Genomic DNA, 142,665 nt, shown 5'->3' on the forward strand with positions numbered 1-142,665 from the left:
CATATACAATAACAGATACTTCCTTGATTAACAATTCTCTTTGTTGCAGCCATGACTTAATCATTAATTTATAAATAATATACTAACAATGAATAGATAATATCAATTTGGAGTATTCATAGAGTCATATACCCCAACATGGGGTGTCTGGAAAACCCAAATAGCGAATAGCGAATAGTCGCGAATAGCAAACAGCAAACAGTCCCGAATAGCGAATTGCGAATAGTGCGAATAAAGTCTTGAATAGTGTGAATAGTGGCGAACAGTCTCGAATAGTGGTGAATAGTGGCAAATAGTGGGAAATTGTAGCAAATAGGGTACCCAGTATCTCACAGTCAACCTCGCAGCAAGGTAGGATGGGATTTTCCCGCTAAAAAGCACAGATGCTTACCAGGACAAAAGGTGTTTCTAAACATAATTTCTTCTGTTTTAACTGCTGCAAAAGCATAAATATGTCTTTATTAGGTTATCCTTGTGTTTTCTGTTTTCTTAATGTCAGCGATGGACAGCCCTGGCCTGAGTCCGGAGAAGAAAAGGTAGTAAATTCACTGAAATTCTGTTGCTTATTTGTATAATTAATTAATGCAGAATATTAGATCTAAAGCGGTGACTATTGATGACTATTTGTCACTATTTGCCACTTTTCGCGACTATTCGCCACTATTCACACTATTCGAGACTATTCGCACTATTCAGGACTATTCAGGACTATTCACTATTCGCTATTCGGGTTTTCCAGACACCTCCCAACATGTTCATGAATTTTGAGCTTTTAGGTGGGGGAGGGGACAGGGGGGTCAGAACCTCCTGCTTCCCATACCCTGCTCTCCCACTTCCCGTATCTTTTACTCCCAACTCCTGTCCATCTTGCTCCTGTCCCCTGTGGATAAGGAGACTTAAAACACATTCTTGTCATTTAGCTGTGCAATCCTTTATAGACATTTCCTTTTCCGTTTTTCCTTTGTTTTCAGCCTTGCTCCTCTTACTCATGTCTTTTAAAACCTTAAGCGACAACATTTCATGACAGTAAGTCTCAGTTTTTTAGCCCAAGGGCAAATTTTCGTTTTTCTGTAGGCCCAAAAGTCTCAAAATAGGCTAAATGTAAGTCAAATAACATTTTTGGGTTCTTGTTTTTGAAAGTATTTTAACACTTAAGAAAGAATTCCTGCCTTCTTAGAACTCCCGCTTCCCGCATTTTCCTCTCCCTCTTCCCACCCTTTTCTCTCCTGCCTCCTGCCCCCTATTCTCCCACGTTCCCACCCCACAGCTCCCACCCCCTTTTAAACCCTTTTAAAGACCTTGCATTTTAATGAAGTGGTTGAGAAGTAAGGTTAAGTCTGCATACACCGTATGAGCCAAGTGGCCCATCAGGTCAGAGCTCATTGCGGTTTCTGTAGCATGAAGCAACTAGGAGTATTTCTACTCCTCCCTGGATGGGATGCTAGTTCGTCACAAGGTTATCCCCAGCATTAAGTTTGCTAGTACCCATATCAACACTTGGGTGGAGAGAGGAAGTGTGAGACTAAAGTGTCTTGCCCAAGTACACAATGTAGGGCAGGGTTCGAACCTGAACTGCTTGATCTGGAGACAAGCGCACTAACCACGAGGCAACTGTGCCTCCCATAAGTTGGTTGAGTGGTAAGTTAAATCATAAATCTAAAGTGCTCACCTGGTACCAATATTCATCTTTAGGGTAGCTAGTGATTTGCTCCATCATCCACTTTAGATTTTCACCAAGGAATTTACCCAGTTTTGGGCAGAAGTCAGGTTCAGCATCACAGTAGCCAGCCAGGGTATTTTGATAGCCTTTATACATGAGTTCTGCAGTGAGAACTCCCTCTGCCATCCCTGCTGCCATTGCTTGTGTCTTGTCTGGTAATGAAGCATTTGAATGTACCTCCAGGAATGACCATCTTTTGCAAAAGAAAACAAAGAAAATGAGCATTAATTTACCTCAATAATATAAGTCACTGAAAGTAGTAAGGGAAGGACCATTATCTTTTTTTTTGGGGGGGGGGGGGGGGGTTGGTTGAGCAATGTTCTAGGACATTGAATTTTTTTCTCACCTTTAGGTTGTGCATGATTTTTCTTGGAGGGCAATAGCTTGTGCAATAACATCAAAAATCAAAATAATGTAAGCAGAAAGCACTTGCTTGATTTTTTCCCAATGCCTCCCCTGCCCTTGCAGAATGTTTTTTTTGGAGCAGTTTTTGCTGTGCAGGAATTGTTTATTTCGGATTATCCAGCCCCATCTCCCCCACCCCCATCCAAAAAAAAAAACTCTTCGTACAGGATACTCCGTATTATTATATGGCTGTGTCTCACAAGGACTGGGAACTACCAAATTCAGGAATTTGATCGGCTGAAATCGATATTGACTGCGGTCTAGATTTTCCCATCTAGACCGGCATCTAGACTGGCTTCATTTTGCGTTGAAAAAGTAGCAAACTAAAATACAAAAATGTTCACCATTTTCTCTTATTTTCTTCTCAATCATTTATGGAAGTGCCAAAAAGCCGATGACAAAAAAAGTAAAGAAGACGAGCAAATTTCGGCAGGTTTAAGTTAAGCTCATCGCCTTTCGCAAGCAAAATGTCAGCAAACCAGTTACATTAAACAAATTAAAGTTTTCTTCTTTGGCATATAATAAACATCTTATTAGCCGAGCTAAGTCGGTCTGTATGGGAGAATCTTGACCTCGGTCGTGTGTACACACCTCACTGCGTTCGGTCTGTACTCACGACCTCGGTCAAGATTCTCCCATACAGACCTCCAGTTCGGTTAATAAGAGCTAAATCTTTAAGATTTTTCGCCTTACCTCAGCTTCAGAACAATAGCTGACAACTTACGTCGGCTTTTGTTCTGGTGCTGAGGTAAGACGAAAAATCTTAAATTAAGATTTCAGTTTTTACGGAGTAACCTCCCTTCCTACATCTCATCCCGACAAAACTTTGACAATTATGCAACCCTGCACTTCTAATACATTGACAGTTATAGTTACCGTCGAAATACATCAAGTAAACAACTTGGAATTTATATTTACCCAGTGGAATTGATTTCGTCACGAAATTTACCCCAAGCCACCATCGGCTGGGACGAGTCATATCCCGCTTTTATCACCAGTTGGCCATCCGAATCAAACACGACGGAAGCAAAGCTCTCTTTTCCATCCACTTCAGTAATGCAGGCCCAAACCGGTAGCAAAAAGAGAAGAAGTTGCGTAAACTCCATTGCAGTATATTCAGCTGACAGACCATAAGCATCTATCAGCCGTCGTGCTTGTCACGAGATTAGAACCCAGCTTTACTCTTCACCCTTAGTGAACCCTTGGTGCTGGCCAAAAGGAGCGCGGCCTCTGGGGACGTGAAAGTGTCGTATATTAAAAAAAAAAACACAACAAATTGACGTCAGAGTTTCATGCGTCTGTCCTGTTATTGGTCATGAATTTTGTCATAACATTGTCAAAGCAATGTCGTAAATACTCTTTTTCTTTGGCCATCGTACCTTGATAAGAAATAACACGCAAACTGCGGTGATAAACATGGCAATAAAACGCATGTTAAAAAACAAAGTTCATTCACTTGACGTTTCGTATGTTTCAACATACATCTTCAGAAGAAGATAGAAATAGAAACTCTTCGGCATCGAGTTTCTTGTCTAAACTAGTTCCGACTGCTCGACCTCTGATGACAGTGTAAACAAATACAAACACAAAATTTAAAAACATTTGGCGATGCGCGCGCTGTCTTGCGGGGTCGCTGGTCAAAACTTTATTGTCTCTAGAAATATTTGTTACATGTGTTGGCGATCTGAAATTGAATTCTAAGTGTACTCGAGTAACTCTAAGTCTCGAGTAACTTCTAAATCTTACTCTGGACAGACCGAACTCTAATATTGGAAAACTGTCGTTCAAACATAGATCTGCAATGGCTTGGAATTCTTTACCGCAATCAGTTAAATCCATAGAAGACCACCATGGATTTAAAAACAAACTTCGTTATCTTTCTACAGTCATTGACAAAATTTCTTTCAACCAATCAGCAATAATTTACACTAAAGATTTATCACTAAAGATTTAATTTTTTAAAATTTCATTTTGTATATTTTTCGCATAATTATGATAATTATTCGATATTCCGGAATGTTCCGGAATGTTCCGGGATGTTCCGGAATGTTCCATGTTCCTGGTTGTATCGACGGCCGCAACTAAATTACAATTTAAAATAAGTAACTAATTAACAATTACAATGATAATGTAAGCAGCGAAAAGCTTTATCTTTATTTATACAGTTTGCATGGTTTATATACAAATTTTTCTCAGCTTCTGTCATTCTAATTGTTAATTAGTCAATTAGCTCCAGGGGGCGCTAAGATGACAGACCCTGGGAACGAGGTTGGCGAGACGAGAAAGTCGCGACTCTTCACACCTGCTCGCAGGCTAGTCACAAACTCGCATATCGTCACGTCAGTATTATTTTGGGCAAGGTGGGGTTTATAGGGTTACAGTTAAGTTTAACTGCTGTGAACTGAAGACAAGCTGATATATTGCGGAGAAAAAATCAGGAATAAAGCCAGGTGAGCTATTACGATCGTGTTTAATAAATCCCTCAAACCGGAGTACATTGAAGTTGCAAACAGTTAAAGCAACAAAAACAAATTTTCGCAGTGGTTCATCCCTCTGAAAATTGAATCAGAACTTAACTTAATATATCAAGCGATGGGACCAGAGATCTATCAGTTTTAAAGCTCCCCACAACTTTTGAAGGAGGCACGGCCCCTCGTACCCAAGTTGACAAAAATACTAGGACCTATACTGGGAGCAATGAAGCAAACTGTTATACAGTAGAATTACACAATGAAATGGCTTATAATGATGTTTTTCCTTCCAAGATTAGCTCAAACACATATTTTTCTCACACCTCATTTTATTGAAGTGTCTCGGAGAAAACAGAAATTTCCTATTTAACAACCCTCCTTCAAAACGCTGGCTGTTATATTTCTCGTCTAGGTATTGCAAGTGAACCGCTAGGTTTCTGGTGTTATTTTGATTGAAAGAAGGGTTAATATAGCGACAAAAATGGTGATATCGCTGCGAAAGAACCTAGTGGCATATGAATGTAATGTCACATGGCTCAGTTCAAGCTGTCCCATCCCTCCCTGACATTCTTCTCACTCATGCAAAGTTTTCTTCATTAGGTTTTCTTTTTCTGCCTGAAAGAACCAGGTGACGGTTGTGGAGGCGAAACACCATTGGCTAAAAACAGCGACATCCTGTCCAAAATGGATCCTGAAGTTGTACGAAAGTTTGAAGAAAAAAAAAAAACTGCAATATGTGCGCTACTTGCCCGACAAATCTCACAGTGAATACTCGAACTCGGAGCACGTGTTCAGAACTGAGAATAGAAAGGTACTGTATTAGGGATAATTAACAATTAGATTATGAGCTCGAGGCCTCATAGAATTCGAGAGTGAATAATTTAATTGTTGTTGTAGAATTCTAACCGAAATTTACTTCAAAGGACGGTTTCCAATTACTTCTCGACGTATTATTAAACTTTGTGCCTTAGAAAGATCGCTCGGATTGAATTATCATTTGAAGTGAAGTTGTGCGCGCGCGCCATGATATTTTTTCAAAATTTCAAGATTTTTAAAGTCAAGAACCCATTAATATTTTTCTGTTAGTCTTCTCAGGAATTTATTTACCATTTGCATCAAAATGTTCCATCCAAACTTTGTTTAAACGAAAAAAACGCCGCCATTTCGTAGACGACCTCCGGCCACTACACTCTAATGGCTGATAGTATACGAGTAGCTCAGCCAATAAGATTACAGCATTCGCATTAGTATACTGGTAAAATTCTACTAATGAGTATTTAATAGTATAAATCTACAAGCGTTCTATGACGAATGCCGTTCGCCGATTGGCTACGCTACTCAGTATCTATTCTGTTGTAGTAGTGAGTAGCCTAGCGATGTGCGCTTGTTAGCCAACTGGCGGCTTCTTCGCGTTTTCGAGATATCTGTAAAGAGGATTTAGATAAAGTAGTGGTACAGTAAGTGTAGTAGAGTAGGACTAATAGGTCTGTACCAGCGTGCTGTGCCAGTTGTAAGGTTACCCGAACATCTGGGAATCTCGGTAATCAGTTACATTTTCGGCGGTTTTTTCCAGTATCAGTTATTAATAAAAGTTCAGCCCGTTTCGCAGCAAAATACCAGGCCCCAGTTGTTGGAAGGCTGGATAACGCTATCCACCGGATAAATCGCTATCCAGTGGATAAGTGTTAACAAAACAAACCACGCTATCCACTGGACAGTGATTTATCCGGTGGATAACGTTATCCACCTTTCGAACAACCCGGGCTAGTACATTTTGAAGTTGGGTGGTTTCTCGGTTTTGCCGGCGTATATAGCCAGTTTGGCTTAATCGATCGAGAGTCGCAAGAATACTTAATTCTCAATAACGGGATTGTTTCGTTCTTTCTTTCGCATGTGAAAACATGTATGCATGGAAGCCATGGACTCAAATGCCGTTGAAACTGCCACTGAATAGTTTTCAGGCTTCTTTGCAGTCAGTTCAAACTTAAGTCATGGCTACCACAATCATTTCTACTTATTAGACCCATTTGTTCCTCAGCTCACTAGCTTGTGATGCGTCATGCATCGCCCTCGTTTTTTGATTGGATGAAAATAATCAAAACCTATCAAGTGCCAAGAAGTAACTTGTTCCCCATCAGTGACTCACAGATCTGTTTCTCACGTTATCAGGAAGCAGAAACACGAGCGAAGCAACAAGGTTATAGCTTCAGATGGGACCCCAGCGGGGATCTACACTTGTGGCACATCAAACCAGTGTTCATTCGTCACCCGGTAACGGGAGAAAGAATTTGGTTCAACCAGGCGTATAATCACAATAACACGCACGAAAAGGCCAACCCAGGATTTATCGGCACTGATATCCCGGATGAAAAAAATGCCTCGCAATACTCCGGCGACGGAAGTGAGGTCGAACCGGAAGTGCTGTAACTCTCGCGGGCAGCGGCTTGGGCATGCGCAGTTGGTTTCAAGTGGCAAAACGGTGATTTGCTAGTGTTGGACAACTTGGCTGTTGTGCATGGAAGACTTAGATTTACGGGTAACAGAAAGATACTTTTGTATTTGACTGTTTAACTGGAAGAATTTGTTAAGATGACAAAAGAAAATACGTGCTTCCCGGCTGAAGTGTGTAAGAACCAAGGATTTTTAAATCCTTGCCGATGAAGAACTCAGTCAAAATGCGTTTTGTGATGCTATCGTTATTAACTCTTGGTTTTGCTGAATTTTCCAGATTGCGCATCGTGTTATCAGCTCAGTCCTGCGTGTTTGGATATGCAAGGAAACACGGTCTCTCGTACTTGTTATTTTATTTCCCGGAGCCTTGGGTCGTGTGCGCTTTTGCTTGTAAAAGCTTACAGTAACACGTGCATCACTACTGAACGTGCCAGAAGGGGCGGAGGTCTTCATTAGCCGGTCTAAAAGCACGTTACGCATGTCGCAGAATTGAGCGCTCCTGAAGACACTTGTTACATAAAATTTACAACATCTGGGAACATCTAGTTGGCTCCTCTTTCTGACACTCTGTTTGTTAACGTCGCGTCCTTCAAAGGTGATATTAAAACATGTAGCCTTACATTACATAGGCTGATTATTTCCTGCAATAATATACCTCACAAAAAATATTTTAGAGTAGGTCAAAGATATAATTTATTTGCATTTTAATTTATCTCTACTTTTTCTGAAACTACAAAAATTAAATGACACGACGTTTCGAACTTTTTTTTTCTTTCTTTCGTTACGAATTATTATTTTTTTAATAAACGGCAACTCTTAGTAATGAGAATAAAAGAAAGGTTTACAGAGCGAGTGGCATAGCCTCACTCCCACGTGACTTTGACTGGTTCAAAGTCCCAGGCGTCAGGATGTCCCATGGGCCTTTTCCAACCTGATGTGCTCCACTTAAATACCGGCTGCTGGTCATGTGTTGGCCCGCTGACCGCCATACACTGTAATTCCTTGATCAACTCTGAATTGGTTATCTTTAAGGAAATGCAAAGGAGAAAAAGGTAAACAGACTCGTTCACAACTAGTTTAGTTTATAAAACCCCTAGCAGAAACTACATTCAGTAAAACAGGATAGTATTGTGGAAAATATTCGAGAACATTTGATAACCAATAGACTGTATGAAGAATGTAATATGCGACTATTTCCCCAACCTGATCCTTTTTATAGCTAACGCTTTAAAAAGTTCTTTTTTTCTACAAGTTTACCCATCCCCTTATCCAACTCAACAATTTATCTTCTTTAAAACCCAATAGGCCTTTTGCAGTCTTTGACAATTTTTTTTAACAAACTTTTTTTATATTATGGGCTATAACTTAAAGAATGCCTGAAAATATCAAAATGGCCAAGTTTGAGACCACTGGAATTAAAGAGTAAGTTTATACGACAGTTTGAATTTTTGGAAAATTTAGAGGATATCCATAGAAAATGTTGCCCGAGAGTAAAGTCTTACTCTCCAACATTACAACATTTTTCACACAAGTCTTAATTTTATAAAACTTCACACCGTCATAAAATCTCATTCTTTAATACCAGGGGCCTCAAACTGGGCCATTTAGATATTTTCGGCATGCCTTTTCCATTTCTGGCATTCTTTAAGTTATACAGTAGCCCATAAATTTATGAAAAGTAGGTCACGTGATGGCCTAGCTGCAAAGGGCCTATAGCGTCTTTGAAACTCGCATTGGTGTTTTGTTGCTCAGGCTTTCCGTCCTTGTCGATTTTAGCCGTTGGGCGACATTGATACCCTGGAGTTGTATTCTTGCAGATTATAAAGCCTCACCTTGGCGTCAATTCCACCCTCTTCTCTGTGCCCCAGTGCTCCAAACGGATACTTCCCATCCGCTGGGTTCAAGTCCGACCGAGCCGAGATAGCATTCTCTCCACTGTAGGGTGGGGTGCAGTTACAACGTGACAATGGGTCATGTTGATAATCATTGTACCTGGAAAATCACAAATCTCCGGCGTGAGTCTGAGGGAAGTACACTATCGGTGTTAGAAGCAATTGCGATGCTAACACCAAACGTCTTTTAGTCGAAAATGTCACTAGGACTTTTAGTTCACCATACTTCAGCCACTACAACTAAATTGAGTGGGAAAAAAACTTGAACTGCAATCGATTTCATACTGACACTTGAGCCCCAAATCTAACACTCATAGTTTCTTGGCCAGCATAAGCTTCAATAGCTTCAAGCAATAGTATTACATGTTTTTGGAAGTAAAATCTAAATCCATGCGAACCAACGTTTCACAGTCCATTGTACAAAAGTGAGGAACCGGAGATGGGGGTTGATTGACACACTTAAGACATTCAAATCAAAAGAACCTGGATATTTTTTTACCTAGAATTTCGCAACCCAACCAAGTTTAATATTGATTAGCCTGAGGAATACGTACATAAGCTTGCGTCGCGCAGTCATAACGACAAAGCCAACGAGAACGTCACCAAACAAAAGGTGTTATGAGCAAAACAATGGTTATGCACGTGCGTTATAAATTTTTGTACACCTCTTAGCCGTCCTCTACGAAACAACAACGTGAAATGACGAAGCTCTGCGTGTTTGGAGAACGTGAACCGCGATGAATAATCTTTCGCATTTTCTCATAATCATGAATTAAGTTTCACAAGCAATAAACCAGGCCGCGAGTTAAACAGCCTTGTACCTCATCAGTCTCATCATGCTTTCCATGTCAATGACCTTGCCATGGTCTCGCTTGAACATCTGTGCTCGAGGCGCACCTTCATAACTGAACCACGAGCCAAACTTCTCGTACCTTGCCCTGGCACCGCTTATGTTGAAAATGAATGGAAAATACCTGGAGAAAAGGATGTATGATTCAGTAAATATAATAAACAATCAGATTCTGAGCTTCAAATTTCTATCGCGTGATAGCTGACGATTTTGTGAACCACACACTCGGCTAGGCTACGCCCTATCTAATAGGACAATCACATGACTTTTGGAGGGCATATAGTTTATTTGTGGCCCGAGTAGCATCATTTGCGCCCGAGCGCGAAGCGCAAGGGCGCAAATGATGCTACGAGGGACACAAATAAACTATATGACCGACAAAAGTCATGCGATTATCATTATTATCAATACACAAGGCCAAATCGTACAAATTCATTTAATAAGAAAAAAATGTTTAACAGAGATGTAGCATGAAACTATGATATGAAAAGTTGTTGCCACAATACGATCAGCTAAACAAGAGCCGAATAAAAATCCTTTCTGTTTACAATAAAAGTCAAATATGATCTAGTTTTAAAAAGATTAATGACAATGATTAGCAAAAATCAAATGACTGTCCTCTAAGCTCCCGCCATTCCGCGGCGAACAAAATGAAATTACAACGAAAACTAAATAAACTCAACTAACTTCTCCGCATCTTTCCAAACGCCGTCCGTGTTCTGCCCTTCCATGAAGTATCGATTCAATTTCTGCATGTCTCCTGACTGAATGGACGATTTGTGTTTTGGTTTCGCATTGTTTTCTTTCGTAAATAGCTTGGCCTTCGCTTCAAACATTTTGTTGGCAGACATAAATTCGCTGTCTTGCAAAATGTTATGTTTCGGCTGAGTGGAGCACAGGTTAGATGGCGATGAATGGCCGCTCTAATTCCAGTCAATGCACTTGGAGTTAATGCTTGGCCTTTCTCTGTTTTCACTTCAGCGAAGAACTTTCGCAGAATTTCACTCAAGTCCGTTGCACTTACTGTTTTGAGATCCACTGTAATTTTTCTTTTCTCACACCATTTCTCGAACTTTTTTACTCCCCACTCAGTTGCTCTCTTGGTGTTTTTCGCTTGAGCTTTTTGCTCAATCTCATCCAGTTGCTCGTTGTCTAAGTCCGAGTTTTGACTAGAAAAAAGCTGAAATTTGGGAGTTCTTCCATTTTAAAATGAAATTTCCAAACGGCAAACGTTCACTACGCAAGCTGTTCGCACCTGAATGGTTTTCCCGCGTCAATAAACGTAACCTGATTGGTTAATATTCATCGGATGATGAACCGAGAACCAATCAGCTGCAGGGCCGTTAATACATTAACGGCCCGCTAGGAGTCATTTGCGGCCCGCAAAGCGCGTGTTTTCAAGAGGGCGGTTTTCAATTTGGCCGCGTATATTGATAATAATAAACAATTAGATTATGAGCTCGAGATTTCTATCGCGTGATAGTTGACGAGGGCATAGCCCGAGTCAATAATCACGCATAGAAATCGAGAGCGAAAACTGAATAATCTAATTGTTTTAGTATAAATCTACTGGTCGTTCAAAACTTTAACTAAATTCTCTTCATAGACAATTCGAAAACGCCAAGAGGCGGCTCCCAGCGGACACTGCTACGCTACTCACCATCTACAACAGAAGAGATAGTGAGTAGCGTAGCCAATCAGAGAACGGCATTCGTCATAGAACGCTAGTAGATTTACACTAAAAAGAATTAGATAGTGTATAGCGTAGCCAATAAGAGAACGGCATTTGTGATGGAACGCTAGTAGATTTATATTAACACTTGTTATATCTTTAAGAGGCGCAGCCCGCCAACGGAAATACGATGACCAAATGGTTGGGGCGCTGGACTCAAGGTCAATCAGTCCTGGCTTGAATGATGATTGCGTTGATCATGTTGGGAACACTTTTACGCGTGAGCAAGACGCTTTGCTCTCACGCACAGTGCCTCTCTTCTCCCAAGGGCAAAAATAGATAGGTGCGACCCGTTGAGGAAACATGAAATACGGCCGGGGGGGACTTGTACTGGAGGTTAGCCCTACAAATTCCTTTTATTAATTTATTTCCACTCACGGTAAGTTGTAGCTTGCCCAGTAAGTGTTCTCCTGCAGGTAAACAGACATATCTGCTACTTCTATGATGCCAGGCATCTGCTCCAGGATCAAAAGGGTCCCTGGGTAGATAGGCTCGCCTGGAGTGAACTGCTTGTAATCAAGGACCATCCACTAAGAAAATAATAATAAACAAACCCATTCAGATTAGCTAAGGATAGTCAAGGTCATCACATGAAGAGGAAGGTTAAGCTGGAAAATTGTTAAAACTGAGGTCCTCGGAATTGGGGTTTCCGGCATTCTGAAGCTAAGTCTGCGTGTTACAATGTCTCATTTCTTTAATCTAGGGGGTTTGACTGAATTTCCTACACCCCCTAGAACTGCCCTAGAAATTTACTTGCTACTCTGCACATTATGGATAAATCAAACACAACACAGACGTCTTACTAACCTCGTTATTGTAGCTGTGGGACACATCCAAATACAAAAAGAAATAAAAAGATAGGAATTATTAGTATTTTGTACTATAGCTATTAGCATTGTCTGGACACACATGCCGACAGTTAAATGTCTATCCGCTTCAAGGTGTTCTGAGTTGAATGCAGAAAGCAAACGTCTCAAAAACATGGAAAGTTGTACATGAAACAACTGAATACTTGAAACACAAGACTTACGTTCCACTGTTGTGCTGTGAAAAGTAATAAGCCCATTCTACTGTGGTGCGTGCCAATCGATTAGCTACAATAGAGCGTATCCACTCTAAGACGATTCCTCTCTCCACTACATACTTCCACAGGTCAGGGTTACTGTTATCAATGGTGGTTTCTTGAGACACCTGCGATAAAAAGGAGTATTAATTCTCCTAGGGGGTACTCCGACAAAAATCGGGTAGGGTTGTGTGGCCTGCTTCCCAAAACCCTTATCCTATTTAAGACCAAAATCTGCGATTTTCCCCACTCCATCTGTGATGTGACCAAAAATTTGACACCCTATTTAAGACCCTGTTTCAGACCTGTCTCATAATTAGTTACCTAGTTCAGACCGATGTTAAAGGCATCGTGAAGGGCTTTTGTTGCTGGTCTTATTGATAATGAGGAAAAAGAAGCTTCTTCTAAATTGAATTCAAGACAAGAACTTGTGCAAAAGCCATACCCTATTTTAGACCAAAATGACCAAAATCGATACCCTGTTTCTGACCAAAACAGGTGAAAAACAATATCCTTTGGGGCTCATACCGTAGTAAGAGATTCATTATCAACCTTATTTTTAAGATCTAAATCTTCCTCTACTCAGGGTTATTTTACACCTTCAAACTATGACGACTGAAAAGTGCATGTGCATCGTTTCCAAAGCAACTAAATCAACAAAAGAACCTAACTGTATGCCAAAATCTAATATATCAGTAATAGAGGAAATACATAAATAAATAAATTTATTGTATAGTCAAAAAAATAATGCAGAAAGTTACATAGTACTTTTATCTACAAGGCCATAAGTAATATTTCAAATGATTGAGCAGAATAGTTATTTTCTAAATTAAACTAATCAAACTGTGAAAGACTGCATGCATTTTGAAAGCCAATTAAACTAAAATGTGACATTGTTGGGATTTGTCAGAAAAATCTTCTTGAATGTTATATTAAATTTGCATGTTGTGCACAGGATCTGTGAAGAGTGAATGACAGAATAGTAACAAAGATTTTGTAACTGCACTGTTATACAGACATTGCGAGAGTTTGTTCAATGATCAATTAGTATATTAATTAAAAATATTTGCGCCAAAATGTTTCATGTATACTGACCATTCCACTGCTTAACATGTAAAAGTCATCCAAACTTGCCATAGTGCCAGGGTAAGAAGAGAAACTCTGCTTTCTTCCAGGAATAATTTCATCTGAAAAATATATTAATTAAAATAAACTGGTCATCAAAGATTTTTATGTCACTACTGCAGAATTTGAGGTAGTAGTAATAAATAATATTTTCTGACAATTCACCGGCAAAATTAACTAAAACACAAGACACTACCACCACAACATTTCTTTGGGAAAGGAATTAGTTTATTTCCAGTACTGGGAAACTTGAAAGCAAAAACTAATTAAAACCTGCAGAAACAAAACTTCACCCAGTTTAGGGTGGAAAGGAAGGGAAGAAAATAACTCGTAAAATCAAAATCCATGAACTGGTCTCAATATCAACTGATATACACCGTCATGTACCATGCCATATATCCAATATCCGTCAAAAAGTACATAGGTAACCCAAATTACACAATAGAACGTCTAGCTCTTAAATTAATAATTTTTAACTGGGCTAAAAATATAACATTAATATATAAAGTTGCCATCTAGGATTGATGTAAATGCTCTGCTGGGTTGGGCTCAAGGTTTGTTAGCGTCGTTAGAACTGGAAACAATAAGACATTCTTCTCACAGTGCCTCTCTTCACCCAGGAAATAGAATGTTGGGTAGCAACAAATCACAAAATGCTTCCAAAGGGAAACCTCTGTAGTCACATCACACTACAGAAACCGCTGCTCTGATAAACCACCTAGTGGCTCTTAGAATTAAGTGGAATCCTAATGTTTTGAACCTCCAGTTAACCCCCAGATATTTGGAACCAAAAGTACTTTCCCTTCTCTCAGTTGAACAATGTAATTTAACCCTTGACTTCAAAAACTACCCAATTTTTCAAACCAATTTTTGTTTCCCTTGGAGGTTACAAAAATCGGGATTCCACTGTAATTTAACCTTTATTTTTTTCATCCAACCTGCAACATATGATACTAGCTCTCATGAAAATTTATTAAGACAGTGAGTAATCATAAATATGTAAATTACCATAATCTAAATATTGAATGTGACTTATGTGTACATTGTATTGTTGCACCCTGAAATATATTTTTTTGTCGAACAGCACTCACCTACACTTCCTCTCACAGTCACTCCAATATCATACAGTTTAAAAACTCTCAGCAACTCTGCATAAGATGTCCAAGTGACATGAGAAATGTACAGGTCTTTGTTGCCTGGCAAAACTTTAATCAGTGCAGAACAGGAACCTGAGCCAAACACACGGCGGACTTCCTTCTTTCCTAAAACCTGCTCCAGATCTTCCAAGTCACAGTCAGCTTGCATCAGACTTAACAATTCCAACCAACAAAATTCAACCAAAGAAAACTAAATTACTAAGGAACAGACGGTCTTTAGCCCTAGACATTCAACACACACTCACAGTTGCAAGTTCAGCAGACAGGGCACTACATATTATAATGCCACCTGTAAGGTTTCTCAAATTATAAATTTTTTCTGGTCATTTCTTAGCTTCATAACTATGCATGATTTCTGATAAGCAGTAAACAAAATGAAAGTGATCACTGTTTTGAAAACAATTAAGTAGCAAAAATAAATGATTTTAAATGTTATAGCATACTCACAGGAATCCAAAATCATCAATAGGAGGAATAGATGTATCGTGGAGATAACCTTGTTTAATTCCTTCAAACTGCTCAAGGATCAGGTTTATCTGTTATTATGATATATTACTGATTTAATAATTAAGAAATGCTTTCATGTACAACACAGATTAGTACCCATTCAGTTCTTAACTCATTTTTATACCAGTGGGATCTAGTAGTCATATACAATAACAGATACTTCCTTTATTAACAATTTGTTGCAGCCATGACTTAATCATTAATTTATAAATAATATACCAACAATTAATGAATAGGTAATATCAATTGTGAGTACCTGGTATTCATAGACAGTCATATACCCCAACATGTTAATTAATCTTGAACTTTTAGGTGGGGGAGGGGACAGGGGGGTCAGAACCTCCTGCTTCCCGTACCCTGCTCTCCCACTTCCCGTACCTTTTTCTTCCAACTCCCGCCCATCTTGCTCCAGTCCCTTATGGATAAAGAGACTCAAAACACATCCTTGTCATTTAGCTGTGCACTCCTTTATTTATAGGCATTTCCTTTTGCGTTTTTCCTTTGTTTTCAGCCTTGCTCCTCTTACTCACGTCTTTTAAAACCTTAAGCAATAACATTTCATGTCAGTAAGCCTCAGTTATTTAGCCCAAGGACGAATTTTCGTTTTTCTGTAGGCCCAGAAGTCTCAAAATAGGCTAAATGTAAGTCAAATAACATTTTGGGTTCTTGTTTTTGAAAGTATTTTAACGCTTAAGAAATGATTCCTGCCTTCTTAGAACTCCTGCTTCCCGCGTTTTCCTCTCCAACTTTCCGCCCTTTCCTCTCCTGTCTCCTGCCCCTTATTCTCCCAGGTTCCCGCCCCACAGACGCACCCCCTTTTAAAGGACCTTACATTTTAATGAAGTGGTTGAGAAGTAAGGTTAAGTCTGCATATGAGCCAAGTGGCCCATCAGGTCAGAGCTTATTGCCATTTCTGTAACACGAAGCAAGTTACTAGGAGTATTTCTACTCCTCCCTGGATGGAATGCTAGCCCATCATAAGGTTATCCCCAGCATTAAGTTTGCTAGTACCCATTTCAACACCTGGGTGGAGAGAGGAAGTGTGAGAATAAAGTGTCTTGCCCAAGTACACAATGCAGAGCAGGGTTCGAACCCGAACTGCTTGATCCAGAGACAAGTGCACTAACCATGAGGCAACTGTGCCTCCCGTAAGTTGGTTGAGTGGTAAGTTAACTCATAAATCTAAAGCGCTCACCTGGTACCAATATTCATCTTTAGGGTTGCTAGTGATTTGCTCCATCATCCACTTTAGATTTTCACCAAGGAATTTACCCAGTTTTATGCAGAAGTCAGGGTCAGCATTGCAGTAGCCAGCCAGGGTATTTTGATAGCTTTTGTACATGAGTTTTGCAGTGAGCACTCCCTCTGCCATCCCTGCTGCCATTGCTTGTGTCTTATCTGGTAATGAAGCATTTGAATGTACCTCCAGGAAAGACCATCTTTTGTAAAAGAAAACAAAGAAAATGAACATTAATTTAACTCAATAATATAAGTCACTGAAAGTAGTAAGGGAAGGATCATTGTCTTTCTTTAAGGGAGGGGGGGGGGGTGGTTGAGCAATGTTCTAGGGCATTGAATTTTTTTCTCACCTTTAGGTTGTGCATGATTTTTCTTGGAGGGCAATAGCTAATGTGCAATAACATCAAAAATCAAAATAATGTAAGTAGAAAGCACTTGCTTGATTTTTTTCCCAATGCTGCCCCTTCCAGGAATTTTTTTTTTGATTAGTTTTTGCTGTGCAGGAATTGTTTATTTCCTCAGCACCAGAACAATGGCTGACAACTTACGTTGGCTTCTGTTCTGGTGCTGAGGTATCCTGCCCCTCCTTGCAGCATTTTGTTTTGAAGCAGTTTTTGCTGTGCAGGAATTGTTTATTTCGGATTGTCCAGTCCCATCTCCCCATCCCCGTCCAAAAAATATAATGGTTTGAACCACTTTGTCTCATCTGATAGCTTTTGTTTTCTGACACATGACTACTTCCTCACATGACGAGGAGAACATCTCATGACGATGAAATCATGCAGATCTGTTTTGTTGCCTCTATCAATCACTTGTTGACTTTTTCATTTGTTTTTTTTAGCCTGGGTAGCAATTTGTGCGCGGCCAGTTTTTTTTCCGCATTCTGAATGTGGAATAAAAACTCTTTGTACAGGATACTCTGTAATCTTAATTTAAGATTTTTCGCCTTGCCTCAGCACCAGAACAATAGCTGACAACTTACATCGGCTTTTGTTCTGGTGCTGAGGTATATTGTCCCCCCCTTGCAGGATTTTTTTCTAGAGCAGTTTGTACTGCGCAGGAATTGTTTATTTCGGATTGTCCAGTCCCATCTCCCCATCCCCTGTCCAAAAAATATAATGGTTTGAACCACTTTGTCTCATCTGATAGCTTTTGTTTTCTGACACATGACTACTTCCTCACATGACGAGGAGAACATCTCATGACGATGAAATCATGCAGATCTGTTTTGTTGCCTCTATCAATCACTTGTTGACTTTTTCATTTGTTTTTTTTAGCCTGGGTAGCAATTTGTATGCGGCCAGTTTTTTTTCCGCATTCTGAATGTGGAATAAAAACTCTTTGTACAGGATACTCTGTAATCTTAATTTAAGATTTTTCGCCTTGCCTCAGCACCAGAACAATAGCTGACAACTTACATCGGCTTTTGTTCTGGTGCTGAGGTATCTTGTCCCCCCCTTGCAGGATTTTTTTCTATAGCAGTTTGTACTGTGCAGGAATTGTTTATTTTGGATTGTCCAGCCCCATCTCCCCCTCCCCTGTCCAAAAAATATAATGGTTTGAACCACTTTGTCTCATCTGATAGCTTTTGTGTTCTGACACATGACTACTTCCTCACATGACGAGGAGAACATCTCATGATGATGAAATCATGCAGATCTGTTTTGTTGCCTCTATCAATCACTTGTTGACTTTTTCATTTGTTTTTTTTAGCCTGGGTAGCAATTTGTGTGTGGCCAGTTTTTTTCCGCATTCTGAATGTGGAATAAAAACTCTTTGTACGGGATACTCTGTAATCTTAATTTAAGATTTTTCGCCTTGCCTCAGCACCAGAGCAATAGCTGACAACTTACATCGGCTTTTGTTCTGGTGCTGAGGTATCTTGTCCCCCCCCCTTGCAGGATTTTTTTCTAGAACAGTTTGTACTGTGCAGGAATTGTTTATTTCGGATTGTCCAGCCCCATCTCCCCCTCCCCTGTCCAAAAATATAATGGTTTGAACCACTTTGTCTCATCTGATAGCTTTTGTGTTCTGACACATGACTACTTCCTCACATGACGAGGAGAACATCTCATGACGATGAAATCATGCAGATCTGTTTTGTTGCCTCTATCAATCACTTGTTGACTTTTTCATTTGTTTTTTTTAGCCTGGGTAGCAATTTATGCGCGGCCAGTTTTTCCCGCATTTTGAATGCGGAAAAAAAACTCTTTGTACGGGATACTCCGTAATCTTAATTTAAGATTTTTCGCCTTGCCTCAGCACCAGAGCAATAGCTGACAACTTACGTCCGCTTTTGTTCTCGTGCTGAGGTAAGACGAAAAATCTTAACTTAAGATTTTAGTTTTTACGGAGTTACCTCCCTTTCTACATCTCATCCTGGCAAAACTTTGACAATTATGCAACTCTGCACTTTTAATACATTGACAGGTATAGTTACCGTCGAAATACATCAAGTAAACAACATGGAATTTATAACTAATAAGATAAATTCGTCTTACCCAGTGGAATTGATTTCGTCACGAAATTTACCCCAAGCCACCATCGGCTGGGACGAGTCATATCCCGCGTTTATCACCAGTTGGCCATCAGAATCAAACACAACGGAAGCGAAGCTCTCTTTTCCATCCACTTCAATAAGGCAGGCCCAAACCGGGAGCAAAAAGAGAAGAAGTTGCATAAACTCCATTGCTGTATATTCAGCTGACAGACACGCGGCCTTGATAGCCTCTCCTACCTCGGACTTGTCACGAGATTAGAACCCAGCTTTACTCTTCATCCTTAGTGAACTCTCGGTGCTGACCAAAAGGAGCGCGGCCTCTGGGGACGAGAACGTGTCGTATATTTGTTTAAAAAACAAATTGACGTCAGATTTTTATGCGTCTGTCCTGTTATTGGTCATGAATTTTGTCATAACATCGTGAAAGGAGCTGTAGATCCATTCCGAGTGGATCCGCAGACTACCTTGACAATGTTATGACGAAATTCATTGTCAATAACAGGACAGACGCATTAAATGTGAAACCAGAAACTGCAAGGGACCGCATATAGACTGCGAGCAGTCTCTCTTTTCCTCAAAAGCCTTGGGGAAGAACGCCAAACAACTAAGTGTGCGAGCGTGACTGTGAGCGTGACAGGCGGAATCGCCGCTCGCACGTCACGCTCACAGTCACGCTCGTAAGCTTACTTGTTTTTCGTTCTTCCCTACGGATTTTCGATAAAAAAAGAGACCGCTCGCAGTCTAGACCGCATACGAAAAACGCTGCTAACGCAGGATCTACAAGAAATCTCAGCCAAAAAAATATGATGACAAACAATAGACTGCAAGGCTGATACTCCGCGAGAGACGTTTCGAGACACCAACATCGGAGGGCCGATAAAGCTGGATCGCAACAGTGGACATCTGTTTCGTCCTTATTGGGACTCATCAGCACTGTGTAGCGAAGCTATGTAACGCCATGCCTTGTTTTACATATCTTCGCCACACAGTGCTGATGAGTCGCAATAAGCAGGGGCACCCAACGACCGTTTTCTCTCTAATGCTGTTAGATGCTGTTTTAGGCTATCTGGAGTACTTTTAAAGCTCTGTAGGTTAATTTTAGGTTGCACTAAAAAATTTTTATCTGTTCGGATATTCTAGGGGAACTTGAGTATTCTCGAATTTATTAGGGCTTTTTTGTCCATTTCCCGAAAACCTTAGGTCTTATCGCCTTTCCGAAAATGATAGCTGACCTTTTTTCGGTACTCAAAACGACATTTTCAACAGTCCGAAAACAACAGACATTAAATTTCTCATATCACGAAAGTTCGAGGTGCCAATTCTCTCAAGAAAATCAGAGGGGATTAAAGGCCTTCCGAACAGATAATTTACCGAAACGATCCGTTGGGTGCCCCTGAATAAGGACGAAACAGCTGTCCACTGCTGCTATCGGCTCTCAATGTTGGTGTCTCAAAACGTCTTTCACGTAGTGTCAGCCTTGCAGTCTATTGTTTGTCAGACGCATTAAAAACTAACGTCAATTTTTTTTACGATAACAAATTGTCAATTTGTTCGCTCTCGCTCGTTGACGCATCGCATAAATTATAAATTCGTGTGTCCGTCCGCTTATTGACAATGAAAATTAGCCAATGAGCGCGCGAGAATTTCTGTGGTTATGGCAAAATAAATCGAGCCCAGTTTTACTCTTTTGTCCGTAAGGTCACGTGATCATCAACAATATGGCGCCTGGTCTTGACTGGGTTCCAGATTCGACCACGAACACCTATGAACTTTTGAAGGGTTTTGTTTGAATATTGAAAGCTTACCTTGTCTATTTCCTAAGGGATAGCGTATACGATACAATATCTGTACGAGCTGGGTAAAAATCAAGTTAATTGTCATGAGACTGAACGAGAGGTGCGTTGCTGAATTTTCTACTTCCTCCGCCCCAACCGACAAAGAGGGTTTCCTGAACAAGAAAGGCGAACTCAACCGAGGCTATCAGCGACGGTGGTTTATTTTGAAGGGCAATCTTTTGTATTACTTCGAGAAACGATCGGACAAGGAACCCATTGGAGTCATTGTGTTGGACAATTGCCACGTTGAGTTAGCGGAAAGCGGGGAACCGTACGCCTTCCAGATCACATTTGGCGGAGATGGTTCGAGAACTTACATCCTCGGTGCTGACACTTCGAAAGAAATGGAATCTTGGATGAGGGCGATCACCCATTCGAGTTATGAATACTTGAGAATGATGGTGGAGTCTTTTGAAAGTACATTAGAAAAGCTTACATCGGAGGAGAACGACCTTGTTACTTCAAGCTCGAGCAACAATAGTTCAAATTTAACATCGAACGTTTCCGGTGCTTCAAACTTTAACACTGTTGATACTGAAGAGGACAGATCGAATGCTGAGCCTATTTTCCACATGCCTGTTGCAACTGCTACAGAAGATCGCAGAGTCGGTAAAAATGATACACTTGATAATCTAGAATTTCCCAAGAGGCAAGATGGAGTAGTTGTTAGCAGTGGTGATGTCAGTCTAAGTAGAACAGACGCAGCAATCGGTAATCTGATAAACCTTGATGATGATGATGATGATGATGATGAGATTCCGATTCAAAATGAGTTCTCATTAGACGAAGGTTTCTATTTGTTCCCTAAACACTCCCCAGATCTTATGCCCCTGAGCTATTCTGATCTTGAACGGTTAGAAGACATGCATAATGAAGACTTGTTTAGCAGATTGAGTGGAAATGCACCATCCAGAAGTAAGGATGACTTTGACTTGATTACGAGAGTAAAGCGTGAAGCATTGCCACGGAATATGAGACCAAAATCTGAACGAAGAAGAAACAATGCACGCACAATGTATGAGAACATTCCAACTCCAAGTCTGGAAAGAGGACAACCTAGGACCCTGGCGAGGTCTTGGGCTCAAACAGATGAAAGCGTATATCTTTCAGAACACAGTAGTGTGTTCAGATATCTTCATGAACTTTACAGTGCCTCAATATGGGTGAAATGTAAAGAATTTTGGAAACATGATGGTCTCAAGTCATAGAGGTGTATTCAGGAATATTCCAACATCATAATGCACATAACATACTCTCTTACCATAACCATGAAAATGTGTTTTCTGACTGCTTGCATATCATGCCTCTGTCTTGAATGATTTCTGGTATATTTGAAATCAAGACCCAGCGCAATGGAATTGTACCAAGATTTTAAAACACATGTAGATTAGTAAACAATGCATTAGAAGCTGGGGCAGATACAGGATTTAGAGAATGGGGTTTGAGATGCAGACTTCTGAAGGTGTTCCTTTGTAGGGGATTCCTGGGGCTTCTTCCCCCAGAAAATTTTTAAAATTGAGGTTCTTGGAAATGGGATTTCCGGCATTCTGAGGCTAAGTCAGCATGCTATGATGTCTCATTTTTTCTTTAATTTAAGGGGTTTGACCAATCCCCTGAACCCCCTTTAGATCTGCCCCAGAGAAGGTTTTGCCAATAGGCAATTTGTATTCTAATGTCACTTGACTTCAACTACCAGAATTTCTTTGTTTTTGTCATGTTGACTGAGTAGTTCTCGTTAAAAACACAATCCAATTTCAAAAGTTAAAAAACGGTAAAAGCAAAATGAATTCTGTTTGTGGTCAAATTGTGACATTGTACCAATTGCTTTGTTTTGCTGTTCAGCAAAGACATCTGGCATTTAAAAATGCAATGTTTCAACATTTTTACATTGTTTGGAATGATCCAGTTTTTGTATAGATCATTCATGTTATAAATTCAAGAAAAGAAATGCAACAGTTACAGTGAAAACACTAAAAATTATATTGTAAATAATACAAATGTTCATCGTCATAGACTATGAGTAATGTGTTTTTGACCTGTAATATCTACATAATTAAGATAAATTAATTTTTTTTATGATCAGGAATTATAATATTAATTGTAAATTAATATTAAATATTTTGTGGAGCAGGAACTAAAACAGTCACCAGAATTAGTAATGAACAACGAAAATAAAAATTGATACACTGCGTACATAGACAATTTGTATTGTGTTGATGTGGCGAACAAAAAACTTTTTCTTTCACCTCTCTCATAGACGTGGCATCTTTGTTGAAATATTTCAATTAAACTCGTTGGCAGTAAGCAAGCTTGTACATGTACATTGTAGGAAAAGGCTGAAAAACCTACCCCTCCCTCTCAACATTCTCCTTCCAGAGGAAAAAACAATTATCCAAACAAATTGAGTAAGGTTAAATGACTTTTCACTTCATAAGAAATGAGGAACAAGCATTATCACTTTGTACCCACCCTTCCTCGGTGTCCTCCGATGACCCCCACTCTGCCCTCTATAGATTACTTAGTGCGCAGAATCAAAATCAAAGATGGCGGACGAAGGTGAGTGTGTTTAACTTTGTCTTTAAACGTGCGGCGATCTCTTATATTGTAAATTTTGCATGTGGACTTGTTTAAACATTCGTCAAGAAGCCCATTTTGAAAAGTGCCTGTTTTTTGAAGCGTTATCGAAAGTTCTAAAATCACATCGATCACGCCGGTAGACGTTGCAAGCACTGTCATTCATTTTGCTTGACATTGTTTCTTTTGTGCGTTCAGTGATAAGCGATTTCCTTCCGCTATGGCTTGTTATATCTTTTTTTTTCGTAATATACATTTCACTTTTAAAATAAAGTACATTTACGGAATCAAAACACGTTTATCGTCGCGTGATTCGTGAACACACTCGATAAGAATCAATGTTTCTGGCATGGTTCAAGATTTTGACTGGGGAAGTAATGGCCGTTAAATCATCTTTCGTCCCGGCGTCACGTCCATGAGCAGCTATAACGCTTCAATAATCAACCGCCAACACAGCGCAAAAGAAACTAAAAACTCTGCTCATTTGTCAACAATAACACTTGGCCATTAGAGGTCAAGAGGGTGGTGTGTGTGTGTGTGTGTGGGGGGGGGGGGGGGGGGTAAGCTGTTGAGTTTCTGTATCAAGCACTGATGTTGTTTTTTTATTGCTATCTGTTAACTTGTCAATGGACGTAGGTCAGGTGGCCAAGCTTGAACGGCACCTGAGCCTGTTACGTCAGGAGTATGTCAAATTACAGAACAAGCTTGTGGATCTGGAACAGAAATACAGTGTAGCAGTAGCGACATCTGGGCAGACTGGAGAACATGAAAACACCTTTGTCAGCAGATTACTGAAAACTGTTGCTGAACTGTTTGACAAGGATTTGTACAGGTGCAGAGGACTGTTTCAATCATGCCTAGTGCTGTAAAACAAGTCAGGTTGTACAATAACCTGTGAGATGAGGACTAAAATAAATAAAATGTCATTGTCAAAGGGGATTTCCATAAATTACAAATACAGTAATGCATTTCAAGTGTTTCTATCACTAAGGGCAGCATTCAACTCTGGATTTTGTAAGACTGAGTGACTTGAAGGAATGACCTTTAGATGGATTGTTTGATATTAGAAACACCGTAAGCCTATTATGGGTAATACCTTTCTTTTCTATATGGCTTTTGTTTGTAGCCCATATAACACACGCTTTGATTGGCCAATTATAGGGTATTATTCTCCCATAATGCCCATGGGCTGATTATGGGCCTGCAAAACTAAAGCAAAAAGCTATGTACTAAAATAACCTATTACCCTTGAACATTCAGTCCTTACAGGAAAATCTCAAGCCTCAGCCTTGCCGTAATGACCTCACTATTGCTTGGTCAGTACATGTAGATGTAGGCAAGGTCACGACTTGAGATTTCCCGTAAAGAGCTCATTCTTAGTTAATAAGTACATGTAGTTATTAATAACAATTGTCATATTTATACACATGTAAGTTTATTATATAGGTGATGCCTATAAGATCAGTATTACTTCTTAGAACTAATCCCAGACCAATCTATGTAGCACTGTAAACCACAAAAACTGCTGATTAACAGATGCACTAAATATATTGTATTTTTTTATTTACATGTACTGTATCTACAGTGACATCACTGTATGTTTTGCGGACCAGAAAATTAAAGCGCACAAGTTTGTTTTGGCGGCACGTGGGGATCACTGGTCTAACAGAGATTTGAATGAGATCAGTGAACTTGAATTAACAGGTGACTCAGTGCCTTCAGTGTTTAATATATACAAAATTACGCATTTACAGTAACATTAAATCTTCCTTTAAAATTGCAATTTTATTGTCATCTTTTTTCTGCTTAATTCTCCTGACCACTAATACTATCATGTAATAAACTATTCACTGTCACATAATTACTCTCAACTGGTGATGAGTATACAAAACAAGGTAACTGTCATTTTAAAGATGATTTCAAGTCCATATTGAGCTCTCTCGAGAGTCTGTTCATGTTTTTTGTTTTGATTCATGTAAGGCATCTTAAAATGTAACATTTTGCAACTACTTTCATGATGTAAATTCAGTTTCATGTTAACTGTCATTATGGAGGCAAAGGTTGATGTTTCGTTCTTTCTGATATCACTTGATGAAACAACTTAGTAGCTGTAAAAATCAAGAAAACTGTAGGAAAGATAATTTAAAATACCTCAAAAATAAGATAAGTGGTTCATAACGAATGACATCGATTTGCATTCTATCGAGTGAGACTTGTAAACATTAGAGTGCTGAGACTGTGCAGTTTGCGCTGGAAATCATCTTTATAGTGCTATATGCTCATTGCAATTCAATGCCATCTTAAACAATGGTTTTGTGTTACGCATTTTTTAACAATATAGTAATTATCAGTTTATATTAACGTGGAGGCTGTTCCTTTTAGATGTAAGTTCATCCGTGGGCTTGACATTGATGAAGTGGGTCTATACTGACCAGGCAGAGATCCCCCATGATGAAGCTTTCCTTATAGAGCTGGTTAAAGCTGCAAAAAAGTACAGACTTAAAGAGCTAAAGGAGAGGTACAGTAACAAAAAAACAGGCATGGTCAAGTGAATGTACTTACAAATCAAAAACTTTTTAACATAGAAAGCAGTTGATAAAAAGGAACTGAGTACGGCTGACTATAAAATGAGCTTAACCTTCAGTGAAAACAGCACAGCACAAAAAGAAATGCCCATGATATTCGCTGGAGATATTTTATAACTAATTTTTAGAAGTCATTTTCAGGATAAGTAACCTGAAGTTAACGTAATGTTGAAAACATTTAGTTTTTTGCTTTTTCAGTCTTTGAAACCCTTTAAGCCTTGTAAAAATTAGTTACAAAAATTTATTTATAATTATTGTATTTTTAAACCAAGTACAATCTTCTTATCGACATGATCTACATGAAGTACATTTTTCTTTTCTCTTAACACTATCATTCAATAAAGAAATGAGTCTCATGTACATCGTAAGCTGACCATGAATTGATATCACTAGGGAGCATCAATGTGTTTGCAGCAGTAAGATTGATTCCAATGAAAGCGAAGAATGATCATCGCAGTTAATTTTCCAATTTAAGCAATTGGAAAGAAGAAGCCTGAAAAAATCAGGGCTTCAACGGGATTCGAACCCGTGACCCCCGCGATACCGGTGCGATGCTCTACCAACTGAGCTATGAAGCCACACATTGGGAACGAGGTCAATTAATTGAGTTCAATTAATTGAATTATTTCATATAAACTTTACATCATTGATTCCAATGTTGAAAAAACCTGTTTTCATCTGCTAGGTGTGAGAAGATGTTGATGTCGTCAGTGTCCGTATCGAACTGTATCAAGTTTTATCAGACAGCTGAAGATATAGGTGCCAAGGACTTGCAGAAGTATTGTGCAGAAATCATCTCTAATCACTGGGTTGGTGAAGTTTTGATGACATACAGATTCTCCTCTGCAATGTCTACTACTCACATACATGAAGTAGTGAGACAAGTCTTTTGTTTAAATATTCACGAAAGATCATGTCCATTTGAGGTCTATTATGAAACATGATGATCATATGCTTCTGTCATGATGAGGCTCTGTAAGGGGTTTTCAAGATACAGGATATATTTGGTTAAAAAATTAACGGGAATGATGCAGGATATATGGAGGAAAAATTAATGGCCAGGGATATGGGATATTAAGATCAGCTTAAATTGGATATTGAGAAGGGAAATCATTAATTTTTGCAACTGGAATTAACAGGATGTTTATGCTGAAAATTAACAGGATTTAATTGTTATACTCGGACACCCCCTAAATGGGCCTCCATGATGCTATCAGAGAAATTTAATTTTCATGCATATCATTACTAGGGATGCATGTTACTAATTATTTTCTAAACCTGGATTATGTTTCTTTTGAGTGGATTTGTTAAAAAGGTTGAATATGTTTCATGACTTTAGCATGACCTGAAAACAGAGGACTTCAGCAGTATGAGTGCACCGCTACTTTACGAAATGTTCAAGTCAAAGTCTGGCTTTCCACTTCATCTTGCAGTCAGACATCACAGAGAAGATGTAGTTTTTCTATTCCTTATAGAGTTCAACTCACAGGTAAACCAAAAAACACCTTTTATGATATGAATTATAAATTTTGTTAGAAATTAAGAGGCAGCTCATTCTGTAGTTTTTTTCTTGTTTTTAAGTACAGCAAGCATTTAAAAGTCTTATCTCATAGGCCATTTCCAAGTTGCCTTTTTGCCTCTGTGTCAACTTGAACCTTGTGCAAAACAATTTTATGCAATCAAATTCATTTTCAATGAAAGGTTTTGCAGGAGGACTTGTTTTGAAATAAAGGCACAAAGTAACTTAGAAATGGTCTATTGTAGAAGTTACAGTTGTAAAAGTTATCAAAATGGTGACCGGGGTTAGGGTCTGAAGGGAGTTTAAACCAGGGGAGGGATAGTTTGATATTTTCTGGAACAATACACTGTGGAGTGCATCTACATGTATGTAGAGATAAACCTGTATTTATATTAAATGATTTTCAAATGATTATTATTTTATAAACACCAACCGACACTTACATCAACATATTGCTGAATACACTACCCTGAATTTGTCATTGGAAAGCACATGTTTGACATGTCCAGGATCTCAAAACTGGTTTTAATTAACAATTTTTCAGTACTGAAAAAATGCTGCAACAAAAGTGATTGTCTTATCCACAAAATGTTAATTATTCAAGATCTTGAGACAACTTTTAGCGTGCAAACTGACTCTATCAGCACCGCACTTTTTATGTGAGATTACAAGCAAATGTCTATTATACTAGTTCCAATAATTTATATTCACACTGTGATAAAACTGTCATTTTTACCTTGATACTGATGGCAGCAATATTGAAGCGTTGGACAACTCTAATTTTATTATTTATGTTGACAATAATAATTATTGTCATTATCTACATCATTACATGTTTCTTTTCTAGCTACCAGGTAAGCTTAATGAATTGGAACCCTCCAGTGGACTGGTCCCACTACACATCGCACTCACTGAAAAACAAGAAAGCATAGCGAAGACACTCGTTGGTCACGGCTGTGATGTCAACATGGCTGATTATGATGGCAAGTGTTTGTTACATAAGGCCATCACGCAGGGCGACGAGTTTTCAGCAACATTTTTGGTCAAGAATGGAGCAAGAGGAAGTGCAGCGACACACAGCGAACATGTGACGCCATTGCATTTGGCTGCTTCATACAAGTGAGAAATAAAGTTCTGTCAGTTGCATTTCATACTGATTTAGAAAGAACAAAAACAACATCATGTGAAAGTGCTGCTCAATACAAGTAGCTTTCATTTGATTTAAAACAGAGTTGTCGCACACCAGCGCTAGGTTGTTCGAAAGCCAGTTAATGCTAACCCAGGATTAAAAGTTAACTGAAGTATTAATTTTTCTTGGATATAAATGTTTTTCACTGCATATGTTTTTTATAGTTTGAGATTTTTCAAATTCAACACTAAAGGACAAACAATGTAAACAGAAAACATCACCGAATAGTTGCAAAACTCAAATCAAAATTTTCACTAATCCTGGGTTGGCTTAATCGGCTTTGAACAACCCGGCCCAGAGGTTTGTAGACATACTTAAAAGATAGTAAGACTGAAGATCTATTCACTGTGCAAAGTAGTACAACATTGACAAGATAAACTTGAGATAAACTTGCAAAAAGCTGGGTTTATGCTTTTTAAGGTTACCCAAATGCAATCTGTTTTAATATTCTTCAATTTTGCCTATCCTAGCCCCTTTGTGGGTTTTCTCTGTTTCTTTAGCCATTACTGTGATTTTTCAGTTAATTCTATGACCATTGGGTCAGTGGTAGCCCCTTTCATTGATCGTAGTACTGTTTCTACATGCAGGCCTTGGTCAGCTTCTTCAGCTTCCACTGGAGTTACCAATTCACCTTCTATGACTTCATCAGAGGGCATGGCAAGAATCGCTGTTCTGCTGCTTGAAAATGGAGCCAATGCTGATGCGCAGGACAGTGCGGGGAGGTGAGTGTAGAAAGCATTGCTTGTGTACTGGCTCAATAGAAAGTGTAACATGGAAGAACTTTTCCAACAATTTTTTAGGTGAAAACCAGGTTTATGTGTTAAAAGTATTTTCAAACTTATTGGCTGGCAACTGCCAATGCACAGTAGGGGAAGGGTCTTATAATGGGCGTCCCCCCTCTCTATCATACCCCTTCCTTCCATCCTTCCTTCCATCCTTGCTCTCCTTGCATTTCCTCCTGTCTCCTCCGTTTTATGCCTGCTACATAGGCTAATCTACATGTATGTCAAGTTTCCCCAACATTTTGCTTACACCTATTTATTCAACATGGGACAGATGCTTTGAGTGAATTTCATGCTTAAGAAATTAGACAAAGGAAGAGGCCAAGGCCCAAAGAAATTTGGCTATCATTTGCTAAGCAACTGATTGCATCATGGTGGTGTAATGATTGTTGAGTGCTTAAAGGAGCTTAGTCATGTTATTTTGAGTTATTTTGGCCAGCCACGTAATTACCTTTAAACTGAAGGAAACCTGAAAATAGTAGTTTACTACGACAGAAAAACACCAAAGAGCTAATTGCTGCGGAGCGAGCGTAGCGAGCGAGCAGCAACATAAACAGGATTTAAGAAGAATATGTAAAAGGGGATCCAAATTCTCGAATTCATCACTTTTTACCAGAATGCATCGCATTTAACCAGAATGCACTGCGCCACTTTTTACCAGAGTGCGTTGCGCCACGAACTACAGGAGGACGCCTTTTGGCGTAGATTCCAGTGAGAAAGATTAGTAGTTGTGTTTTGCTCTGATTCACCTGTAAAACGATGTGAAGGAGATTGTGCCTGCTTTCACAACTCTTGCTTTTGTTCTTAATGCATGCAGTATGTGAAAGTTTGTAAATCTGGACGATTAATTGTGACATCTTAATTTTAAACTTAGTATGTCATTTCTTAGCAGTCTCGCCTACTTGGCCGAATTCTTAAATGAAGAGAAATCGTCGCTCCTAAAGCTCGCAGAATAATTAAAACAAACGAAAACAGTAGAACACGCTAATTTCATATATGCTGCGATCTATTTCTTTTCATCCAAACATGAATTTAAGCTAAAGCTTTAGCATTTTCACACATCGCGATGGACGCGTCCTCGACACAGTCTGTCAACATTCTTGAGACATTTAATGCGTATCAATACAGAATTTATAAGTTAGATTTCTGCTCCTACAACTTCCACATCTTTCGATTTTCGAGATCTGGTAAAGGGGAGATTGATGTGTATCTTTTCATGTTCAAACATGGGTCAGATCACTATATGCTTTTTTGTCACGATCCCTTGTCACACCTCGCCATCCATGTGTCATCATGCATGAAGTTGTAGATGAATCACTGCGTAAAATATGTCACTATCAATAGAATGTGCCGCAGCATTATTATCTTTTAGATACCCTAGTAATAAAGCATAAAGGAACAAGGTTGGTTAAGGATGGAGAAGATTAACGCAGATTACCAACAACGAACTTTACATTTAGGCTAAACTTTTCAAGATGAGCAAATTGTGACGTAGCTCTTTTAAATGGAAATTTGTCAAAAATGACTTTTTTTCCTAACTGCCAATATCTTACGTGTCCATGTGTGTCTTCATATCTCAGGACTGCTTTACACAGAGCCATAGAAGCTCAGAATGATGCCGTTCTTAGCGTTCTTCTTCAGAAAGCCAAGTGAGTAGGTTTAAAATATTAATTCTCCTTACTGGAAACCAGCATTCATCTTATTTTTTGATTCTGAGAATCTCGTGTTCTTGTGTTAAGATGGAAAGCACTACTTGGAGTATGTTTCAGGGATATTCCATGCTGATTGCATGGTCTCATTTGCCGTTCATTTCAGGCTCAATCTTGAGCTGCGTGATAACGAGGGCCGGGTGCCGTTGTGGCTGGCGTTATCACGTGACACACGAGTTGATCCAGTGGATGAAGACAGCTTGGCGGCAAAGCTTGTGAAGCATGGGGCGAGTCCTGACGCTATCAACAATATAACAGGTGACTGGTCTCTCTTCCTGTTGTTGTTGTTGTTGTTGTTGATTTTGAAGATGATCCACACTATTACTGTATCTGTACAGATTATAAATTTACTGAATTTATAAGGCTTCATCCTTCAGAAAAAAAGTGTAGGATTGTATCCCAGGTATAGACTGTTCACAGCGCTTTATTTTCTCGATTCGATCGTTGAACGCGCGGATAAAATCGCGAAAGAAGTGGACGCTAGCGCGTGAACAGTCTATCTCAGCCGAACCAACACTCTGATGAGAAATTTGAATGCGTAACATTTCCAGGCCGAAGTTTGTCACCAGTCAGTTTGTAGCTAACTCAGACACAGAACCCCAGGGTTTGGAAGAACCAAAATGCAGAGAGAAATCGGTGACATTCACTTCTTTTTAAAAGGGTAGATAAATTTTGTTTCGTGACTCGTTATCACACTTTGTGTGGAATTACCCCTTAATCAAACAGACACCAATAACGAAGAAAAAAAAAACAGGTGTGGGAGACGAATACATCTGATCACCTTCTGATCTCTCTGGTCGAGCGCCATACCTACTGAGGTACTGGTAGACACGTAGGCAGGCACGCTAGATCATTTGCTGGGTTATTGTGTGACATGGAACATAACACCCTGCATGCTGCTGGGATCAGTTCTGTCGAGATGTCAACTGTGGTGATAGACACAAAGATGATAAATAGACAGGCAGTGCGATGTAACTGAACTTCACATGAAGCGGTTAATCTTACCAGTACTGTTTTCAGTCATTACTTAATTTTGTTTTAATTCATTTTTTCACTTAAGGTGATTCCCTGCTTCATATGGCGGCTGCTTCTGGTCGAGAGGAGGCAGGTCTGTTTTTAGCTTCGCACGGAGCCCAACCAAACCACACCAACAAGCATGGCGAGATGCCTCTGCATGTTGCTGCGAGAAAAGGCCTGGCGAGACTCGTGTCTGAACTTCTTAACAAGTAGGCACCGACAAATTACTATTTAGATGCGTGTCTTCTTCAGTAACTTTGCTTGCCAAGAAATAGCGTAAAAAAATTGAATAGTCTGTAATCATTACAGACTATTGGTGGGGAGGAGGACTCATTGTTAGTGCGCTCGCCTCCGGATCGAACGGTCCGGTTGCGAGCCCTGGCCGGGGAAATTGTGTTGTGTTCTTGGGCAATACACTCTACTCTCACAGTGCCTCTTTCCTCCCAGGTGTACAAATGCGTACCGGCGAATTTAATGCTGGGGATAACCCTTCGGTGGACTAGAATCCCATCCAGGGGGGAGTAGAAATGTTTCTACTCGCTTCATGAGTACAGGAATCGGGATACGCGCCGGCCTGATGGGCCACTTGGCTCGTATGCAGACTTATTACAGAACTCCGAAGTGGCCTCAACTGATTGGCGACATACATACATAAACTTTATTAATGTGTTTTTACATCTAGCCGATGGGGACACTTGATATAATTAACATAATAACCTATTAACTGTTTTCTAATGAACTGTTAAAAAGCCTAACAATATAACTAACGATATAATATAGTTAAAAACCAACAAACTATTTTACAAACGGTTTCTCAGTCTCTGAACGCGCTGCCTCAGGTTATACAGAAAAATACTTATCTTATCTTTTTTTTTCTTTTTCAGCGGTGCAAATCCAAACGCCCAAACCACAGAAACAGAAGAGATGAAAGTTAAAGCCGCGGAAAGAATGCAAGCGAGAGAGGCAGCCAAGAAAGAAGCCAGACAAAAGGCCGTAGAAAAATTCCGGGAAATCCAAACGGCCAAGGCTGCAGAAAAAGCTAAAGAAGCGGAACGGCAGAAAAAGGCGCAGAAGTTACCCTCACCTCAACCGAAAGCCGCACCGCCTGTGTCGGCCATCACATCAAATAAAATGAACTCCTTCGAGGCAGACCTGGGTCACAGCACGAATCCTTTTGATGAACCGGATTTCTCGTTCTCTTCTGAAGATGGTGCTAATCCTTTCTTGGATGACATAAGAGCTGCGTCAGCGGCTGCTTCAGCTTTATCTTTTGGTGGCAATCCTTTTGAAGAGAATACAAGTATAGGTGAGATAAACAGACTGATCCATTACTTGTATGAAATTTCGGACGATTTAAATTTCAGACAAAAACGTGTCCGAAAATATTTCAAGCGTCCGAATTTTTTGAGCGTCCAAGGTATTTACATTACAGTATACAACTTTTAAGTACCTACTTTCTTGGGCGATACCGTCACATGTACTCAAGGCCAATAAACATACGGCCCCTTTAGCCTGCTAAATCCGACAGTAACCGTGACGTGGCCCGTTACGTTCGGAGTTCCACGGTAATGTGTTTTGCCCACCTCTTTGCAAGAGCTGACAAACTAATGACCAGTCCTTTGTTGGGTAGAGACCAGCTCAATACCAGACTCCTCTCCCAGTGAAGCTAGTTCAGTAGGTGCATCCGCTGACGCTGACGCGGATCAGACTCCTACAGAAGACATGATCCATAAGCTGATTGAGGACTACCAACTCTATCAAGATCCTTACCTCAAAGCTGTGATCATCGACTGCCATGGAAGAACTCCGTTACACGTTGCAGTAGCCGACAAACACGAGGATGTCGTGAATTGTTTTATAGACTTTCAAGGTTAGTGAGTCCTACTTTCCTCTGCAAACAACCGGTCACATCCTTAGAAGAAACTAAGAATTAAAGTATAATTATCCCTGACATGTCACAAGACATAATTTGATTTTTGCTTTTATTGTCCTGTAGTTGTCTTCTTTAAGTCATAGGGATCAGTGTGATGTTTAGCTTGGGTCACTGAAAGCATAGTTATTCGTTTCCTTGATTTGTAAGCTCATTGGATATGGAAGCCCAGTAAAAACAAGCAGATTTCAATGGCCGAATTAAAGAGATTCCGCGGAAATTAAGTGCTTTGATTTCTTCTTTTTGAATTTTGGATTGGATACTGCAAGGAGAGAAACGGGGGAGAGAAGTCTGCTTGTGTGGAAGATATCTTTTAACGTATCTCGTTGGACTGATCGTTAGATAAGTTACATATTCACTTCACAGGTAGTCTCGGCAGGGGTGGTCGCCTTCCTATCGTACCAGACTTCAACTTGTCAGACAGCGAGGATCAGACGCCTTTGGAGCTAGCCCTGTGTACAGGACAGATATCTGTAGCCAGTAGACTGCTTGATGCAGGAGCAAGTATCGAGGTACAGACGACTAAAGGTCTGACACTGCTGCACAAGGCGGTGAGGAGAGGAGATAACGCCAGTGCTTTGTTTCTACTGGAGCACGGAGCAGATATCAATAACAAGTATGTCACGCCATTAGCTCAAATGCAGCGTATTTCTCTTTGACTCTTTGGTCCACTTGTAAAGTCCTTTCTGTCACGCTACGGTGCGTGACGCTACTGCTCGTGACGCTATTGTACCTGGCGCTACTGTGCGTGACCTAGCGTTACATCGAGGTTAGCGTTGCTCGCGCTATTTTTACTTCTAATTGTTGTGTGAATTTTATTCAAGGACCAAGGAGAACAAGACACCGCTGCAACTAGCAATCCAGTGCCGTCTGCAGCCAGTGGTAGACGCGCTTTGTAAGAAAGGAGCCGACTTAAATAGCTGCGATGAGAAGAACAATTGTCCTCTGTGGGTGGCGCTGAAGAGTGGACAGCAAGATATTGCTTCCACCTTGGTGAGTTAAACAAATGGATTCTAGAAAATGCTCACAAGTGGAGCAAGCTTGTCTTTTGACAGTTTGTTAGCCAGTTGCTCAAGCGACGTCATCAGACATCGGGCTTTACAACCTCAGTGAGCTCGAATTGGCGTGGTCAAAGACACAGGTCTGTGGCTCAGCTCAGTTTGGTTTGTTTATTGCCCCATTTCAGATCCTGTGATGTTTTCTAGAGACTTGTTCTCTTATCTCACTTAAGACTTTTATACTTTCACTTAACGCGAGAATATGATACAATCTGAAGAAAACAATTCTACAAAGTAACATAATGTGGTCTCAAATAGGGAGCAAATAGAACAGAGGAAAAAAAAGGGGTTTGGATCAATGCTTTCTTTGTAAATATATTTGGTAAACAAACGATGTTATTATGCACCATTATGTATTCCAGAAATATTAAATTCATTTTCATGTTAAAGCATTTTATGCAACGGCCTGTACAAAAAGGTCTCTTTGTAACGCTGAACTTTGTACTTTGCGTATTATTTTCCCATATTGGTAAAAAAGCTAGTGGATTAGAACATATATTGAATTACACAATTCACCACTAGGTTTTGTACGGCTGTGACACAGACGCGTGGAATATGGGCCCTAATGGTTGTACCCAATCCCTTCTCCATCGCGCCATCGCTGGTCGAGACGAACCTTCGGCGTGTTTCCTTATTCGAAGCGGTTGTGACATCAACAGGTAAACTTCTTTCCTAGTTGAAGATCTTTTCTTTTAGTGAGGGAATTCAACTGGACTATTTTGAATTTACTGACCTCAATGATATTGTTTTCCAGTCCCCGGCGGCCCGGTCCTGACGGGGAGGGAGGTGTTGAAGCCTGGGATGGAATGACTCCTCTTCACTTAGCTTGTGATGCTGGTTTGGATAACGTGTTACAATCTTTGCTCGAGCATAAAGTGAACGTCAACAGCAAGGTTTGTCATGCATTTATGTGACTGTTTTTTAGTTTAAAATTACATGGCTGCCACAGGTCAGGAAATGGTGGGGAAAAATACTCTTCAAGGTCAGGGAAAAGTCAGGGAATTTTATTTTGAGTCAGGGAAAATTGACATTTTGAAGGAAAATCAGGGAAAATTGTTAGTAACCCGGCTATACCATTGAAGGCTGGAAGAAAGATATGGGGACACTGTGATTCAACGATTTTTTTCCGTAATGACGAAGTAAAGAAGGAAAAATTTGTTGAACACTAGATCTGACATTTTGAATTTCTTTGGTCAGGGAAATTTTGTTTTTATCAGGGAAAAATCAGAGAACTTTGAACAGTAATGTCCGTGGCAACCATGATAAGCGTTGTATAATTTAGTCGAGCTCAAGAACAAACCTTTGAGATGAATTAATGAATATTTATCATCCTGATCATTTCCAGGACTCTGAGGGTCGTAGTCCAATCCATATCGCAATCACCAGCAAGCATCCTATCGTCACCAGGCTTCTGCTCAGCCATCCGGAACTAACCATGAACGTCACGGACCGCTCAGGTCAGACGCCATTCGCTGTTGCTTTGAGAACACGTGATCACGAGGCTGCAGGAGCTATTTTGGCACGTGAACCAGGCGCCGCTGAACAGGTGACGAAGAAGCTACTATGGACTCCTTAAAAAGCTGTTAAAAGCTTGAGTGGGGACTCGTATGGCGGCCGGGGCGGGGAATGTGGATTGTAACAGTTGGGGTATTTCTTCAGACTTCTCTTTTGGTGCACTGACATTGGTGACCGAAACGTCCGTACTACCTGCAGTGGCTGATTGGTTGATTTTGAATTTTCGCGCGAAAGTAACAACCAATCAGAGTTAAGGATTTTTGCATAGCTACGTCCTCAGTATGAGATTTTTCTGCCCGAATCTCCGACTTCTCCCTCGATTTGTGGGTGGGGGAGAGGGGAGATGAGATTGACTGCACGAGGAGAGAAGCTTGTTTACTCGAGAAACAATATGTCACATTGCACTATAAAGCAAGTTTTGCTATTAACGTTTTACTCTTCAAACTTGCTAACTTACACTGTTATGTTGTTTTCTGTTAGCTGTAGTTTTTTCTATTGTTTTACTTGTACCTTTTGTAATTTTGCTGTAAATTATCATTAGTTTTTTTCTTTCTTTCTTTTTTAATATTAACTCTTGCCCGCGCCTCGATTAGTTCTGGAATTAATTGCGGGGGCAAGCAACTCTTGTAACTCTATATAAGAAAAACAAAGTTAAAGGTCAAAAAATTAAAAAGCACTAGCTAATAAGTTGTTTCCTATATATCCTATCAATTCTTTACTGTTTACTTTTATTTCCAGTTCGACTCCAAGGGCCGCAACTTCCTTCACTTGGCGATACAAAACGTTGACGTCGAGACTGTCTTGTTTCTTATTGGCGTGTCGGCCAATGTCAACTCTAGAATCCAGGACTCTTCTCACAGAACGCCGCTGCACTTGGCAGTTAGCGCAGGCTCAGAAATTATTGTGAGACACTTGGTAAGATATTGGTAATTTGCTTTCGACACTATGTGGTTTAAAACTTAAATTGTTGACAAATATAGTTTGGTAAGGTATCCTCCGCAGGCGAACCGTGGGTTGTACCTCAAACTCGAGTGTCAGCGTTGAACGGTTTGGTTTATTTGTGCTTACCGTCCTGAAAATACACGATCTGCTCTGCCTTACTCTCTTGTGATTTGCTTTTATTTGTCTTTAAAGCTCCTCGCGGGCAGCAGAGTAAATGATGCCGACAAGCATCGTCAAACAGCATTGCACATGGCGGCTGCTAACAACAGCGCGTCCATCATAAGTGTTCTACTGGAAAATGGAATTGATCCAGACGCTGTGGACGAGAGAGGAAACAACGGTAAGGAATTCCTGTAAAATCGCAAAACAACGGCATCGACTTCTTCTAAGGACTACAACTCGTTTAAGGACTTCAAAAAACAACGGCATGAATTTGCTGTAAGGACACGGGTATTGAATTCTTTAAACAATGATATGGAATGGCTCAAAACGCTAACATCATGGAATTCTTTGTTGGATGTGATACAAAAATATTCTGAACATTACAGATGAGCTACAAGTTACCTTTGTTTAAACATTGTCGCCCATTGTCATCAATTTCATTCATCATCGTCCATTATTCTTTTGTGGAGATTAACTGATTGATTGATTGATTTACTTATTTGTTTATTTCTTTGCCCAGTTTACTGTAGATGATTTTACTGTAGTCATTCCTGAACAGTTCTCTGAGATCACTAGGTCCAGGCTCACAGGACATTGCTCGATCACTTACGTCAATGAACCTCTATTATCTTTCAGCTCTGCACGTGGCAGTGCAGTGTGGTCACGTGGAGGCTGTTCGCGTGCTACTCACGGAATCATCTATAAATGCGGAAGCTTTTAATGCAAGGTAAGTGCCTTATTTTTCCGGTTATATGCTCCGGGCTCATACAACTTTATAAGGGGTTTTGGTTACATAAATATCTGGAAGACCTCATAACCCTGCGTGGACCTCATAACCCTTGTCGCTCCTCGAAAAACTACGCCCCTGTTTCTTTGTGAGACTATACTGTGTTAGCCTCCTGTGCATTCGTTGTTATTGCTCGTTACGCACTCCTCCCTTACGTTGGAGGGGAGGAAAGATTGCATGACAAGTCCAAAGAGCGTTTATAGGTGTGGATATTCTGTAATATAAAGATGCTGGCAAGTCAACTGGTATTGTCATTCCTAATGGAAAGACTACAATTGCTAATCAGCTCTAATGTTAAAAAAGGTAAAGTTGTACAAAGCTCCTTAAATAAAGTTTCCTTGTGTGTTTTTTCATGTGTGTCTAGAGGCCAGAATCCACTTCACATTCTAGCGCAGTACGCCAAGGACAACGCTGTGGCCATATTTGAATTGTTTCGTCAGTCAATGCCTGATTATCCCATCAATGCGCTTGATGCCGACGAAAACATCGGTGAGTTATTATTTTGAAAAGATATGATGTGGGCTAAGAGTAAGGAGACTTAATAAACAAGTATGGCGGAACGCTGAAAGGAGTGCTAAATGCGGTGGTTATTTTAGCTCGAGAGTTAGTCATAAGTCGAGAGAAGATCATAGACGAGTTAGAGAACGGGAAAAAAACAACGGTGAAAATCTAAAGCTAAAAGAGGGCGACATCTTGAAAGCAATGTTTCCCTAGACAAAACCCTGTAGATTGCAGTGTCAGACAGAAATGTCTTCTTCAATGTTATCTTCTCATTATTTATAACTAATTAACCCTGAAATCCTCTTCGTATCTTGCGTTCCGCCTAGTGTTCCGTCACATCATATTTGTACCCCTTGGTCTCTCTCATCCAATAATATTAAAGAAAATAACACCAAAAAGCTTGTTAGGATACGCTCTGCCAAAAGAATGTCCAGACTGCAATTTGTATAAAGAGTGGGAAATTTAGATGCATGGCCAAAATCGCGATTTGGTTGAAATTTTGACCTGATTGGCAAGAAATGAAATGGAGCCACTCTGATTGGTTAGTACAAAGCTGTAGAAGTTCCGTCTGTGAAACAGTTTTAGAACTCAGCCAACCCAAATCAAAAAAAAAAAAATTACATTTGGCATCTGGACTCGGAAATCGAACTATTGGTTGGAGCTACTGATGAAAGGAACGTACTGACGTACTGAATAGTATCTCAGTGTCATATCTGGAACTATCATAGCACCGAGTGATTAAGCGGAAGAGTTATTTCAGTACACCTGTACAATCGTGATATCGTATACGTTTCCTTCTCGCAGCATTGTTTCTTGCTTACACCAATGGCGCGGCTCGATTGTGCCGTGAGCTGCTGAAGGCAGGTGGAAGCCTGGCCACCATTAACAGACATGGAGTGTCGATATTTAACGCGCAAGTACCAACAAAGAAGCTTCTTTACACGTTACTGGGTAAGTATATAATGTTGTTACAGTTGATCCCCGCCTTTTCGAACTCTCAGGGGACGAGAAAAACAGCTCGAAATAGCGGGGATTCGAAATAGCCGATAGTAAATGACTGAAGAGCAAATCCAAGAAAAATAGATTTTAAAGGGGAATTCGAAATAACCGAGTTGAAATTAGGGGAGTCTAACTGTATTTGTTATCGGCCATATGGATCACAACGGAGAAATGCGAAGAAAAAACTCGTGAGAATTCAAAGAGGGGGAGCTTTTTTGCAGGACGCTTTACGTTGGAAAAGAGAGACTGCTTGTGTACTGCATGAGACAAGACAGATACTCCTTAATTATTAGTTGTGTCATTCTTATAACTGGTATGTATGGCTTTGCAGTGATTTTTTATGAGAAATTAGATGCAGGTCAAAGATCACTGAAATGAATGTAAAACCACGATCTGTTTTGAGTTCTGAGATTTTCCAGCCTTGAATGAACTATATCTGAAATGCTTTTTAAATTGTTTTTCCTATTCAAGACATGCTGAGTGCTGAGCCGCAGTGGATTGACGGACCCGTGTGTCATGAGTGTTCTATCAAATTCTCCGTGAAAACTCGAAAACATCACTGGTCAGTAAGAACTATTTACTTCAGCCGCAACCCCCAAATGATCCTATGCTTAAGCAGGCAAAGTGGAAGCCGGGGGTGGTGCCGGGTAAATGGTTAACGTGTTGGACTCCGGATCGAAGGGTCTGGGCTCCAGCTCTGGGCCCTGGGTAATTGTGTTGGGTTCTTGGGCGAGACAGTTTACTCTCGCAGTGTTTCGTTTCACCAAGGAGGTTACATTGGTATTGATGAACTGTTACGGTAATGCTGCAGATTTGGTTTCCGTTGGGTCATTGAAGTCACCTATCTTTTTTTGGTTATTATTACTTTCTCATGATTCTTCTTCGTGTATATTTTTTTTCAGTCGTCACTGCGGTCGCCTTCTTTGTGCCAAGTGTTCATCCAAACAGATCCCCATCATAAAATACGAGTTAACCAAACCTGTGCGAGTCTGTGATGTCTGTTTTGAAATGCTGACCTCAGGAGCAAGCTAGTACTTTCTCAACGCCTAAATGCTACTACACGTCCGGATGTCTTCTCTAAAAACCGACAAGTTTAAAGGAGAAATGTCGCAGGATACGCATGCGCGACTTCAGAAACAAAATTGCCCCCGCAAAAATATCAAAATTTAATAGCAAATCGGACAACTGTAAACAATTACTTGGCCTTTTTGTGAAGGTTTCAGCGTAGTCCTACGTATTTCCATGAAAAGATAAGATTTTGAAATTGTGTAGACGTTATAAGCGCACATAAGCGTCTCTGTATTGGAAATACCTTGTCTCCTTTAAAGGAGCTTGAAAGGAGCTCAGTCACTGTATTTTGAGTCAGTTTTGCGACGTACAAAATTACCTTTAGATTGAAGGAAAATTGAAAAAAGTAGTTTACTATGATAGAAAAAATAGAATCATAAACCATAGAGGAACAAGGATGGTTAAGTGATATGTCAAACACGAGAGACAGTGTTTCATCGGGATGTCCAAACAGAAAATACGACGTGCAGCGGTGTATTTTTGACGAAATTCGAGGTGTTTGAATAGCCGATGAAACACTGTCCCGAGTGTTTGATATACCTTTTCAATCGAAACAAACTAAGGCGAAAACGGAGAAGTAAAATCGTCAAAATCTTTGCTATTTATTACTTTGAGAAGGATAGAGAAGATTAAAACGGATTACAAACGACGAACTTGAAAACTTAAAGCTAAACTTTTTTAGATGCGCAAATCGTGACGTAGCTCCTTGAAGTGTTTTATTCCATGTTTTGTTAGGTTTTCGTCGTCCATCTTTGACCAATACACGTTGAGTTGTATTTTTCGACCGTGGCATGTTATTGTCGGTTTCCATAGTTCTTGTGTTTTGATTAGTCAAAAAGTACGAAACCCATCAGAATGTTGTCAAAGAGACGTCAAAAACCAAACTTTGTCGTGCGCGCGGCACGCATGCGCTTTTAAATGGGCTTTTTCTAAGAACTCGTTTCCAGGACCACCGTTAGTCGACGCCATTTTGTATTTCTCACAACAAACTTAATCACTTCAAACTTCACCGCAACTCTGACCCGCCTAACAATCATACAGCGCTTTCTAGTCGGGCAATGCTCTGCTTGGTCAGATTGACACTAAATAATCACAACAGAATGCGAGAATCGTAGGTAACAATTTAGTTTAGTATAAAATGAATTTGTCCGATAATTGTAAAAAGGTATGTTCTATAGAATAAATGTTTACAAAACACGTTAGTTTGGTCTACTGACTGTAACGCTTGCGTGCTGGACAGCGAAAAAACCGACTTCACTGTGGGCTTGAAACACTTTCTTGTTTGGGATAGCCCGCATCCCGTACCCGCAACCCACAACCAGTACCCGCACCTTGATTGTCCTGACTAACGCATGAAAACAATGGAAAATGAAGGAGTGAGAGATGAAATGGTTTACTGTAAACGTTAAAGATTGTAGTTACCCAGTAGTTCTCTTAAAGCAGGTTTAGGGAGCTTATTTGTTCAGTTAGCGTTATTGATAAGTTGTGAAAATGATTTCTGCCGCCTGCTTTGTCTCATCACGTCACTTACATGTTGAGTGATCAACCATTGGGTGTTGATTGGTTTATGGCTGTGAACTTTGTCAGAGTATAGTTGTCCGTTGAATTCAGGCTATATCAAGCACCTTTGATTTCGGTCGCCGATTTAAAACAAGTCATCATGTAATGACGGTGTGCATCTCGAAGATTTTCAATTTTTTTTTTCCAAAGGAAAAAACATACATGAATTGCATCACAGATATATAACTGCGTAATTGGCACTTTATCTACGATCCTGCTGGAGGGCAACAATTGTTTTTTTTTTTTCAGCAGCGCATTTTCCTTAAAAAAAAAAGTCGAGTTAGTGCGAGAACTGACCTAAAAAATAGAGAAAATTATCTTTTCTCAAGATTGCTCTTGGGAAGGACTAGTGCGAGAAAATAAACGTTTTCAATTTCCATATCAAAGAAAACGGCCGACCTAAGGAAACTCAAAGATATTTTGATCACCAAAAAGCCTACGTACAACACATAAGATAAAATAGAAACACGTTCTGGGACTAAGTGCTCGTCTGATTTTAATGACCTTGATTTATTAATTCTCCGTGATGGAGTATTTATGGGAATGTTTCCGTGGTAGATTTTCACGAATACGCAACAGCAAGCTTTCGTGATGCCAGACATTACGAGTAACAGTCTTGCTGATTTTTTCAGGATCTGTTACGTGCAAATTTGCTATCGTACGTGCACAGGAAAGCACGTTTCGAAAACATCTGCAAGGGGTGTTATTTTTTCTCAGCAACTGAGAGAGCTTGGTGCATTTTGTTCCCACAAACTGTCGTAACGGGCGATACGCACTGACAAATAAATGCAAATTACTGATTGAAGAAGCACACCGGGAAAAATGTGTTTTTTATTACACGAAATAAAAGGTAAATCTTTTGTACTCTTACACAAAGATCGCGATAATTTCTTCGCCAATTCGATTGCTGTACATGAAATACATCGTAGTGAGCAATTTGTTAAATGGAGAGAAAACTAGTTTCGTTTTAATCACAAGATCTAAGGTAGCGGGTTTTGTTCCAGCTGTGACGTAACAGGCCGATCTGATTAGTGTCCCCGATAAGCTCTTTTTAATTCATAGAGTTCATTTATTTCACTTGAAGCCTGATGGAAGCAAGCCTGAGGTAAGCGAGACGTGAATGCAGTGTGATTGTTTAACAATGGTTAGAATACATTCTCGTTACGACTTGTATACAGTACAAGTTTCTCCAAACTAGGTTTGCTTTGCGCTTCTCATAAGTCTTACAGGTTAGAGCGTTTGTAACAGTGACAACTTTAAAATCATTCTTCTGTCTTAACTAAAACAGTAATGATAACTTTTTATTGTGCTACCTGCTTTAGCCGAGTAAGAATTAACTCAAAAACGTCAATTCGCCACCAAATCATCGAGTTCACAATGTTTTACTTTTTTTTAAAGTTCTAGCTTTTTGGCGAGCAGCATCTTTTTAAACTAATTCCTGACTGAGCTCCAAGCACCTTTGCTATCTCATCAATACACGGACGGATGCGAACAAAATGTTTAATTAAAAGTGCAAGAATCAATATTACAACTCGTTGTTGGAAGGTGACATGTTAATGTCTTCAGGTTTTTATTGATTTCTAGTTCTTACAAATTGTCGCATACAGGAAAGAATACATTTTATTCGAGAAAACTACCTTAAAATATAAATCTGAACCATACATTTTACTGTCTTGAAGTACTTTTCAATGAAGACTAAAATCTACAAGCATTTTGAATTACAATTTATAATACTGTGTCAATTGTCCTTTTTCAATAGTTTTGCCCCGATGGTCTTTTAATTACCATCGTGTTCTTTTCGCAAGAATAAATATGACTCGGCCAGCATACAAATCCTTTCATTGTTAGACCTTAAAATCGAGACCTCTTAAGTTCCAAATTTGCAACGCAAATTCTGTCATCTGCAGTAGCTCCTGGCAAACGAACAGTGTATTATTAAAATGATCATGCAATTGACAAGCGATGTGACATTTCAGGCCTGAATTAGCATCGAAATGGACACTGTCTATTGTCAACGAAGGACAATGTCTCAAAAGTAAGAGCAAATTGATTGATTAAAACTGATGAATCAAGAACACGGTTCTATGATGGCGAACGATCATCGAGTCTATTTATTCTCCCTCAATTGGCCAAGTAAACTAGCAATTCTTAAAGTACAAAAAATCTCATCTCTCACAGCTGCCACGTAGAAAGAGCAAACGTTACTAAGACAACAACGAAAATCAGTGGTAAGACGTTGGTGGTTTGCTCGTGCATAGGTAAAATATATAGTATTTAGAACAGTAGCGTTACCTAACTGAGCTCTTTATTTGTTGCTTAAAGCTACGTTACGCAAAAATTTTTGTGATTTTGTAAAAGGAAAGCTGTTGGTGTTGGCCCTTAGCTAAGTTAGTATTAATACGTGAAAACCAAATTTGAAATTTGAAATAGGAACTCAGTACTTCAACCAACTAGACAAAACTGTCGACATCTTTGTGTGATTTCAATTGCAAAACGCTAATTTGAACGTTGAAAGTATATAGCAGACCTTTCTTGTTTTCAACCCTCTTTTTCCTTAGAATCGGTTCACAAAGCCGTTCATATGTATTCTTCTTTTCGTTTGACAATGAACTATCTTGTAGTGTACATACAGACATAATTCTTAATGGCGTTGCTATGGCACGTTGTCACGGGCAGGTCGTTATAATCGCCTGGATAATTACATGATAAGATATTAACATTAATCGAGCCGCTTGATGGAAACAACTTGGGATTAGTCGGTTTACAAGGGACTTAATCCTCTGAGTTTACTCACTGAAACTTTCGTCTAAATTTAACCTCACTTTGTCATATTGTATTTGCATCTCACTAAGTAAGCTTTCCCTGAGTCATCAACAATTAGTCAGGATGGAATTGGTTTACAGGTAACATGATTAAAGAGCGGAGATCCACAGACTCGCTAAAAGTCGAGAATAGGTTTTTTCAATAAACGTGTAATGCACACAAAAGGCACATGATTGGTCCTTTGAGACACACGACGTCAATAGAATCGCGAGAGTGTTTAAATACCTTATTTCACATTAACATCAAAACTTGTTGTTTGAGCAGGCCTTAAACGAAAATAGACGAACAATAGCGAATTCAATGCGAGTGAAATAGACCCCTCGTTATCCTGAGGCTGAAAAGAATCGATTCGTTTCACCTCAGTAAGCTAATTTTACGTATGATACCATGAAAAGTGTTATTGTTGGACTTGTAATTGATTTGACTCGCGCGTCTGTGGTCCCTTGAGTGAGTTTACTGTATTAGTTGGTGTTGACGCGACAAATTGTTTATAGAGCTCTGAATCAAGGGTGACCGGACAAACTGAATCAGGATGAAGCCAGACGATTAACTGAAAGGTGACAATGGAAAAAGCTGTGAGGTTCGAGAACAATGAACAATCGAACGACGAAGATGAACTGCATAACACGGGACAAGCTTCAAATGGAGGACACAGCAACAGCAATAGCACAATAACAGAAGATAAAATAAAACACAAACAAAGCACTTTAAAGGACAGCGATAGCGTGGAATCTGTGGGAAGGTGGAGAACGGTGACTAAGCAAATCCGAAACGCGGTGTTTGTCAAAAACTCCGTGAAACCGTCAAGATCGCGACGGCGGTCAACGGTGAAATCTTCCGTTACTGTGGATCCGTTTCTTCAAAAGTTTAGCACTCGAGATAACAGAAAGGTTACTCCACCAAACCGAAAGAGATCTAAGGCATCGAGTAAAAGTTCCTCTACTGATAATGTACTCTCAAAGGTGAATTCCGCTGACGGTTCGCGCCGCGCTACTTTAGAAATCGAAAAAGAAATTGACAGTGAATTAGCAAGTGGCTCTGTATACGAGTACGACCAAACGATTCGTTGGAAAGACAAGAAGCCTATTTTCGATCCAGATGGTCTTCATCTTTGCGTGTGGTTTTATGTGCTTGTTTTTGCGATCCGCTATAACCTGTGGGCATTGATTACGAGAATAGCCTTTCCCGAAGCCCAGACTGGCGTTTTGAAGATAGTTTGGTTTCTCTTCGACTATTTTTGCGATGCCATTTACGCCCTGGATATGGCCATCGCCGCGCGAACTGGCTTTCTAGAGGAGGGAATTCTGGTAATGGACACGAAACGAGTGTATAAGCGATACATTCACTCAGTAGAGTTTATTGCGGACGTGGTGTCCTTGATTCCAACTGATGTTTTGTATGCCGCATTTGGACCTCTTCCGCTTCTCAGAGTCAACCGAATTGTTAAGGGATACAAAAGCTTTCGTATTAAATCCGTCATGGAGTCACAAGCGAACTATCCTACTTTCTTGCGCGTGTTCTTTCTAATGCACCTTATGTTTCTCCTCATACACTGGAACGCAGCGTTTTATTACATGATATCTAGAGCGGAGGGATTCGGAACTAATGAATGGGTTTATCAAGGGAACGGTTCCCTGTATCAGCAATATCTACAATCTTTTTACTGGTCCACGCTCACACTGACCGCCATAGGAGATCTGCCTCAACCGACCACAAATCTGGAGTGAGTATATGTTTTTCTTTTCAGTTTAAACTCGTACTTTTTAACATATATGTGGCTTAAGTAGCAGGTTTGTGTGTATGTTTATTTAGATGTTGTACTTGGCGTGAGAACCATGTGATAATTGTGGTATTGGACCCTCAAGTGAGTCGAGTGAATACAGTAGATCACACGCATGGAAAATTCTGCTTTTAGAAATTTTCAATGAAAGAGCGAGCGATCGCACGTAGTTTTGTTTTTAGAAAAGATATGTTACATTGATTATATTTTTAGTTTATTTATGTTCCTCTTCCGCCGAAGTTGAATTTTGTACTCAATTTTACATAATCTAAATATCCCTGATTAGCATTAGGCCTGAAAATAGCCCGAAAACCCACGGTGATAGAAACACGTTGCGATGAGCCGTTAAGGGTTTTAGAGACAGCCTGGATATCACAAGAGCGACAAAAGCGACTCCGCTACTCACTGAAGATGCGTGAAAATTTAATTTGCATTTGTCAGAGCTGGGAAAATAAAAACCTCTTTTCCCAAAGTTAATAAAATACAACGGCTTCCAATAAACCTATCACGCGCATAAGTTGAAAGTTGAAATTACGGTACTCAGTGATTGGCCGAGGGGCGGACAATACAAAGGATATCGAACATGAGTTTTTTTTTCTCCAAGCCAAGAGAAATCGTTTCGCAACCGTACTTGTTTCCACTCGTTTGATGAGTGGCAAAAATTCCGACTCTCATGAAAAAAGCGCGCAAAATGCGATATTTTACTTTTGTTTTTATACCGCTGAAAAGCGCCCAAACAAACTCTGTCATTTCCGTCAAAGCTTTTTCAAATATTGAGCACTTGCTGGGCTGTTCCTTTAGTGCGCTTGTATTAGCGAGTTACTAAGATCGCGTTCTCTCTAGGAGTAGAACTTGCACCTGCGGCTAAATTAGTTTGAAATGCGCATCGATTAACTTGAAACAAAAATGCAATATTTTCATCGACTTGGGTTGGAAAGGCATGTTCACTATACGTTAAAGAAATTTCGAAATCTTGTCTCGTTCAAGGCAAGCGAGAGACAGCTTAAACTACAAAAATTGTTCGTCTCCACCATGGCAGCGAAAGGCGTGAAATTGAGAAAAATATCTGTATGTATTATTAATTCAGAGTATTATTATGAAGATCGATTTTAGCGTGAATTTGCGATCATAATTTGTTTTCTTTGCTTGTGGTCGATTAAATTCGCAAAGTAGCCTTAGGAATAAATGTTTCTTTTTTATTAATTTTGCAAGCCGGCGACAGCTTATGAGATTTTTCCACGCATCTTTGTCGCTCAAAAAAGCAGCTGTTTTGATAGACCTTTTGCTTCGAGTCGAGTACTGAATATTCGAGGGTAGTAAATGTTTTTGTAACAGTGACTTAGCATTTTTTCTTGTCAATGAGGTAGACTTAAATTATTCTATTTCGTGAGTTTAGCTGATACGATATAATTAATGTTATTTTGAAGCTAAAAGCTGGAAAAAAACCCGAAAAAAAAAAGCAAAAAAAAGCAAACAATTTTCAGGCCTTCCTCTCGGAGCTTAAAAGTACCCTCAATCCATCTATTTGATGTTTGCTCAACCTTATTTTCAGCCATGGCAGTTCTTGGAAGATCTTGTCAATCAAATTTCAATCAACTTCCTTTCGCAATTTCAAATAACACACATACAAGCTTCTTTTTTTTAATAAAAAATGGTATTAATATGCATAATATCGCAGGTGCTTTATAGTTGTCGTGACAGGCTTTTATTTACACCGGGGTGCATGCCCTGGAAATCATCTCATTAGTGAAATGTTAAGGTCACTAAACATCAAAAACTATTTCAAACCGTGTTAAGCTGTTTAGCTTAAACAGCTTTTATCATGTTCAAAGTCCTGGCCAGAGCGGCAGGGATCTATTTTGGCAGCTTCACAAGTCCTTTGAATAGCATTATGTCTTGTCTTGCAGATTACGCCGGGTCGATTAAGAAAAGATAACGAACATTAGTGTTTTCAAGGACTTTTACATACTAAACACAATTTTTTTGCACCACTCTCGTAATCTTACACGCGTCTTATCTGTCTTTATCGACAGACAAATTAACATTGTCTGTTGTTTTACTGATTAACCTAAGCTCCGGTTTAATCTTACGAGTTCAATTGCAAACCCTGATCGCGTATACACGATAATCGACATGCCAATAAGCTGTCCGAAAGCTGGCTCGAAAGTAAATAACTGAAAATGAACGCTTGACGGCTGGATTTAGTCCAAGCTAACAAATGATGTGGACAGCCGATTCGCGCCATTTCAAGTTGAATCTCTCCCACACTCAAGCCTATGATTTATATCTTGTATATCTGTTGTGTTTCGTCACTTTTCTTTGCCTCATGGAAACTAGTGGACTTTCACAATTTTTGTCAAACTGCTTATCAAATTCACACCATCGCTTATAAATACACTGGCCTTTGTTCGAGTATGGATTACAAAGGATTTCTTTCCAAAACAATTAACATTGTACTATTGATTTCTTACGATTCGCAAAGAGTAAATTGAACTCTTCCGAAACTTGGTTTACAGTTGAAAATATATGCCTTTATACTTTATACGCTACAGAACGCAGTTGCATATTTGGTGACCTTTACGAACGCAAAATGGCGAAACGAGAATGCATGTGATTTGCTTGTATTTGCGCTTGCTTCCCTACATAAGCAGTGTCCACAGGCTAAACACCAAAGCAAAAATTCCTTTTGGTAAGGCGCTGTTAGGATAGTTCCAGCAAGCGATATGGCGTTGAAAAAAGACATAGCTAGAGAAAACGAAACGGACGATATACGTAAAAAAAAGTTTTGTCGAAATTACGACAACAGAGGAAAGATGTAAGCAATTTAAGGAGAACCTGAGTTTCTAATGTCAGAGCAGAGATTGATCTTTATTTAAGACCTCAAGATTTGACAGGCAAAAGGCTTCACCTCGAGAAACGGAGAGATGATCAGGTTATCAACAACTTTAACATTGTCTCGGTCCTTTTCACTTGCTGTGCATAACATTCCGGAAATAATGTTACATTGCTGTGATTGCTGCATTACTTCCTGTTCGTGTTTGTTGCGACTGGCTTGAAATGGCTATTATAATCAGTTTTGATTTCACAACACGCGAGATCTCTAACCTACTATGGAGAGATCAAATCAAGACACGCCTTGTCACTTTGTTCAAACGAATTTAGGAGAAACTACCTGCTTTATAAACCGCTAGGGCATTTGATAGTAGTTTTTTTGCCTGCTCTTTCGGTAATTTTAAATACTTTACCTTTTTTCAGATATGTTTACACCATCGCTTGTTACTTGACTGGTGTTTTCATGTTTGCCACTATCGTAGGTAAGCTTCACTAATTCAATGGGTGTGCTCCTGATGTACTGAACTACGTTCTCAGTTTGCCAGCTAGCGTGATGCAAAACCCGTGACGTAATCGACAATAATCACGCACGGTATGTTCATGCAGGCCACGAAAAGGTTTCCTCGTAATGGTTTTATGCATTTTCTTTAGGTAACGCAGGAAGCATTATTGTGAACAGAAATGCGGTGAGAATGGACTTCGAGAAACAAAGGGTGAGTAATTCTATCGACTATTTTCTGACGAAAGAGTACAGAGTAACGCTTATTTCACATCAGGTCGTTAATAATCTCTGTCACCCCGGCAGGAAAACACAAAACAGTATATGAAGAAGCATAATGTACCGAAGGACTTGCAAAGACGAGTGGTGATGTGGTATGACTATTCCTGGGCCAGGTGAGAGTTAATTTCACGGATAGTTAAGCAATTTAGCAGTGTCGACTTCAGCCTTGTGCACAGGGTCCTCGATAGAAACAGAGAACGTGTATTGTATACAAGGTAGAAGACCAATGTGCTTCGTTTTGCATGCAAGCCATAGCTTTTCAATAAAATCAGGGAACAACCTTACAGTGGCGTGTTTTTTTTTTCATAAGACAGACAGACAGACAGACAGAAGGAGGGGTAGGTTAAGCAGAAATATATAACTCATTGGCAGAAAGATACGATTTTCCCAATGGTTTGTTTGTTGTTTGTTTTCTTACAAACGCGATGACTGACTAACCGATTGACTGACTGACTGACTGACTGACTGACTGACTGATTGACTGACCGACCGATTGACTCACTGACTGACTGACCGATTGATTGACTGACTGACTGCCGACGACTGGCAAGTCGTAGACAAGTCAGTGTCGTCTATCGATGGATAATTATTACATGGGCTTTTTTTCCGCGACATAACCAAAAAGAAAAAAAGTTTTTGTCTACTGATTTAACGCTGTTGGTTTCTGTCGAATTCCATAGTAGCCAACACGGCCAGGGCGTTGTGCTCATAATCTAATTGTATGGCAATATCCGGTACAAGGCTGTGTACTCAGAGATCTCAGCGACGACGCATGAAATGTTTAACATTACCGTTTTTAACTCGTGAATTGCGATAGAATTTTACGAGTTGTTGGTGGGAAATTAATTATAGAATTATCTGTATAATGAGTGTTTGGGGAATTTTTGTTTATAATTTTCTTTTTTTTTTAAAGTGTTATAGTTGTGGTGTTCACCTCTTCAATTCACGAGTTTGCTCACAGAGCACTTTGATTAATTGTTTTTTCTATCCCAGAGGCCGAATGAGCACTGGAGGTGGAGATCTGAACTCTCTCACCCTTTTACCAAACAAACTGAAAACGGAGATTGCCCTGCATGTAAATCTTGAGACTCTGAGAAAGGTAAACCAGTCAAATTAACGAAGGACTCTCTTTGTAATCGACTAAAAAAATGCTCTAATTAAACTAAGGGAGACTAAATCTCATTTTCTTTTACATTCACTGTCGACACATAGTCAACTACGGTAGTCAGGAAAATCATTAAGAACCGTGTTTATTCGATTAAGCGCCTAGGGCGCTTATTCGAGGTGGGCGCTTATTCGAGGCTGGGCGCTTATTAAATTTTCACCATTTTCAGTGAGTAAAAAGTTTATTTTCTAACAAAACAAAAAATAAGAACAAAACATGACAAAATGTTTAAAGCATATGAATTGTAACTGTTCATTGGTCGGTTTATGCCCGGGACTTGTTGTGCCAGGAACATTCAAAGCGCGGACACCAAGCAGGGCCATTGCCGCGACGTTTGAGCGGGAGATTTTGCGGCTGAAAGAACTTTGCGTCCACATGGACATTTCAGTTGAAACTTTGAGAAAAATTCCAACGTTGTCATAAAATTTTCAGACAATGAAATTAGAGATTGTAGCCATTAAAGAAATACCGTAATAATCAATACTCATATTCCTCTTGAGCACTTTATCTATTTATTTATTTTTTTTTGGGGGGGAGGGCGCTTATTCGAGGTGGACGCTTAATCGAATAAACACGGTAATTAAGTAAGTTCAAATTCTTGTAGCTGGTAGCAGCAACACTGTAAATTCTTTTCTTAGGTCCTGTCCACACTACGCCGGAGAATGATGAAAACGAAGCTTTACTTCTACTGTTAGGCCTACAGTCCACAAAAACCCGTCGCAAAAACAGAGCTTTTCGAAAACGTTCTTCAGATCGGAGGAATTTGAAAACGCCGACTTTGCGTTTTAGTGTGGACGTAAAAAGAATTAACTAGTGAGAAAATCTCAGATAGTGCAGAGTGTAATTTACATCTCTGATGCAGTAGTCACCCCTGCTGTTCTCTCCGTTGGTAGTCAACTAGGCCTTATTCCCTTAGCAGAATATGAGCGGACAAAAACTTGATAAGACATAATCTTAGCCGTGTGTATGCTTCATGTTTGTGTTTTGCCCAAAAATAACTTACAATTACCATTTTGTCAAGACGGTTTTAAATTTATTGTGATATTTTATCTTGAGTTTCGTTCATTTTGTCGCATTACTTTTCATACCAACGTTTGTAATTTGATACTTTTGTTTTCCTCGCCAATGTACGCAACAAGATACCTTTGTTTCCACGAAAATATAACAAAGATGTGTATTTTTTTAACTTACTGCTGGAGATAAATGGAATATAAAAGCTAAATATCTGCTGAAAAGTCGAAGAGGAACGATTTTGTTTTATTCAAAACGTAAATTTTCACCGATAAACAAGAATTAATCTAATTATCAAATAGTCACGTCGAATCACGGAATAGTGCGTTCTAATTCTGTTGCCAGCCGAGTTGGTGTAAACAATAAAACCACATCAAACTAATACACAATGCTATTGAGCAATACAACTGAGGAGCGTTTCAACGAGAAATATTGAAGGTCGAGATCTTTACTTGACCAAAATTATATCCCACATCGGTGAGCGAGTCACTTCATCGACTGATGAAATTAATTGGAGGTTTCAGTAAGTGCCACGGAGTCTGTGGCAATAATAACGAAGTTTCTTTTGTCACAAATTTACTAGTTTTCCTCGCAATTAACGCGGGAAAGTTTCGGCTGAATATAATCTTTGGGTTCTCTTTCATAGAAGAGGAAATAAACAAGCTGCTATGGAGAAGCAATATGTTCCGATTCTCTATTTTAACCCTGGCAAACACACAATAGTTATAAAACAGCAGACGACATTTCTTGAATAGAGCTAGGGAAGATTCCAGAAGATACGCAGTCACAGCAACGTTCTTTGGACTAAAAAAGGAGAACTGACGTTACCTGAAATATAACTGCTATCCCCAGCCAAAACGAGAGTGTGATATCACTCATTACAAAAAATTAAAAAAATTAAAAAAAAAAACCGTGCATCTGAACTCGAGAACGGAGTTTATCACACTAGCAATGCTAGAACGCGTGCATCTTATATGCTATGAAATGTATCTTTCACCTAACATATAGTCGACTTTGACGCTAACTAATCTGTGCATGCGTTTGGAGCAAATTGCTTCTGTTCTTGAGAGAATGGCACCACAAGGATAGCATGAGATTTGCAAAACCATATATATATTTTTGCCATATTATCGAAGAAGGCAACGTAAATATGACACATTTTGCGTAGTGCACTCGGGTACCTACTGCACCCAGCCCCCCTTCCCGCAAGGCTAATTGATTAATTGAAACTAATTAATTAAACAAACATTAAAGTTTACACCTTATGGGGTTAGCGAGTTAGTGTCTTAGCGAACAGCAACCCCCTAAACCATCCCAATAGTGCACTCTGCACTAAAAGTGGAGCTTTTCGAGAACGATGACGTCATGATAATCACGTGACTGTTCCTGCCAGTATTTTCCTCAAACACAAATCCAAAATGACCCGTAGTGTGGACCGATAACATTTGATGAGTTTCCAGATCAGAGTTAAATCTTCGTTTTCAAACTTCTCCGGAGTAGTGTGTGGACGGGGCCTTAATGTCATCGTGTAGTTTTGTTGATTGCGAAAACCTGGAAAAACGTGGTAAAAATCCGCTCCTCGATCGACAACATCAAGTCCTGCCAGGGTCTTCTAAGCATCGAAAATGAACTGAGAATTTTCTAATTACATATTCAATCTTGATATTGTTTGATGATCCATTTCTTAATTTCTAAGGTGACGTTCTTGCAAAAATGTCAACCGGAATTTCTGCACCACCTCGTCTTGCAAATGAAGCTGAGAATATTCACCCCAGGCGACCTCGTTTGCAGAAAAGGGGAGGTTGCGCGAGAGATGTACGTCATAATAGACGGAAAAATCGAGGTTATAGGGTAGGAATGATCAAAAAATGCTCCTAAAATGTTTTTTTTTCGTGAAGCATTGAACAACTGTTATTGATTTATAAATATAACGATATTTACAGAGATCAAGGCCAAGTACTCAAAGTTCTCTCAGGTGGAGATTTCTTCGGTGAGATTGGAATTCTCAGTTTGAGTGAAGGTCAAAACAGGTGAGAGCAGAATGCATTAATTGCAAAAAAGTTTGGACGACTTAACATGATTTCGGCCCAAAAAAAGTGTCCGACAAAGAAACCGTGCGAAATTTTAAGCGTCCGAAATATTTACATTACAGTATAAAACTTTGAAGTAGCTTCAAAGCTCCTAGTTTCCTTTATGTCGGGCTTTAAGGAACGAACTCTAGTTGAAACACTGCTTGACATACGTAACGACTTGATATAATCTGTGTTACGTTCTCGTCGGTGCATCTCTAAAGCCTTGAGGCTGCAGTAAAACTGTCATTTCACAGATGTTGTTTCAGTCAAACTCTTGTTTTGTAGGCCTAAATTTACTTTAGTTATATTTCAACAAAGTGTCCGAAATTTTTGTCCGAAATTTTTCTGAAATGCCGGAGATAAAAAGTGTCCAAAATAAAACGTCCGAAACTTTCTTCAAGTAATGTAAAACATTTTGAAGAATGAAGTGCAGAAAAAAGCGCTGCAGCCTTCTGAACCACACGGCTGGGCTTCTCTTCGAATTCTTTCGTATAAAGCAAATAGATGTTTGTCCATTGAGAAATTCCCTCTAGGATTACTTTTATTTTTATCTCAGTTGCCTAAACAGTCTGTCAGTATCCATTTTTACCTCTGGATGGAGCGCGGCACTTTGGTTGTAAAAAACTCTGACGCCTATGGGTAACACGGGTTAATATTATGGCGACGACGATTTCCCGGTTGCCAATAATTTAATGCACTGAAGCACCATCGAGGCCAAGCATCCCATCTAAACAGAGTACGAATAGTCCTGAAGGCGCTTAACCTGGTTTAACCGAGTTATAATTTACCGAGGCGCGTTAAATTTTATACTGTGTTTTCTCCGCAGACGAACAGCCGACGTGCGGACTATAGGATATGTGGAGTGTTTCGTTCTTGCAAAGGGAGATGTTCTGTCCGCCATCAGAGACTACCCCGAGGCACAGGTAAAGAAAAACGCCGAAACATTATTGGGGACGAGAAAATATACAAGCTTCGTTTTCTAGTTCCAAAAAATAACTTTATATATCTTTCCAGAACAGCAACATAACTCGAGCGTTTGTTCATTTAGCGTATAAGAACGTGGTAAGAAAGAATCCCAAATGTTGCGCGCACTACTGTTACACAGCTAGCTATTATTTGCTGTCTTTTGGTTAGCTAGTGTCTAATACAAAAGAAATGCACTATTATTTTGTTAACTTAATTGTCACCTGTAACACCCTAAAGAGCTGTGGCATTCTTATCGGTGACTTGATTTAGTACTGTTGCCATTTTGTTCACGTATTTGTTAAATTATGCACGTTTGTCGTGTTAGCGTTGATTTGTGAAGCTTTGCGGCGTTTGGACTCGTCGGCTAAAGTTTAACTGCTTTTGTGCCGGTACAGTGTTAGTGTGCTTTCAAACCTTGCAATGTTACTCCTTACAACAATTACATTACTCCCACTTTGTCACGACTGCTCCAAGGTTGACTACACTAGGTCGACTTTTGTGGGTTTGGCCATGCCACAGTGCCATGTCATGTCATGGGATGTGAACCTCCAGTCCTGCAAGGAGCCATATAACAATGGCCTCTCCTGTGAGGGTCATGTAACTATGGACCCCCATTTAAATAGGGTGCCTGTAACCGTAACCCCTTAGGTGTCTCCATCTGGGAAATTCAAAAGCAGTTTGTTTTCCATCTTAATATTTTTTACCGTAGGCCGTCCTTGCCGAATATGGTAAGAAACGTCTGGAGCGACAAAACAGCTGTCAAGATCCACGCCTTGTGGATATGGACGACAGTGGGAGAGAAAATCAAAGCATGAATGTTGACGCTAATGATAACACGGACAATGACTTACTCGCTCAGAAGACATATCACCTCCTGAGTTTATCACCAGCTAACTGTGTTCCAAACGGACATTACAAGCGACCACGCTTGTCATTCGGTCACGCTTCTCAGCAGCCGTCAGGTCGAGCAGTCTTAGAGCCGATTCCTCTGGCTAAATTGAGCAGATCAAGAAGACTTTCTAGCGAGGCGGTAATACAGCTTGCGGAGACTTGCAGTAAAGATAATTCCGAGGAAACGCCAAGCAGCAGTGACGAGCTTCTAACAAAGATGTTTAATAATTCGTGTATGGAGGCGTTGAACCTTCTCAAGAAAGCTTATGACCAGAAGCTGGTAAGTGTTGTTATTATCCCGATCAGGTTCCGACTTATTTTTCACACAATGACCATTATAAAATAAAAGAAACCGGTCAGTAGAAACGGGAAGTTATCTTCATGGGTCCCGGTTCACTTTGCCGCTCAGCCTTCGTTTTTTGTTGTTGTTAAAAAAGTGTCCTTTACTCTGAAAGACCTGCAAGTAATCTGAAAGCTTTCCCTACTTGTGTTCTTTCCCGAAGATGTTTCTTTGAGCACCGCGTGAAATTCAGTCAATACGGCATGAGTAACTTTAATATTCAAGTCAGTTAATTTTTAAGTCATGTTTGTGTTAAGGGAACATTCAGTAATTTAAAACGAGAAGTGAACCTCTGTGGGAAATGCATAGCTTGGTATGTAGCCAAGCTTACTCCTAAGGCTTTTCCCTTAGATATTGGAAAAGACCTGAGAAGTAGGTTGGCCATGGAAATCTGTATATGGCCGCTACTTAGCAGGAGCAAAACGGGGCAGAGGGGCAGGGGGAGAACAGGGATGGAAGAAGTGGGAACTGGGAGAGAGGAAAGAACACGTTCCTTCCCCTTCTTTCTCGCGTCTTTTGACTCCCGCACTCCTCCCCAACTCCTTCCCCGTTTACGCAGGCTAGGATGTGTTTTTTTTTTTTTCTTTTTGTGTGTGTGTGTGTGTGTGTGTGTGTGTGTGTGTGTGTGTGTGTGGATCATTTAAACTTTGCTAATTCTTTTCCATTTAAGGTAAAAGAAGTAAGTAATGTCAATAGCACACTAAAGAACATTGAAGAAGATTCAAGACGAAAAGACGAGCAAATCTCTTACCTAAAAAGCCGGTTAATAAATATGGTAAGTGGCCAGAGACACGAAGGAAGAGCGAAGCCGGATGAAAATCGTTTTTCTAAGATCAACCTGCAATATTTAGAACTTAGCATTATTTAACATCCATTCTCAATCTACTGGTCAAATTGGAAACCCAGCTCATTCACATTCACACGACACGCAGTGATAGCCTGTTCGCGAGGCACTGGTGTCGATTGCGATGATCTAAAAATAAAATCACATAGCAGTTTTGCTGGAGCTCTCTCTTGGGGTCGTTTATACTCTCTTGAAGTAATATATCAAACACGAAAGACCGTGTTTGACCACATTTCCAAACACAGAGAAGAGAGTTGAAAATACGACGCGTAGCGGAGTATTTTTGACGAACTTCGAGATGTTTAGAAATGTGGTCAAACACTGTCTTGAGTGTTTGATATATCTTCCCAATCAGAACTAAAACTAAGGAGAAAACGGACAAATAAAATTACAATCATTATTTTCACCCCATTAGGTTAATTTCTAAAGAATCATATCAAAGCCCAAGATCATGAATTACTTTCGGACGTGCTAATTTTGTCCCAATTTTCTTTTACTCAGGAGAAAGAACTTGAAAAATGGAAATGTCGAGTAAAAGATTTGGAGTCAGAAAATTTCATCAAAGAGCAGACTATAAGACAACTTCAGGAGCAAACCGAGGTAAGCCGAAGAGTTATTTCAGGCCCGGCCGTCCCCTCCCCGCGATGCCTGCGTATTTAGAAATTTCATCCAATAGTTTGTAAACACATTAAATATCTAGCCCGACTTCTTCCACAGCTCTCATTAGCGGTGAAGTACTCATCTTAAGGGAACACCGTCATGAGTATGTATTTGCCGTAAAGTTTCTAAAAGCCAATGAACATTTAATTTACATCGACGGAAACCTAAAAATAAGCTACAAAGAAGTTGTTCATTTATTACTGAGTTGGACACATGAAGGTTGTAACGTGAAAAAGACGGGCTCACATTTCAAAGTCCGCGCTTGTGTCTTGAAAAAACTAAAAACAGTGGTTTTCTCTACCTTCAATAGTTCACTTAAAATCTGATCTAGCTTGGTGTTCTATACGCGTTTAGTGTCAGTCACATCTAATCATAATTTTGACAACATTTTGACTAAAAAGCCAGCAAAATCGCCGTAACAGTGCCCCTTCTAAGGGGCCTTCTTGTAGGATAGAAAGAAGATACTGAAACGCGCAGCCTTTCCTCGTTTTTGTTAGTTGAATATCAATGTTCACGTTCCTTTTTTCAGCTACCAGGCTGTCTCTTCAACGTACACAGAAGTGCCAGACATGTTTTCAATCTGTAAGTTATCAGAGCGATGTGTTTCGGTGTCAAGCACTTGCACTTGCCCAAAAATTCACCGCACTGAGATTAACGCGGAAATAACGATGTTAACGTACTTAGTTCAAAATAAATCACTCTCCCCCTCCCCCGGCAAGTTGCAATAAAGCTATAAGCTAGCTTACAATTAAAACAAACACACTTTTCATTTCAGGGAGGGGATAAGTCATCGAGATCAAGAACTATAAGCAGCACCGTGAGTTCATCGTCTCTAATAGAAGGCGAGATGACCACCTACTGCTGACAGTAAATTCGTCAATACAGCTACTATTTGACTGAGAGGTTTTGCCAAGGATTTGTTTTCAAGAGTAAGCTTCCAGTTGGAAAGAGGTGGTATAAAATGTACAACCTTGTCTCTCGAAGATGGTCGGCAAAGTTTACGTGACATGTACTCATTCCGAAAACCAGAAATAGTTCTAGCGTTGCGTGACAAAGAGAGGGCCAGGACTGGACTAATGAGCCCCCCTCTACAAGCTCCTGTATTTAAGTTCCCGAGATGCTACCATATTCCTAAATTCTGGGATTATTGGTCACGAAAATGTTTGGCTTAGTAGCAGAGCCGGGGGGAAGTAGGAAGAATGGGGGGGGGGGGGGGCGGGTGCAGTAGACAGCCTCGTCTTAATTTAACCCCGCTGATACTGGGATGAACTTGTTGTCAGACTACAGAGCATAACCTTAAGGTTTTGTAAGAAGATAGTTCCTTATTGCTAAAGATTACTTGATTTTCAGTGCAGCCCCTCACAAAATTGCTAAGGAAATTGCAAGTTGCCATTGAAAAACAATGCTTAACCTTTTCATATGTAACATGAAAGATTATTTAAATAAAAGTTTTATTTATTTTAAAGAGCATTTATCTCCATAAATTATTGCCCAATATACTTTAGTAGTACAAAATTAATATCATTAAAAAGGTGTGCAAAGCCTGGCCCATCTATATGGTTAGCAGCACAATTTAGGTTTTTAAACAATGACAAAAAAACTTTCTTCAAAATAATACAGTCTACAATTAGTTTGTCTGTGTGGCCTAATGCTCCGTGGCTTGGAATCCCGATCGAGCAGTTCAGTTTCAGCCCCTTCCACAGCCACCATATGTTCTTGGATAAGATTATTTTTCATATTATTTCAATGCTTCTCACCATCCAAGAGTACAAATATGTGTAGATAATAAGGAGTCAGGGCAACTAAGATGTACATGTAATGCTGAGGAACTGGTTGTTACGCTTTACAGTATGTCAAAGAACCAGAATAAGGTGCTGAGGGTTTATCTTCTTTCGAATATGGCTGTGGCATACTATGGAGATAAGCTATGCATAGCTGGAGCACTTATGTCCCTAATGTTGTGTTCCCAATGCAATCACCGTCCCTTCTCAAATGCAATTGTTTTTTGCTTTTTCATGCTATATTCTAAACGAAATAGAAGATAGTGTTCCTGTTTTCTAAGAAAATCATGCACTTTTGAAGCCTAGAAAAACTGCTGAATGCACTTGTACATGTATTGTATCTTACTTGTGTTCACAGTGATTTTTCTATACAGTACCTCAAGCATACATTTTTTTTTAGGACATGGAACACAACCTTCTGTTTGGTAAAATAATATTGTTTCTCTGTACTCTAGCAAACACAGATTAATAGCGTTTCTGGTTCAGCTCTTCGCGAAATTCTTTCCAACCAACATTTGCACACTATGTGATTTTTATAGACAACTAGGTGCACACACATTGCAAGAAGCAAGCCTTTCAAGTCTTCTGGAAATGAATGAAAAATCTTTAATTTGATCTGAACAAATCACATTACAACTAAGGAAAGTGAGATAAAAACAAAACTGTTAAATTTTCATTCAGATATAGGGATTTACAAATCAATGCTTTCAGCAAGTATTCTAAAAACAACAGACAGTGCAACAACCCTTAAAACTAGAAGGACATACTATCAAGGCAAAGCCAAAATGTATTGTGATTGTATATAAATAGAATGATTGCAAGAAACTAATGTCTCACAAGAGAATCTCTAGATAGAGTTCTATCAAAGGTTCGCAAGCCTGGGAGGACTGTTCAGCTTACTGCGGCTCAGCGTCAACATCTGCCGAATTGTGATTCTGATTCTCGTCTGCTTCACGTTCTGGAGAGCCAGCTTTTTCATTTCTTGGTGATCGAGAAGGAGAGCGAGAGCGTGATCGAGACCTGGACTTCTGTGGGGATTTTGATCGAGATCGTGACTTTGAACGGGACCTGGACCTTGAATGCCTGGGTGACTTGGAGTGCGATCTGTTGTGTCGTGGTGATCTAGATCGTGATTTGGAGCGTGATGCTGACTTAGAGCGGCGGTGGTGTGATCGTGAACGAGACCTGGAATGTGAGCGGTTTTTCGATCTCGATCGGCTCCTTGATCGTGAACGAGAGCGAGATCTTGGGCTTTCCTGTGGAGAGGATAAATTAAATTTATTAGACCTGGTTAAGTTTCTACAGTTCTTTTTGAAACACAAAGATGTGAAATAATCCTCTTATTTTAACCATCTTGCACAGTACCATACTGGGCAAATATCATAGAGAAGTGTGTGAATTTGAGGTGATAGATTGCATGCTTCTCACTACATGTACACTGAGAAAGGAAATTGTTTCATGTGCTAAAAAAGCTCTAATAGTGACTTTGAAATAAAGGCACCAAGTTCTAACAGAAATGCTATGGATACACTTACGTCAACAAGCCTGATGCGCTTTCCATTCAACTCAGTGCCGTCCAGTTTCCTTACTGCATTTTTTAGGTCTCTCTTGGTTGCAAACTCTAAGGTGCTAAAAAGTCAAAAGCAGTCCCTTGTTAGAATGAAAAACTGACAAACATTATTCACTGACTCTGAAGATGACTTCCACTCAGGTTGTCGAAACGTCAGTCAGCAATAACAACTCTTTTCAGAACTACCCTCACCAGGATGATCACACTATACACACTTCTCTAACTCGGTGTTACAACATCAAAGAACTTACCCCTCTCCCTGTCTCTGTTTGTGGGCATCTCCATAAGTCACCTCTCCAGCTTGGCGTGCATAATCTTTTAAGTCCTATTAATAAGGTACAGTTTGTAAACCAACACAGTCCATTTCTAAAGGCTTATTTACTATAACCACAAGATTTACTACCTTAATATTAAGTTACCTTGACATATTTAATGGTAGACTTTAGAAGTAGCTGAGCTCTGTCAAAGGAACTTTCATATCATTTGCAACTTGGCTTAACTTAAACATTTTCATTTGAACAGAAGCTCTTTATGGAGTAACCAAAAATTAGCCAGGAAGATTGAATTCTGGTTTGCCCAGTCAGTTATCAAGAAATAACAGGGTCACCATATCACTGTGAGAAATTGAAATACTACAGCTAATAATCTCAGAGGGGTCCAGCATCTTTGATTTACAATGCACAGGGTGCACGCATCAATCGTCATTGGCCAAGAAGTGTTTTTGCCTCATGCCTTTGTGAAAACTCGTCTCGTCATGACTGTATGTATTGACTTCTGATGGCATCTGAGCATCAAAACCACTCATCCATCAGAGGTGAACGCTTCTAGTTTCAATCATCTAAGCATCTGTGACTACCCTCACATCAACCCTCATGACAAGTGCGTCTTGCAACTGAAAATATTTGAAGGCAATCTATGAATACTTATCAAGACTAGAATTTAACCAGCTTGCTTTCAGTGTGCTAGATACTAATGTTTTATGTCCAAAGACTCTTTCCAAACACATTAAAATTGTTTCAAATACAAAATTCTCCTGTAAATACATGTAGTTTAGACTACATGTATTTCAAACAGAGCAATGTGGAACTGAAAACAAAAATATGACAGAAGCCTGACTACACAATTTTGTCAGTTAGTTTTACTAAAAGAAATAATGGACAAAAGGTACAATAATCTAAGTTAAACTAATGAAAGTTAAAACTAAAATCTTAATATGGGCCAAGAGGTCCAGCAGGCCAACCTTATCTCCAGTTTCCATTAATGAAAACCAATGAAATACTGTACATGATTTTCTACCTTCACATATAATGCCATCACTCATGACCCAGTTTTATCTTTTAGTGCTTGGTGATACAAGTAACAAAACATTCTGTTTAAGAACTTACTTCCCTATCCTGAACTTACCTGCCAACTGATGCGTGTCGATAAATTTTCCACAGTGATGCGCCAGGGTGTTCTTACAGGCGGGCCGTACCTAACATTGGCACAAACAAAACCAATTCTTACTTGCTTTTCAGTTATTTGATAGAACAGCTTGAAGGGTTGAACCAGGAGACAGGGAGGACAGGGGTGGATGAAGGGATATCTCATCTTATGAATTCCATGTTCAAATCTTGATTTTCTGGGCATTTCAATTAACTGCCTCTCTTTCTGTGTGGTTCTCAGTTCTGGTTCACTTACATTCATTACTTGATTACCACTTTTGCATGTTCCAATGACCCATTATTATCAAGATTTGACTGTATCAGTGAAAATTACTCTATAAATAATAATGACAAAGTAATTAGGAAGCTTGAATGCAGGAGCCTAGTGAAGGTTTTCAGCAAGAAGGTGAATGTTTTGTACAAGTGAGAAAAACTTTTTGAACTAACTTCTTCACCAGAAAAACTTCCCCCTAGATTTTCAAACCAGACAGGCAAAATCATCCAGACAGCCAGTCACTTTGTGGTGCCAGCCCATAAATTAATCCCCTGAGAATGCATCTCTTTTTTTTTCACTGCACTCACTTATCTCTGGCCCTTGACTTGCGACCACCACTGAAGCCTCTTGCTGTTCCTCGAGAATGTTCCACAAGAATTCTGAAACAAATAGAAACTAAAATCAAATGTCTGTAAATAAAACTAACAGACAGTAATTCTTATACAGTTAGGTTCCTAGTGAATAACAAACATATTAATTACATGAGTGACACAGTAATGCTACTTTTCAAGAAGCTCAACCTCCTGGCTTATAAAGTGAGTTGAAAGCAACTAAACTGAATGGGATAAGAACATTTCTTGTAAAGTTCCAACCACTCAGAGTATCCTGTTTCAGAAATTCTTTGCTCTGCTTACCTTTCTCCCATCATTTCTTTTCCATTGCATTCATAAACAGCATCATCAGCATCTCTGGAGTCCTCAAATTCCTGGAAAATGCAGAAAACGTCACATTTTCACTAGTTCACTAAATACAGACACCTGCTTAATATGTGGGCACTTTTGGTTATCATAGTGGTATGCATATCAATGAACAAAAAAACAAACAATGAACTTGCTAAAACTGAACTAGCCGTGCTCACGAAATGGCGTAACGTTCTCAAGAACTTTTACAAATAAGCTACATGGTTCTGAACGAAATCTAGGTCTACCGCTATGCGTAAACTTTCACGATATGCACAAATTTAACGACACTGCTAACCGCAAAGTTTTCATTCTCCATAATTCTTTTAATAAAAGATGTGGGGCGTTCAATGACCAAAATCAACATGACTAATTTATTCAAGATTCCCATTTTCGACCATGTGCTCTGAGAAACAATCAACATATTCCTATCACAAAACTGCATTCACTATTAAATTAGGAACATGTAAAAAAAGTAAACTAGGTAGATTCTAACACCTTACCACAAATCCGTATCCGTTCTTCAAGTTGATCTCTCGCAGTTTTCCGAAACCGCGGAAGAATTTGTCTACATCGCGTTCCCTCGTACCGTAGGGCAGTCTTCCTAAATAAACACGGCAGCTCATGATTTAAAACGGCAAAAATTTACACTCAAACAATCTTGAACGCCAATTAAAAGACTAAGAAACGTTTCTCAACGACGCTCAAGTTATTCCGATTAAATCGAAGAGCACGATTGTAGTAAAAACAGGAACACCTCAGAGCGAAACCGACTGCTCAAAATGGCGGCTTCAAACGAAGTTGCGTGCAAGCGAGTCCCATCACGTGACGTAGTTTCTACGCAACAGAGAATGAACGCTGGCCATCAGTACCGATGGTTCATTTAAGTAATGGCGGCTTCACCTCCACAGATACCAAATAGGTTATTGTATAGTACGATACAACAGAGGAAAAGAAACGGGGAAATACTCTATTACGAAATATTTAAATGGAAAATGAAACATGCTCCAAGTGAAGTTCATCGCTTTTGCGACGTTTCAGAGGACGAGCAAGTGAGGAGAGTTTTAAATTCCTGGATAAGGTATAACGCTCGAACCCTTTGCTGTATGACCGTCACCAGTCCTGTGGAAAGAACCAATAGGAATCTGTTTTCAAAGAATTCAATGGGAATCATGGTGGGAGAGAATGGGATCTAGGGAAGTATTTTGAATTCAAAGGGTTCCAACGATAAAGGGGATTCTGATGGTAAGGGGTACAGGGCAGGGTTCATAAAATTTATGAACCCCTTCTCCTGCAAAATGCCCCATGCTCTGATGAAGGGATCATAAATTTACCATGGTGAAAAAAATGAGCCAGCAATTTTGTTCCTGTGAAAGAGCAAGGTAAAACTTTACTCCCTTTACGACTCGGCAGCCACAACCTTGGGAGGTTTCTTGTGGTGTCCAATCTTTTCTCTTTTCTTGCTTGCAGCATAAAGATGAGTCAATTTTATTATGCTTGCTTTATTGTTTTAGAGATGTGGATGACAGGAGTTCATGCCAGGCACTGCAGATCCTGTTTTCTTTTTCTGTTCCTTACCAGCAAGCACTTGACCATATCTTGAGCTTAAAAGTTCCCATCATCTCTGCAGGTGCAGTGAGTATTACTGTTCAATGGGTAACACGACTTCAACATTTACTAATATTTTTATCATATAAGATATCTAACCTTCCTCTATTTTGCAAGTTAGTGTATGCATTGCCAAGTTCTGGTGACTTGTCGCAACTGTGAGTTGGGTTAGTCATTTCAGGAAGCCACCAAAAAATTCTGGAAATTGTAAGGTGTTTCTAGAAAAGGCCATTTATTTCCACTTTCAATGTCACAGGTTCCCAGAGGAAGGGGGTCAAATGAGGCTAAATCATCAGATCCAAAATGGTCCTAACAGGTTAAAAAAAAACGTTCCTTTTTTTTCTCTGTAATGCTACCCAGAACATGACTCCTTATGAATAAGCCATTGTCATCTGCATGTACAGTAGTTTACGTCTTACCAGGAAATCTGTAAATAAAACTGCTACAATATGAGAGAACCCTCAAGAAAGTCCTTACCAATATCATTCACCCCTAAAATGTCACCACTGGCTCAAATTTGTATCCCAAGAAAACCTCTCAGATCCCAAATTTCAAACCCAAATTTTTGGAAAGTCTTTGCACCTCCTTGTCACTATGATACCTGAGTACCCCCTCCCCCTTCCCTTTCCCCCCCTTGAGCCGACAGGCCTGCCAAATTTTCAGAATAATCATACACTGTAGCTGGCCCTTTCTGTGAAGACAACCATTTATGAAAATACTTGTGGCAGGCCATTTTAAGACATAAATTAAATTTACACAAAATGAATGAAGTGGCTGGCCAGTTTTTTAAAAACCATTAAAGGAGGGAGGACAAATTTGCAGGCTACAATTTTCTCATCTTAGTTGCTTCTCGGGTTTTGTAGGGAAATGGATACTGGGAGTTTCTTCTTAGGGAGCGAGGTGCAGACATCATAGCATTTGATCAGAACACAGTGTATCCAAAAGCCATGAGATACATAGACATAACGGTAACTTTTAATTGAGTTTATCATTGTTTACACTTATTTGATAATGAATTATGAAAGTTGCCTTACATTCATGTATGTGCAATTGTATCCTTATTTTTTGTTTAGCTTGTGTTGATCTTCATGTTGTTTTCGTTTTTGTAATCAGGAAGGTAGCCCAAGCATTTTACATGATCATGAAGACAGGGCTTTATTACTTAGCTGGCCCGATCATGAAGGTAATACGTCCTTTAACTATATTACAGTTTCACACTGATCAAAGTCCAACCTGAAAACGGTAAACTAGCCCTTAAATACATTTCTCTAAGACAGTAGATAATTGTGGTGGTCTGGAGTCTTGGTATATTTAGCTGTTTGCAAGCGTTCAGTTAGCTGGGGCGCAGCGCGAAGAACATTGCACTCTTTTCTCTGGAAATGTGGTAAAAAGTGACTGTACTCGCAAGCTAACATTCCATATTCAGCCTGCAAAACTGGCGGTTGCTAGGGCGGCAGAACGCGTAACGAGTCGGAAACTTTCTTTCTCGCAACATTCCGTGACCTCCGTGCTTGTGTATAGCCAGCCTCTTCCTGAGGCGTGACGCAGCGCCAAAAAACGGGGCAGCGAGAAAAAGGAGAGGCTTGGCGTGAAGAGTGAACGTTTGCTCACCGCTTCTCTCCTATTTTTTCGCGCTACGCCGAACTAAATAAACGCCTGAAAGAGCGAGTTCTGCCTCGCCAAACCACCTGTTCTGTGGGCTATCGTAATTTTACCAATTGAGCTGTTTATGGATACCATTAGTTACCACACAAAAATTTCGCGGCAACTACGAGCCACAATGCGGACACAATTTTTGTAAAATTTGATGCCGCGAAAATATCAAGTGAAAAGAAAATTTTGTTTTTCCTTTTTGGTTGTCAGAGGACTGTTCTTTTTCTCTGGATTGCCTGAAGAATTATAAAGGAGGTACTATCATTCACATCGGTGAACTGTTCGGCGAAACTCTCTCGGCCAATCCCTGGGGACAAACTACATCGCGTGCCTTTCAGCTGGAACTTGGAGAACGTTTCCGCTGCGTGTCACGTGTCCAGCTACCAAACTGGCCTGGTCATATGGACTCACTGACCGTTTGGTCACGTGCTTCACAGCCCGTAGAGTGCGATGGGGCTGAAATGGTGTTTGTCCGTTTGGAGAACCCAAGATATCTTGGATGGAATGTCACGTAATTCAATAGGACTGCGTACGCTTAGAATATTGTGCTTTACCTCTCTTAATTTATTATCTGAGAAAGACATTCCAATGGGCAAAACCTTCCGGCTCGAAATGCGGAAGATTTTATGCCTACAGTATTTCACAAATCGATCGCGTGGTACAAAATTCACAAGAATGAGGACATGTAAGAAAGAAAAGTCAACTTCACTGATTGAAGTAACTTTGCTTTGAATCTTTGGAGGCTGAACACTCTTTGGGCAGTACTAAATCTTTCATGATAGTAATCAAGATACAATTATAGAAACATCACAAAGCAAAACTCCTACATGATCTGTTATTTTATTTTCTGTATTAAAGACTACGGAATAAACCATCATACTATAGGTGAAAGTCTCTGGCTTGTCCTTAGGTAAATAGCTTAGGAATTCTTAGCGCTGAACCACCCAAAACGCAAGCACAACGACTTGCTTTGCAGCGCGCGTTCGATTGTAAATTTACCCTCGATTACGACCTTTCTCTGCCTCTCTCCCCCTCCCTTAGGAAGCCCCTCAGGCTAAATGGAAAAGAAAGCACCGTTCCGACACTGGTAGGCTATACAAAAACTACACTAAATAAAATTAAGTCTAAAATCACTGGCTCTATTTCAGCGACCGCCGCGGAAACGAAATTACTATGTCTAACGTTACGTCTATGTTACTCACTCGAGTGGTATCTTTCCCATATAACGTGTTTTATTCCATGCTTCGAAAGTTTACGGATAACTTTCCTGTTAACGGTGATTTGCTATATACATTTCATGGTAAGTTACACCGAGACTAATATTTTTAGTTCGAAAATACGTTATTTTAGTCACTGATCTGGGGCCCATTTCTCGAAAGCCCCGGAAACTTTTCGGGCCCGCAAAGCCAGTTTTAATTAATCTGTACCTAGAAACCGAGAGGTGAACGCCTGAAACTCCTTGTCCTGAAAACATCTGTTCATATTAAGAATATGTGAATGAAACAGCTCTGTAATCATAAGGTTTGAGATTTTGCTCTGGCTTTCCGAGTGCGAAAACTTTTCGGGACCTTCGAGAAACGGGCCCCTGGTCACTAAAACTTCCTTCTTCTTCCTAGGCAAATACCATATATAAACGTGGGTTTCAAACGGAGCCAATTTCAGCGATTTTATTTTCTCCGCTGCACAAAATGGAACAAATCAGAATTTCAAATCTATCGAGATTAGAAACCTTAACTCGGAACGACCGACTGAGGAGTAATCACAAAATCAAAATTTGAAACCCTTACATGTATGTTGAAGTTAAAGAAACTTCTTCAATTGATTTAACATTATTGCAGTTGTTACTAACTAATAATCTCCAACTAATAGCTTTTTCCGGACCCGGTTAACCTCTTAGCGGCTCCATGCCCGATTTCAGTACCCTGGCGGTTTGACTACTAATATTGAAAGATCAGTTGTTGGTTAAGGTTGGTTTTCCACTGCTATTAGCAGACTGATTTGAAACTTCTTCAAAAGATGAATCTGTGCAGTTACACGTTTTCTTCTGTCAGCGGTTTCACCACACGAAATGAGCTGCTCTTTTTAGGGATAACGCCTTTCAGCGACTTCACTCGGGCAGAACCGGGACTCCACGAAGGTGAACGAGCCAACATCGATGATCGACGGCTCGGGCTCGACAGTCGTGACAGCTCGGAAATGATCAACATACTGTCGTCGTCGTCCTCGGGTTGAAAAACACTGGCGGGAGCTGCGTTGCCTTGGAAACACAGCATCTCGACCTTCTCGTGTAACGTGGAAGCGAGGTACACTGCACCGGGAGACACCGCTGGACCAAGGACGCGCGGATTTTGAATTTCCAAAAACTTGTGCACGTAACGACTGGAAGGAAAAGATCAAAGAAGGGGTAAAGACTCAACAAAATGAAGAGGGAGAAAAAAAACAGAAGCAAAAATGACGGTTGCAAAATAATTAAATGACCGCTTTTACCTTGGATTTTCAGCAGTGCTTGGTGGGATTTCACAGACGTCAATGGAATTAAAATGAGTGACAAACAGGAATGGCTCACTGTAAGCTGTTAGAACGAAAAAAACATAGTCGAGTATCAGTATTGCATTTAATTACGTAACAGCTATGTCAGGATGTATGAAGTCATTGTTATGAGGTACGAAATGGCCTTCAAATCACGGGAGATCGCAGGCTAACATTTTATAAAGGTAGAAGAACATCGATGTCGGAAGGGACAAGGATCACGGGCAAAGAAAAATGAAGTTTTAAGACGGATTACAGTGGTTAAGCTGAGAAACTTGACGTGACGCTGGTCTGCGAGCAGGCTCCCGTTTGGCGCTTTCACACCAGACCCCTTGACTCAAAGGTGAGCATCCTAGCAGACTGACGTGACGCAGACCCATGAAAGTAAGCAAACTAATGACATGTATAAAACTGTTCCCAGAACTAACATAAACAGGAGTGTATAGCATTGAGAGGAAGTCCTATTTCAAGAAGAGACTGATAGTCGGTACTCACCAAAGGCAAGTGGCAGTCTGCTCCACATCAAAGGCTTTTTTCTGCTGTGACAACCAGAGCTGTTTACAAACACGCCAAACTCTAAAATTGAAAGAGCGAATTCTTCAGCATAGTGTCGTGTCTTGAGGGAGCTTCCAGAAATAAATGGCAGTTACCAGGTCCATTTTGAGGGAACTAAAATCAGTATGATAGGGAGCAATGCACAAATAAGGCGTGGAAGACGATGCCGTCGCCGCTTTCGTTGTTGTTGTTGTTTTTTTCATTTGTGGCCACGTAAAATTTCTAAATATGAAAACTCGCATTCACCGTTAACGTTGCGCGAAGCGGTATCGAGGCTTTTAGTGTAGAATCAGACAGCTTACCGTTAAAACATAGTAACAGTTCTTCCTTGTTAGAGTCAGCAGTAGTTACATCCAGCACTGCGATAGGAAAGATGTTGAGCTGCGAGGCTCCATAAACTGCAAACGCTAAGGACGGGTCCTTAGAATCTAGAAATTCTGAAAAAATAAGAGATAATGGTAGACCTAGTGAAGTCACGTCTCGTTTTGACGAAAAATAATCATTCCTTGTTATATTATTATGTCCGAACCTTTAACAATGTGTTGCCTGATGTCCAGGATGTAGAACTTGCCAGTGCCATAGATCACGTGATTCTTGCTGAAATGGATGCAGTTACATGGGTCGCTTGTCTCGATCTCCTGCAAGTAAAACAGGCACGCATTGCGTACAAAAAAGCTAATCGTTAAAAACTACTGGTAGCTAACAATACTCTTAACTAAGAGATGGCGAAACGTCAAGTATCTTCTCCTGTCTGTTTGAAAACACGATAAATTAACGCATCTTACAAGGTATTAAGGTGCTGTTACTGTACTGCTGTTGGAGGCGCACCCAGGTGTATAAATGAGTACCGGCGACCTTAATGTTGGGGGTAACCTTGCGATGATATTTCCTCTCCCATCTAGAGGGAGAGGAAATATTCCTAGTCGCTTCCTAGTCGCTTCATGCTTCATACAGACTTAAAGTTTCGTGTAACTTGTCTCGCAAATTTCTTTGGCACACAATTTGCTCGAAAAACCGTCTGAAATGAACAAAAATATACATGTCTCGCAACGTTTTTGTTGTAGCAAACTAAGAAACGTTTGTGCAACTTGCCGCAAAGGCGCAAAAAAATGAAAAGGAAAAAAAAAAGAAAAAGAAAAGAGAACAACTGCAATACGAGCTGTTCTAGTTTGCAAAGTTGTTCTTGTTTACCAAACGGAAAAATGTGCTTTCTTACCTTACGCGTGCAAAATGTTCCAATACTAGCGTTATATCGTAACAACAGGATGCTGTTAGGGGTCGCTGCACAAATGTAGAAATTAGAGTCGCACTGAAACAACAGCAAAACCAAAAGCCATGAGCTAGATGCTGATATACCGTATTTACAACACTAAAACATGGGAACCCGGCATTTATGAAATAACGTGGTTGCCACAGACATCACTTTTCAAAATTCCCCGCCTTTTCCCTGATAAAAATAGCATTTCCCTGACCAAGGAAAAAAAAGTAAAATGTCAGATCTAGTAAGGGCTTCTAGCGTGAACTTGAAGCCATCCGTTTTACTCGTTCATTAAGACGGATAAGTTTACAAAAAATTTTCTTTCTTCTTCAAGGAAAAATATCGTTGAGATCACAGTGACCCCAAATGTTTCTTCCAACCTTCAATGGTATTAAATCAGCCGCGTTAAATTACTTCAATTTTCCCTGACTTTTCCTGAAAATAAAATTCCCTGACTTTTCTTCCCCTGCCCATTTCCTGGCCTGCGGCAACCATGCTTAACTTTCGTTAATAAACTATAAAACAAGTCACAGAGAATTTGGTGCTCAAATTAACGTCCCTGACCATCACAAGAAATAATGTCTTTATCATGGCTATGCCCTCATAAATGTAATCATTTACACACCTGTCCGATAGCGAACAAATGACAGTTGGTGATCTTCTCGATTGCCTGTGAAGTCAGCTCTGTGAGAGGTGAAGAGGAGTTTGATTGTCGCGCTCGACTCGTGACTTGTTTTAGATCCACGCTACACAGCTGACGATCTTTGCCTGCAAAGAAACAAACAATATTGATTAAAGGACGCTTTTTATATATCCACAATGAGCGACAAAAGTAGATGAGACACTTTTCGATATTTAATCTCTTAAGTCTTAATTTCCTCTAGTCTCAATTCTCTGATACCCCCGGCCCCGCAATTCAATGTTGTGTTGGTGCTGTGCTCTGTGCAGTCTTAGAAATAGAAAAATCAACACTGTTGAGAGGGAAAGAGGGAGAAATATTCCTCAGATGTGTCTTCTTTGGCTTTTTCTTTCACTGCCATTGAAATAAATGATAAGAGATCTTTATCTTTTCTAGAACGCTGAAAGCCTGCAAAAATCTGAAGGAGAAAGACATATTAGCTAAAAATAATATGTGTAAGTTCTATGAGCTTATCCAGCTGTAGAAAAAGGGCACGTGACAACATTATCGTGCGACTTTTAATGTCGTACCTGCAATCATGATGACCTGGTTGAGATCATTGAAGATATCGATTTGGAAGGCTCTCTCTACTCCAGGAATGGCGCGAGGCGAGTGTTTTCCTGGGTTCTCGAGAGACAACGAAAAGAGACCCTCTTCGGCACCCAGAAGAACCAACTACAAATAAGAGCAAATAACGCTGTCAAATCTCATAAAAAATTCATAGGAGTGTCAAGGAATTCCAAGAAATGACCGTGCCTGGCGTATTTTAGAAAAGAAGTTCGCCGAGCAACATGGTGTGTCAAAATGACGTCAGGCCTCGTTAAAACTTAATGTCTTCTTCGAGATCTCCTCTGATTGGACAATTACAATCGGAACCGTGCCGGATACTTTTCGAGAACTTGCCGAAAGCAGCGCAGTACACGCATCCCCAATCTAATATACTATAATAAAGTACTGGCCAAACCGACTCGCAAGTAGAGACTTGCATTGGCTTGACTTGTGTCGACTTGCGTGCAAATGTGATCTCGACCAAAGCGCAAGTCATCTCAAGTCAATGCAAGTGCACTCAAGGCCTGGCCAAGCGAAGTCGCAAGTAGACCCGAGGTTTCAACGTTTGGCCAGGGCTTTACAGCTGTGACGTTCAGTTCTCTTGACTGTTGGGGGATTCTAGAGTATCTTACCTCGTCATTTAACAGCTTTGTGCAATTGATGTCAAGCCGTTCACCTTCTTCTAAATGCAGCAACACGTTGCCCATAAGTTTCTACAAAGCAACAATAATAAAAAATAATATCGTGGAAAGGTCAACATAAGCCCGCGTACACGAAGGCTTCACATTCCAGGGCAGGTGGAACAAGGAATCTAGTTAATGCCAGTACTCATATTGTTACTGACTGGAGTAGTCTGTATCAGTGACTGATTAGAATCTTTCTATTACTTAACGGAAATTTTATTCCATTTGAACGGACGTGCAGTTATATTACCTAGTTACCATATGGCGAGTCTCCTCTAGTTCAGTGGTAGGTTCAAATTCTGTTGCAAGAACTCCTAGTACATGTATCTTATTATTTTCTCATCAAGCACACGTTTGTACCATCACACTCCAAAATACTTGCACAGAGTACCTGATCCTCGTCATTGTTATTTTTCTTCTTAATCTCATCCAATACGAACTCCAAAGAGGTCACCCACTTCTGTTTAACAGGGAATGAAGGCGCTAGTAGGTAGAGATTTTGAACAGGCCAGCATCTCTGTCGTGACTCCACCCTCAGTATGTAGGGCAGGTCTGTGGGGGCGGTGCCCATCAGTTCTGATGACATGACAGCAGAGTGGACAGTCACGTGACCGTCTTTACCGCACAGGTGTAGCATCTCAGATGGAGACGAGTTTTCTGAAAAAGGGAAAAATATCGTCTCGTTGTTAATAAAAGTAACGAAATTAAACCGCGATGGCAAATTAAATGTACTTCGTTACCTCCCATATTTTCCTTGTCGAAGAGTTGTAATTTTTGATCGTCAAGGACAATCCACTTCTTTTCCCATCCATGCTTTACCGAACCACAACTGAAAAGAAGCAATTAGTTAAACGAGACCAGGCGTTTGTTTGCGAAATATTTCAATCAGTCTTGGGCGACCGTTTGAGTGGCCTGTTAGAGCGTACCTCGGACTTGCGTTACGAAAAAAATCTGTGTCACAACAGTTTGGTTTTTTTTTTTTCCGAAGATACAAGAATAAAAATTTCTTTCACCTCAAAAAAAAAAAAAAGAAAAAAAGAAAAAAAAAAAACCTTTCGCAAGGGTTTCACAAAGAGATGAAATGATGCATTTATTATTATCAATTTAAATCAATTTCAAAGAGAAAGGATGGGCATTGGTTAAAACTGGGGATGATTGAGACAAATTATATGTCATACCGTGGAACTCGTAGCCATCCTTCTCTCCTGCCCCCCAGCCTGGTGGAGCTCTGTACCTTTGTTTTGTCATTTTCATCATTCTTCTGTTCCTGAAGGGTCTCGCTGAAGTGTTCTACGAATTGGCTTGGTAGGCCACAGGTGCGGGGGAGATTTGGTGCACATTTAACATGACATACCAGGCCACACTCTGTAGTGGAAAAGTTTAGAAGACTATAAGTACAGACAACGGCAAAGCAACTTCATAATAGCTTTAAGAGAGAGTGGCTGCATTTTTCGCCTGTCCTACACCTTCCACGTTTACGCCTACTACACAGGCTAGCTAACTGTGTCTCAAAGTGTTTTTCAGCAGGCAGAATAAAAAAGATCAAGCTTACCAGCACAACGAGATGAGGGTCGCACAAAGTGCAGCGTGTCTAGGCACGTGGCACACTTGGTGGCACGCATGTTCAGAGCATTCACAAACCTGAAGAAGTAAAAACAAACATGCTATTTTTAATGGTCCATCTCGCGCTATCTGTCGCATCTGTAATGTAATAAACTAAGAGGGACAAAAAGACCATGATATGATGAAGATAGGGACGAATTACTAAAAAAAAGCGGAGTACAATATTTTTAGATATTTTGTTGGAAAACCTATGCGTTTATGATATCAAAAGGAAAAACTCGAAAGTCCAGACAAAAACCTCGACCCCACGATATGCGTTTATAACAACTTTGTTCAATTTTACGCAGCAAGATCTGTTCATGACCGCATCAACCACACTTTTGCTGGTGCCATACCTGTGTGGTATGTTATGGTGCATTCTTTCTTTAGGCCTGTGTGATGTGCCGCGACTGGCCGGAGTAGCAGTTGCATTCTTCGACTGGTTCAGAGCGCTCAACGGACTCGGTTGGTTGCTAGGTGACTGTTGGATGGCTGACAGGACCGCGTAGGTCTGGGAAGGTTTGGGTGTGGCATTTCCGGTGTTTTGATACTGTGACTTCCAGTGCGCAGCTAAAAATGAAAATACCAGAGTAAGGGACTATAAATAAACGATCTGCGAGCAGGAACGATGAATCAAATCCTGTGTCGTGACTGGCTACCCAGCCGGGGAGGTTTGTTCTATCTTGACCACTCGGGATTACCCGCTGTTTCCCGCAAGAAAAATGACGATTCATATCATATCGAAATCCTTTACGGATCAGGCCTAATAGGTCAAGATGGCTGGATATTGGCTTCGTTTTAGATGAATTATTGTGGAACTTGGCTGCGACTTGACGTAAAAGAGGACTTGGCCAATAACCAGACATCTTGCATCTTAACCTCGTGTTTCTTTTGCTCCATAACCCGTATATCATGACTTACGATAAACGTGTCTGCGATTTTACACTGTCCAACAGAAACCAATAATGTAACAGTCCCGTCAGTTATCTTAGCTCTCTGTGAAACTTAAAAGTATGGCCGATACCTTCCAGTTTAGCAGTCTGCATTTCTTGACGAATCCTGTTGACTTCAGTTTGTAGCTTAAGGCTAGATGCTCTTTCTTTCTCTAGCGCCTGTTGCAAGTCTCTCCACTGCTGTGGCACCACATTGATGCTGTTTTCAGGTTTCTTACGCCATGACTTGCTTCCACCGCCAATGAGCTACAAAGCGAAATCGAATTTTAAAATAACTGTGGTAACATTCGGCAAACTCTAAAGCAGCGTCCTCACTACTCCAGAGGAATTTGAAAACGCAGCTTTATTTCTGCGGTTAGACCTACCGTCCACACTAATCCGTCACGAATTCAAAACGGAGCTTTTCGAAAACGATTTTCAAACTGGAGGAAATTGAAAACGCCCGCTTTTCGTTTTCGGGTAAACGGAAAACATTTTGAAAATTGAGCTTTTCGAAAACGATGGCGTCACGATAATCATGTGATTTTTCCGACCGTGTTTTCCTCAAACACAGATCCAAAATGACCAATGATTGTTGCGTTTTTAAATTCCTCCAGTGTAGTGTGAGCGAAAAACGTTTGATGCGTGACGGGGCCTAATTTGTTATTTCTGTTAATGAACTCAAGTATAAGTAAAAGCAGTACAAGTAAAAGCAGTACAATACACAAAATGTCTGAATATAGCCACTGTTGGCGACATGATAATAACGACGTTTTCATAATTTAGTCTTGAGTAAAACTCTGTTTACTTTTTAAAAGTAGTTTTTACAAAAATCTTTTAGACCTAATTTCTGAACCAAGATCTAAAATTGTAAAGTACCTCCAGTAAGCTAAGTCAAAGCAACACTTATTAAATTTGTTTCAAAGCATTTCATTTATCATCAGTTAGAATTTGAAATTCATTTAATCATTCTTATTATAATTATGATCTCACCTTTTTCTTCTTAGGTGCCTGGCCTTCAGCCTTACATTGCAGGAAGTCTATAAGCTTGGTCTGCTGCGAATTAGTCGCTTCCAGTTTCAGGCGTTCCTCTGCATGCGAGGCCTCCATTAGATCCAGCTGCTCGGCTAGCGCGGCGCGTTCACACGTGAGTTCGTCGCACTTCTCCATGGCTGCTTCAATGTTCTGGTTTAACTCGAAGTTACTGGCCTTCAGTTTGGACGTGTGACTGGTCAGTCGCTCAACCTCGATCTGGAGTTTGTTGTTGTCCTCGATTTGAAGTTGAAGTTTGCGTTCCAAGGATTTGATGTCGAGCTGTGCCATGCCAGATTTGGTCTCTGCTTCGCTGAGCTGTTAAGAAAATTTCTTATATGAACACTAGTTTCAGAGTTTGAGAATATATACACCAAAAAGAAGTCAGCAGAAAACGCTTCATATGACATGCCGATTAAATTTGGAGCTTTCCAGGGCCGGGTTGTTCAAAGCCCGATTAAGCTAACCCAGGATAAGTGAGTATATTGATTTGAGTTTTCTATCTTTGCGGTAAGTTTCTCTGTTTATATTGTTTGTCCCTCTGTTGCGAGTTTGAATAATCTCAAACTACACAAAACATAAGCAGTGAAAATATTTTTATACAAGAAAAAATATACTTCAGTTAACTCTTTATTTTGGGTTAGAACAACCTGGCCCTGGAGATTAAAAGTTCTTTGACTAAAATGGGTTTTCTTTTTGCTTTTTTGCGCAGAAAAGATAGATTGTGTTCATCTTGACGGTTTTTTATGTTTCAATACCAAACTGCACGCGATACCAAGCTGCCGGTACAGAGCCTGCGCAAATGTTGACTTACTGCCTCTGTGAGCTCCTCAGTTCGTTCTCGTTGTCTCTCCAGTTGCGTGTTCATCTCGTCCACTTCTTTGATATGTGTATTCTGTACTTCTTTCAACGCCTCTTGTAACTTGGTCACTTTCTCTTCAGCGCCAGAGCTACGATGAAATTCAGCAAACGTCTTATCAGAAACGTTTTGCGTCCACACACAAACTCTACCTACACTTAGTGAATGCGCGAGCAACATCTAACAAATCTTCCTCTTTAAAAGTCTCCCCTTGCAAGGCGTAGAAACGACTGAGTCCTTACTCAAGTCAAGCACCGATGTAAAGTAAAACGATCTTATTTTTTATATATTTTTTCTCTGCCCTACCGCGCCACTTTCTCTTGTTCCAAGGACCGTTGAGCTTCCAAAAGGTCACAATCACTCTTCTCTCTTTTCTGGTCCAACTCTTTCCTGGAAAACGAGACATAATAATATATTCACCAAAATTAGACATTCCACATCAAGAATTTCGCCAAGATATCTAGCGCTCTGTCGTCTGCTAATTCGGGATCGTAATTTTGCTAAGTGAGCAGGCACGGAGATATGGGTTTATTTAGGAAACATGTGAATAATGGCATGCTCATGAAAAACTGCGAGAAGTCTTTTTTTTACGTGTCCACTGGGTCACGCAAATCAACCGGCACAAATGATCTACATCCCGATCCCTTAATCAAAGACTTTTATCGACTTCGTCCTTAATTAGGGATCGCTTTCTTCGGAGTCTGCCGTCATATGACGAGTCTAACGCGACAACTTTCGGTGTGCTCGTAGGCGATTCTGTTTGGCTAACACCAATCAGAAATACTTCGGGTTTCACGAAGATGTCCTAAACGGATGACATTTGATCGCCCTATTCAGTGTAAATGCACGTCTGATAAACTTAAGAGATGGCGAATTAATCCTGAAAAGAAATTGCAAGAATACCTTGCTATATTCCACTGTAACTGCTTCTCCTCGTAATCTTCGTTAATAATTTCCAGCTCTTCGACTTGACTCTCCAGCATGGAACACGTAGATTTCAACATCGAGTTAGTCTGTGAACAGAAGTCATAGCGATTCAAATACGGGTGAGTTGCATAACAGCAGCTAGGCCTAAGTTAAGGTTAAATTAGAGAAAACAAAAGATCGCTTAAAGAAGAGCTGGGAATGGCAAAATCTGAACATTAGAAAACGGAGTTTATTTGTTCACAACCTCTCAATTTTCCACCATCGCTGAATAAGCCAAAAAAACTAAACAAAACAAAAGATAAAACACAGCAAAAACACCATCTAGGAGAGAACTGGAATTGAGCTTTTTTGGATAAATGGACATTTCTATTGTCAACTCTACTCGTCATTGCAACGTTTCTTAAAATAACACAATTTTTGATGCTGGCTCTAAGTTTAAAGAGTTGATATCACTCACGAATTCAATGCCTTCCGCTGCTCTCTTCTTCTCGTTGAGTTCATCTTCAAGTTTCTCTTTCGCCATCTTAAGATCGCAATTTTCGTCCGTAAGTTCTTCCACCCTCTTTTCCAGTTCCTACATTTTCAGAGAACATTATTACATGAAGTTTAAAACGGGCGAAGTAACGCAATTCCAGGACAGAACTCGGAACAAAAAGATGTAGCCGCAGCCAATCAAGGAAAACATAAAAACGGTAACCGCAAAAGCGGGAAATTGAAAACATATTTCATGTTAACGTTTCGAGAGCCAGAAAATATGCAAGCGGCCGGTACCAAGCGCGGAGAAGGCACTTACTATTTGCATCAAGATAAGTTTTGATTGGTCAAAAAAAGTCTCTGTTCTGATTGACCGACGAGATAGTACTCAGGCCACCAGCGAGTGCTTGCATATATGACAATAATACACGGCGTCCTTAGAGATCAAGGGCGAATGCGACATACCTGATTTTGCGAGACTACTTCCTTGCAACGATCTGACATTTCACTGAGTTGCACGTGAATTTCTTGGGCGACCTATCCAAGAAAAAGAAATAAATGCACATTCTCTCCTCGACGCCATTTGAAAACACTCTGTATGGCAAATGTGATTCTCTGGCGATAATATGCCACTAGTTATCTGATTTAGATGGCCCTAGAATAATGTCAAATCAGGAAAAACACAAAATAAAAAATGAGACTCACTTCTGAGCGATTCTCCTGCATTGTCCTGGTTATCTTATCTTGCCTAGCAGCGGCCTAAAACCAAAGTAAATTGGGTTAAATCCAGTGTTATACGAGGGACACACTCCCGATACACGCACAGGGGAATGAAAGCTTGGTAAAACTACAATGGGCGACAAAAGTTTTGAGACACTTCGTAGTAAAATTCGATTTTCGAGCGTCTTGGAAACATTGCCTCCCCTTCCCCCCGCCCCCCAAACAATGTTGACTTTTCTATTTCTAAGACTACACACCACAGCGCCTACAGACGTTCCTGAGCCACGGACGTCAACCGGAAGTTTATGTTCTTGCTTTTAGCTCGTTTTCATGCCTGACCACTGAATTACAAAGCTCTCATTTTAGCATTTACAACCTGACATTTTCAACGAAAAGGGAGTAACATCCGTCGAAGAGGAGAAGTTTCGACTTCCGGTTGACGTCCGTGGCTCAAAACCGCGTCATTTTGTTAAAGTGTCTCAACTACTTTTGCCGCTCAATGTAGTTTGGAAGTGCAGGTCTCGAAGCAAGTAAAATGTGTCGGAATGCGTGTTCAATATAAATCTACTTGCCGGTTTGTAAAATATGTCTCGTCAAAACTGGAAGGATTTATAGTGCGTGTAATGCAAACGTTTTTGGCCCTATACCCACATAGGGGTATGGTCGAAGAAGAAGAATGCAAACGTTCACACATCATAGCATGGGCTAATGAAAACGAGCATTACAGTACGTTACTACGAGCTAGGAGTGAAAAAACTACCTTGTTAGCTTGGTTGGACTTACCTTTAGTTCTAGCTCAAACTCTCTCGTGTCAATCTCATTCTACAAATGAATACAGAACGCAAGTATTACTATTAATAAGTTACTATGAATAACAGACTAAAGGTGGAAGGGCCAACAAAAAGTGATCGACTTAGCGAGATGTTCGTCAAGAGCAGCTGACTGCATTACCTCAAGTTTAAGGATAGTCTCTTCCAGTGCCTTCTTACTGCTCTTTAGTGTAGAACACTCCGTAGAAACCTGTAAAGAGAAATTAAAAGTGAACTACTTACTCGCGTTTTTCCGAGGTAGAACCCGAGAAAAATGCAGTTGCGCAATGGTCTCCCTTTAGTTTTGTTTTTTCCCTATTTTCTGAGAAGCATGCCTTTGCTAGTTGAGGTACTTTAGTTTTTGCACGACGCACTTTAACTTTTAACATTCAGGCCACACTTCCTAACTGACCGCCTATTTCCCATCATGACAGTCGGATCCATTAACACGACCAAGAAAGGGCTGAATAATGATGAAAAACCGGTCAGAATACGTAGTGTAGGTCAAGGCCGTATTCATATTTTAGAAGTTTAAAGGCCCTTCAATTTTAACCAAAAAAGCGGGGGCATTTATTTGGGATAGGTTGCCTATGAATCAGAATAAAAGGTTAGTTTTTAAGCAATTACTGCACTTTCGTTATCAGTCGTAGCGTAAGAAAACCTTAAAACTTCGCTTAGAAGCTGGAATGCCAAAAGCCTAAGAAGAACCTTGATCAGTCACCGATCACTCACCTCGTTTAGTTGTGTCTCGAGGTCTTTTACCTTTCGCTCCATATCCTTCGAAAGCTGCAAATTCAAATCACACGAAATATTAGTTACTCGAAAAAAGTGTCGATAGTCAATTGTCGTCCTTATTTTATGTGGTACCTGTTTCACTTTACTTTCCGCATCTTCAAGTTGTTTCTCCACAGACGAGTTTTTCTGAAAACGTCAGAAATGCAACAATAATAATTTATTGCGACTTGTTTGTATCGTCCTGGAGTGTTATCAATTTCTGGTCCCATAAAAGAAGGAGCGAGGCTTTGAGAATGGGAAACCGGTGCCTGTTACTCATAACAATTGTTGCGGCCATTGCAGTAAAACAGCGATGCAAAAAGCTAGCAATTTACACTGGAACCAAGATGCCATTGGATGGCAGAATGACAACATATTTCTTAACCCTTCAAAAGGAGGAGATAATTGACAGGAAGACGTAAACCTTAGTAATTTTTTTTTAATCACTCTCGCAAATGGAAGGGTTACGGTGCATTTCTTTTTAGGTGTTTCAATCGCAGGTTAGTGGTTTACGAAAGCAAACTTTCCATAGAAAAAAATCAAAATACAAAGACATTTTTTGGGACCTGTTGCTGTGTCTTTAAATCACTTTCCAGCCCTGCCACCTTCCTCGACATTACTTCTCTCTCCTCGCCTAACCTCTCCAATTCTGCTTCATTGATGGCTCTGAAACAAACAAATCGTTTTCTATTTTCCTTATTCGCGTAATGTTAAACGTCCACAAATTTCTTTCCAAACATTTTCATTTTTTATTTGTTGTTGTTCGATGCACATGTACAAACAAAAAAGTATTTCAGAAAGCTTCTGTTGTTGTAGGGCAGGACGTTGGCTGACTAGTCACCAGTCAGTCCCGGAAAATGCAAGACGTCCGCGTCTCACTGTCTCATTTGAGAAGAATGGAAACGGGACCTTACGATTTCTTTGAGATTAGCCACACGACTTACGAAATTCCACTACTGTCTTTATCTGCTTCAGAGCTTGTTCTGCTGAGGTCAACACTCTCCTTAAGCATTTCTTCTAACGTCCGGCACCTTCCAGTCAAGGCATCGATTTTCTGAATAGAAAAGAAACTTTGTTACGAGGAAGTCTGGGGGAGGGGGGTTAGGGCGTAGTTGAGGCAAGGCAGGAGAATAAGGTGAAGTAGAGGCAAAGTGTCTATTTGTTTTTGCAAAAAACGTGACAGAAAACGAAAGTGTGAGTACATAAGGGAAAATTTTTTCATGCTTGATATGTTTTGCGCAAATACTTCTAACAGATAATGCTTTATTTTTTGCGGAAAAATCATGTGTACGCGTATTAATAATGCAGATACATCCATCTGGACTAACCTGATCTCTTGACGCCATGAGCTTCTTTGTTTCCTCTAACTCGCTCTCCAGTCTGCTGTTTGTATTTTCCAGCTGTCTCTTGTAGCGCGATAATGTGTCTACCTCCTTCTCTGTTTCCTGATAACATTGAAGACATAAATGATGAGATCGAAACAAATTAAAAGCCGACTTTTTGACCTGGAAAATGGAGTGAAAATCGATAACAGTCGCACAGATGGACTGTTACCTGTAGTTTCTCTGCCTGGGCCTGTCTGTTTGTGGCTTCCTTTTCCAGCTTTTTTTGTGTTCTCTGGTTTTGGAATAACTGATCCTCCAGATCCTAAACAAAAAATAAAAATCAATTATTGTCCTTTAAAAGCACCAGACGTGCTGTAACGTGTTCATCCGTCAATCTGTGCATAATCATTGAATTTCAAGATGACAGTGCACCGTTGACAAGGTTCTCTATAACTGGCCAAACGAAATAACAGGTAAACAACACAAACAAAGCCCTTGGCTCTAAGAACAAGAGGTGCAGATTAACAAGAACGAAGGTCGACTGAGATGACGGAAATTCAATTCTGAACTCTGGAAACGTCCAAAATGTCTTGAAGGAGTTTTGAGATAACGTTTTCCTTTTCTGCAAATTTAGGGCAAATGTCTGGGCAAAAATAAGAAGTACACTGACTTACAATGCGCCATAAATGTACTAAACTTTATCCAGCTTACCATGATTTTACTTTGCAGTTTCCTTACTTCTGCTGACTTTTCTCTGTAGCGCTCTCTCAGACTGTTATCGCTTTCCTCTGCGCGCCTTTGTAGAGCATTGTTACACGACTGAGATGAGCAAAAACATTGTTTTTGTTAATTATAAGAATGCTCTTTTTCAAACGTCTCCACAGAAATTGTTTGGTTCCAATATCTTGTTACTAGGCATATCTTACTGGTGTGTGATGAAATTAACTCTCAAATGTAACAGAAATTGTATCTTTTTTGCTTCTTTTCGCTTTACAGAAAGTAAACAAACCATGTGGTTTCAGTTCATCCAAATACAAGCGAAATACCCCTCTTCATTAGCCAATAAAACGAATAAATCTATTCAGCTATATCAAATTATAATCTATTATTAAACTCTACTCTACCCCGAGCTAACTAACACCATCTTAAGCTAACTATAGCTTCTCTCAGTTCTATCTCCTATCTTTACCATTATGCGATTGAATATATCCTGTGCTAAATCTTCCTTGTTCTTTCGTCCTATCACTGCGCTATCTGATCTCCTCGTTGGTGTAAACGGCTAAAGGCGAAGAAAAAAAAAAAAACTAAATGAAAGCAAACAAAAAACGATGGCAAGGTAGTCTTGAGGTAAATCCGAGCGTTCTGATTGGTTCTTTCAAGGTTAGGATTTTGCCATACGGACCGTTTCCATGGTACTGCGAGCATCTCGGGCCAATATTTCCCAGGACGGCCCTCGCGCTCGGTTAGTAAGAGGTTGCTACTACAGAGATACATATCTAATAAATCTGCGAGTACAATTTCAAGATGCTCTCTGTTAGATAGAGTTTTCACGCAGTACGATCTGTTTTTCTCAGAACAGTTTGCTTTCGGTAAACAAATGAAATGCTCCGAATAAACAAAGCTTACCTTTCCATCCACTTCCATTGAAGCTGGTACCTTGCTTGACTTCTACAAACATTGAACGAAATCTTTTGTTCATAATCAATGTGGGACTACAACACTCTGAACGACAAGCTGATGGAAAAATAGGGAGTAGGCTACCTCGGCCCATTCCTTTTCGCGTCATCGCTGATCAGTATTTTGATATCGCTCGCCAACAAAACCGCGGCAAAACAATGGGATATAGTGACGCGTAGAAAAGTCGCCTTCACCTGTTCACTCGGGCCAATGGCAGTGATTTCTACCACACTAAACCATCCACTTAGACGTTGCAAAATGACTTAAGCGTCAACGTGCTATCAGTTTTTTTTCTTTTACTAGGCAGATAAATACAGACCTGTAGCTTTTCTAGTTCTGTTTGCAGTTCCTCTTTGCTCTTCCGCGCATTTTCCAGCAATTCTGTCGCTTCTTGGTTGGACTGTAAGGACTGAACAAGAATATGTTCGCCATGAGACCATTATTCAACCGCGTAAACCTGGATCGGAGATCCGGCGTTGAAATATCCCGGATCGGCGGAAAACTCCGTTTAGAGGTTTATAGCATGGACAGTACAGAGACGAGTCAAGGTAAATTTAACGACATTTTCGAAAGAAACTGCTTTCCCCCAGCGTTCAAAAGCTGTAGCCTCGGTGGTTTTAAGGGTAGCGGACAAATGTCTATTCAGTGAGAAAGAGTTCACAAAACCAACTTCACCTTTCACTGGATCATGATTTATCTGATGGCTGGCGTTATCCACACTTTGAAAAATCGGGCCCTGCTTGAGTTTTCACGATACGATTAACAGTCTTAACAGCGAGCAAGCATTTTTCTATTCATCTTAACTTTATATTATATTGAATCGGGTATATACACAGGTTGTAGGTTCATAGTGTACCGCAAAGAGACGCTGTAAATTCTGGAGGCGGCCTACAATTTCAGTTTGTGTGTTGCAGTTGGTAAATATTTTTTCTCACTTTCGCTAGTTTTTGCTGCAGTTCAGATATCCTTTCTTCGCTATCCTTGGTGACTTTGTCCAGTTTTTCTTGCCATTCCGTCATGCTTCTCTTGGCTTCTTCATTCATCTTAGAAACAGAAAATCGATAAAAAATCAGCATCATAAAACGTGAGCATGTGGTACTTAAATGAGTAACTGCTGTTGATCTTCCCAAGCGATGGTCAGGAGGCGAGCGTTTCTACGTACACACGCGCACTGCCTCGAAAATTACAGTTGTAGCTTCACCTAGCTCAGCTCTACTCGCGTAAAAATGGACTGATTTAGAATTGCTTCATCTATGGTTTCCTTGCGCGAATCAGCTTTAGTGCATATGGTTTCTAAGTCAAATTTGTCACCTTTTGATTATCTCTCTTTCAGTTTAGACCTAATTTCTATCTACTTTTTGAATACACCTTGAGTAAAGTAATGCCTAATTAAATATAACATTGTCTCCAAGCCTTTGGCAGGACTCGAAAAAACCTTGAACTCCAGATTGCCCATATGACAAGCAGCTCTAATTTGCTCGCACTGAGCAAGTCTACGTTTACTTCTTTTTTTAATTAAGATGCAGAAAACTTACCTGGGCCCTTTCCCCTTGAGCTTAGTGCGACGGAAAAGTTACTTCCCCGGCAAGAAAATCTACTTGTCCCAGACGACCGGATGGCTCTTTTTCCGAGCCCTGATTATTCTTCATGCGTAACTTACAGAACACGGAAGACTTGACATGAAGCATTCTCTCACATTCTTAGGCACAGCAGTGAATGCGGAATGCTTGCAAAAAGCAAATAATGTGAAACACGTGAAACACCGGCTGCTTTCGAAGGCTAAAAAAATTGCTCAAGCCCTCTAAAACACAGCACTATCACCGTTTCACGGTTGAAAGGATGGTGCACAGGAGGTTTCAGGAAAAAAAAAAAAAAAAAAAAAAAAAAAAACATGTAGTTTTTTCTCACACTGGAATTGTCTGAAAATATAATGGACTCTGTGTATCCCTTGTCTCGACTGAACTGCGACAGAACTGCTTCAGACAATGATAATATTTACCTTTGTCATTCTGGCTTGATGGTCGTTGATTCGGTTCTTGCTGACTTCCAGAAGCTATGAGATAAAAATAATCCGCAGTTTGAGTTTAGCGCGATATACTCGATTCTTCCATTGCAACGGCACCCCGCGCATGCCTTTTGGCGCGCGTGCACGCACGGATCGAGCTCCAAAAATTTTGGCTGTTCGTCTGTTCCGACTGAGCCAGTTACAGCAGGGGGTTTGCTATATCGGGAGGTTCACTTTGACTAACGGGATTCGTTATTTCTGATCGTGAAGTTTGTCAGTAAATGACTGGCAAGATTCGTTTTATCAAGCTTGTGGGATGGGGTGTTCTTTATTTTTATTTTCCTTCTTACCTTTTCTTGAGATTTGAATTCTTCTTCCAGTCTTTGTGCCCGTCTACTGGCGATAAATCGATCGTTTTCCAGCTGGGCTACGATCTGCTGAAGGTCCTCGAGATTTTCCCTATGCAGAAAGAAAAAAATTGATCACGAGACAGCAACGTTGAGCACTCGCTTGATGGTAATATTTTTGCCAAAGATCCGAGTCTCAGTGTATGTGGTTACGAAATTTGCAGGCTTATTCAAGCGTTCGCCATTCGCCAGACGCGACTTTATTTTGCGTGAAAACGGGCAACTCGTTTTTATTTAAAGGGAAAAATTGCAGGCAGGTGCGAAGAAGACATGTCGTGACATCCTCAGTCCTTGCTAAGGATAACAGCATACAATTTTGTCTTTTTTGATCTCTAAAACGCGCGGGAGATTGAAGGTGCGAGAGAGAGGAGCGCGCGCTTTGCGAGTCCAAATGCAATCCACGTGGATGAGCGACCTCTATTAAACCTAATAACCGACTGCGAGGTTGAAATTACGCAACAACTTGAAAGCTAATCTTTTACAACGTTGTTTATCAGCTAACCTGCTCTCTTGATCTCGTAGTTCATTCGCCTTTTGACTGTCCTCTTTCAGTTCAGACAACAATTTAAGAGTGGCGGAATCTGTCTTGTTTCTCTCTACTCTCTCTAGATCAAGTCTTCTCTGCAGGTCCTGTTAAGCACAGAATTGCAGTAATGCGAAATTAATTCACCTGAACTCGCGACAGTAAAAAGATTACGACTTTAAACAACGTTTCCAGCACTCAAAAACTCGCGAAATGGTATGAAAGCTAGATGCTACGCTTTAAAGGGTGTCTTGAAGACATGAAATCCACCAGGGACGCCATTACAGGACACATTTTAATTGAATTCAATGCTGTGACGAAAGACACGCCCATTCCTCGACCCTTCAGTTTGCCAGCAATAACAGGCACAAGTTATTTTAATTATCATTTGCCGCTATTTTCTTCCGTAACAGACGTCGGTGGGTAAGCTTTGACACCGGCCTCAGTTCATGAACAAAAAAAAGCTGAACGCTTTCCGAAAGACAAACGTGTAGGTTACAGCCGCTAGTGGGAGCTTACCGTAACAGGATTGTATTCCCGACATCACGAAAATCTTCTGCAAAAATGCCGCAAACGTAAGTGAAAACACGAATCTCAAATTTCTTTTTTCTTGTCTATCTCAGGAGCCTCGTTGATACTGAAACCAAAATTTTGATTAAATAGCACCTAGACGCTAGATGTGGCACGATAATAATTTACTGGTGAGAGGCTGTTAGCAGTTGAAATCGATCTTCAACATACCTTGACTTGAGTGTCATACAGGACTTTCTCTTTTTCAAGCAGATCTCTCTCGTATTCAGCACTCCTTAGGGCTTTCTCTTTCTCTTCTAAGGCAGTTTGCAGATCATCCAAGCTCTTTTTCATGCAGACACTCTCATCCTTTAGTGTGTGACACGATTGCAAAGCGTCCTTGAGTTCCTTTGCTTTGATTGTAAGCTTTCTTTCTAACCGGCTCGGGGGCAATCCCGACGACATTGGGGAATTAGGGAGACTTCCGGCTCTATACAAATGAGTAAAACAGATTAGGAGTTTAATGCCAAACCTCGCCGAAATCTTATATTCAGTAAAATTGCTAAACTACATGACTGTGTATCTTCATTTGAAGTAAGTGTAGGCACAAATGTATGTTCAAATGCCGAGTATAAAATAAATCAAGTGTAGTGAAGCAAACGAATAAAAGTATAAGCGTAGTTTGGAAATTTTATTCCATCAAAAAGCCAGCCAGTCAGAATGCTAATTGTCCGTCCATAGTACAGGAACTGTGAAATTACAACATCCTGATTGGTTAATAAAGTCACCAAAGTGCCCTCAAATTTTCACGCACGCAATTCTGCGCGCGCGCGTGTTTATCAAGTGGGACGTTGTTGTCATTGTAGCCCGGAAATAATTTCTCTTACTGATCCTCTTTATATTAAATTCCCGCGGATTAGCCTGGCGTTTTTGACTTCAGCATTTCCATTGAGTCACTTACTTTCTGGGAGAGAAAGGAAGACTGATGGCGAGATTCCTGGAGAAGGTAAAACCGACAAATGGCAGATCTTTCCCAGTGAATCCCTTTTCCTCGTTAGCCAAGCTGTACTTCTCTAGATGCGCAACTGGATCCGGACTTTCGGGTTCAAATTCATCGAAATGGGACGTGTCTGCTGCACCATCCAAGTTTGGGACGTATGGGGGCACAGCTGAAACATACAAACACCAGATTAGAGCGGTTATGTTAAATTGCACGATTGATGGGAGGGGACGAGGGCAGTGAATTTAATTTATCATGAAGTTGGGTGAAGGATCTGATCTTTAGAAAGCCTGAGACAATTGGTGACACTGATTTTAACCTCAATCGCAGGTTAGACTGATGTAGGAAACTGGGGCCGTTTCTCGAAAGTCCCGGAAACCTTTCGGGCCCGCAAAGCCATTTTAGTTAATCTGTGTCTAGAAACAGAGAGGTGTATACGCCTGAAACTTCTTGTATGAAGAGAACCTCTGTTCATATTTAGAATATGTGAATAAAACTGCTCTGTAATCATAAGGTTTGAGATTTTGCTATGACTCTTCGGGTGCGAAAACTTTTCGGGACCTTCGAGAAACTGGCCCCTGGATTCCGGGGAATCCCCCTTAGACTGTTTCAGCATACCTGAATTTTACGCAATTTGTGAATCGCAACGTTACAAATCTAGGTACAAAGTTGTATTCACCAAGTTTGAAGAATATAGCTCGGCTAGAAGACGCTGAGTTAACTTTCTAATTGTCCATACATTTTCTCTCTAAATTTGGCTGGGTAGACGCGGTTCGCGGGAAAAAAATTACAGACAATTGTATGGCGCGCGCTTTCACCGTTAGTTTTTACTTTAAATTGTATGGAAAACTGCAAAAATTAACTGAGCGTCTTTTAGCAAAGTTACATCCTTCAAACTTGGTGAATACAATCTTCTACCCAGTATTTTAACGTTGCGATTCGCAAATTGTGTAAAATTCAGTTTTTGAAAAAGTTATTTGCCACCGAATTCCCATACAAACACTGTAATTTCTAACCGCTTTGCCTACCCGTCAAGATGGCGTCAAAAACGTGACAAGGCCTATCCATATATAGTGTAGCATTTGATTAGGTGTCACTGGGCATGGGGCTGGGGGTGGAAAGGGCAGATGGACTACGTCTAGGGGAAGCAGACCAACCTTCCTCCATCACCTCACCTAAGCAGATATTTGGGACCAATGGAAGTTAAAATGGGAGAAAACTGGTGTAAAGAAGATTTTCTTTTCCATAGACCCGATTATATGCCCTTTGGACTCCAAAGATAAAGTACGTACTTTCTTGCAAGTTGTTCCAGTCAATGCCGCTGAAGAACTGGTGACATAAAAGCCCTTCATAACCAATCCTTGCTTTACTATCAGTGCACAAACTGAGAATCAAATCCTTTGCACTCTTGCTGACCTGAGCATCTTTAAAAAACTGCAGGGAGGTCTGAAATAAATTTTAATACCGTAAAATAAAAAAAGAGTTCAAAATGTCAGTTCATATGCACTGTTAATAATTTATATTGTGCGGTTCCAGAAAATATCCATACTCCCCCCACAGAGGGGAATGGAATTTACTGGAGGTGCTGGGGATTCTGTAAGACCAAAAAAAATTAAAGAAATGTATGAAGCTTAATTGGAATTTCCAGAGGGACCAGGGACCGTTGTAGACAAAACCTCTTCCATGGGGGAGGTATGGACATTCTAACATGAGATATGTACTAGCTTGTATTCACAGTTAAGTTCTAAATTCCAATTTAGGCAGCTTGAAGTAATAAATCATGACAGATGGGTGGTGTCTATATTTACCAGCCACTTATCAATAAACAGTGGATGAGCCAGCAACTCTGACATCTCAGCTCCCCCTTCAACCTCAAAGTCAAACTGCCCATTTCATCTCTGGTAAATTTATCAAGTTTTGATTTGTCACCTTTTCTGTGATAACATTTGCACCAAAAATTTAATTTACCTTGTAATTCATTATTTTGCTGTAAGTTATTACAACAGAGTCTGCCTCAAAAGGTGTCTGTCCACAGAGCATCTCATAAGCAACCACACCGAGAGACCACCAGTCACACTCCACACCATACGGACCTCCTGATCCATCCATACTGGTCAATACTTCAGGGGCTATGTACTCTGGAGTTCCTACAGGCATCTTACTGTGCACCTAAATTGACAGTCATATAATAATTTATGTTGATTGAGGGTAGCACACTGGCCAAGACTGAGTACAGAAAGAGAAAGGAGGGGCGGAGGGGGTGTGTGTAGGGGTAGTACAGGGCTGTAACCCATAACAACTATTACAGCTGACAGCTGACCATGCTTCATGGACCCTTGATGTTACGGGGAACTTGCCTGTACATGTAGTTGACACAATTCACCCATAAAGTAATAAGTTTTTTTTTTCGTATGTGAAGATCAAGACTACAAATAAATCAAAACTTAATGACAGCCCTGTAGGTAGCCATGCAATGTGAGAGTAAGCTGTCTCCTTGAAGAACCAAGGACTGAGCCAAGACTTCTCTTCTTCCTCTTTAGACTACATGTAGTATGTAAGATAAAACAGCATGCATGATTGAAGAAAACTCAAAGTAATGTCAGTAATACCTTTTTGTCTGCTGAGAGCCTGGCTGATGAACCAAAATCAGCCAATTTAATGTGTCCAGTTCGATCAACGAGAACATTGTCAGGCTTGATATCCCTTGTGAAAAGGCAAACCCAGAAAAAATTAACCATGGAATCAATACAATCTGTTATACTGAAAGCTGTATGTAGCCAGGGCTGTCATTTAAAGGTGTAACCCGTAACACCAGCTGTTACGTCTGAAAATGCTTGATTTTTCCTTAATGCCAGTTATTGCTAGAATTCACTCACAGAGTAACAAGCTCACTACGAGTGTGGAGAACAGGGCTACAGGTGACTCAAAGCTTAATGACAGCCCAGGTAGTTATCACTAGACCTACAGTACATGTAATCAAGACAGTTGTCTCAGTCAAAGTTTAATAAAATGGTCAAAAAGATTACCTGTGCACATAACCTAACACATGCAGGCTGTGAATAGCCACAACCATCTCTGCCAGATAAAATCGTGCAACATCCTCCTCCAGGACATCATCATACTTGCTTAGCAGTGACAACAGATCGCCACCGGGGTGGTACTCCATCACAAGGTAGAGATTGTGGATATCATGAAAAGCATACTGCAGTGCTGTTATCCATGGGTTATTGCACAGTGCCATTATTTCTCTTTCTTCATCATAAAAGGCAACCTTCATTTCAAAGATCATGCAATATGATTTCAAATCATAATTTTGGAACTACATCTACACTGTGTATCACTATTGATGTAAAAAGGCCGTACAGGAAAACATTCATGATGAATGGTTGAGAACAGTGAGGTGCATGCATAACATGCAGTTGACAAGACTGAAATATCTCCCATCAAGCAAGATGAACAGCAAGTCACTTGTCCATCTTCTTGCTTCATTTGCTTGGAAGTTGGCAAAAAAGTTTCTCTGATTTTAAAATATGTTGTGGTTCAATGTAGCCTGTTCCTGGCTCTCAGTCAGTGGGGAGGATCGAAAAAGCAGGCAGGTGAGGAATGCAGCCTGGTAGAGAAAATGAGAGAACAGGACCCCGCTCGTCGCCTGCCTGCTATTTCGATCCTCCCCACTGACCGAGAGCCTGAAACAGGCAAGGTTCAATGTTACCTTTGGTATAATTTGATCTTTTCCAATATGTTGGCATACACCAGAACAAAGGAAAATGTCAAACTGTAACAATGATAAAATTGAACCATAACATGAAATACACAATAAGTTGAATTGTTCTCACTAAATTAAAAGCTGAAACACACCAAGGACTGGATGCCCATAGGGCAATGTGCCTCCTACATGCATTCAAAGCCAAAGTGAAAAGTCGAAACAGCTTCAAACTAATTTAGAGATGGACCATTATTTTATTGAGGTGGGGAGGGTTTGGCAAACTGCTGAAGAAAAAAAATCGTGCATATGGGGAAAAGAAATCAAGCAAGTGCTTTCTACTATGTACATGTAGGTCCTATTTTTGATGCTAACAAATATTCTTGCACCAGCTATTGCCCACCAAAAAACATCAAGCACAACCTAAGGCAATAAAAAAATTTCTTACTCCAGAAAATTGCCCAACAATCCCCCCCCCCCCCCTCCCACCTCTTTCCTCTCAAAAAATAATGGCCCATTCCTAAGCGGTTGTTACTGATATAACCATATCAGCAGCAACTCCTTATCAGTTTGAAACTGCTAGGTTGTTCAGTGTCCAGTACAATAGGGTTAACTTTACATATTTGATACTCACACTTTCTTGTGCCAAGGTCTGAGACTTCTTCAAAGTCTTCATGGCAAAGATGTCTCCACTTTGCTTATCTTTGACAACTTGAACCTGTTATATTATAAGCATTGAGTTAGGAATATTATACAGAAGAGTTCACAACCCAATGTGAATATGACTTTTAAATTTTTACTTAATAAACAGGGTACAAATTCAAAATATTATACCGGTAATTCATAAAAAAATGACCATTTGAAAATAAACAAAAATATCAACAATCACACATGTAAGAAACTTTAATATTCAAAAATCATAAGCTTGTTAAACTTATAATTAATATTGTTCAGGTCTGAGACTAAAAAGAGTATTCTAGATATTGTTAGTAAGTACATCCTGACCTATCCCACCGGCCAGTCACCTATAAATAGAAATTTCAAATGATAAAAAACATTTGCGGAATGTTTTGCGGTTATATCCTAAAGTATTTCATTCTTTTGCTGCTCGTTTACTTTCGATCGAAACTTAAAGTTCAGGAATGGCTTGGATTTGCTCATTAACCTGACTGTTTAATCTTTATTACACTGTACCTGTCCAAAATGTCCCCTCCCAATCGTGTTGAGAACGATAAAATCATCCTTGCTCAAACAAAGCTTACGAAGATCATCGACCATGGGCCGGTCTATTGAATGTAGAAAATAACAAACGAGATTATCATTTAACCATTTCAAAATGAATTGCAGCATTCGATAGAGAAATCATTCATCCTACATGCCCTAAGGATCGATCAAGCAGAAGTCTTTAACTAGTTTCTACTGTATTACCGTAAGTGTAAATATTGAAACAGGTCAGAACGAGAACGTTAACTGTCCTACATATACGTTGCTCTAATTTTCTCCACTTAGCTGACATAACTACAAACTAGGAAGACAATCGAACAATTTTAAGCTAGCATGCCAAGCACAAGATAAGACTTATTTTCTTGATTGCCAATCTTTCGCATTTCAAACACTGGCTTAGAACCGTTCTAAATTACCACTGACTACGTATGAATTTTGCATCATTCCAGCCTTTACAAAAAAACAAAAGATTTCTTATACTTACACTTCTTTATAAATCCTGAAACGCTTTTATCCTTCAGCATATATTCCGAATTGCATTCATCGAAGAGGAGAAGAAATGCATCCAAAAGTGCCTCTCGAGTGAAGGCGCCCGATGTCTTTCGACCGACATTTTTACCGGCGAAGATCTGATTGAGTTTGGCGCAACGAGTAGAAATTGAGTCAACCATTATTGAAAGAAATCAATGAGCTCATCAGAATTACAAAATACCGAGTTGAATAGAAAAAAACCCGCCGACAAATCTCAGAAAATAAGATTACAAACCAGTTGAAACCGAACAACAAAACCGTTTGCATGCAGTGACTTGAACCAGCGAACCTACCAGCGGTAATCAGCAGAGTGTCCTCTGATTGGTGAGATTGACAAAGCCCAGCAATCTGATTGGTTGGTTTGCCAAAAGGAGCGAACTTCGAAACTTCCGTAAGAATATTTTGTTTACAAAAATCAGGAAAATGTGTTTTTATTTGTCGATTTCATATATGTCATTAATACCGTGGTAGGGTATGTAGGCGATGTAGTCTAATAATTCAGATATAAGGGAGCTTTAGATTTGCCTACGAGTACGATTTTCGATGCTCAAATCAGTGACGTTTCCAGAGTCCTAGTTCTTCATGCTGGTTTTAGGTAGAGAGGGTAGCTCATGGGATAAGATGGGTATGTGATGTGATAATGTGGAGCCTGAAAACTAGAATTGAAAAGTCGTTCTCGTACTCGATCTCGTACTCGTACTCAAATCTAAAGTCCCCTATTGGCTTGCAGACAGGCTCGCGTCCGGGTCTACGTAGCTTGGCGGCAGAAATTGGATTGCATATTATTATATGGCTAGCTCCGTGAGCGGGCAAGATGATTCAAATCCTGCGCTGTGATTGGCTACCCGAGCGGGCAAGATGGAGCTATCTTGCCCGTTCGGGACTACCCGCCGTGTCCCGCAAGAAAAATTTCTCCGAAAGCCATATAATAAATCCTTTATTGACCAAGCTTGTTCGGTCAAGATGGCTGGATATTGGCTTCGTTCTTTTTTTGCGTGTTTATGGACCGAGACGGAGTCGAGGTCCATAAACTCGCAAAAAAAGAACGAAGCCAATATCCAGCCATCTTGACCGAACAAGCTTGGTCAATAACCTATACTTATTTATAGATCGTTTTCACTGTCACGCAATAAAAGAATAAATCGAAAGCCATTGAGTGGATAAAGTCAAGAAATTGTGATCTTATAGAAAATAGATAGAGAAGTCACTTCGCCGAGTTTTAGGTTTGTGCTTGTTCCCAAACTGCAGATATTTGTCGAGATGTTCTGCGGAAATCATACAGAGCCCAGTATGGAAACGCCATGTTGGTGCACCGTCTCTGGTGCACCAATAGAGTGTGTGCACGTGAAGTCATCAAATTCTCAAATCCAAAACTAAAGAGCTCCTAACCGTTTTATCCTCCTCTGGCATAAGAGGTACTAAATTTATTTCTCTTTTCAACTTTCCAGCTCAATAGCGCATTTTGAATTTCGGAGTTATGGCGGTGCGTGACACTAAGCTTAGATCGCGTTTGTCGAAAAATATACACTTCACCTATGTCGTGATGTTTAGCCATGTTAGAAGTTAAAGTATTAGGAAAAGTGCTTTTGTAAATGTTTTTGGTTCGGTTTTGTAAATGTTTTTGGTTCAGTTGTCTAGATAACCAAAGTAAGTTCCAGATGTTTACACTATTTTCCGGCCGCCATATTGGAAGACCAAGGAGGTCCTGCGGCTTCATACTAGACTCTATAATTTTGCACGGAACATTTCGAAGAACATGATCTCAACTTTGGGACAATGCACACACCTTAAACTTGGAGAACTGTCTTCTTTATATATCGTCTATAATATCACAATGTCTTGACTTTATCCACTGAATGGTATTTGTTTTTATTTTTATTTTTCCTCCTCTAGGAGAAGAAGGCCAAATGGTAATAAACCGGCCGTGTCCTCGTGAGAGAAATACGTAAAGAATCACAATCAACAAATTCAAGCAATGAAATATTTATTGCATTGCAAAACGTCTTGGTTTTGTACCCATTCTTTCTCGGCTACTTGTTCTAGCTGGACTGACGCTATCGATGAACGGCAAATCTGCAGAGACAAAAAATGATTCATGATATAACACTGCTGAGTGGGATATCAACCATCATTTCAGAGCACTGACGCAAAACCTTTCCCGCCATCTTTACACGTTATATTCCAGTAAAAAATAAAAATAGATTTAAAAAAATATATGTCTCACTCAGTATAGTAGCCTGTTTATCAACAACTATCCCGTATAAGGATTACTGTAACGCTTTGCTCAATAAAGCTAATACGGACACCTCTCTAATACGGACACTTTGCTCTGTCCTTTCGGTGTCCGTATTAGAGAGGTTAGGCTGTATAGGGGAATACAAAACTAGCCACAATTAATTGTCAGGACGACTGACTTGACATGTGCATTCTATAATGTAAACGTATTTTACGAGTGAGTGGCGGTGACGTTTTTATTTTTTCTTTTTTTTTTCTTTTGAAAGTTAACGGTAAATTAACACTCAAATTAGCTATAGTAATCAACGTGCCTTCTGCTACTACCTCTCAGTTTCCCTAAGGGAAATTGTTTAAAGATTCCGTGAAATCTCCGGAGAGAATATCCAGTACAGTAGGCACAAGTGTAATCAACGGCTGAAAGAGCAGGAAAAGAAGAAAGTGTATAAGCAATAGCCATGGATCTCGATTGGACAAAAAAACATCCATGAAAGTGAAAGTCTCAGTTAGTCTCTTGTCATGCAGGACGTTTTTGTGTCTTGTCTTATGGTTTGGTACTACAGGGAAAACAAGGAGACTTAGTAGCAAACTTTATTATTCTACAATTCTTATGATAATACCTTTTTTCATCACAGAATGATCTTAAGACTTAAAATATGTTTCAAAACAATGTTTGTCATTCTCACAGTTATTGAGTTAGTGGAAAATTCACCGAAGCAGATGGCGGTATTGTAATACATTTTTCGGCTCATTATCTCTATCATCTTTCAATATTGCAGTTCTGAGCCCCTCAGACTTAAGCTTTTGATGATTATATGTTGGAAAAAAATCTAAAGCCAGATAATTACTTACGGTATCTAGCTCCGTGAGTGCTGTAGTTTTGAACTCTTCGAGGTTTTTAATACCCTTCTCCATTTTCTCTATTCTATCGGAATAAGTTAAAGCAATATTTTAAAAAGAGTTCATTTCTTCACCGAGCTCATTACTTTATTCATGCCTCTGTACCCAGACACTGACGCTGAAATTGCGACACTTTGCCCAAAAGCACAGTACAGAGAGAACGAGTCCAACGCTTATAGAATAGGCCATTTTACAGTTGTGTGCTTAGCTGGCCTATGAATGCAAGCGAGGGTGGAGGTCACCTTGTTTTGATACAAACCTCTCTGCTTTCCTCCTTTCAAAGTCAACTAGTTAGCGTTAGAACAACTTGATTAACACACCAAAAGAAGTGAGGTCTTCATCAAAACAAGGCCACCTGCATCTTCGCTGCCATTCAAAGGCCAAGTCACTTTAAAATGTTCTGGTAGTAGGATCCCCGCGTCTGGCTACAAGAATGCCAGATAAGCTAAAATAGTTAAAACTTACACGCGTTCGATTCGAACAGAGTCGCTGGAGCACCTGTCCTATAAAATAAGAATCAAAAATCCAAATCAAAAATTGTTGATTGCAATCCATCAAATAATTTCTTGTGGGCGATTCAGTGATCCAAACACGTTACAGTCAGACTTGTAATTGCAGCCTCAGGGATAGGGATCAGTTGCATGAGTGGAGCAAGTTGCAACCCGCGAAAGCAAATTGCTCAGCTTATTCCTGTCGGGGGAGGGGGGGGTACTTTACAAAGTTCTATACGGAGAGGGTCTAGTCCCTTACCATTTTGAATACCATTTCGACAGGTACTGCTTCGTTACCTTTCACATGCTTTCATGACTGTTTTATGAATAAATCACCATAAAAGGAAGTATTGCCTTCATTTTCATGTACGGTAGTGCCTAATAAATGAAATGATACAGCCATAAAGTGCATCTGTTCTAAATATTTTAATTGAAAGCCCTTTTAAATAACCAAGTGACAGATGACAGATTTCCCTTTCATATACCTCGTCTTGCGAAATCCCTACCTCATTTCCTACCTCGTGGTCACGACTTGTTGTGATTTCCAAAATGCTTAAGTGTTCCTGCCGTATTTTGAGGATAGATTAGATTTACAAGTTGCTGCTTTGAGGAGTCGATCACTCGGCAACCAAAACTGGACAGAACATCCGAAGATCGATATTTCTCAATTTTTGTCCCAAATAATCAGCTTTTAATTTGGTCCCTGATATTAACTTTAAACGTTAAGGCATGTGCGACTGTTTTGGGCTGAATTATCTTATGACGGCTTACCCCATTTAAGCATTCCGGGCAGGCCTTGTCGAAGCTGTTCTTGTATGCCTCAACTTCGGTTTTCAAGGTAATAATTCTGTGGAATGAAAAACGACTACAATAAGCTGTAGCTAGCACCAAATTTGTAACACCAAATTTGTATTCCGATCTATTATTATTTAACTTGTGTATGAAACGCGATGGCCACATTGTTAATTTATGCGTTCTTTTCCGGATCGAACGGTTGGGGGTCGAGCCCTGGTCAGAGATATTGTGTTGTGTTGTGTTGTGTTACTCTCAAAGTGCCTGAGTACCGGCGAATGCTGGGTGGTTACCCTGGGATGGACTAGTATCCCATCAAGGGGGGGGGGGGGGGGGGGGTGGAAATACTCCTTGTCGCTTCGTGCTACAGAAACCAGGATAAGCTCTGGCCTGATGGGCCCCCGTGCTTGTACGCAGACTTATGAAACTCTTCTTTTTGATGTCAAGATGAAATGGAAAGGTCGTTTTCATAGCGTTGATATTCATTGTAAAATGTATACGTCTGAAGTGTCACTTTTTACAATAAACTGCTTGAGGAAATTGAAACCATTTCCACCGCTTTCCTAAATTAAACTTGCAGCACTAGTCTAAAATGTTAGTCCTCAAGTTTCAATTGGCTTTTGAATGGTTTTCGATGTATTAAGATTTAGCCTAACACAATAGACCTCCGTACGAGGCTCTGGGGAATAAACCCCACAAACTCTGTAGTCATTCCCTTGAGAGTCGTACAGATTTTTGATTTCGCAAAGTACAGATTTTTCATTCCGCAGAGTACAGATTCTTCATTTCACAAAGTACATATTTTTCATTTCGCAAAGTACAGATTCTTCATTTCACAAAGTACAGATTTTTCATTTCGCAAAGTACAGATTCTCCATTTCGCAATGTGCAGAGTTCATGTCGATTCGTATTATTTTGCAAAGTACAATACCACTTACCTGGACATGTTGTTTTCGACCGTTGCAAGAAGATACTGCGTCGACAGGAAAAAGAAACGAGGGAAACAGTTATTGCGGCACCAAAAAACCAAGGAACAAACGAACAACATACCGACGCACGAAAGAATGAACATACATTTATACCATACCATATAAAATAAAGCAAATCAGAATATACAGGAAAGCCGTTCTTTATTGGACGGTTTTACACCCAACCTTCCCATCATGAGCCGCGCGTATGTCGCAGTTATATTGTTGGCCACTGTATTTTCTATTGCATGGCAACGCTCTCTCATGGTATACCTGCTTGACAATTATTCCACGAGCGCGCGTTGAATATGAGATGATAGATAGCCAACTCGGCGCTACACACCTCCTTGGCTATAATCATCCCATCCCATATCCAACAAGTGCGAGTGGAATAATTGTTTTATTAAAACCGCCCCCAAAATATAGAAAACTAAACTAAAATAAAAAATAAAAACGCCCCCCCCAAAATCACGCGTACTCTCTCCACATTCGTAGAGCATGGTATAATGGCTCATAACCCAGGATGGTTAAGCCAATGAAAACTGCATTATTTGCATTATTCAATGACCCAGTTTTTAATAATATGGAATATCCCACTTGTCAAAGGAGGAAAGGAGTAACTGAGGAACGAAGAAACGAAGGAACGAAGGAACGAAGAACGAAAGAACTTAAGCTAGTCACCAAGGGGCAGATGGATACTGACCTCTCTGGTTAACTGATTATTGTCTAACTTTTCTTCAAGATCCTCAAGCGTCTTGTCGAAGTCATGCCTCAGTGCGATAAACGTTTCCTTCAGCCTAGAGTGCAATGATAGTGATATAAGTCGGTATTCGGCTTCACTGGCCCCTCTGTCTCTCTGCGTTTAGCTCAAGGATCTTGCCTAAGATTCAGAACGTTAAGTCGTCGGGACTCGCAGAAATAGAAGTCTCTACATAGATACATACATACTTTATTCATTTCAACACGGTAAAATCTTCAGCGAATTATTATAAAAGTATAAAAAAGAAGGTCAATTGTAAGTGCAGTGTTTCACAGGATTGCCGTGTGGGAGCCTGGCTGACAGTTGTTATAAAGTTGGTCAATTTCCCTTTTGAAGGGTCTAAGAGAGTCTCATCTCCGTAAATAAACGGGTAGGCTGTTCCATAATAGTGCCTCGCTATGGCCAAAGTCACGCAGTAGTTTGCATTGTGCGCGGCTTGGGCAAGTTTAGTTTGAGCTCAGAATCTCTTAGATTATACGGTGTACTTCGGATGCTAAATAAGGTTTGCAGGTACACCGGAGAAAGCTTCCTAATTGTTTTAACACGTTTTTTGGCGTGTGGAAAGATTGCCCTAGTGGGGCGGAGTCTATTTAAGGGGAAACTGACACTTGTGTCATAACTGGACCTGGTAATAACCCTGGCGGCCCTATATTTTGGAGTGTTTGGAGTTTATCGTTCGAGGTAACGTTGAGTTCATGCCAAGCAGAGCTACAATAGTCAAAATGGGGTAAAATCAACGCTTGGTAGATTTGGAGAGCGTTACTTTCAGAGATGAATGATCTCTGGCTGAGGGTGTCTTCTTGTTCATTTCGTCTCTATGTCTGATCCATGAACGGTTTTTATCGGTTACCAAGCCCAGTGATTTAGCTGCTTTAATTTTGCGATCGATTTGCCGTCGACCTCAATATTAATTTGGTTATTCGAGAGAGCATGTATTCGTTGATTTGACCCAATTACCCTAAATTCAGTCTTAGCAACATTAAGGAAATTATTTTCTTAACTCTGAGTTTACGACATTTTCAAGGTCAGCCATTGTACCGTGGCAGCGTAAGTTATATTTGTGTAGCCAGTGGACATCCTCGCAGAGGCTGAACTGAGGCAATTGGGCAGATCAATAATGTAAACTAAGAATAGAAGTGGTCCAAGGTTGCTACCCTGAGGGACGCCACAGGAAACTGGGGCAACACCTGACAAATTGCTATTCATGATGCTGCAGTTTTGGCTACGGTCGAAGAGATATGATTCAAATCATTTGAGACTACTCGCGTCAACACCATATTTATGAAGCTTACGTATGAGGAATACTGCTATCTTGCCTTAAACATATCGGCCTATGGAAACATTGAAAAGGTAGAAATATTTAGTGCTACTGTTATTTATTTAACTTTAATCATGGCATACATCCTAGCTAGAACATCAAAATGACACTGTTCCACTGAGCCGTGGAAATTTTAAAATCATTGGGATGGCTAAATAAAAAAGAAGAAGATTTGACGGATACTCGGAGGCCATCTCAGACTTGCCTATTGTCCAATAGGAGTCCGCGCCAGTCCGCGCGCAAAACTTTTCATTTGAATAGTACGTTTCCCTCAGAGGCTCGCATGTGAAAGCGAACTCGGAAATGACCCATAAGGAGTAGAAACTAGTATGGCACCTGTATACACAACACAACAAAATAAGATTGGCCTATCCAATCCAATGGAATCCTTTCCATGTGCTGATTACCAATTAAACTAATTTCTGTTGTCCCCTAGTCAGTGATTTCCATAGTTAATTCTCCCCACTTCTTTGCTTGGAAGAATGCATTGATATTATGGAAAAAAAATTTCTACAGATGTTGTTTCTCTAATATTGGGAATTAAACAGCTGAAACTAGGATTGATTTACGAATCTTTGTGAGACATATTTCTCAGTTAAGCATGTGGGAAGCGAACTGTTCCTCCCGCCCCCTTACAAAGCTTAAGGTTTTTCTTTTTTCCATCACAGCGCTATTGTAAAAACACTAAGAAAAAGCTACGTTTTCTATTTGTGTTCTAGGTTTATATGTTATAGGGAAATTTGGAAAAACAGCTTCATTTCGACATTACATTTCCCACGAGTGAGGTTTTTCTTGCTAATTCCTGTTATTTACCTCTCACGCTGTTTCTTTATATCGTTACACCTGGAAGGTTAGAAAAAGTCTGCATTAAAATTTGTGTTATTATAATATTTAAACATATATAGTTGATCTTGGTTGCCATCGAATAATTACTATGAAAAAGCTGACAAGGTTAAGAAAGGCCACAATTTTTATGCTGAAATTTAGATAACTGAAGAAGTCAATTATCTTTTTTCTTTCCTTTAAACTGGTGTGAAAATGAAAAACGAAACACTGAAAATCGGGAAACCCAATTCCAAGATGGTCACGATATATCTCCGAGTTTTTTAGTTCATTGCACATTACTTTGAACAGCATGTACAAGCATTGCAGTCTTATTTTGTGAGTAGAGTAGTGTACATATACCATTTAATTCCGTTTACACGTGGTTTCATGCAATACCATTTTGTTTAACGACATTTTCAAGCTTGACAAGTCTACAAACATTACGAACCTTCACCTGCCAACCAGTTAAACTAAGTGTTAATACAGACAGACAGACAGACAGACAGACAGACAGAGAACATATATTTAAGCACGATTGAATTAAACCTAAGTAGCTTCTGGGGTCGTGCAAAAAAAAAAAAAAAAAAAAAAAAATCAAAATTAAATTAAACTTCGTGCAAAGTGTATCATGATAAGTAACGTTCGTCTAAAACTCGTCGAAAAAACTAATTTGAGAGTAGATTTTACATTTTCTTATCCAGCATTACATATGTATGTAGTTCCAAAAATGATTCCAACAACCAGAACGAGACGGAAGATAGCACGGTTATCCATGTTTTTTCTTCAGTTTACTCGTACCGTTGTGCCTTGAACGACTGAAATCTGCCAAATGGCGCTCTGTTATGTGAACTACGAAGTTATGAAACCTTTTGTTTCCAGAAAGAGCAATTCTTCTCTTTTGAGTGTCTTTAGATATACAAAATCTTATCACAACAACATTATTATGTGAAAGCAAAGACCAACGCGATCGTCTGCAATTTTATTATTTTCTAAGGTTAAACATCTTTTATGATTTTGTGCTTGTTTTCAAATTACCAGCCTGGAGTATTGGTAATGTGATATAAATGTGAAATGCTTTCAATTCAGTTGAATGTAATTTGCGCTAAAATTGCAGCCGATCGCGTTGGTCTATGGCAAACAGAATAAACAAAAGTGGTGTATGGCAAACAATAAACAGGAATAATTAAAAGAATCCTGTATGTTTGATCCTGGGTAAATCGCCAGAACATGTCAAATTTTACCTTTTGCATCATAACAGTATCGAACACTTTTTGATGACGTTGCTTCAAATAATACCAAAATGTGTTTTGAAGTTTAGTTTTGAAGCCAAGAAAGTTTTGTTGGTTTTCCTTTCCGCGATCTCGAGAACAAAAATTTTCCTTACGAAGACTCTCTGAATTTTCATATCGATCCGATAAAGGAAAGCTGATTACAAATGTTTGGTATGGCTCCGGAAAAAAACTGTATCGAGACACCTTAAACTCATTTCTTTCGGGCTAAAGGAAATTATACGCCATTTTACTGATTAGCATTGCTGCATACACACCTACACATATTCATCAAATCTTCTTTCTTATTAAGTTAATAGTTGGGGTCAGATTATGGAAATGGAGGTTGGTCGATCGTCTGTTAACTTTCTGCAAATCTGCCGTTTTGCCGGCGCATACATGTGTCGCGTTTGATAATTCTAGGAGATGACGTGTTACGTTCGGGTGTAATATAGGATTACTCTATTTGTACGCCCGAAGGGGTCAACTCAAGTCTCAAGTCTGTGAACACTCAGTCTCAAAGCGTTGGTAAACAATTTTTAAGGTGGTTCGATACAGCTTTTTCTGGACCATACCTAGCATTTTTCAATTGACGTTTTACCAACCTTTCCTTACCCTGATCGATGTGGCAATTACACCAGTTTTTGGAAAAAGATTGAAGTTTGGTTGAATGTGTTTTGAAGGTAACCGATATTTCCATGGAAACGATAAACCAAAAATATGAAAATCGGTAAAGCATGAATTTTGAACTTGAACCAGATCTGTTATAGAAAACCTATGCTAATTTCTGAAATCAAGATGTATGGCAAGGGGAATATGCAAGAATAAAAAATTCTGTATGCTTGGTTTTGAATAAATGGCGAAAAAATTTCAAACCAAGCTGCTTTTTGTTAAATTACAGGGCAGCACAGACACCAAAGAAAGTTTTCAGTTCAGCAGAGCCTGTTACGGCTTCCCACCGTCAGTTGTGTTTGCCTTGATTTGCCACTTTCATTACATTTACACTTTTATTTGTCGTATTTCTAATCACAATATAATCTCATCCTAGAAGAGCTGAAATGACAGGTCACGTTAACCTGCTTTTGCTGTAAAATCAGGGACATCGATATTGCTATTATTTAAATAATTTATTTCAATTAAGTGAACTTGCAGCCTGAGGCCGCGTCCACGCTATGCCGGAAGAATTTGAAAACGGAGGTCTCACTCTGGGAACACATCAAATGTTTTCCGTCCACACTAAGCAGGAGGAACTGAATGTCCTCTGTCCACACTGAAACAAAAGCCGGCGTTTTAAAACTCCTCCGTTTTGGAGAGCGTTTTCGAATAGCTCTGTTTTCGTGACGGATTAGTGTGGACAGTAGGCGCTAACCTGTGAAATAAAGCTGCATTTTCAATTTCCCCCGCGGCGTGGTGTGGATGCTGTCTTAATCTAATGAAATTCTTCCCCATAGGCCCTCTGGCAGATGAAGGCCAAATGATAAATTACCGGCCATCACTTCTCGAGAGAAATACATAAAGAACCACAACAAACGAGCTCAAGCAATGAAATATTTAATGTATTGAAAAAGTTCTTGCCATTGTCCCCATTCCTTCTCGACTACTTCTTCTACAAAAAGGACTACGCCATCAAGGAACGGAGTGAAAAACAAATCTGCAGAGACAAAAAATAAAATAGATAAGAACGACCCGGCACCGTCATCTCAGGTTAACAACCTTCTGACTTGCAAATTCAAACTGTTAAATAGTGTAATATTCTACTTGGGAATGGTTATTTACGACATGGTGATAAGTTATGGGGAATCGCTCTGGCCTGCGAAAAGCCCAAGACCAGGTGAAAATAGAAGCGGACGGCTAGACCAAACCCGAATACTCGTTGGCTGGGAGGGTGGGTTGCCGTCCTCTTTACTTTCACAGCCTCGAGTAGAGTGATGGTTTGGAATATGTCTGAATTTCTTTATACGGTCATTTGCATACTAACCGGGGTATTAATTCTCAATGCAAATGGGGTTTGTAGAGCTAAGTGTTTCACTTGCCCCCTCCCCCTCGCCACCCCACTCGCCTCCCCCCTCTTAGCCCCGACGCAGCCCAAAAGTTTGTTTAGGAACCAATCAACGTGCACTACCTTTGGCAATGTTTCTCAGTTTCCCTAAGGGAAGTACCTCAAAGACCCTGTGAAATCTCCAGGGAAACTAATCGGAACGGCTTTTGATAGTCCTCCTGACTGAAAGTGCAAGAAAAGGAAGAAATGTGATTGCTAGAGTTTAATTAATCACTCAGGAATTGTTTTCGTTACTTTCAGTTAATCAACTGAATTAGTCTTCAACGGTTGCTCTGAATATAGAACTTTTGATAGTCGCAATGTTTTGAATGTTTATCTACATTACTGTTGTAATTTTAAAGCTGCCGACTGTTACTGTTGTTGTCACTTGTCGCCGTCGCTGTTTTAACGACTGTTCAAAGTCATAATTCCAAACGGCAGTAGTTCTTTTAGCAGAGTTATAATGACACTTTAGTCGCAATTCTACTATTGCTAATATATCATTTACTTTTTTTCTACTTACTCTCCAATTTAACAATTTAAACTGCTGAACTGAAAGTGGATTTCTGGTATTTGTTACGGCCAAGGCGCTAAGGCCCTATCGTAGGATTTCTTTGTAGCGAGAATCAACTCAGCGTAATTATTTTCTGTCCACTAGAAAAATATATAAACCACACGGTGAAAAGTGGAGTAGGAATGAAGAGGAGGAACGAGGTCCAAATTTCATCTATATCAAGATCTGAGCCTTCCTCTTTTGGTAAATTGAAATATATGTATTGCAATAGTTTTCGGAACACTCTCAACAGTTCTCAGATATCTATATGCTGGAGTTATGTGGCTCTCGGCGTCTTTTCAAAACCTGAACCTTTGGAGCTTTGAGAACCTAAAAAAATCTTAAAGCCAGAGTAATTACTTACGTCGTCTGACGCAATCTCTACTGGCTGCATGTATTCATTGAGCTTGTGTAGAGCCCTGTTCAATCCACCGATTCTAAGAAATAAGTAAAAGCAAAGTTATAACAGGAAAAAAGAATTCTATTCAGTTTCTATCTCCAAACTGAATATGGCACACTGCGTAAAATTCGAGACATAAATTTTAAAAATATCCGTCGTGGTTCACGTTCTCCAGAAAACGCAGAAGTTGGTCATCTCACGTGAAGGGCAAAGAAATGCAACTAGAATTATAACGCACATACATAGCCATTGTACTGCTCATTAAACCTTTTGTGTAAACCTTATTGTTTTCTCAAACTCCCTAATATGGCTGTCGTTTAACCAGTGAAACTGCACTCTGTTAACTCTGAAAGTAAAGAGCTTTGTTGAAAATGTCAGTGACGTGCGAGAAGATGAGTCAACCGGGTCTTATATAATTGTGGAGGCGGCGTGGCCGAGTGGTCTAGGGTGCTGGATTTGAAATCTGGAGGTCTCTGGTTCCAATCCTCCTTCCTGCAGTTATCTGGATTTGTTCTTGGTAGTCCCGAGTTCAACCCTCCACTGCGTTGTGTAAATAGCTAACCGGTCAGCCTCCCAACCGTTGGGTTTCTTAATAATTTATGTAGTTCTATTTGCAATATTTGTTTAGTCATGTACAGTGTCCCCAATAGACTGTTTTCGATGTATTAAAATTCAGTTTGGCAGTGAGGCGTAGAGGACACAAACAAAGGAAATTGAGCGACATGTTTATTAATTTCTTTTGTTTTTGTCCTCTAGGCCTTGCTATCAAGCTGAATTTTAATTTATCGAAAGTGGCCTATTAGGACAAAAGTGCTAAACACACTTGACACTTAAATAAAGGTATTTAATTTTAGTTTTGTTTATTAATGGGCTACAAACCGTTTTGAGCTCTTACCGGCCTTCGAGTTTACTTTTAAAGCTGGGGCACTTTTCCTGTAAGACGTCCTGTAAAACACGAATAGTAATGCAAGTCAAAAGTTACCCATTGTTGTCCATCAAAGAGTTTCTCGAGGATGATTGATCCAAATAAGTTTAGCCAAGTGACGTTTCACGTTTGCACGTTCATCCCAACAAAATTTATGAATTGAATAGATTTGAAGTAAAGGGTTAAGGAAAATAACTTTTGCAAAAAGAGCGACCATATATGTAAAATATTTGAAGGATAAAAAATATCTCAATAGCCTTCGCTAATATTCAGGCTGAATGACTAAGGGCTTGGCAATAGTTACTCTCAAATGGGCACCGAAGAAGGTGCAATTAGGGTTGTAGATATCTGTTTGCGCCATTTCCCAGTCATTTCATGTCAATGTATGTCTGGATTTATGAAATCACTGTCACTGACACCGGGCAGGGGGAGAGAGTGTCAAGGGAGGTACCAGGGTAGAGGTCATGCAGGGTCCTGGCTACTGGCAGTTACTTATAGGTACCAGCTCCGGCCTGAAGAGTTAAACCAGGGGGGTTGCATGGGCCAAAAAATTGTCTTTTTAGCTATAAAGAGTGGTTATATCCATTGTAGGAAGGTCTAGCTGACTGAAAAGTGTTCAGTTAGGGAGCAGCAGTTAGCAGCCACCCGCAAGCTAGGTGGGTTTGTATCTTTGCCAGTGACAGGTCGCGGCTTGTGAGTAACTGATTGAAGAAACCTGTGCATTTCAGGGAAAAGCTACAGGCTTGTTGTTGCGAGAATAACAAGGTTTTCACAGATTAAATGAATCAATTCCCTTTCTTCTGCTCCTCAATACCAAAACCAGGCGGGAATATCCTAGGATCGATATATCTATTTCTCACCTTTTGTCCCAAATATTAATTCTTTTCTCTGATATTAGCTGTACAGAAATAAGTGGCAACAAACCTGGGTGCACTTGTCGCAGAATTCGTAGAATCTACTTTTGAAGTTCTCAACTTTGGTTTTCAAGTCAGTAACTCTGTCGAATGAATTAAAAAGTCTAGAATAAACTGACTTACAATAGATTACTTTGTTAAAGAACATGGAACACTATCCTCTAAGTGGCAAATAAGGAATATTTCCATAAAGTTGGCCCCGTGCTTTACCAAGATTTAAACACCTCGTCAGTGACCAGTGGTCAATTCCCTTGATGAGATTCGCCTGCAGGAAATCATGGTTGTTGTATTTATCATCTTGGACTGGATGTTTGTTTTGATGAATACAACTACCATGATTCCCTGCAGGCCATTGTAGCACGCATAATTTACTTGAGCTGCGATTCGTAAACGCCAGCTCAGCATGCAAAAATATGTAAGCATATTTTGCTAGATTTGCTTCAAATGCTGTAAAATTTTACTTACGTTAGGATGCTTTCCGAAATCTTTGCCAGACGATCCTGCGTTTGAGAAAGCAAACGAGGGAAACAGTTATTGTGACATCAATGAACTAACGAAGGCACGAAGGCACGAAGGCACGAAGGCACGAAGGCACGAAGGCACGAAGGCACGAACGCCGAACGCACGAACGCACGAACGCACGAAGGCATGAAGGCACGAACGCAGGAACGCAGGAACGCAAGAACGCACGAACGAACGAACAGCCGGCGTAGCCGGCGTTCCTGTACGAAGTGCTTTTTCGCATTCTGGCCGCGCGTAAATTGGAGCGAGAGCAAAAAATCGACAAAGCAGGGGGTGGTGGACGAGCGAGGAAAACCAGTGTTCGTTTCTCAAAATCGAGGGGTTTGCGGGCAAGCGTTCCCTCTCTCGCCCCACCAACCCCCTGCTTTGTCGAATTTTTGCTCTTGCTCCAATTTACGCGAGGCCAGAATGCGGAAAAGCTCTTTGTACGGGAACGCTTGATACGCAGACTAACGAACGAATGAAGGCATTAACTCACGAGCAACACTCCACGCACGACTGAATGAATATATATGTATATTACCAAGAAACTCACAAAACCGTGAGCACCAGAATTATTTATTGAATGTTATTGTGTAGCAAGGTGAAAGCGAATAAGGCCTGAGAAAACTAAATCACAAACGGTGATTTGACGCACTTGGCATCCGGTTTAAATTTCCGGAAATTTCCAGTGACTAATGAACAGCGTAATGCGGAATTTCCGGAAAAGAGCAGCCTTGTGAGGTATACCAAAATTTCCGTAAATTTCTTACCGGAAATTACTGTTTTATTTGACTTTCCTCAAGGAATTGTCGAAATTTCTGGTTGATAGGTTCCTTTTTCGGAATTTCAATAATTTCCAAAATTTTTGGGAACTATCCCAGGAAATTCCTCACGATTTGTCCTCGCTTTGAAAATTTCGGAATTTCTGATTGAATGATTTGGGGTTTTGAGGTTTTTTCGCATTTTCTGAACTTAATTATGATTGGTCAGTACACAACTGACCCGTCAGAATCAAATCAAAGTGCTCACGGGTTTTTGACTCGCACAGTAAATGATCACACAAACCAGTGGCTACCATGTAAAATGGTAACATTTAATAGTTTAATTAACTAAACAAACAAGATGTTCATAAATAAAATTAATAATAAAATTAATGCTTTTAAATTGTTAATTAAAGAGTTACATGTTGATTAATTGTTTCGTACAGCTTGAATATTAGACCTTTCAATCTCATATTCGGTGGAGAGTATTTCTGTATGAGTGGTATTACCACTACAAATTTGTGTTTGGTTTGGATCAATAACGCCAAGAAATTAACCCTTGCGTGCAACGTGCCGATACATTCTCTCTAATAGCGTTTTCATGCATGCTCTACAAGTCACTCTCATAACTAGCAATCATTAGAAGAGATACCCACTCGCTTTCCTGTACTATTCCAATTCGTCTTGATCTCGTTCAAGTCACTCCACATTGCGACAAATTCTTGCCTCAGCCTAAAGAACAATGATGGCAATAAAACTCTTTTATCATGCCATAGAAAATACAGCCAATCATAATACAGGAAAGCTATGGTATTTTCGACGTATTAGATCCAACCATCCCATCATGCGTCGCGCGTATGTCACTATGATTGTGTTGGGTACCGTATTTTCTATGGTACGGTATAAAATAGTTATCGCACTTGTCACCTGTAATGCACCTTACTTTGTCCTAAACATATAAGCCAAAGAAAACATTAAAAAATTAAGTGGATATGTTGTAATCACTTTCCTTATTAACTATTAGTCATGCATCCTAGAACACAAAAATGACTCTGTTTATTTGGAGCAGTGAAAATCTCAAAATTACCGTCTTTTCCAAATTTTGATTTAAAACGGAAGATTTCATGAATAAACCATTTCAGAGTTGCCTGTTGCCTATGTTCCGAAAGCTTCCAATAGAAGATGCGTTTAACAGTGGTTTACAATTAACATTTCAATAGTTTCAAACAAAGGTCCATGCGTTTTCACAAAGATGCAAAAGCAAACAGTACTCGGAAATTATCTACACGTATCAATGTATGGAAACTGCAGTAAACACCTGTACATATAGCTGCACAACAATAAAGAACTCTTTACGGTATACGGGGTCGTGTCTTTAGAAATCAGTATAACAATTACTATGCAATCACGAAGGTTTCTTTTTTCTCCTCTCTGTTTCAGCTTGAAGTCTATTCAACCCATGTGCTGATTACCACTTGAACTAATTTTTTGTTCCCTAGTTAGTGATTCCCATAATTAGTTCTCATTACTTCTCTGAATGAATGCACTGATATTGAACAAATTAATTTTTTTACAGATATTTTCATTATAATCTTGGAAGAAAAGTTTAATAAAGGTTTTGCTCTTTCGCTCCCGCTAAGCATCACACAGCCATTTGTAAAAACACTAAAAATACTCTGCTTTTCCCATTTGTGCTCTAGATTTATGTTAGAGAGAAACTGAGGAAACAAACTCAGCTTTATTTTGATTTTACATTTCCCCTGAGTGAAGTTTTTGTTGCTAAATTCCTGTTATTTACCCTTCACGCTGATCCCTTAGTTCTTTGCGGCGCTCTTTGCACCTGGAAGGAATTAAAGATAAGGTTTTCATACATATTCACATTATTATTTAGATATACTTATTTGTACATTAAATTTTATCAATTTGCGTATTATAACATTTCATCTACTGAACAAATTTTTTCGTTATTCTTAAACTACAGATGTAACTCTAGCACGTTTTGTTAAGAAAAAGCTGACAAGGCTGAGAAAGACGAAAATTTCATAACATGAAAAAACTGAATATGGGGAAAACCAAACCAAAGTGCTCACAATTAATATCCGAATTCTTAAGTTCATTTCTTACAATTTTCTTGTTCACCAATCCATGTACAAGCATCGTATTTTCAATTATTTTTAGTAGAACAGTGAACATGTACCATTTTTATCGTTTTTAAGGAGAGTCAATTATTATTTAACCTGCCAGCCAGATAAATTAAATGTAAATACATTCTCTTACCATGACAAACCAGTACACATGTATGCTACTCCAAAAATAATCCCCAAAACCAGAAAAAGACGGAAGAAAGCACGGGTATCCATTTTTAACTCGTACTTGTGCCCTGAACGACTGCAATCTGCAAAATGGAATTATGGACTCGTGAAATGATCTGTTATGTAAACTACGCAGCTATCAAAGCATATGGATCTAGGAAGAGCACTTTTTCTGTTTATATAGTCTTAAATACAAAACTCTTTTCATGCACAACAAATATTAATATATAAAGACCAACGCGATCGTTTTCAATTTTAGCGAAAAGAATACATTCAAATGAAAACATTTCACATTTCCATCCGGTTACCAAGACTCTATGTTGGTTATTTGAAGAAAAAAGAAGTACAAAATCACAAAAGATGTTAAAAACCTTAGAAAACTCTTTTATATAATTGCAATCCTTTCTGAGATTTAAAGCAAATATTTGCAACATTTGCGGTAGGACGACCTGTGTGATGCAACAATTGATATTCTTAGAACCCTAGTTTGGCCACAGCTTGTCATGCAATTTATCTCTAGCAAAAAAGGCGTGTCACTGTCGTATGGCCTTAATGCCCACTGTCGCTGCGGTCGAGGACAGAAAAAAAGATTATGCCTTTTAATTATTCCATTTGATAGTTGCAATAGTTGTAAACTTTTAAAGGTTTTTAGATACCTCAGTTTGAAAAAAGCAGCCTGAGTGTTATAAATATAGGTAATTTATGAATGCGGGCGCAATCAAGGATTTATACTACGTGTAATATTCGAAAATTTCCTCTAAAATTGCAGGAGTCTTTTTGTTAACACTTCTAAGTTTTTAGGCCTAAGCTTTGCGTGTAGATCAGCCCGAGGGTCATAAGTATAGAGTGTTTTCACATGATGACACGGCAGCCATGTTGGTGTACCAAACCAATCCTGTGGGAATTCAACTCTTTCATTATGTAAGCACTTTCTTTTGTTCCAAAAAATTTGCATGGCTGCTTGCCACGAGAGAGAAACCTCTCTACAAGCAATAGGCCACTTTCGACAAATTAAAATTCAGCTTGACGGTGAGGCCCAGAGGACAAAAACAAAAGAAATCAATAAACATGGTCATTCATTGTTTGTGTCCTCTAAGCCTCACTGCCAAGCTAAATTTTAATATATCAAAAGTGATTTGTTGTATAGATACGAGTGGAATAAAGTGTTTGCGCTACAAGTGATAAAAAAGTGCACGAACCTTGAAGCGAGTGCAATTTATTTTATGAATGAGAAAATTACGAACGTGCGCGTATTGATTTGCATGGCAGTGCAAATTAAAAATTAACGATAAATTGGCCTGCTCTCCAGTCAATCTTCTCAGCCGTATTATCAAATCACTAAATCAATAAATTTCTAAGCTGGTACTCTTTAACTCATCAGCAATAAAACTCTCATTCATTCAAGAAACTTGCGAGAAAAGATAGTTGAGAAAAACCGTACAGCATTCCTCTTGAAAACTTAATGTTGCCAGGCAACATTTTTTTTCTTTTCACGGCAAGTCACTTACTGGCGAAAACACCGTCACAATGACTGTTGAGACCTTGAAGTTTGTAAATCTATTCAAATTCTCCCCCCTAAGCCTTTTTAGAATACGAGTAGTCACTCTTTCGTTTAATGGTCGTGCGTGACGCGAAAAAACAGGAAAAAATGGCCGCGCGAGATCCTAGGACTTTCTCGCGGCCAGTTGGATTTCACGCGACCAGTTTTCCTTCGGCTTGCGGCTCACGCACGGCGGACTAAGCGAAAGAGAGAGTACTCGTAGTCTGAGGCCTTCTGGGAGATGAAGGCCAAATGATTAATTAATGGCCATAACCTCACAAAAGAAATACGTTAAGAACCACAACAAACGATCTCAAGTAATAACATATTTATTGCATTGCAAAATGTCTTGCTATTGTCCCCATTCCTTCTCGGCTACTTGTTCTAGAAAATGGACTACGCTATCGAAGAACGGAGAGAGGAAAATCTGTAGAGGCAAAAAATGAAATAGAAGTTAACAGCCCTCTAACTTGTAACTTCAGGAAATTAAAAAGCTAAGTGTTTCACTTGTCCACCTCCACCCAACAGTATCTTTAAAAGCAATCAACGTACATTACCTTTGCTAATCTTTCTCAGTTTCCCTAAGGGAAGCTGTCTAAAGCTCCTGTGAAAATCCCAGGAAGATTATACGGGGTGGGAATGAAGCCTCCTGACTGAAAGTGCAAGAAAAGGGAGAAATATGATTTCTAAGAGTTTAATTCATCACTCGAGAACGTTCAGCTAGATCAGGACAGTTTAACGATCTGTGTTCTTGTAGGTTGTTTTCGTTAGTTTTAGTTACTCAACTGAATTACTCTTCAACGGCTGCTCTGAATATAGAAAGTTTGATAGTCGTAATTTTTTGAACGTTAATCTGCATCACTGTTGTAATTTTAAAGCCGCTACTGCTAGTACAGCTGTTGCTGTTGTTGTCAATTTCCGCCGTCGTTGTTTTAAGTAATATATCAAACACGAAAGACCGCATTTGACCACATTTCCAATAGTCGAGTATTTTTGACAAAACATGTGCTGTTTGGAAATGCGGTCAAATACTGTCTTGAGTGTTCGATATATCTTCTCAATCGAAACTAAAACTAAGGAGAAAATGGGGAAATTATTCGTTCACCTTACCCGGGGGATAAGTTTTGCGCCACAGGTGGTCACGTGACCAGCCGCAACCAGGGTCTTTCTCCTAACGACAAGCCTGGGAACGAGGTTGATTTCCTTTGTGTAAACTTGATGAATAATTAATGAGTTTGAGAACGACCGTACCGTTTAAACGCATAATTCCAAATGTCAGTTGTTCTTTTAGCAGAGTAGTAATTAAAAATTTAACCTGCTAAACTGAAAGTTGGGATTTGTTTAGCAAGAATCTTCATGTTGTAATTATTATCTCCCCACCAAAAAAAATATATAAACCGCACGGTGAAAAGTGGGGTAGGACTCGAGAGGAGGAAAGAGGTCCAAAGTTTACTTATATCAAGATCTGAGCCTGGGGACCAAGCTTCTCTCTTATTGCCGGCAAATTAAAACGGATGTATTGCAACAGTTTTCGGAGCACTCAAAATAGCTCCAAGATATCAATGCTGGAGTTCTGTGCCTCTCGGCGTCTTTTCAAAGCCCCGCCCTTGGGGGTTTTAACTTTAGGGCCTAAAGAAAGCCTAAAGCCAGATTAATTGCTTACGGCCGCTTGCGCAATCTGAGGTCCATCATCCGGCACGGATATGTAGTCATTGAGCTTTTTTAGGGCATCGTTCAATCCCTGTATTCTAAGAAATAAGTAAAAGCAATATTATGACAGATTTAAAAGTAAAACGGTATTTTACCACTGATTAAAAAAAAAACAAATAATCAGCGTCATTAGCGCACACAGGAACGCGTGCAAAATCTGCAAACACAAAACATTGTGACATTTCCTTCGAGCTTAATTCCACGGGGATGTAAATGGTCGCCTCCCTTATTTTCAGGCAGTTCCTACGAAAAACCACACGGGCCGAACAGACAGCCATCCATGCTGAGACAAAAAGAGCATCGTTGCACCCGTGTCTTATTGGATTTTTGTAATTGTTTAAACGGGTTAACAGAATCGTTACACTAAATAATAGAAGAGTCTTAATATTAGTCTGTCTTTACATGTAACAGCATGCGAAATGCTTTTCCTATAGGTCACGCTACAACAGTTTCTCGGGGTTACACGATTGTGGAGGCAGCGTGATCAAGTGGTTTAGGGCGCTGGGTGGTACCTGGTTCAAATCGTCCACCCTATCGCTATCTGGATTTGTTCTCGGTAGTCCCGAGTTCAACTCCTCCACTGCGTTGTGTAAATAGCCAACTGGTCAGCCTCCTACTAGTCAGGATTCTTAATAATTTATGTTCTATTTGCAACATTTGTTTCATCATTTACAGTGCCCCAATCTACCGTAGGAAAAAAGATGGCGGCTGTACATTTTACCACAATACCTTGCGAACCTAACACAGCCTATATGGCACAAAGAAAGCCAAATTTTTACAATACTTTTTCCTGTACTGAGGAAATTGTGCAGCCTATGTTTGAAAATTTTATTACTCTTCTGTACGTTTTTATGAACGTTGTTACAGTTTTCTTGCGCTAAGAACTATGGGTAAATGTACCAGTCGCCATCTTTTTTCCTACGGAGGATTAGCACAACAATGCTAAATACACTTGAAACTTAAATGAAGTTATCTATTTTTATTTTTATTTATTAATGGGAAGCCAGGCCTCTGGCTACAAACAGTATTGAGCTCTTACCGGCCTTCAAGTTTACGTTTAAGGCCGGGGCACCTATCCTGCAGTAAAATAAGAATAGTAATCTAGGTCAAAAGTTGCTCTTCGTAGCCCATCAAAGAGTTTCTCGAAGACGACAATTGATCCAAATAAGTTTAGCCAAGTGATATTACCCACTTAATTTTTAAACCTTTACGTTTCACGTCTACATGTTTAAGAGAAAATGTGAAGTTCTTGACAGACTATAGAAAATAACTTCTCCAAAAAGAGTGATCATAAGTGAAATATTTGAAGGATGAAAAATATCTCACTGAACCTTTCCAATCTTCTTTGCCAATTATTCAGGCTCAGGTATTAGTGGCTTTCTAATGCATTTATATAATCTCTGTGAGGGTGAAATTTAGGTGGTAGGTACCTTTATGAAAACACTTTCAGTGACACCGGTGCTTTCAAACCAGCGGGAAGGTAAGTGTAAAGGCCAGCTCCGGCCTGAACAGTCAAACCAGGGGGCTTGCGTGGGCCAAAAAAGTGTTTCTTTTTTGTTTAGCTATAAAACTGGTTATATCCGTCGTAGGAAAGCCTAGCTGACTGCAAAGTGTAATGTTATGGGAGTAGCAGTTGGTAGCCACACACACAAGCAATGTGGGTATACATCTTCTCCAGTGATATAGGGTGCTTGTGAGTGATTGATTGATTTAAGAAGTCTGTTCATTTCATTGAAAATCTGCAGCCTTGTCGTTTCGAGAATAACACGGTTTTCATATATTAAATGGATAAACTGTATATCTTCTGCTCCACGATACCAAAATTGGGCGGGATTATCCGAGGATCAGTATATTCCCTATCTTTCGTCCCAAAAAAATCAACCTTTGCTCTGATACTATTGCTATAAAGGAAAAAATGGCAACATACCCAAGTGCAGTTCTTGCAGAATTCGTAGACGCTACTATTAAAGGGCTTAACTTCGGTTATCAAGGTAGTAATTCTGTCGAATGAATTAGAGAGACTAAAATAAACTGACTTACAATAATACGTTAAGAGCTAATTAAGAGTCACTGGACAAAATAGTTAAAATCATTTCTCACATACATGTAACCGTTACAATAGGCTGCTGCAGTCTAGAATGAAAATACCTCAATTTAATTGGCTGTTTCATTGATTACCATCAATTTCATTGATTCACGACCCTCGAATCAAGAAAACTTCGGCGAGCATTTGGCGATTCGCTTCCGTCAATTATTCGTCCCTCATAAGGTGTTATAGTAACCCCACTCTTGTTTTCAAAGATATGGCGGCCACTGTGTAGCCTGTTCGTTCAACACGGTTGCTTGTTATTCTTCTAGTTTACGTTGGCGAGTGGTTTGTTAGCTCGTGCAGGTTTTTAGCGTGAGCGCTATAGCAAGATTTCTGCACTTTGTGAAGAAAATTCGGGAAATCTACAGAAATACTTCAACGGTTGATTAACCAGCCCGGACGGGAAAAGACAAATGGACGGAAGGTGAAAAAAGAAGCGCATAAATTACATCATACACGGAATGGAACTTCATTTTGCCCCTAAAATGTCGCAGAAAGTAGAAAGTGTTTACGAACTCACTCGCTAATTATGTCGAATACATAAATACAACTGATTAGAGAACAGTCGCTGCATACCCGTTTTTGGACTTGACTTATGCGATTCTTTTTTCATCTACCGTCCATTTGTCCATTATTTTTAGCACGCTTAATTTATTTGAGTCGCGACTCGAAAACGCGAGCTCAGCACGCAAAAAATATGTAATCATATTTCGTTGGAAATGTTGCAAATGACGAACAATTTTACTTACTGTGAGATGCTTTCCGAAATTTTTTCTTGACGATACTGCGTTGGAGAAAAGAAACGAGGGAAACAGTTATTGTGGCATCAAAGAATTAGCGAACGAACGCATTAACTCACGAACAACACACCTTCGCACGACTGAATGAATATATAGAGCATTTTCACATGACGTCATGGCTGCCATTGTCATTGCCATTGCCATTGGTGTTTCTGAAAACAATTAATGAAACGACGGCCATGTTGGTGTACCAAACCAATCCCGTGGGAGTCGAACTCTTTTCTTACGTAAGAACTTTCTTTTGTTCCAACAAATTTGCAGTTGAAAACGCTCTTCAGACCGGGCGAATTCGAAATTTAGAAAACCGAGCGTTTCGAAAACGATGTGGTTACGATAATCATGTGATTTCCCTGAGCGAGTTGAACAGCTCGTATAGCAATCAACAGAAGAGGAACTCACTTGCTCTCCTTGAACATTCCAATTCGTCTTGATCGTGTTCAAGTCATTCCGCAGTGTGATCAATTCTTGCCTCAACCTAAAGTACAATGAAAGTAATAAAACTCTTTATTTGGCTTAGTGGCTTAACTGTCCTGGCGCTAGTCACCTGTTTCTATAACACGAGCGCACTATGAGTATTTCTATTACGCCTGCAGGGAACATGCTTGTCCAGTTGCCCCCAAGATTTAATTCCCCGGTGCATATTTATACACCTGGGTGGGGAGATGTCCTGAGACAGGGCAATTTTCATTCGATTAAAAATTCCAATTTGCGTTGTTTTCCGAAAATTTCCAGTGGCGAATGCAACAGCATTCTCTGCAGTTTCCGGAAAAGGGTCCGAAAACCTCATGTAAACTATACGCAAATTGTCAAAAATTTCTTACCGGAGTAATTCTGTCTCATTTGATTTTCCTCCAGGAATTTCCAGAATTTTCGGTTGAATGCATGATTCGCATTCCGTAAATTTAATAATTTTCGGATATTCCAAGAAAATTTTAGTACCATTCCCCCTGTTCCCAAAGGTTCGTTTTTTGGTTGAATCTTGAGATTAAAAGCTCCCAGACTGACAGTCAGGGATCTTACCTAGGATCAAGAACAATAGGCCATCGGGACTCGTTGAAATGGAGGTCTTTTAGTTTAATTCTGTTAATTATTTCGCCTTACTTTGTCCTAAACATACCGGCCAATGGAAACATTAATAAATGAAGTAGATGTGTTGTTAAACATTGTTGTTTAGTCATACATCTTAGAACACCAAAATGACACTGTTTCTTTGGAGCTGTGAAAATTTGTAAAGTTACCGTCATGGCCGAATGAAAAGAAAACAAGTTTGATATAAAACGGAAGATTTCACGAATAAGTCATTTCAGAGTTACCTATGGTCCTCTTCCAAAACGAGTCTGCGTGCAAACTCAGAAATAACCAATTAAGACCCGGAGGTTGCACCCTGAAAACGCATCAAATGTTTTCGTTCCGCACTACGCACTAATTTGAAAACGCAGCAATCACCGATCATTTTGGATTTGTGTTTGAGGAAAACACAAAATCGCGATCGTTTTCGAAAAGATCCGTTTTCAAAATATTTTCCGTCTACACGAAAACGGAAAGCAGGTGTTTTCAAATTCCTTCGGTTTGAAGAGCGTTTTCGAAAAGCTCCGTTTTCATGACGGATCAGAGTGGACGGTAGGCCTAACCGTAGAAATAAAGCTGCGTTTTCGAGTTTCTCCGGCGTAGTGCGAGGGATGCCTAATGTAAGAAAAGTGCAACAACACCTGCATATAGCTTCACAACAAGAAAAAAAAATAACTCTCTGAGGACGTTTCTTCAGAAATCATTATAACATTTATCATTCGATCACAAAAGTTGTTTTCTCTTCTCAGTTTCAGCTTGAGGTCTATTCAACACATGTGCTAATTACCGCTTAAACTAATTTTTTGTTCCCTAGTTAGTGATTTCAATAATTTATACTCATTACTTCTCTGAATGAACGCACTGATGTTGAAACAAATTTCTTTTTTACAGATGTTTTCATCATAATTACAGATATTTTCACTATAATCTAGGGAGAAAAGTTTAGTAAAGGCTTTGCTCTTTCGCGCCCGTCAAGATTCACAGTCATTGATAAAAACACTTAAAATAAGCTATTTTTCCTATTTGTGTCCCAGATTTATCTTAGGGGAAAACTGAGGTAAAAACTCATTTAGATTTAACATTTCCCATGAGCGAAGTTTTTGTTGTTAAATTCCTGTTATTTACCCCTCACGCTGATCCCTTAGTTTTCCGCCACGGTATCTGCACCTGGAAGAAAAAACGAAGTCTGCATACATATTCCTTCAGCTACTAGTAATCAAAGATTATGAGTGCGTTCTATGCCTGTGATATAACTGAAACAGCGCTCTGTTGCTGAAATCAATATCTTAATGTGAACAACTGATGTTTTACAGACAGATATAACATAATGACAAAGTGCACTATTTTTCTCCGGATTAATTAATTTCCTCGCTTTATGGTTAGCAAGTTGAGGTCCCATCTATAAACTACGATTTGATGACCTTTTATGAAACGTTGCGAGACGGCTTCAGTTTCGGTGAATTCGCAAGTTTAATAGAACATTTGCCTTCAAAATTAATACTAAACATCTCATTTTCACTTTTACTGGTAATGTTTAAGTATAAAGGCTAATTTTTAAAAGCATGATTGTGTTACATCTAGTATTCTAAGCTGGGAGCCCGAATATCAGCTAACGTTTGCACTCGCGTGCTGGTTTATCGTAAACAAACTCCGCGCGACTGGCAACTGATTCGAACATGATATTTCCGCTGATGAATAAAAATAGTCACACACTAAACTATTTGTGGCCACTGGAACTATTAAAGTCAACAAAAGTAATCGAAATATAGCCAATGACTGATATAGCTGTTCCTAAGGTTAACATGCCAAAGCCAAGGTGATTCAAAGTCGTATTCGTGAACAGAATAAGTAATTGTTGTCCCAGTTATGTGAGAAAATTAAAGCACGTCATCTCGCATCCTCACCAAACAGGCCACGTACATTCCAGAATCAAAACTACTAGCTAGAAACGAGCGATCGCAAATGATCGAAAAAGAAAATCTCTCATACACGTGCTTTGCGATGATGTAATTTGTTTTCGCCCGGCCAAAAACTTTCACTCTAGTCTGCATTGAGACTGCATTCCGTTTTTGTCGAATGCAATCAAAGTGAAAAACTAGTTCAGAGAAAACCCCAAATCGTCGAAAACAAGGAAAGAAACCACAAAAGAGAACAAGAATGACGTAGCAGATGGACACGAAAAGGGGGCTCGAAGCCCCTGAAAAAATCTAGAGGGGCAGCCAATTTGCAGTCTTCAGAAAAACTCTCAAACTTTCCCGGCTGCAGACAGGCCGAAAAGAAATTAGGATGCGTTCTCGAGGAACGAGAACGAGATATATTTCTTTGTCGGTGCCACCACTGTTTATAGATGCTAGAGTTTTAGCAACCTTATGTGTACATTTATTTCTATGAGTTTGCGTCATATGTTATATTTCATCCGCTGAAGAAAATGTTTTGTTTTCTTAAAACACAGATGTAACTCTACCCCGTTTTGCTAAGAAAACGCTGACAAGGCTGAGAAAGATGAAAATTTCATACTGAAAAACTAAAGATCGGGAAAACCAAACCAAATTGCTCAGAATGTCCGAAATTTTAAAATTAATTTCTGACATTATTTTGCACAACATGTACGTACAAGCTTTGCAGTCAAATGTTGTGAGTAGAGCAGTGTTTATGCACCATTTTTATCGTCCCTAAGTAAATGCCATTATTATTGTCAGTATTATTAATATTAATATTATTTTTACTTTTTGATTGCATTTCGAAGAAATACAATTCCATATTGTTTAGAATCATTCAATCGATCCACAAACACGAAGGATCTTCATCCTGCTAGCCCTTAAAGTACGTTAAGTGCAAATACATTATTCTTACCTCGGTGACCATGGCGACTGGCCAGTACATATGTACCAAATCCCAAAAAACAGAAGAAGACGGAAGAAAGTACGCTTATCCATTTTTAACTCGTAATTGGGTCCTTAACGACCTGAAATCTGCCAAATGTGACGATGAAGTCGGGAAACGTTCTGTTATGTAAACTACGCAGCTATGATACCATCTGGATCTAGAAAGAGCAATTCTTCTGTTTTTATAGTCTTAAAATACAAAGCTCATTTCAATCACAACAAAAATTATTATATGAAGACCAAGACCAACGCGATCGTTTGCAATTTTTGCAAAAATATTACATTCGAATAAAAACATCTCGCATTTACCTCAAATTAACAAGACTCCAAGGTAGTTATTTGAAAGAAAAGGCAGTAAAATAATCACAAAAGATGTTGAAACCATTTTTAGATGTTAAAACCTTAGAATCAGTCTTAACTGCAATCTTTTCTGTGGGTTTTGACATGTACCTGCAAAATTCGCGGTAGGAAGACTTGTATCATGCTACAATTGATATTTATTATACGTTGTTGTATTCCTTGAACCCTAGTTTGGCCACACCTCGTCATGCAATTTATCCCTAACAAAAAAGGCGTATCACTGGCTTAAGGCCTTTATGTCAACTTTCGCTTTGTGGTAAATCCGTTTTATAGTTGTAAACATTTCAACGTTTTCATGCAGATGTCTAGACTTGGTAGAGGGAGCATAACTATAGGTAATTTATGAATGCGGGCGCAGTTAAGGATTTATACTACGAGTAATATTTGAAAATTTTCTCAAAATTGCACGAGCCTTTTTGTAAACACTTCTAAGCTTTTAGGCTTAAGTTTGGCTAGAATGCAGAGTGAGGGTTATAAGTACAGTGTTTCACATGATACCATGGCAGCCATATTGGTGTCCCAAAACGTTGAAACGGTGGCCATGTTGGTGTACCAAACCAATCCTGTGGGAGTTGAACTCTTTTCTTATAAAAACACTTTCTTTTGTTCCAATAAATTTGCGCGGCTGCTGGCCACGTGACTCAGTGAAAACGCTCTTTAGGTAATGGTATGAATGCGAGTGCAATAATTATTTACACTACGAGTGATATTTGAAGATTCCCTCAAAATTGAAAGAATTTTCACATATCTCTAGTAGTCTTAATCCTTGATTGCTCGAGGTTGCCTACGATTACTCATTTATTATATGACTGAGAAAATTGCTAACGTGCGCGCATTAATTTGCACTGCAGCGCAAATTAAAAACTAATGATAAATTGGCCTGCTGTCAGCCAATCACAATGTATTACTTTTCTTAGTCGTATATTAATAGGCCACGTTCGATATATTAGTATTCTAACATGGCTTCGCGGCTTTCAGGACAAACTTCTATATTTGGTGGTGTTTTCTTCGTATCCAATTCTCGTTTGGGAATTGACAGACAAAAAAAAAATTAACAAATTTGCAATTTTTACTCGAAAGTCGCGGAGCCATGTTGGAATATTAAGATATCGAACGTGCCTATTGCTGAAACGCTTCTTTTGTTCAGTGTATTTTACCCCACCTCCGCCCTGCTGACTATTGACCAAACAATTCAGAACTGTGGTGACTACATCAGTTTGCCAGTTGTTAACATTGCGAGGAAGACAAGGAGAAGAAAAAACACGATCATTAAGTAGTTATTATGACCATAAATTTTGGTTTTGAGTGACTTTGTGGAATGAAATCAAACTTGGTAAGAATAAAACTGAGCCCTAACAGGATTTGATAATAGATCTCCTCTTTCAAAGCGCGCGTATGTCACTGCTTACTTTATAGCTGAGAAAATTACTTCATTGTGATTGGCTGAGAGCAGGCCAATTTTTCGTTCACTCTTAATTTGCACTGCAGTGCAAATTAACGCGCACGCGTTCGCAATTTTCTTAGTCATAATAAACGAGTAATCGAACGAAGGCTCGAGAAATTAAGGATTTACAATACTCATGATATTTGGAAATTCTTTTAAATTGCACTCGCTTATGAGTTCGTGCAATTCTGAGAGAGGTTTGAAATATCATTCGTACTGTCAATCCTTAATTGCACTCGTATTCATACAATTACCTGCACTAATTTTAAGTCCTAGTTTGAGATTGTTATCGAAAAACAACCTTGTCATGCTGTTAACTCTAGCCCTAACCCTAACCCTGTGCAAACGTGGCTTCCCTCCCCCCACCCAGTGTGAAATAAATATGCCAATACTTGCTACCAAAAATGAACTTATATAATTTTTATTGCTTTATAGAATTTCTTGATAATTTATCCGATTTTTTTCGTCAACTTGCATTGTAAACAGACGTGAGGGTGATGACCTGTACTGGAAAATCTGCAGAGGGAAAGGAAAACATTCGGTAAGGTTAATTGTTCTGAAAGACTTGGAAAATTAAATTAGCCGAACTCCGTTCTAGGAGTCTGAAAATTCTAACTCGCTGTTCTAGCTAACAATGACTCTAAAACACATGCTTCATATTTGATAAAGGAGCAACCTTTGCATTAATTAACAATTAGATCATGGCCATTGTAGATTCGTTGATTGTCTTTTCTTCCTCTAGAAAACATCCACGTCAATTTATCAGCGTCGTTGTCGTTCTCCGCAAATTCGAGAATTCTGTCATATTCTATGAAAACCATGAGCAATAATCGTGTTATGGTTAATATTATACGGGTAATTCTATGACTAATTTCATTCACCTCTTCAGTTCTCGAGTTTGCTCACAGAGCACTTTGATTTAGTTATCGGCCGAAAGCTCCCATAAGAAGTTATTCTTCCTTACCTTGTTGATCCACTTGCCATGATTTGCCAGTGCCTCCAGTTTTTGAGATTGAAGCGAGACTAAAACAACGACAAAAATAAACACTAACAGCTTCTTGTGAGACATTTTCGCGAAAACCTGGTCACTTTACAATTCTTCCGGCAATCAAAAGATGTACTTACTCCTCAGCCCTTACAGCCAGCATTGTTCAGTAGCACTCGATCAGTAGTTTTCATTTTTATTTTCTTGCATCTTGTCGTTAAGATCTTACTGTTGGTTTTTTTCCTTCCCGACCAATCAAACGAAGTGAGACTGAAGTTATAGCTGACCCGTTAAGCTTTGTTGATCGGGTCAATCAACACAGAAAACCAACAGAATGATTTTCACGGAAAATGAACCGCAGGTAATTTAGTGGAACTTGTGAGCCGCGTGTTGCGCTTCCTGCCAAAGTAATTTACTCAATATTGTGTTTGCTTTTATGATGTGGGAACTACTTAGATACTCTGACCGGAATTCTCAGCTTAAAATTCCATATGTCATTAGAAACGTTTCTCGTGATGAAAGTTTTTCAAGTTAGATTTTTAGTTAGGTTCAAGTTAGAATGCTTAATCCTTTCCATTGGGTCACAAGAGTAACAGTGATAGAACCCGGTCATGGCAATTTGTATCATTGGCAATATTGCCTCAACGGAAATACCTCTAGAAAAAAAAATTGAAAGGTACATAGTGATGTGTGTATAGGGGAGACTTCTTATCGTCGAGTTTTTGCTTCGAGGTTTTAAACAATATTAGTCTTTATACTGAAATTTTTAACCGGATAGTAACATTCCAAGGTAGAAATGAAACGGTCGAAGAAATTTCCTCTTGTTCAAGGTAGATAACTGACACAGAGCCCTAACCAGAAAAAAACATTATGACAGAGGCAATGTCCAAAGTTAAATTCTCTTCCTAGGTATTTAGGGTGTTTATGGGGCTATGAACGACAAAAAACTAAAACGAAAACAAATGAATGAGGTATAAACAGTGATACATAAACATATGCCACTACTGAAAGAAAAGAGAAAAATGCTACCTTCTGAAAAGTATGCTAAAGCAATTTTTGGAACCCCCCAAAGCTTAATGATATTTTTATGAAATTTTCGTAGATTTCTCATATACGCAGACATAGTATTTTAAGGCGGAATTCTTAACTACTTGTGGTTTTTAGAGAATAGTTGTAATTGTGTAGCTACTCAAGTAGGTTTATCTTGGCACAAGCACGCTTCCGACGAGTTAGGACTGTACAAATACACCGATCATCTCTGTACATGTCATTGACTTTTGTTTTTGAAACGAAAAATTAATACTGTAGAGTTCCGACACATTGAAATGATAATTTTTGAAATAATAATTCTTTTCATGCAAGGACTGTTCAGTTAGCTAAAACGTGAGCAATAACTCCTCTTTTGACCTATGCGAGAGCCTTCTCGGGCCGTCATTTTAATGTAACGTAGCGCATGAACTTGGAAATTTAAACGTTTTCTATAACAAAATATACCCTTAGATTGCTTACGCAATCTCCGGGTTAATGAGGAACCCTGTCGATCTCAAACGTTGTAAAACGTCAAGCTCTTAGAGGGTCTTAAATCTGATGAAGCTTAAACTTCAGAAGGATTGGTAATTTAAAATTTTGGAAAATGATGACGTCACATAAAAACAGGCAATAGGATCTCACCCCGGTACCCTTGGTAGGTCTCTCCCCTCATCCCCATCAAGAGATTGAAGGAGAGCTTGCTTACCACGCCGATACACTTTATCTGCTTCTACCATGTCTGCGTCGTTCGTCATGGCTGTAAAAAATATTCCAATAAAGTCATGAGTACTTACATGCATGACTTATATCCCAAGAGATTATCAAGGGAAGAGACTGAATCCCCATATAGGCCTTATACCAAGGTAACCCCTCTTAAGTTATTTTTAGACATAGTACCCAGTTTGTCCGCGTAAGTTATTCGCGCGTTGCGTGGATGTTTTGGTAGAGGATTTGTTTATGTGTCCCTTCTTTTCAAAGCGAAGGAAAAATAATCTCCAAAGCTGTGGGGATGCCTTTTCTCTTATATAAATATCAAAGAAGTAAAAAAGTGTATATATTACAGCTTCAAAACAAAAAAATGATTGACTATTCATTGAGTGGTGCATCATCAGAACCGCAGCCGAGAGCAAGCAGAGAAGCTGTTTGGAGATCATTTTGTATTTATGCTCTGTGGGACAACCTTCTTCAGTGACTTGCACAAAGACAAACTTTAGCTCAAAATATCCCCTTTAACCGGAGGCATTTATACTCACAGAACGTAGTCAATCTGTCATCATCTGTTACTGTTCTGTGGTGGTTCTTTAAACCCGTAATCATTCAATTTACTCATTTTCTAAATTTGTGGGTATGTGTTATCATCAACCTAAAGACAAATCCTCATTTTGTGACCTTTAATTTAGCCTGCGTAGCAGACGTATAAAAGGAAAGGGGTGAGGGAGGAGGAAGGGAATTCGGGAAACAAAATGGAGGAGTGGGAGGGGGGAGGGAAAAAGGAACGCGTTCCCTTCCCCGAATTCTCTTCCTCCTTCCCCACCCCCTCCCCTTTATACGCCTGCTACGCTAGCTACCTTTTATTGAACTGCACACTGTTGAAAAAGCCAAACACTGTATTGAGTGAAGACAAATGCCACTGCGCATTTGTGTAAAGGGTCATTGCAAAGTATGAATTTGCCCACATGTAGAATATTATCTCAATAAATTTTGAAAACCGTGATTGAAGAATTATCACATGTGGTTAGCTGATAGTGGAAAGCAGACATAATTACACTTTTAAGTCAGTAGGATTCATGGCATTAAGAGAAAATATGAGTTCTTGTACTTCCTGTCAAGATTCGATATTTACACTAGTTGCTATCATAGCTAACTTATTTGAGATAACACGAAGAAGCTGACTGTTAGGATCACGGAATTGTAATGTATTAGATGTAATCTGGTGTCGGGAATAGCATTGCCTAATTCCACGTATGACACCTTTTCAGACATTAACAGCGACCAACAGGTTAATTGTAAGCCCAGCATTCTAATGCCGTTAAATGAATTAATAGCTTTACATTTGATGAACTGTGCAACATACCTTTCCAAAAGTGAAACTTTTGTTATTTTTGTCAGGCACTGTTTAAATGTGATGGTTGTAGCATCAATCGATAAAGAATGGTTATAACGACCAATCAAAATCTAAGTGCTGGAAACTGTTTTGAGCCACCTTTAGTGTGTAACCCATAAATTAGTAAGGTGAGGTAAAAACTTTATTTAAATTTTACCAGATCAGCTTGGTGAAACATGGAGAAATCCTACTAATGTCGAGCACCTCTATGAAAAGATTCTGGGTAAATGTTTCATTTTTCGTGCCCTTTTATACTCCAATAAGTGAACAGCTAGCAGAGGATTGAACGATCGATTGTGTTATTTATAGCCTCACCATTCTGAAACTGACTTCTAGGCCAGCCGGAAGTAACTTTCATTATTTCATTGTTTACCTTCTTTCGCACCTTTAAAAACTGAGAGCCCCCTTATACATCAAAGAGGGAAATGTTACCGACATCTAGATTGTAATTACAGAGAAATATTGGAAATAGGAAATGCATCGAGTGAATGAGTCACCACCAACTCTTTTAAGCGCCTTTTGTCTTCTGTTTGAGATAAAACTATGAAAATACGTATTTTAACACATTTATCGAATCTACGTTTTGGGAAAGAACAAAACAACACAACTCATGAACGGTATATACACCTGAAATTTATTTCAGCAGTTTACACAGTGAATAGTGTATCATACGTACCGCGATTAATAGTAAACATAATTATCAAGTACTACGCAATGTTTGCCATAATTTTAGCGGCTATTCTATTCTAAGCTGGAACATGTACAAACTATAGAGGCATTCCCCCAATCTAAAGCTCAACTTATAATCTCGCATACATCACCAAGGCTGATAACTGCAAAACAGAAACATAGATTCATTAGTAAAATGAGTTAGGAGCCACTAGTCGTGGTCTAATTATCAAATAGACCGTGGTGTATGTTCGCTAAGAAAATAAAACACACTAGAGGTCTAGAAAAACTGCTAGTGGACGCACGAGCGAAATGCGAGTGCATTCAGCAAGTTTTAGACCTCAAACGTACATCATACTTTGTTATTCGCTCTTAGAAAACATGGGATGGTTGTCTAATTGTTTTGGTAGACACTCGAGACTTGCATTCCGAAACCTACAATTCTATGTATTTTTAAGCTTATAAAAGATATAATCTTCCCCTTTTGGCGAGTGGCCAACAATGTGAGGCCAAATCGGCTCCGCCGATTTCCAGAATAAGGCACCTCTTATTTTACTACTAACTGGGAGCTTAATTTGCACGTGCTGGTATCACGTTTAGCATAATATGGTCAATCGAACTATTAGGCGGGCTAACCTTGAATCGGACCTCCACAAATTATTGCCATATTTGAAGCAAAGCAAATTGCAGAGAAAACCCCCTCAAATAAATTGTTTTCAAAATCAAACAAACAATAACTTCATGCAGAACTCTTCAATTTAAACTCTAATCCCGAGGCCTTCAATAGGGTGAATGGTGAGTCGGTGAGTCGATCAGTCCGTACGTCCGCGAGTCCATGAGTCCGTGCATCCATAAATCCGTGAGTCCTTGAATCCGTGAATTCGTGAGTCCGTGAGTCCGTGAGTCCGTGAGTCTGTCAGTCCGTCAGTCCTTAAGTCCATCAGTCAGTCAGTCCGTTAGTCTGTCAATCCATCAATTCGTCAATCCGTCAGTCCGTTGGTCGGTCAGACTGTCAATACGTCCATCCATCTTGTAGAACGTCAGAGACAGTCACTTAGTCAGCCAGTTATTAAGTTAGAATTTTAATGAAGTCACATCAATTTCGTTTTCTAGTTTGCACTCATGCTTATCTGCGTGGACATAAATATAGCAAGTAATAAAGGAAGTATCTCGTACGTGCGCTTTGGAAACAAACCTGTAACCAATTTGTCGATCATTTTCCCCTTAGCATTCTTGACAGGTCGACCTGCACTTTCTGGCCGTTAACCTGCCTCTGTGACTGCTTGAATGGCACCAACTCCTGGCCCGTTCGCAAAAGTTTGCGGAGAAATAGTTAGCACATGCTGACGAATAAAAAAAAAAAAAAAATAATAAGATTAGATGTATATAGCGCGAAAATTATAAAATATTCTAAAGCGCTTTACAACTTAGATGTAAGATTACGATTATATCAACAAAATAAGAAAAAGGTATTTAAAAATAACACAGTTTAAAAACCATATTATAAGACTATGGCATGCTATACGCTAATTTGTCATCGTGTCTACTAAAAAAAGTAAGTTTTTAACTTTGATTTAAAAACAGGTAGGGTTGGAGAGAAAAGGTCCAGAGTATGCAAAGGAGCGATCACTAAATGTCCTGTGTTTGGTTCTGAGGACAGCGAGGAGGTTATGGTCTTGGGAGCGCAGGCGGTAAGTTGTGTTAGTCTTTATGAGTATAAGGAATTAGGCCTTAGCAAAGATTTTATCATTTGATGTATAGAAATGCTTCAGCCATTGAGAGTAAGAATTGCTTTCGATTTAGATTCGTATATACGTCTAAATATTTCATTGTTATGACGGCCGCTGAACACGTGTTTTTTCAATTTTCTCAAGCAAAAGCTAAGTGGAATTTTTAATTACCTTTGAGGAAATTGCGCAATTGAACTTAAGCTACTCTTAGCAAGAGGATCAGAATGTGATAATGATGATGATGGTGTGATGACGATGATGACGACTCAGATCATAATGATATGATTGGTTCGTTGGTGAACCAATTGTGAAACCATGTGCATGTTGGAGTTGGCGGGATATTAATTGTATGATCACCAAGACATCCGATTGCTTTTAGAAGACTTTGCTTGCAATCACTACAAAGGCCGTCTTGATTTAACAGTGAACCAAGAGACACTCCGTGCCCAATCGTAACGCCAATAAGTTCTTTTTTTTTCAGATAAATATTTAAAACCAAGTCGTTCATCGTTGGTAGTTTCGCGAGGACAGCAGTGTAAAACGAAAATTTGAAATTAATTATTTAGCTGTCGAATGTACCACAGGCACAAGATTGTTGAACTTGTAAAATAAACGATCCCGGATTAGTACAGCAAAACGAGGAGAGTTTGGGAAAAAATAAAATTTTGTGGTTAAACGAAACACAAAATTGAAACAGCTCCCTGCGATGTTTAAATTATTCGGTACTACACAAGTATGTCAAGTACTTACTTTGAGAAGCCTCAAACAATTCACTCTTTACAAAATGTAACATGAAATGATTCTTAATCCTTAACAAACTTGAGGAAAGACTGTGGAAAGTGAAAATTCTCAGTTTTCATTTGACTACTAGATAAGAAACTGATTAATGTTTAATTTCATCAACTTTTAACCACAAATTTGTCAATGCATTATTTTGTATGGTACTTAACAGGTGCGATTCCATCCGACAATTCTCGCATTAATTGTTGTGCTGGATGCGGTGAATTCAGTGATAAAATTCGTTCTTTTTTCGTTCTTACCTCTCTTCTCCTGGGCGTCGTCTTTTACATCGTCGTGCTTGAACATTGAGGCATCGAACTCATCTAGGTCATCGGTGTCCTCTGCTAACATTTTAATATCATCGTCTAACAGTGGAAAAGCCGACAGAACAAGAAGTTAGTTAATCCTCTATCTCTTACTTCCACTACTGTTTTTGTTCCATACTTTTTTCCCCTTTGCTTCGATCTTTAAAATCAATTCAACTGAAAACGTTATTCAAGGGTTAAACTCCATGTATTCTTAAAGGACACGACTAAACTATTATTTCTAGTGTATATATAAAACGACAGCTTGTAAAAAAACCACCTATGGCGACTGATCATGTTTCTCAAAAAACAAGTGATGCATAGTCAAGAACATTAGTCAACTGAAATAAAATTTGTTTTGATTTTATCCTACCGTCAAGACCGTCAAATAAGGACGCCGCAGAAGTATTTTGGAACTTCATGAATATCACCATAGTTCCAAGAAGGAAAATTAACACCTTGATAGAAGACATTTTTTCCCAGTTGATCAAGCGTTGCTCAGTGAGATCGTCTTCTGGCGAGGTAGCGACTTAAGTGATTCTGTCAGGAAATGTTCTTTTGTAATATATCGCGCAAATATTTTTGTATAATCAAAATATCAATATGTTTTCAGCTGGCTTTGACCACTAGAAAAGTAGGATAAAACCATATGAGATTTTCATCACTCAACTCTCTCGCATTCTGTGATGTCTGGGTCGCTGGGTGATAAATATCATATCCCACAGCAACCCAGCCAATGTGATTTGGTTTTGATAATTCACGTCATAAAGTTTCATCTGGTTTCTTTCAATTTGGGCGCTTTTCAATTACTCATTAAAATTGTTTTCACATCCGGGCTGGCGCTTGCAAGTCGGACGACTGATTATACAAACTTTTAGTGCCCCTAACGCCCGAAATAAGTTAAGTCGGAACTTGCTATTCCGAACTGAAAAAAGAACAAATGCCTTTTTAATCTGACAGGCTTATCTTCGAGGAAGGTTTGGCTTATATATTCTCTAATAAGTTTGTCATGCATATTTCATCTGGGTTTTTCTAGGTTAGACAATTAAAGAAATCCTTAAATTTTCAAGCACAATTTCTTAACTTTGTTGCTTCTCGCAGATTCTACGACGTTGCAATAAAATTTTATCTAGTGCCTCTTACTCAATCGCTAAATTTGATCCATAAATGAGCAAGCTTGAATGTTTATTAACACTGGATAAAAAAAAAATTTGCATAAGCATTGATAAAAAATAGCTCGTGGTCCTGTGGCGAAATCGCAGATAATATTTGTTTTCTTCATTTTCATGCAGAGCTTAACTCCGAAGCTCAAGAAAGGCAGCTACTTTGATTAATTGGTCTCAACGTGGGATTTTATCGTAAACGAAATTGACAAAAATACATAATACTTTTTTCTCTTTTGAAAACGGAAATGGCTTAAATTTAAGCAATTGTTGCTAAAAACATGTTTTTGAAGAATCGTGCCGATTTGTGGTAAATAAATGTGTGAATTGTCGACTACGAATAAATATTTATCCAAGATGATTTGAGCACACCGCAAAGAGTGGGCAGCAGGGCTAGAGGCGCCTCAATAAAGCCGAAACGAGAAATTAATCGAGATATACCACATCCATCAGATGGCTTTTGAAAATACAAAACTGCAAAAGAAAATTCTTTAGATGGCTTGAAAGGGTTTTTTCTGCGCTAATTTTTAGTGGGAATAAAATCAGCACTTTGCATCTTCAAATACAATTTTTGGGTTAATTTTCAGTTAGTTTAAATGAAATCAACACCTCGAGGCATTTGGCAGTCAAAGAGTGGGAAAATTGAGCTTCCTTAAGGTTTCAAAAAACTACTTTTGGTTGAAATGGCTTAATCGAGACCTCCAGTCTTCTCTGTTGGTAATGCCAGGGAATTAGTTTGTCTAGAATTAAATTTGGGCATTCAAAACAAATAATATGGACTCTCTTCATTAAAAGGAACGCTGACAACCGGATTTTTTTTAAAATATGGCTGTCAGAGTAACAATATTTGTTTGACGAAGACAAGCCTCTTTACTAGACAAAACGTGGAAGTTTGAGATAATTAATTAACGTTGAAACTTATTCGTAAACATATAAAATCGCGATACAAGCATAATATATGTATAAAAAAACAGAGACTATTTTTAACAAAACAGTTGAGCGGACAAGAGTGTTTCTCGCACGTCGAATTTGTGAAGATTAATTCACGGAACAAAACAAGCCGAATTAGTGAAGTTTACTATACACCTGTACTTTCCCACGGGTTGAGATCAGTCAAATACTGTTTATTCAGCCTGAAGTCCGTACTCTCAAACTACTTAAGTACTGTTTTGAAGTCAACAGTTCCTCTACGCTAGTTTCGCTTTACAAGTGTGTTATTTTGATGAAAAGAGAAATAAAAGCACTAACAGAACTTAATAATATGTTTGAAGTACCGCGCTGTCTTGAGGCGAAAGTTAATTTCTTTTACGTCTTCGAATTGCTGGTTTCTGATTGGTTCTTGTGATGGAACGCTTTGCCCCTTTAATATTTTATAACACGGCGAAAGCCACATGTCTGTAACGCCAAGAAAAAAGAACTAAACGAGCATCTGTGAATGAAAGCACTATTTAATTTGTTATTCACATTTCTTGATATTGTTTTGGGTATACTCAAGAATTCCGCCCTTTCGTGTTTCTGCGGGTCTTAATTATTGGCAAATAAGTGGACACTAGTTAATTCAACTTTGTTTAAATTTCTCGAACGTTCTCAAAGATGACTCTCGGAGTGAAGTTTAAAGTAATTTTATCAAGGGTAAAACCTTCTTCACATGCATTCGCCCCCTGGGCGTTCGTACTTTGAGCTTTTGGAAGCAATATACAGTTCTTTATTACAAATGTAACAATCAGCTCAAATGCACGGAAATTTTCATCAAGTAATTGCTCGCTGATTTTGACTACAGAGAACATTATACTTTTTACATACTTTTTACCGTGGGAAAATTACGACGAGACTTTCATAAAAGAGAATTTAAACAAAAATTTCCTACTGATAACTTTTGCCCAAAGGGCCTTTTAGTCGATTTCAACACTCCGTAGGGCAATTGTTTCATTTGAAAAATTATTTACCTCAATCATTGCGAATGTGTAGTTTGCAACCGCCATTTCGCTCTCACACTGCGAGTGACGTGTTTTTACAAAACTCTCTTCCAATCTTGAGATGGGGAACAGTGCTGCAACATTAAGCGTGACTAATCAATTTATTTTGGCGGAACCACTTTGAGATCTTAGCTATTGTATTATCACGCCATGATCCAATTTACGACATGGTGTTAGGAGTCAGTCTATGATGAATAGAGATTTCTACATAAATTGATTTTCTGAGTAATCAGTAATTCCAAAATAGATCTCGACGACTATGGTGAGCCGCCCACGATGTTTGGCGGATGTGCTTAAAAATGATTTTTTTTTAAAGCTTTTCTTCTTTTTAGTCTGTAAATAATACACCCATAACAGTGAAAGATGTTTTAAAACCTTTTTACCCGTTATGTCTGGCAGCTAAAATAGTGGTTTTAAAAATTCATGTAATTCTACTCAGAATGGATGTGTTTAGCAATCGGCCAAATTGTTCAAAAGCAATTATTAATAATAGTAAAAATAGCATCGAATTAACTTCTTTTCGTAATCAGAATCATATTTACTGGTAGTGCTTCGATTCAGACACGTCTCAAGGAAATGAATTAGTTGTGGTGGTGATTGGGGGGATGGTATTCACACTTGCAAGAAGCATTTCCGTCCCTTTTATGACTGAGTTTCCTCCCTGATGGGATTAGATTAATATGACGTACCCCTTCATTTGGCCTTGAACATGCTCGTCGTTTCAGTTCACCGTAATTTCAGATGTTTCTCGATCAGGAACTGTTCTCGATCATTCACAGTTGCTTTCAAATACCTCCCAAAATATTGAAATAAAAGGGGTAGGGGCGTTGCTATAGATACCACTTATCAGCTAAGTCACAGGTACCCTAGGGGTGCCGTTCCCCGTTGTACTCCTGTCCTCTGTTGTTTAAAGGGCGACAACGCTATCTGACGGATAAATTACTAGCCATTTGTATTGATAGCATAGTTTTTTTTGCCAACCCTTATTCACAGCTTAATAACGATTTATCGGATGGATAGAGTTATCTACCCTTTGAACCACTCGCCATTCATCGGGTGAGTGTTGATAAAACAAGCTACCCAGTGGATAAGTGTTAATGCAATAATCTACGCTAAAGTGGATAACATTATGCCACCCTTTGACTAACTGAGTCCTGTTGTTCTACGCTACACGTTTTACAAAAAAACTCAAAACAAAACAAACAAAAAAAGCCAAAGAAGCAAATGCCACAAAACTGTGTTCTAATAACTCTTTATTTTATCTTCATTCATGCAAGATCAGAGAGAAGATGTTTTGGAATTATAATTAATTGCACAATTCTTTTTAGAGATGAAGAATCCACTTCTACTTGATAGGAATGTATTTCCGTAACCGAAAATGAATTGGCATCCATTTTACCTGCATAGCACAAGAAAGGAAGAGGGAAAGAAAGAAAGCAAGAATTAAAGAAAGATTAGCTGAGCTTCGTTCACAATGCAACACCGATGCATCGAAATGCAACATTGGCTAAAGAATATTTCGTTGCTTGGAATTATGTTACCAATTTAAAATGAAATTGCGTACATAAAATTATTGTTATTTCGTTCGTTCCCTTGACGAAGAACCAAGAGCCTCAAGAGCGTTTGGGGGTTCATATGTAACCCACTAACTGGATACTCACAGTTTAAAATGCGCCCTACTTTTTAGCGATGATCTCGATTTCAATTTGAAATGAACTAAAAAAGCATTTGTAGAAGGTGCGATCTCTTCTCTAAGGGCAAATGTCTGATTTGCACGATTATCTGCACTGATCAAAAAATTAGACATACATAGACATAGAGTTTATTTTACTTGGTCGCACACTTAGCTATGCCGGGTAACGGTGCGTCCCTTAGACTTGATAAGTAGAGTCTATAGGAAGCACCAACTTCTTTAGAGGTGCGTCAAGAAAAGAAAATAACAAAGTAAAAATGTATATTTGGGAAAAAATATTTTAAAACTAAACTAAATAAGGTTATATAACTAGTATAATTCATAATTAATTGAACCAAAGCCGGGAAAGTGAGGCATTTCTTACCTCATGCAGCCACAAGAAAAGTCGCAGTTGGCCCTCATCAGAAAGCCATTGTCGTTGTGGCTTCGGCAAAACCTTCTAAATCTTCTACAAAATCCTCTCGAGTACACGTCATTGCACTCTAAGACAAAATTCATTCAAAGGTGTAGCAATTAGTGAACGAACACTCAGTATATAGATTGACCGTTATAATACCAAGAGAAGACCACCTATTTAAAAGTGTTAATTGAATTTTTAGTTCTTATCAGCACTACCCCAGAGGAATTTGAAAATGGAGATTTATTTCTTCGGTTAGGCCTTTCGTCCACACTAATCCGGCACGAAAAGGGAACTTTTCGAAAACGCTCTTCAAACCGGAGAAATAAGTTTGAAAACGTCGGCTTTGCGTTTCAGTGTGGACGGAGAACAATTTAGAAACGAAGCTTTTCGAAAACGATAGCGATACAGTAATCTTCATATTCCCCTGCCGGAGTTTTATTCAAAAACAAATCCAAAATTAAATAACTGTTGATTGTTGTGTTTTCAAATTTCTCCGGCCTAGTGTTGACGGAATAATTTGATGCGTTTACAGCGTGAAAACTCCGCATTCAAATTACTCTAGCGTAGAGTGAACGGGGCCTTATCTGCCGGTCCGATGGTTGGACGGACAGACGGACAGACGGACGGACAGACGGACTGATGGATGGATGAAGCGGGGCACCAAGGAACTTTTAAAACAAGTTCAAGTTGATAAAATGAGTACGCAGTTGCACTAAATGATTTCTCCTAGTTAACTGTTACATGATTTCAGGTTTCCTTTGATTAAGGCAAATATTATTCAGCGAGACGTTTATGAGTGATTGAAATATCGTGACATATCACAAAAGCGCTTCAGTATTTGTGTGTTGCCCGGGGAAGAGGGTCCCCCATTATAAGGGACTATATAGGTATGTGCGGCCCCAACGGCCATAGTTTTTTTCAGCCGTTTTGGTCAGAAATAGGGTAAGGGTTTTGGAAAGCGGGCTGCACATCCCTACCAATTTTACTGGGAGTATCCTGGGGTGTGTTATTACAGAACTTCTAAAGTTATACTCACGAGAAAAGCCGCGGCGATCTGCTGTTAAAGACTCCTCGTCAGGCACGACTAGAAAAAGGAGACAATTTAAAAAGTAAGTAATGTGCTAAGGAACTCAACTAAGGAGTGGTGCCACTCAACTTTGAACCTCACAGCCGTCAACGAAAGGAAACCACTCCCTCTAAACGAACCTTAGCATTACAACTCTGATGAAGGTGGACATAAGCCACCGAAAATTCAGTACAGTAAACAAAAACCTTAAAGAATACTAAGGAACTGTAAAAGGACTTTTCTCAATGTGTCTGTCGCACCAAAGCTTTTGTAATGTTGGGATCTGGGTTTCAAAACACGTTTAGCTCGAACTGGGCCACACGTATACGCTTATTTCATTCGCGCAACATATATTCGGTACGATACGATGTCATCCAAGACAGGCACCATGCAGTATCACTTGAAAGGTAAAAATCACGGGAAATGACGTTAAGCAATTTGCACAAGTAATCACACGAATGTGAGTGAATGGGCTCTGGTGCAATAGAACATATTCGTACTCTCGGAACTAGCTTCACATCGAGGCTAATGCAAATGACCTTAATCGCGTTTTAATGATATTTCCTGGCATAAACCTGCATTACAAGCCAGTTCCAGTCCAATACAGAGAATACGAATATGGCTGTTAAGAAATCACATTACGAGAGAATTTTTGAAAATTCCCTCAAAATTGAGAGACTGCAACTTGAAAGAATTTTCCGATATCAAATGTTAGCGTAAATCCCTGATTGTTCGAGAAAATTACGAACGTGCTCGCGATTATTAGCACTGCAGTACAAAATTAAAAATAAACGATAAATTTGTCGGCTCACAGCCAATCACAATGAACTAATTTTCTCAGTCATGTTATAAATAAGGGAGGGGACGGGGAGGGGGGGGGGGTGTCGTTTCTGACGTAATAAACGACATTTCCATTTTTAGATTAACTTGGGTAGGACCTAATGCAGGCCGTGAACCTGTTGCGAGAAATAATATGATGAACTGAGGAAAACCTTAGATTTTGCGAACTTCAGTGCTCTAGAACGGCTTTTAAACGAGAATAAATATAAAAATACACAATGCCATAAAAACATATAGAGCCAGAAAATATGCGAGTGTACAAATACACAAGCAAATGAATTAAGACTGAGTCTAAATGAAAAATAGAAAATATGATAGAAAACAAAAGGTATTTTACTTGATTGTCAGCCAATCGGTGCGTGTGGCCGTCAGCGAGAAAACGTGCAGTATGAATTTTACAATTTCACTCAAGAAATAGAAATGGGCGCAGAGTTGCTATTTACGATAAAAAAAAAAGCAATGGACAAGAAACACGTTTATAGGCTGTTATCTGTCTTACTTACTCTCTTCCACTGACTCGGATTCAGCCTGGGCAGATGTTTCCTGGAATCGTATTGCTAAAGCAAGAATGAGGAATAGAAGGAGAAGCGTTTTGGAAGACTCCATTTGTACTCTCCTTCGCTTAGATCTTGGCAGAATCAAGGCAGATCTGTTCAGCTGTTAGTTAATTTGGCCTTTTTACAGCTTGGCGCAGCTCCGTGTTACAAGCAAATTAGTGCCCCCGCTGTGAACGTTGCTTATTTCAGTTATTTTTTGCCGATTTGCGCTCAGCACCAACCCCATAACTTAGTGTGACAGATTACAGAATCTTTGCAATTAAAAGGCTGGCGTTCAAACGTCGAAAAGCAAACGATTGCTACGGTAATTCGCAGTCTCAATATGAAGCAGCTACACTATAGGACTATAGTTATCTTCAACACTTCGAATTGACAGATTTGTAAATCAACTTACTAGAAGAATTCTGTACCTCCCTTTCTTACCTTTAAGGGACAAGCAAATGATCTCAGTGGGGTATTCCAAAAGTAATAACGAGAAATTACCAATTTTGCTTAAATATCTAACGAAAATTGACCCCCTACTAAACAATAGGAAGATTTTAAATTGAATAAATGATCCCACGTACATACATTCATAAACTTCATTTTTTCTTGCCAATGTGTTCTTGTACTGGAACACATTGACAAGCTATATTTTGTTTTGAAAGACTTTTCAAACCATAAGCCGAAACCTTACGTCTTAAAATTCTTAACCAGTGAAAGTTTCTACTCAAGATGATTTTTAATCCTGATTACTCCTCCATTATTTATTTTGGACAAATTAGCATTCCAGATTTCCGCCACTTTGCTTGTAAGCTCGCAACTTTTCGTCCCTATGTCAGTTTGGGTTATTCAATTCCCTGCATCGCAACTCGGTAAATACTCTCCGTTATTGACCAGCCAATGAAATTATGCCTATGAAAAGTTGCTAAATATGACCGCAGGATAATTGTAAGTAAAACCACATGAAATACAAATTATTAGCAAGTAAAACACAGTTTTAAATTTCCAGCAATTACAAACTGAACTAACGCTTAACGAAAAGCATCAGAATCAAATATACGATGTATCAAACTCTCAAATTCTCTAGATTGTATTCTTTAGTTTTCACTGAAAAATTAATCGTAAATAGAACTATTACAAGACTTTTATTCATTAAGAAGTCAAATTACGTGATTTATGTTGTGTGTCACGGTAACTTTCCAGCGTTTTAAATTTCTCATTGCAGGCAGTTTACTCTTCAGCCACCAGCCTTTCGCACAAATAAAGTCTTGGCTTGTTTTTTAGTATCGAGCTGTCAGTAACTCACTTTAAGCCACTTTCATTTTACGTTAAACGACATCGAAAAAGGCTCAGATCACAACAACTATGCGCTTAATTTGATAAAACTAATTAAAACAAAGGATGAACAGAGATGATCTTACAGATGGAGAAGTAAAATCTAACCTAATCTCTTCGTCTACTTCGTCAAAATTCTTTAGTGTTGATTAAGTAGCTATATTTTATCAGTACATCACCAACTTGTTTGATTTGTGTTTACAAAGTATCCTCGTCAAATTTCTTTTCCGACTGCGAGGTTTATTTGGTTCATTTTGACTCAGTTAACACCTAGTGAAGCGGTCGCCAATTTTTCTGTGTTGTTACAGATTACTCTGCTAGAAAATACCGCAAAACGATCAAGTTACCTTGACTATATAACATATGTCGTCTCAGATGCAAAATTTGCCCTAAGGGGACAAGAAACATCACAGGGGTTTAAATTATTTACAACACGCTCTTTGTGATCACTAACAGCTTGGAGAGATTCTGCTTTTAATGAATGTTCACAGTCAGACAGTTATGGGGCTTTTTTGTTTGATATGAGACTGAGGTTTAAAATCACAGAGACATTTAGTTGTGACTTCTACTCTCAGTGTTTTGCTGCTGGTGGTGGTTTTAGGAGATGGCACCTCCTAGTTGCATAGGGAGCTCTCACGTCTGTTTAGAATATGAATAAAAGATAAACTTACCACGACGAGATTCACGAGGTTCTGAAATAGCTGCCCCCTACTGACTTTGTGCTAGTTAGAGCGAAAGGTCAGGAGGGGGTCTAGTTTTAATCCAAGCCAGCTTAACCGCAAGGTAAAAATAATTTGATGCTTCTTGACAAGAAACGTGTTAAAGACGGCATCTACCTGTCAACGGAATCACAGGAAGTGACTTCGAAATCAAAATCAACGTAATTAAAAACCTCTCAGTTTTCTGGA

The 142,665-nt window shown here is 39.5% G+C and overlaps 9 protein-coding genes across 12 annotated transcripts in view; 4 read left to right on the forward strand and 5 right to left on the reverse strand.

Moving 5' to 3' along the window:
• The window catches only part of LOC145463145 (putative aminopeptidase PLBD2), an 11,537-nt gene extending 8,291 nt beyond the window's left edge, over positions 1-3,246 (reverse strand). The window contains exons 1-2 of the mRNA XM_081446866.1: positions 3,044-3,246; positions 1,670-1,913 (exon numbers count right to left, since the gene is read on the reverse strand). Coding sequence (XP_081302992.1) covers positions 1,670-1,913; positions 3,044-3,231 — 432 coding nt within the window. The 5' untranslated portion in view covers positions 3,232-3,246. The remainder of the gene's footprint in view (positions 1-1,669; positions 1,914-3,043) is intronic.
• A 4,477-nt stretch (positions 3,247-7,723) lies between these two features.
• On the reverse strand, positions 7,724-20,113 carry LOC145463146 (putative aminopeptidase PLBD2). Its single transcript, XM_081446867.1, has 11 exons — positions 19,114-20,113; positions 16,569-16,812; positions 15,314-15,402; positions 14,801-15,018; positions 13,680-13,771; positions 12,552-12,712; positions 12,329-12,341; positions 11,900-12,051; positions 9,761-9,913; positions 8,880-9,039; positions 7,724-8,072 (listed from the first exon to the last, which is right to left on the reverse strand). The coding sequence occupies exons 1-11, from the start codon at positions 19,299-19,301 to the stop codon at positions 7,911-7,913; spliced, it is 1,632 nt and encodes a 543-aa protein (XP_081302993.1). The 5' UTR covers positions 19,302-20,113; the 3' UTR covers positions 7,724-7,910.
• Positions 20,114-20,511: 398 nt separating this feature from the next.
• LOC145463149 (uncharacterized) lies at positions 20,512-22,159 on the forward strand. Its single transcript, XM_081446869.1, has one exon. It carries the CDS (start codon positions 20,992-20,994, stop codon positions 22,153-22,155), a length of 1,164 nt encoding a protein of 387 aa, XP_081302995.1. The 5' UTR covers positions 20,512-20,991; the 3' UTR covers positions 22,156-22,159.
• A 1,245-nt stretch (positions 22,160-23,404) lies between these two features.
• On the forward strand, positions 23,405-42,479 carry LOC145463142 (ankyrin repeat and FYVE domain-containing protein 1-like). The gene is made up of 25 exons (XM_081446859.1): positions 23,405-23,503; positions 24,158-24,353; positions 25,107-25,225; positions 25,904-26,039; positions 26,792-26,915; positions 27,446-27,595; positions 28,473-28,744; positions 29,402-29,536; positions 31,177-31,245; positions 31,412-31,563; positions 32,366-32,531; positions 33,207-33,628; positions 33,953-34,192; positions 34,619-34,868; positions 35,077-35,245; positions 35,833-35,969; positions 36,065-36,203; positions 36,656-36,856; positions 37,564-37,740; positions 37,960-38,107; positions 38,566-38,656; positions 39,081-39,205; positions 40,022-40,168; positions 40,688-40,778; positions 41,119-42,479. Exons 1-25 carry the CDS (start codon positions 23,491-23,493, stop codon positions 41,246-41,248), a joined length of 3,999 nt encoding a protein of 1,332 aa, XP_081302985.1. The 5' UTR covers positions 23,405-23,490; the 3' UTR covers positions 41,249-42,479.
• Positions 42,480-43,427: 948 nt separating this feature from the next.
• LOC145463143 (cyclic nucleotide-gated channel alpha-3-like) lies at positions 43,428-60,173 on the forward strand. 4 transcript variants are annotated; one of them, XM_081446862.1, is made up of 13 exons: positions 43,428-43,949; positions 46,162-47,390; positions 50,703-50,761; positions 50,931-50,992; positions 51,085-51,173; positions 52,054-52,159; positions 54,933-55,087; positions 55,180-55,266; positions 56,135-56,231; positions 56,984-57,445; positions 58,176-58,280; positions 58,851-58,949; positions 59,785-60,173. In XM_081446862.1, the coding sequence occupies exons 2-13, from the start codon at positions 46,231-46,233 to the stop codon at positions 59,872-59,874; spliced, it is 2,571 nt and encodes an 856-aa protein (XP_081302988.1). In that variant the 5' UTR covers positions 43,428-43,949; positions 46,162-46,230; the 3' UTR covers positions 59,875-60,173. The 4 variants fall into 4 exon arrangements, with proteins under 4 accessions (XP_081302988.1, XP_081302989.1, XP_081302987.1 ...); XM_081446863.1 differs by lacking the exon at positions 43,428-43,949 and adding an exon at positions 43,960-45,072; XM_081446861.1 differs by lacking the exon at positions 43,428-43,949 and having other exon boundaries at positions 45,262-47,390.
• Positions 60,174-61,373: 1,200 nt separating this feature from the next.
• LOC145463151 (serine/arginine-rich splicing factor 6-like) lies at positions 61,374-65,512 on the reverse strand. The gene is made up of 7 exons (XM_081446873.1): positions 65,242-65,512; positions 64,694-64,764; positions 64,367-64,438; positions 63,765-63,834; positions 62,612-62,685; positions 62,326-62,419; positions 61,374-62,046 (listed from the first exon to the last, which is right to left on the reverse strand). The coding sequence occupies exons 1-7, from the start codon at positions 65,362-65,364 to the stop codon at positions 61,687-61,689; spliced, it is 864 nt and encodes a 287-aa protein (XP_081302999.1). The 5' UTR covers positions 65,365-65,512; the 3' UTR covers positions 61,374-61,686.
• A 29-nt stretch (positions 65,513-65,541) lies between these two features.
• On the forward strand, positions 65,542-68,827 carry LOC145463153 (uncharacterized). Its single transcript, XM_081446875.1, has 5 exons — positions 65,542-65,819; positions 66,253-66,373; positions 67,210-67,314; positions 67,460-67,529; positions 68,210-68,827. The coding sequence occupies exons 1-5, from the start codon at positions 65,629-65,631 to the stop codon at positions 68,512-68,514; spliced, it is 792 nt and encodes a 263-aa protein (XP_081303001.1). The 5' UTR covers positions 65,542-65,628; the 3' UTR covers positions 68,515-68,827.
• LOC145463141 (citron Rho-interacting kinase-like) lies at positions 68,821-95,595 on the reverse strand. Its single transcript, XM_081446858.1, has 46 exons — positions 95,240-95,595; positions 94,726-94,817; positions 94,166-94,249; positions 92,855-93,099; positions 92,438-92,531; positions 91,797-91,997; positions 91,121-91,274; positions 89,790-89,997; positions 89,060-89,318; positions 88,298-88,425; positions 87,739-87,847; positions 87,383-87,436; positions 86,319-86,426; positions 85,703-85,792; positions 85,333-85,374; positions 84,418-84,525; positions 83,936-84,028; positions 83,710-83,826; positions 83,326-83,435; positions 82,948-83,047; positions 82,475-82,528; positions 82,340-82,393; positions 81,750-81,818; positions 81,582-81,620; positions 80,784-80,837; positions 80,544-80,615; positions 80,062-80,178; positions 79,581-79,690; positions 78,984-79,067; positions 78,633-78,768; positions 77,780-78,136; positions 76,879-77,053; positions 76,211-76,424; positions 75,805-75,893; positions 75,431-75,617; positions 74,993-75,081; positions 74,644-74,909; positions 74,202-74,282; positions 73,551-73,695; positions 72,967-73,109; positions 72,300-72,392; positions 71,613-71,721; positions 71,386-71,520; positions 71,024-71,104; positions 70,487-70,571; positions 68,821-70,378 (listed from the first exon to the last, which is right to left on the reverse strand). The coding sequence occupies exons 1-46, from the start codon at positions 95,424-95,426 to the stop codon at positions 70,030-70,032; spliced, it is 5,970 nt and encodes a 1,989-aa protein (XP_081302984.1). The 5' UTR covers positions 95,427-95,595; the 3' UTR covers positions 68,821-70,029.
• Positions 95,596-129,880: 34,285 nt separating this feature from the next.
• Positions 129,881-133,429, reverse strand: LOC145463348 (antimicrobial peptide damicornin-like). The gene is made up of 4 exons (XM_081447098.1): positions 133,119-133,429; positions 132,701-132,805; positions 131,126-131,273; positions 129,881-130,094 (listed from the first exon to the last, which is right to left on the reverse strand). Exons 1-3 carry the CDS (start codon positions 133,216-133,218, stop codon positions 131,155-131,157), a joined length of 324 nt encoding a protein of 107 aa, XP_081303224.1. The 5' UTR covers positions 133,219-133,429; the 3' UTR covers positions 129,881-130,094; positions 131,126-131,154.
• Between the last annotated feature and the right edge of the window lie 9,236 nt (positions 133,430-142,665).

The sequence above is a fragment of the Orbicella franksi genome, chromosome 12 (genome assembly GCF_964199315.1).
Source record: "Orbicella franksi chromosome 12, jaOrbFran1.1, whole genome shotgun sequence".
NCBI lineage: Eukaryota > Metazoa > Cnidaria > Anthozoa > Scleractinia > Merulinidae > Orbicella > Orbicella franksi.

Bases quoted from the DNA above. Each gene is read 5' to 3' on its own strand.
- LOC145463146 (XM_081446867.1), bottom strand. From the start codon at position 19,301: ATGGAGTTTATGCAACTTCTTCTCTTTTTGCTCCCGGTTTGGGCCTGC. The intron at 13,772-14,800 runs GTGAGTGCTGTT...TATATTTTTCAG, and splicing joins GACTGTGAGAGGAAGTGTAG to ATGAAATTATTCCTGGAAGA. The intron at 9,914-11,899 runs GTGAGTGGAAAT...CCTTTTCTCCAG, and splicing joins TGGGCAAGCTACAACTTACC to GTATTTTCCATTCATTTTCA.
- LOC145463149 (XM_081446869.1), top strand. From the start codon at position 20,992: ATGAGACTGAACGAGAGGTGCGTTGCTGAATTTTCTACTTCCTCCGCC.
- LOC145463142 (XM_081446859.1), top strand. The intron at 28,745-29,401 runs GTGAGAAATAAA...TTCTACATGCAG, and splicing joins CATTTGGCTGCTTCATACAA to GCCTTGGTCAGCTTCTTCAG. The intron at 35,970-36,064 runs GTAAACTTCTTT...ATTGTTTTCCAG, and splicing joins AGCGGTTGTGACATCAACAG to TCCCCGGCGGCCCGGTCCTG.
- LOC145463143 (XM_081446862.1), top strand. From the start codon at position 46,231: ATGGAAAAAGCTGTGAGGTTCGAGAACAATGAACAATCGAACGACGAA. The intron at 50,993-51,084 runs GTGAGTAATTCT...TCACCCCGGCAG, and splicing joins TGGACTTCGAGAAACAAAGG to GAAAACACAAAACAGTATAT. The intron at 55,088-55,179 runs GTAGGAATGATC...CGATATTTACAG, and splicing joins GGAAAAATCGAGGTTATAGG to AGATCAAGGCCAAGTACTCA.
- LOC145463151 (XM_081446873.1), bottom strand. From the start codon at position 65,364: ATGAGCTGCCGTGTTTATTTAGGAAGACTGCCCTACGGTACGAGGGAA. The intron at 64,765-65,241 runs GTAAGGTGTTAG...TGCATTTTCCAG, and splicing joins AGAACGGATACGGATTTGTG to GAATTTGAGGACTCCAGAGA. The intron at 62,420-62,611 runs GTAAGTTCTTTG...TTGACTTTTTAG, and splicing joins AAACAGAGACAGGGAGAGGG to CACCTTAGAGTTTGCAACCA.
- LOC145463153 (XM_081446875.1), top strand. From the start codon at position 65,629: ATGGCGGCTTCACCTCCACAGATACCAAATAGGTTATTGTATAGTACG. The intron at 66,374-67,209 runs GTGAGTATTACT...CGGGTTTTGTAG, and splicing joins CCATCATCTCTGCAGGTGCA to GGAAATGGATACTGGGAGTT. The intron at 67,315-67,459 runs GTAACTTTTAAT...TTTTGTAATCAG, and splicing joins TGAGATACATAGACATAACG to GAAGGTAGCCCAAGCATTTT.
- LOC145463141 (XM_081446858.1), bottom strand. From the start codon at position 95,426: ATGGTTGACTCAATTTCTACTCGTTGCGCCAAACTCAATCAGATCTTC. The intron at 87,848-88,297 runs GTTAGCTGATAA...CTTTCTGCATAG, and splicing joins CTACGAGATCAAGAGAGCAG to GGAAAATCTCGAGGACCTTC. The intron at 72,393-72,966 runs GTGTGTAAATGA...CTGTTGTTTCAG, and splicing joins ATTTGTTCGCTATCGGACAG to TGCGACTCTAATTTCTACAT.
- LOC145463348 (XM_081447098.1), bottom strand. From the start codon at position 133,218: ATGTCTTCTATCAAGGTGTTAATTTTCCTTCTTGGAACTATGGTGATA. The intron at 132,806-133,118 runs GTAGGATAAAAT...TTCCACTGTTAG, and splicing joins CTTATTTGACGGTCTTGACG to ACGATGATATTAAAATGTTA. The intron at 131,274-132,700 runs GTAAGAACGAAA...TTTATTCGTCAG, and splicing joins CGACGCCCAGGAGAAGAGAG to CATGTGCTAACTATTTCTCC.